At 42.7% G+C, this 143,535-nt stretch overlaps 8 protein-coding genes across 12 annotated transcripts in view; 6 read left to right on the top strand and 2 right to left on the bottom strand.

Moving 5' to 3' along the window:
- Positions 1-14,595, top strand: part of zbtb4 (zinc finger and BTB domain containing 4) — a 14,935-nt gene extending 340 nt beyond the window's left edge. For both annotated transcript variants that reach the window (XM_083936831.1, XM_083936832.1), the window contains exon 2: positions 5,854-14,595. In XM_083936831.1, coding sequence (XP_083792957.1) covers positions 5,870-11,362 — 5,493 coding nt within the window. In that variant the 5' untranslated portion in view covers positions 5,854-5,869 and the 3' untranslated portion in view covers positions 11,363-14,595. The remainder of the gene's footprint in view (positions 1-5,853) is intronic.
- A 1,379-nt stretch (positions 14,596-15,974) lies between these two features.
- Positions 15,975-21,498, top strand: shbg (sex hormone-binding globulin). The gene is made up of 8 exons (XM_083937496.1): positions 15,975-16,827; positions 17,682-17,779; positions 17,999-18,188; positions 18,858-19,016; positions 19,858-20,014; positions 20,175-20,311; positions 20,538-20,742; positions 21,030-21,498. The coding sequence occupies exons 1-8, from the start codon at positions 16,726-16,728 to the stop codon at positions 21,161-21,163; spliced, it is 1,182 nt and encodes a 393-aa protein (XP_083793622.1). The 5' UTR covers positions 15,975-16,725; the 3' UTR covers positions 21,164-21,498.
- A 1,177-nt stretch (positions 21,499-22,675) lies between these two features.
- neurl4 (neuralized E3 ubiquitin protein ligase 4) lies at positions 22,676-42,710 on the top strand (the record flags this gene model as incomplete). 3 transcript variants are annotated; one of them, XM_083937157.1, is made up of 29 exons in its annotated part: positions 22,676-22,879; positions 28,264-28,783; positions 28,877-28,942; positions 29,028-29,488; positions 30,241-30,352; positions 30,446-30,534; positions 30,625-30,697; positions 31,919-32,192; positions 32,508-32,689; positions 32,800-32,885; positions 33,019-33,181; positions 33,298-33,508; positions 33,741-33,817; positions 33,992-34,070; positions 34,359-34,528; positions 34,614-34,742; positions 35,077-35,222; positions 35,350-35,568; positions 36,259-36,357; positions 36,477-36,629; positions 36,722-36,889; positions 36,976-37,134; positions 37,450-37,629; positions 38,350-38,443; positions 38,531-38,638; positions 38,729-38,873; positions 39,004-39,116; positions 40,210-40,369; positions 40,472-42,710. In XM_083937157.1, 29 exons carry the CDS (start codon positions 22,715-22,717, stop codon positions 40,674-40,676), a joined length of 4,806 nt encoding a protein of 1,601 aa, XP_083793283.1. In that variant the 3' UTR covers positions 40,677-42,710. The 3 variants fall into 3 exon arrangements, with proteins under 3 accessions (XP_083793283.1, XP_083793284.1, XP_083793282.1); XM_083937158.1 differs by having other exon boundaries at positions 22,715-22,879; positions 33,965-34,070; XM_083937156.1 differs by having other exon boundaries at positions 22,715-22,879; positions 28,264-28,942.
- Positions 42,711-45,369: 2,659 nt separating this feature from the next.
- On the bottom strand, positions 45,370-60,689 carry hdlbpb (high density lipoprotein binding protein b). The gene is made up of 27 exons (XM_083937105.1): positions 60,613-60,689; positions 59,550-59,651; positions 59,209-59,360; positions 58,799-59,014; positions 57,701-57,907; positions 57,357-57,572; positions 55,376-55,582; positions 55,170-55,277; positions 54,565-54,669; positions 53,781-53,859; positions 52,873-53,012; positions 52,675-52,779; positions 52,469-52,582; positions 52,294-52,380; positions 52,079-52,210; positions 51,154-51,372; positions 50,830-51,051; positions 50,254-50,472; positions 49,831-49,972; positions 49,409-49,536; positions 48,658-48,762; positions 48,378-48,512; positions 47,432-47,575; positions 47,136-47,315; positions 46,939-47,055; positions 46,673-46,834; positions 45,370-46,491 (listed from the first exon to the last, which is right to left on the bottom strand). The coding sequence occupies exons 2-27, from the start codon at positions 59,623-59,625 to the stop codon at positions 46,399-46,401; spliced, it is 3,810 nt and encodes a 1,269-aa protein (XP_083793231.1). The 5' UTR covers positions 59,626-59,651; positions 60,613-60,689; the 3' UTR covers positions 45,370-46,398.
- Positions 60,690-68,216: 7,527 nt separating this feature from the next.
- arhgef15b (Rho guanine nucleotide exchange factor 15b) lies at positions 68,217-85,030 on the top strand. Its single transcript, XM_083937011.1, has 16 exons — positions 68,217-68,497; positions 73,774-74,298; positions 75,970-76,965; positions 77,065-77,119; positions 77,604-77,671; positions 77,782-78,068; positions 78,471-78,631; positions 78,834-78,986; positions 79,195-79,324; positions 80,485-80,559; positions 81,845-81,937; positions 82,048-82,202; positions 83,074-83,241; positions 83,343-83,428; positions 83,519-83,623; positions 84,065-85,030. Exons 2-16 carry the CDS (start codon positions 73,878-73,880, stop codon positions 84,232-84,234), a joined length of 3,123 nt encoding a protein of 1,040 aa, XP_083793137.1. The 5' UTR covers positions 68,217-68,497; positions 73,774-73,877; the 3' UTR covers positions 84,235-85,030.
- A 33,156-nt stretch (positions 85,031-118,186) lies between these two features.
- Positions 118,187-118,616, top strand: sst5 (somatostatin 5; the record flags this gene model as incomplete). The annotated part of the gene is made up of 2 exons (XM_083936817.1): positions 118,187-118,306; positions 118,425-118,616. 2 exons carry the CDS (start codon positions 118,187-118,189, stop codon positions 118,614-118,616), a joined length of 312 nt encoding a protein of 103 aa, XP_083792943.1.
- Positions 118,617-119,586: 970 nt separating this feature from the next.
- trip6 (thyroid hormone receptor interactor 6) lies at positions 119,587-128,147 on the bottom strand. 2 transcript variants are annotated; one of them, XM_083937516.1, is made up of 11 exons: positions 128,083-128,147; positions 127,586-127,620; positions 124,752-124,965; positions 124,508-124,611; positions 124,263-124,376; positions 123,588-124,178; positions 123,191-123,287; positions 122,927-123,096; positions 122,602-122,780; positions 122,366-122,486; positions 119,587-121,447 (listed from the first exon to the last, which is right to left on the bottom strand). In XM_083937516.1, exons 3-11 carry the CDS (start codon positions 124,954-124,956, stop codon positions 121,316-121,318), a joined length of 1,713 nt encoding a protein of 570 aa, XP_083793642.1. In that variant the 5' UTR covers positions 124,957-124,965; positions 127,586-127,620; positions 128,083-128,147; the 3' UTR covers positions 119,587-121,315. The 2 variants fall into 2 exon arrangements, with proteins under 2 accessions (XP_083793642.1, XP_083793641.1); XM_083937515.1 differs by having other exon boundaries at positions 127,575-127,620; positions 128,083-128,140.
- Positions 128,148-133,230: 5,083 nt separating this feature from the next.
- Positions 133,231-138,382, top strand: bcl6b (BCL6B transcription repressor). Its single transcript, XM_083937521.1, has 12 exons — positions 133,231-133,352; positions 133,636-133,713; positions 133,803-134,029; positions 134,377-134,625; positions 134,757-134,891; positions 135,377-135,572; positions 135,699-135,913; positions 136,016-136,122; positions 136,211-136,345; positions 136,424-136,554; positions 137,251-137,388; positions 137,507-138,382. The coding sequence occupies exons 3-12, from the start codon at positions 133,818-133,820 to the stop codon at positions 137,645-137,647; spliced, it is 1,659 nt and encodes a 552-aa protein (XP_083793647.1). The 5' UTR covers positions 133,231-133,352; positions 133,636-133,713; positions 133,803-133,817; the 3' UTR covers positions 137,648-138,382.
- Positions 138,383-143,535: the final 5,153 nt, after the last annotated feature.

Below are 143,535 nucleotides of genomic sequence, written 5' to 3'. Positions count from 1 at the left end.
TTTATGCAGTGTGTGTTTGTGAACGCGTATTTATGTCTGTGTGTGTGTGCGTGCACGCCTGTGCCTGTGCCTGTTCTGTGTCTGTATGCGTGTGTGTGTGTGTGTGTGTGTGTGTGTGTGTGTGTGTGTGTGTCAGTAACAGGCCTAGTCTCCCTCATCCTCCCCTCTGTTGCTGGCGCACCACGCAGTTCTTTTTCAAGAGCGATGACTCGTTTTGTGATTGTGATGAAACTTTTAATTTATCGATGGCTCTTGCGTCTCTGTGATTCACCACAGACGGGGGTGAGGAGGGAGGCAACATCAGAACAGATATGAGCTTTGTTGTGGAGGTTTTAACATGGTGGGCCAATCCTGCTCATCAAGTTAATACCAACATCAGAGGAAGTGTTTTGGTTGGAAAAAAACTTGCACATAGGCGATGGTAAACATCTCTCGTTCCACCGCCTGGTTCTGTCTCTTATTTCGGTCATGGGCCGCCCTGTTTGTCCTCCATTTTACCAGCCTGTTGTTTTGCTGGAGGTTGTGTCTCGTAGAGCAGCAGAGGGCATATAAGTCACCAACCCAGTTGCCGTTGCCCGAAGCCTTACTTTTTTTTTTCTTCCTCCAAAACAACACAGCATCTGCTGCCAACTACTCCACATTCCTGGTTTACACAGATGCCAGGCCAAGCGCCTGTGCTCAATGTATGGAATATATGATCGACACTGACACCGGGGTTAGGAGGTCATAGGTCAGACAATAGGAAGTGTAGTTTCTTGTTGCTTTGTGGTGTCACACAGACGATGTTGTCCTTTTTATTGTGGTCATTTGTGTTCGGGCCACGCATCAGATAAATCACGTTTGCTGTATTTGTCTTTGGGCCTTTTTCTGCCCTGGGCGTAAAAGTGCTAACATGCAGATTGCATAACCGTGTCTGTTGGCGTTGTTTGATTATGCAGTGTTTTTATTTTTTTTATATGCCCCAAGCATAAAGGATGTGGACACATTCAGGAAGCTGGGGCAGCGCTTCATCTTCTCTAGCCTGCCATAGTTAAACTTGCAGTTTATGGTGACTGTTGCAACGTGCCACTCTGGCTCAGCCTCGCTAACACTCTCCTTGGTTGTTTGAGACTGAGAACTCCAAAGGGGCTTTCACACCATCTTCAACAGGGACTGTGCGTGAAATTGAAAATTATTTGGGGGAAATTACCTCAAAAAGGTCACCAGTTTAGTGTTACTGCTCTCCTGGGGTACTTTTTTTTTTTTTTTGGCCTTATTGTTTCCGAGTGCTTCTCGTGATTCTGTTGCAGCGAGAAGAATTATGGGAATTACTTGCTGGGCTGAGAACTAACCGAGCGTGGAGAGTATGGCGTTTTTAGACATGGGCAGGTTCGCTGGTGCGTGGAGCGGCATGCAAAAACACCACCATACGGCAGTTTACACGTGGGTAGGGGGAAGGAGAGGGGGGCACGCGGTCAGTCATGCTGAGGGGGATCTGAAAGACAAGGAAACCATGAAATGTGAACATAGACGAGACGTGTTTGAAGTTACCCCTACCTCCCCCGCTCCCGCCACCACTACCACCTCCGCTCAACCACTCCTCAAACCTTACCAACTTCCCTTCCCCGTTCCTCCTCCCTCCCTCTATCCCATCTGGCTGGCTCCACCACGCTCTCTTGGCCGGGGGGTTGTGGAGAGTTCAGTAGCTGTTCTTGCTAACGATGCCCCCCCCCCCCCCCCCACCCCATCCACCCACCCTCACATACACCCTCCTCTTCACAGACCAACTGCTGCTCCGATAGTTGGGCCCCTCTGGCTGCCCCTCGTTGGGGAGAAAGCCCAACTGACACCTTCCTCTTCCCACATGCTCCTCGCCGCTGGCTCACCGGCTGGAACACCGAGGCCCCCCGCATTCTGCCTCGCAGGCGATCCCCTTAACACACACGCACACACACACACACACACACACACACACACACACACACACACACACACACACACACACACACACACACACACACACACACACACACACACACACACACACACACACACACACACACACACACACACACCATTTCTATCAGTGATAATAACATTGCTTTCTAAGCTAACTGCTTAGATCTGTGAATGTGGTGTCACTGCTGATAAAAAGAAGTATGAAGGAGAACTACGTAAATTCTAGGCCAACTTCCTGGTTCAGCTTTGACTCGCAGTACTTCAGACACCAGTGTGCTATGTCAGGTAACTGTAGCTTTGTGAGCGCACAGGTTTCCTGAGCAGTAAGGGATTATTAGCAACTATTCAGGTGTGCTCACTGTCAGTTTCATCTCCAAATACAGTGATTTACATAATCTATAAACTCATTCACAACCTGTCGTCTGACCCCCACTGTGCCATTGCGTTGTTGTTGTGTTCCCAGCAAGTGAAAACATCTGGGGCTGAAAAAGCCTACACCGTAGGCTTCATTCAGCTCCCCTTTGCTCCATCCACGCTTGACCATTTTTGGATTAGCCGAGAGTCGGCAGCATCAGGCCCTGCCGAGTTGACTAAGGTCGGAGTCGCCCACATCGGGCTTTATTTTGGCTCTTCAGAAACCTACAGGTGATGTCACAGAGACTACGTAATTATTTTATCCAGTCTGTTGTTCATAGTTTGGTAAGTGCGATGGTGGGCAAAAGTATGAAAATAAGTCAATAATAAGCTGTAATCAACCAGAACTGTCCTTTAATGGTGAGAGTTCGATGAAAGCAGAGATGACTTGTTTTAGTTGTACTCTGTTACAGCTACAAATGTTAGCTGTTTACATTCCTATTGAAATGTCAAAGCAAATTAAGTGTTAAAACCGTATTAAAATATAACTTGCCGTGATCAGACTTTTAATCCTCAATTAAAAGTATTGGACCAAATAGCTTAAAACCGTTTATTTTGAAGCCAAATTTTCAGGTTTTAGTTTGAACTGAGTTAATATTAAAATACTACATTTTTGAAGAATTTCCTTTTTAAGATGGAAGATGGCAAATAACAACAAACAAAAACAAGCATGGTAATTAAATCCTAACAGTTATTGGTCTGTCAGGACAAGTACCAGTGTCAGTGTGGAATAAACAGATTGCTCAACGGCCTTGAGCTGACGAACCAGCCAAACTCCTCTGCAGACCTGCCTTATGTTATGCAAGGCCACTTCAGCATGATGACAATCCTGCTGCTAACTGACTGTTTAAACTCTGCAGGTTATTAACTAATGGTTTCCAAGGTCATCAAGGTCATCCATGTCAGATGCTAATGGCCAAATGCCAAAATCAAATAGTAAAACTTATGCTGTTTTGAATTGGTCCTAAAATTCAAACAGCACCATAATGTCCCCAAGTAGATTGTTTTTTAAGAGTTAAACTGCGCCGAGAGAGGTAGACCAATCTGCAAGATGTGCCTTTTCTAATGATTACAATTAAAAGAACAAAAAGCCAATAGTGTTTACTTCACATTTGTCATTTGACATGGAATACGGTTACCGGTTATCAGCGCGTGGCTAAAATGTTTCCCCCTGCTTATCAGTGGAGACTCTGACGCTATAAGAAAAGCCAGTGTTAGGTGTCATGTGATTTAGTATGTTTAAGTGAGCCTAATAAGTCATTTGCCCTGCACCAGCTGAGAACCCGGTGAAGCTATGCGGTTTTGTAGCGCCACAAGGGTAAATACATGAACACTTCATAGGCTGACCAACATGTTTGTTTGTGCAGAACATCCTGTTGCAGAGAGGTGTGGGAACAGGGTTGCTGTTTATTTTGATTTCGCTTTAGGGTCCTTGCCACATTCATGGTCACAGTTTTTGTTTGCGTGCTTGTTTGTGAGTTGTGCGTATCCCTTCATCTGTTTTTCTTCCTATCCTATATGTGTGTTCCTGTGCAGTGCATCTCTGTGCGTATGAGTAGACGTGTTACATTTAAAGCGCGTTAAAAGCTGCTTGTCACAGTCAGATGGCGTGTCGTGCAGGCTCTGCTTGTGCAGCGGCTGTGTGCGTCACAGGGAGATAAAAGGGAGAAAAAAAGCGAGGGGGCGTCATACGCATTTTCCTGTCCCCGGTGCAAGCATCAGATGAGATGGTGAAATTTTTAGCCTTAGAGCAGACTCTCAGTGTGTCCGCCCACTTGTAGCAGACTGACGCTTGCCATAAGGGATTTCCTGCACAACATCTATCGCTCAGCAAATGTGAGTGACAATGAAGGCCTGTTTCAATACAGAGCAACAAAATATGGCAAGCCCGGTGAGACGGGGCTGTGCATCCTTGATTTTCAGACATGAGCTGGTGTTGTTGTCCCCCGGGCATGTTCCACTGCTTCCACGTCATTAAAAGACTCCTGTTTTTCCTTTTCTTGACTATACTTCATTCCACCTGCACCCTCGGTCTCGGTGCCATGTTACACTCAGATTCACCTTTTTGATTTTGAATGTCATTTACAAGTCGGTCTGCGTTGAATTACTTTGTTTCCGCCTGCCTGTCTTGTCCATGGGCTTGTGTGAGTGCTGTGTACACATGCATGTTTGTTTGTGAGTGCATGTGCATGGTTGTATGTTTGTCTATGTGCTGGTTTTTTTTTTACGTGTCTGTGTGTGTGTGAGAGTGTTTGCCTGGGCTCCTGTCTGTCTGACAGTGCAGTGTGTCTGACTGTTCCTGTTTCAACCCCCCCACCCCACCCCTCCCTCCTCTTCCCCTCTGCCTCTCTGGCTCTTGCTCTCTCACTAACCCTCAGTCTCTTTCTCTCTCTCGCTCTCTCCCTTTTTCTATCACCCTTTCACTCTCCCTCATCCTCACCCTCTCTCTCTCTCTCTCTCTCTCTCTCTCTCTCTCTCTCCCTCCTCTTCCCTCTGCAATAACAGTGCTGACCTAGTTTCTGCCTGTTCAGGGCTGCCTGTGGAATTTTACAGCGGCCTGCCTTCCTGGCTGCTTTGCTGCTTGAAAACGCAGGCAGAAAAGCATGACTGAGGATTTTTTCTTCTCGTTGCAACATTATGGCCCTATACTGTCACCCCACCCCCCACCCCCCAACCTGAAGACCAAACTAAATGGACTCATCTTAAATAAGTAATAACAGCAAATTGCCTATCACTCGAGAATCTGAGCTATCTTATGTGCGGAGGATTTGTAGCGGGACTGCATCCGCCGCTGTAGCGGCCCGAATTAGAATGGAAATGAGAATAGCCTGTCGCTCATCTTCTTCTATGGCTTAGATGAGATTGTACCGGATGCAGAGGGTGGAAAAACACCCCTTTCTCTGTGCACATGCATGCAATCTCCCTCCCTTCTCCTCTTCCCCTCTTTCCTTCACAAATAAATGGTGAGAGTCATGCCCGGCAAACATTAGCCACTGCCAGGAATGGCTAACAAGGCTCTTGCTCAAATAGCAAGAGAGCGGGACTATTTTTATGTGCTTTCGGGCCATGGATCTAAGTCAACACTTTATTCTGAGGGAATCTTGATTAAAACTGAACGCCTTCCAATTAGGCAAAGGGAATGTTTTGTCACAGCCGAGAGAGATGGATCTCTGGAATGCCTTTCTGAAGGCTTTGGTTGTGGCACGCTGAAATCTAAACCAGCACCGCCGCAGATTCATTCCTTCCCCCTAACCCTCTCCCTCCTTTCTCCCTCCTTTCACTCACCATTCCTGGCTGAGTTGTCGGAGTTCAGCATTGCTGGGGCATTTAGTTTTCTTTTCCGTTTTTCAAAAGTGCTCCATTAACGTCATGACTGCTACTGCAAAAGCTTTGAATGTAATGTTTATTCTTTTGCTTCATGTGGATGTAAATGTAGGTGTTGTACATTTTTTTCCAAGTATGTTTTTAATGCTAATACGTATTTTCTGATTTATCTTTCAGATTTCGGGGGCTGGTCATGGTGTCCGGTGAGAAGGTGTGGGACCCCCTCCACGCGGGCCTTATTCAGTCACGTCTGAGTGAACAACACCTGGCTGCCGGGCTAACTCCCCTCTGCAACATCACACACAGCGCAACTAAGGACGCCACCTGCCACCAGAGTCGGCGGTTGTCACCTTTGTCTTCCCCGCCACTGTCATTAGTGGCCGTAGACATCCTTCGCCCAGTTCGGTGCTCCTCACCGTTACACCCACCTGTCAGTTTCTGCGGCTTAAGCGAGCTCGAAGGGCTACACAAGCCAGTCCACTGTCTTGGAGTGGCCTCTCAGCCTGAAGAGGAGGAGGAGGAGGAGGAAGGGGAAGCTGAGCATTTGGAGATGAAGGCTAAAAGGCATGGAGGCCGGGGAGAGGCCATGATGGAGGACAGGCTGGAGGACATGACTGATGGACCTAAAAATGCCAAAATCACCCTAAGCTTCCCGCTCAGTGCCGCCCCCCTCCCAGCCTCCCTGACATCTCCGAACCACTGTCGTAGCACCTCCTCGTCCTCCCCTTCCCCTCACCGACGGTGGCCATCCTCCAAGAACTCAGACGAGGGGTCACTGTGGAAACTGGATGCTACCATGGACGTAAAGCACAGGCCTTTTAAGCCCCCGAGGCACGACAGCTCTCCGTCCTCTTCACCTTCCTCCTCCTCATCTCCCATGACTGTTCATGCACTTAGTAGGAAGGATATCAAATCCCCGCCTCCTCTGAAGTGCTCCAAACTCAATCCAGAGACTCAGTTTCACAGGTCACCCCCGAGATCCTCCAGCGGGTCCTCGGGTGGCTGTTACGGCGGCGATGGATGGGAGGAGAGGCACAGGGTGGCCAACGGCACAGTCTCACCCTCTCAAACCGCCCAGATCCTCTTCAGTTTGGGAACGTCAGCTTATCAGAGAGGCGGGGATGCAGAGAGGAGAGAGAAAATAACAGGAAGACCAGCTGGGAAAGTGGGAAGCCCACACGGACCAAGTCTTCACCCACCCACCCTCCACCTCCCTCCCCCCTTACCGCCACCTCCTCCTCCCCCATCCGAGGGTCTAACCGCACCCCCTCACTCATCCTCCTATTCCCCCACCGACAGCCTGAAGCCCGAGCTGATCTGTGGGGTGTGTCATCGGCTTTTCAGCTCGGCCTCCTCCCTGACAGTCCACATGCGGCTGCATCGTGGCAGCCGCGCCCTCAGTTGCCGCTACTGTGGCAAAGTCTTCATCCACAGCAAGAGACTGCAATCCCACGAGGCCTCCTGCAGTTTGCCAGGCCTGCCCTCCAACAGCCTGGGCCCCCCCTCTCTCACTGTGCAGCCAAAGGAGGAGCCACTGGAGGAGGGTGAGGTGAGAGTGGAGGGGGGGGTGATCGTGGGACAATCAGATATGAGTAAGGCACGGCCGGGGAAGAAAGCGCGGAGCCTCCTGGCACGTATCCAAGCTGATGATGCAGCAGCCGCAGAGCTACTAGCGGGTGATGAGCACCATTTTGTGAAGGTGGTAGACGGCAATGTCATTTACTTCTGCTCCGTGTGTGAACGCTCCTACATGACGCTATCCAGCCTGAAGCGTCACTCTAACGTACACTCGTGGCGCCGCAAATACCCGTGCCATTTCTGTGACAAGGTCTTTGCCCTGGCCGAGTACCGCACAAAGCACGAGGTGTGGCACACAGGAGAGCGGCGCTACCAGTGCATCTTCTGCTGGGATGCCTTCGCCACCTACTACAATCTTAAAACACACCAGAAGACCATCCATGGGATTAATCCCAGCCTAATCTCCAGTGAAAAGACAGCAAACGGGGGTTATAAGCAGAAAGCGAACGCCCTCAAGCTCTACCGCCTTCTCCCCATGCGCTCTCAGAAGAGACCCTACAAGACTTACAGTGACAGTTTGCATAATGGCCTGGTCCTGCCACCAGCTGAAACACCTTCCCTCTCCCTGCCCGGCCTGGGCTGTACTCTGGACCCTGATGAACTACAGAGCCTCATCAGCGCAGCCCACCCTCAGAGTGTAAAGCCTGACCCAGATGACTTCCCTGATGGCTTCCCTGTTTCTGAACACAGCGACCTCTCCACACTGACACCCCTCCCCCAAACAGACATGTCCCAAGTTAGAAAACAAGAGAGTGAGGTCCAAGACGTAGAGCAGGGGAGAGGCAGTGGCAGCTTCAAAATGTCTAGTAGCAGCAAAACCAAAACTCCCAAGACTGGTAGAGGCACAGAAACAAGTATGCCTTCCGTGATAACATACGGCCATACAAAACCATCCGTCATAGTTCATGGGACAGCAGTGTCATCCTCCGTCATCGTGCATAGTAACCAGGTCACCTCTGGAAGTGAAAAAAGCCCAATGAGCAGCCCGTCCCCTGAAAACAGTCAGACTTCACACAAGGGCAGTCCTAGGCCGATTAAAAAGCAAAGGGATAGCGCAGAGAGCCACAGAAAGAGGTCAAGAGACAGTTCAGACGCCACAGAGGAGGGCTCGAGAAGAAGACACGACGCAGAGACAGGCAGATTATTTCACAAATCACGCAAATCCCACAGCAAGAGCGACATCTCGAAGCAGCTGTCAGCATGTGTAGGATCACAGGTCAAAGAGGCGGGGCCACTGTGCCAGATTACTGTACGTATCGGCGAGGAAGCCATAGTGAAGCGCAGCATTTCCGAGACAGACCTTAGGAGAGACAAGAGCCTTTCCCCTCCTAAAACCAAACGGAGTGAAACGTCTTCTGTAAGGGAAGCCAAGGAAACACGGCCGTCACACTCCCACCACCATCACAATAAACACCGCCTCCATCGCAGAGTCAGCCTGAAGGAAGAGGGCGATAAGCAAGGAGACTGTGAGGAGGAGGTCAGTAAAAAAAGCTCCAAATCCCCCGAAGAAGTGAGAGAGTACTACTTCCGTCGGGAGGTGCGTGACCAGGAGAGTGACAATGACACAGAGGATAATTTATGGCGGCCTTATTACTCCTACAAGCCTAAGAGAAAGGCCCAAGCACATCTACAGAGGGTCAAGAGCTGGCAGAGGAAACTCAAGTTCAAGCGCTCCATCCGGTTGAAGAGGAGGACAGAGAGGCTCAAAAACCATGTGAATAAAGAAACGGAGAAATCACAAGATGAGGAAGAGGACGAAAAGATAGAGGAGGCTGAAAAACTGTCAAAAGCTAACAGAGACAAGGGAGAGAGGAAAAAGACAGATAATCTCTCTGCCCCTTTAAAGGAGAAAAACAAAGACGCAGAAGAACAAGTTGAGGAGGCCCGTCATGAGGTCTCCACTCCTCTGCACTCTCCAAAGCCTCCTCTGTCTACCTCAGGGGCTCATACTGGAATAAAGAGGCGGCCCTGGACTAACGGGAACGCAGCCGAGTGCGGTACGTGCGGCCGCTGGTTCTCAAGCCCCAGGAAGAGAGACAAACACGAGCTGAGCCATCTGCTGGAGTTTGTATGCCTCTTCTGTCGAGCCACTTTCCCCTCAAGGGATAAGTTGGAAGACCACCAGAGAGCCCAGCATCCCAGGCCCACTGAGGCTCCCTACGTACCTCAAAAAGAGGCACTCGACGATCAAGATGATGGGGTCGGGGTTAAAGCTGTGCCAGAGATTGCAAAATACGACGAAGAAAAAGGGGGGCTAGTAGGCTCGGTAGGGAGTAATTCTAGTCCAAGTCGCCTAAGCAGGAGAGCATTATCACGACACACCTGTCCACAGTGTCATAAGGTGTGCAAGACATCTTCAGCACTAACTCGCCATATCCGACGCCATGAGTTAAGCAGTTCCCCAGAGAGAGAGAGGGAAGATAAAGAGTCAGAGCCAAAAACAACAGAGACGGTTGTCAACGCCGTTAGCAGAGACCCAGAGACCGAAAAAGACCAGGCCCCCAGTGCGCTCTCTGTTTCAGTTATCAGCTATTCAACACCAGACCCGCCCAGCAGTGGCGAGTGTTTGGCATCACAGCAGCATGACGACCATCTCAGTGAACTGACGAATCAACATCAGACGCCAGAGTCCAGAGACAGACGTGAATTAACAGAGCTTACACATCCCGCTCTAGAGAGAGAGCCCAGTCTACCAGTTTCAGACCCTCCATTAGAAAGCCCTGTTAACCTTACACCCTCTAAATTCACGCCCGCCACACCCTCCACTCTCCAGAGTGTGCTGGTCATGAACGGACCTGAATGTCTGGACTATCGCACCCCAAGCAAAAAGCACCTCGACATTCAGATCCACAGAATACCCAGCCCCGCGCACATCCTGGCATCCGCCAACACCTCTCCAAATGTGCCCATGACGTCACAGACCAGAATAACCACTGCTGCTCCTCCTGTTTCCATGACAACAGCTCTCAGCTCTGAGGGGGGATTCATGAAACGGGATGGGGTCATTATGGACAGAGAGAGGCAGGGTGGGAGTGGCATATTTCATGTACACGTAGGTTATGAGGAACCGTCTCGGGTCCAAGATCTCAGAGTTCAGTCCCTGTCCAGGAGTCCCTCTCCCGATGAAGCACAAGACCTGACCATGTCCTCAATTCTAGCTAGGGAGAGGGAGATAGAGAGGCAAAGAGTGACAGAGAGAGAGCTGGAGAGACAGAGAGAAAGGGAGCGGGACCAAGAAATGGTGAAAGAGAGAGAAAAAGAGATAGAGAGGGCCCATCACATAAGTAGAGTTGCACAAGCCCCACTGGACCAGATTTCTCTGTTGGTCCCTAAAGAGGAGCCCTTGAGCCCTGTGCAGTCTCCCCAGCATATCCCCACTCAAACCACTATGAATGGATCCTCCTCACACAGGCACACTCCTAAGTCCCCCTGCCGGTCCCCCTCTACTATTGGCCTCCTAGCTCCAGCCAACCGCCAGGTTCGCTCCAGTTCACAAGGACTTGACAGGCTTACACTGCCCTCTGGAGCAGCTGGTGCTTGTGACCGCCCTTCCGCCCACGCTCTGCTTCTCCCCCGAGCACCCCAACCACCTGAGCCGGAGCCCCACCACGATGCTGTTTCTTCCAGAGATTCCCAGCATGGGAGCCTCACTCCAGTGGGCTACCATGCCCAGAATTATCCCCTACCCCTTGTTGTGCCAGACTGCTATGGCTCTGGTAAGAAGCAGGAGGAAAACCTGGTCATGTCCTCCTATCCTGCTGGAGCTCTTCCCTTTGGCCCACTGGGCAAAATCATGGTCCCTAATGGCGGGGACCTGGCTAAGCTGCCATTTTATCCGGACCCTTACCAGCTGCTCTATGGGCCCCAGCTGCTGGCCTACCCCTATAACCTGGCAGCTCTTCCTGTGGCTCTGAATATGATGGGCCCTGGGGGGGACAAGGTGGAGCCGCTGCCTTTCCTCCCTGCCATCTTCAACTACGCAGCCACTGCTGGGCCCTACATGGGCGCAGCCCCTCATTCACTTGTGGCAAATCCCAGCCTCTACAGCAGCGGCGGCGGCGGCAGCAGCAGCAAGAAGCAACGAGACAGCAGCAGCGGCAAACCGTAGGACACAGAAGCACTATAAGGAATATATTTCAACGGGGACGGCCTGACCTGTTTATGATGGGAGCGGGAGGGGTGCATGCTCACTGGGTCACTGAGTACACTTGCACAGTACCCCTGCCTCTCTTTTATTCAGTAGAGATCAGAGCTAGGCATTAAATCGGGAGGAGGCTGAAGAGAGGAGAAGGAGCAAAGAAACGGGGAGAGGGGCCGATATTATAGTGACGTATCATTCCTCCCCTCTCTCTGCTCCTGCTCACCGTTTCTCCGCGTCTCTCCTGTCTTGCTGTAGTGTGTCGTAGTTCTAGAGCTTGATTAATCTTCTTCTCTGACTCATTATATTATCTATAAGAATAAGAACTGCTAACAGGGTGTGTGTCGTGCGAAAAATTAGTTCAGTCCGCTTCCCTTTATAGTCACCGCATAACAAGGATAAACGCTCTTCAGGGAAAGCTTGTACGGGCGAAGGAGAAGGGAGACAGAACAGTCCCTACTGTTGAAGGCGGAGCATTAAGCAACCTCGAATCTTGTGTATGAGCGAATGAGATCACAGGTGTATCTGATGTTTTGAATAGTACATGAAAGTTATATACGAGCATGTACGTGCACATGTATGTAGGGGTTTGTGCATGCAGAGGTGGGCTGAGGTATCACTGCGTACGTGTGAAAGTGTGTGTGTTTGCGAGTGTATGTGCGTGAATGGCTAGATCATTCTGTGTGAGACTCGCACAGCATCCTCACTCTAGTTGGAATAGCTGCTGTGGGTGAATATGTAGAAGTGCATTTAGGAGTGATTCCCTTATATCCAAATCATTAAGTCAATGCTACGGCTGGATACAAGTCTATGACAATGACAGATCATCTGAGCTTCTAATGTCTCAACTGACCCGGCGACTTTGTGGCCAGATGGCACTGTAGGCTCAGAATAGCATTCACCATAGTTTATACCTTATGTGCACAAAATAGAGAAGTAGTGGTCACTTAAAGGGGACACTTGTAGCTGCTTTGGATATGTAGCTGGCCACTGGGTAAGAATTAAAGGCTGGTAGAGCATTGCACTTCCGTTTTTCATCTCATTTCCTTCCCAAAAAAAACAACAAAAAAAAAGGAAAAGAATAAAAACCAGTCAGCCTTCATCTTGTGTAGCTTTTTCCTCTTTGATTGGAAGAGGGAAAGGCTCCATTTCCTAAGTCAGGAAGAAGAAAGTGACAGCAAGGAAGGAAGGAAGGAAAAAGAAAAATGGATTCAGGTTATTGAGTTATTTCGGGATTTGGAAAAGAAATACACGGGCACAAAACTGTTGGACTGTGAGTCAGAAGGCCCCACAGAAATGACTTTTGGGGACAAAAAAAAAACAAGCAAACGTCCTGCTCCCCGATCGAGGGGGGTGTTGGAAATAGACTTACCTATTTCCCCTCCTGCCCTGTGTCATTTACTAAGAGGTAGGAAAAAGGCTGAGCTTAGCAGCCAAAGTGGTGGCCGAAACTCCCCAGGTGCCCTCCTTGGGGGCCTTTTTGTTACGTGTAATGTTATCTCTATATGTTTGTTCTGTTAAACTATGTTGTTGTTTATGTTGTTTAGCCCTCTTATCAGATGGAAATGGCTTCAGTGAAAAGGGGGAGTAAACTTCAAAATATGAATGTAAATTTAGTCATGAGGTTAATGAAGTACAGCTGCATTAATGGTAGAGTTGGTTTCAGTTCCTTTTTTTGTTTCCGTTTTGACACAAATAACCTGTTAAAGAACCGTATAACGTCTGGTATGCATATATACAGTAGTCCTAGGAACATGTCAGTAAACTTGGGTTCTGTATCCACAAAGCATGAGCAACACTTGCTTCCTAACCGTTTATATCCTCAGCAAATCTGGCATCGTGCGCACAGCTTTTGTTTCCATTTCCTTTGATATTTTCTGGCCTTTTTTCTGGTCTTTCATCTCTCTTAATATTTTGTTTTCATTATTATTGATTACAGGGAGCAGTTTGTGGCGATTCCACAAAACTTAGCTGCCAAATTTACGTCTCACAGTCACTGTTTAGGATCTGTTCCCTCTGCCCTCAAGCATTCACTCGCACACTGCACCTCCTCTGAATGAAGGATATTTCAGTGTGTGTGCGCGTGTGTGATGGCACCTTTTTGGTTCAGGCAGGAGTGTTAAAACACATCGTGACCAAGTGCAGGGGCGCACAAGCATCCCCTTGGGTGTGGTTACAAGCCTTTTGCGTGCGGGTGTACGTGTTTTGTGTACGAGAGTGAGTGACTGCGCGAATATGAATATGAAAAACCAAAATAAAAACGCCTGAGCAGCAAACCCCTTGGCAGTATACGGGCCGCCTGTTGTTCTCTTCTTCTTTTTTGTTCTTTGACACTTTTCTGTGGGTTAGTTTCAGTGTAAAAAAGCCTTGCTGTCTCCAATACACTATCTTAAGCCATTCCTTTAGATGGACATGTTTGTGTTTTTTGGACCATTTCTTATGCCATAGTTTGCCATCATGGTTATCATACAGACCAAAAGCATGCAAATCGACGTATTGTAGTGACTGGACTGGAATCTGGTGGTAATATACAACTATTTACTGTATGTTTTAGTTTAAATGAATGTGCCTCTGCTTTGATATTTAAATAATTCTCTATAGTAAGAAGTGGATCTGCCAGATTTCAACTGTTAAGGTGCCTTGTTATGGCATAAGAAATTGAAATAGCAAATGGAGGTTTTCTTGAGAAGCGACGGTATGATTTGGAGATAGACTTCATGGCTTTGTTTGCTATGAAGCTGTTCATAGACGTAGGGGTGCGGCTAAACTGTTTTTGGTATCGTGTACATGTCTAGGGTAATACTGTGCCATATAGAGCCCACGAAAATATGTTAATGTTATTTTTAAAAGATGTTTTAATGTTGCCTGATGACTTTGTCTTTAGATTTGATACAAAGGCTTGTAGCCACAGCTCTCCCAAAGTCTGTAGTCTCCGTTTTTCCGACATTCTTCCTGTTCTCTCTCTCTCTCTCTCTCTCTCTCTCTCTCTCGCTCTCTTCCCCTTGTTTCTGTCTCCCTTTCTTTCTCTTTGCTGCAATCAAACAAAATAAAGTATTAACCTGATGACCCAATGAAATCAACTCTAGTCTGGACTCATGTTTTTGTCTTTTTTTAAAAACCTTGTCTCTATTAATCTTTACAAGTTGATTCTTAATATGAACCATGTGCTCAATGTTGGCGGATGCCTGTTTTCACATTGTTTGATCCTCCCTGTGTATTCTCCAGTGAAATGTACAAATGTAAATTTGTGACAGCAGAAAAAAAAAAACGGGTCATCCTTTGCACTTATTTTAAGCACACGGTTCATCCGTTGATACTTTGCCACTGTGCATTTGGCGTTAATTTAATGTTTTCTGTTTCCAGTCCTGTATCTTTGGAAAGTCATTCCCAGATGTTTTTCTTTTAACCCCAGCGCACATTTACATTTATTCATATATTTTTTTAAATATCGACATATAACACACTATGTCCTGATGGTTTGTTGCTGGCATTTAAACCTGAGGCTGATTACAGCTTCAGCCAGGGACCTGATCGTTGAACGAGCACTTTCCCACCAGTGACACTGGTTTGAACAGAAACAGTCGACTTTGAGACTCACTCATCTTTGCCCTCTCAAAATATAATATCAGAGATGAATTTAAAACTAAATATGAGTGAAATAGTTTCTGAAATTGAATACATTTATCAAAAGAAGTGGGGAAAAATTGCATTCATGGCCTCGGGGATGGTTGGGATTTAAAGGTAAAGTGCTCTCTTGTCAATAATAAACTCATTTTTTTAGCACAGCAAAGCATTTGTTTACCTCTGGCTTTTTTACATTTTGACCTGTCATTGCAGGAAAAGCACATGTTGTTCACTCATAACATTAAAGGCCCTTTTCCCACTGGACAAAAAAAAAAATCAACTAACATCTTTTGTCTTTTGTGGGAAAGGTTCCAATCAGCATTCATTCCCAGGACAAATGATTTTGGAGTAATCAAAAAAAGTAAAAAAATAAAATAAAAAGTATTCATCGGCTTGAGCATGACTCCCAGGTGGAAGTAGTCATTTTCGCCCCCTTTTTCTGGTGTGACGCTATGCTCCCTCAGTAACATCTGCTACTTTTTTTGTCATCTAAGCCACAAACTCTGTCTGTCTCCGCCCAAACAGCGCTGCAGGACATCGATCCAAATTAGTCAGCACCCAAAGAGAGACTGAAGAAGATCTAAAAGGCAAAGTAACCACAGGAACATTCTCACTAGCCTCCATGCTGCTTTCTGCTGATTACTAACCCCGCATACTCGCCTGCTGGTAATGAGAAAGGAGTCTTTTGCCTATTTTAAGCAGCTCTTCCCATGTTTAAAGAACCTGCATAAACCTGACACGCTAATTTTAGTAGGAAAGAAAGGGTATTTCAATGCCTCTGTTCTATTCAAACACATCAGAGAGCTATGATAACGGAGCAGCATGCACAATAGTAGGGCACTAAAACTTACCCAGCTAAATGGAATGCAGCCATCGTTAATGTTATTGCTTGCACCTGTGCTTCTCCTACTGAGACTTCAAGATGCACAATGACGTGTCAAGACCCTTGAGTGCACACATGAGATTATGTTCTTGTGTGATTTGACATTTCAGATTAACTTTAAACAGCTGATAAAACAGATTGTTTACCCATTGTTTCTCTCTCTCTTTCTCTGCGTGTGTGTGTGTGTGTGTTTTCACTGTTACCAGTATTTCAGTTATCACAGCCTTCCTGGAAGGGGACTGTATCACAGGAATCAAGCCAGCAGAAGTGAGAGAGAGAGAGAGAAAAAAAAGAGGTTTGGGACTTGGAGCACAGATCCTCTCTCATCTCTCTCCTCTCCACGCTGCAACACGCAGTGAGTCATAAGTCAGCCGTGGTGAATCAAGGTTCCTGTGTAATGAGTAAACACATCAGTTGTCTGGTAAAGGTCACTCACCCGGCCAGCAGTGTCCACTCTCTATGAATCATCACAAAGGCAGGAGATTTACAGACTGAGGGAAGTTCACACTTTTTCTTATATTCTAACAGTTTGTGACACTTTTCTGCCTTTAACTCTACACTTTTCCTTTTTCGCTATCCTCTCTTTACCTGCTGCCCGCTCTGTGCCCCTTTGGTCCACTTAAAGACTCACTACTGGGGATCGATGGCATTGTTTACCCTCTGGACCCCTGGACAGTGTGCGAGTGCACACACACCCACTTTCACATACTGTTGAAGAGTCTCTGCTCCTCGTCCTGCCACTGACACCGCTACCTTGAAGTCAGCAGACCACCCAAGGGCTAAGGAGACTGCACTGGGAGGCCTGGGTGGGTGAATGCACTGAAGGATGGCCGTGTTTTGGAAAGCGATGGCAGGTGGACTGCTGCTCATTTTGAGCCTCACTTTTCTGGTGTGGGGTGTTGAGGGGCAGGGGAACGGACGGGATAAGGTATGTTCACATGTAAAACCATTATTATAAAGCACTGGTATGTGTGTTTGATGTGTTCAAATACTAGTCTAAAGAGCATGTGTACCTATTGGCCTTTTTGAAAAATGAAAGGAACCCATTTGAAAAGAGCGGCAATCCTCATTTAAATGTGGTGTATAAATGATCTATGTGCATTTTGTACTGTGCTTTAAATTTCTAAGCATTAATGGTTCCTGTGATATGTTAATTTGTTCATTTGTACTTACTGTAAAAGTCACACAGTCCAGAAACAGTTGGAAATATCTGTCCAGGACCCCTCAGGCAATTAAAATATATATTTATTGTAATGTTTTTACCTTTTTTTAAAAAAATTATAATTTTTTTCTGGGTTTTTGAAATATTGAGGATAATGTGCATTATAAAAGCGTGATTTGAACCATTAAAAAAACAAATGTATGGAGTCATACTGTATGCAGTTCAGATGTCAGTTGAAGAGGGGTATCCCGGCATGCCCTAATCATAATTTATTTAGACTTAGGACTTTGGGACTTAGGTTTGTGGGTGGACAAGTCAGTGACATAGCGACAACACCATCAGCTGTTATCACCCCATTAAGTGTCATGATAGCTTTTATATTGTCACTGACTTGACATTGATGTGGCATTACCACTTGCAGTTCCCTTATTTAAAGATAATTAAGTTTTAAAGTTTGATTAAAAACTCAATCAACATTACTTTAATATGGTTTTAATCACTAACCTAACAAGATGTGTGACATCAAACTACATAGGGAGGGTTTAATGAATGTAAGCTGTGTCAGTAAAAAAGAGCAGAAGTAATGATTTCATGTTAAATGAGTACCTTATGTCTTCCAGAAAGAAGTATCAGGCGGGGCTACCCTCTACCTCGGCCAGGACAGAGACATCTGGAGGCCACTGATCCACACGAAAATAAAACTCAGTGAGATTAGAAGGTAGTTACGTCAGCAGGGGCAAACCACCGCAACGTGAAGGCTGCACGTCTACTCACTGAACATCTGTAGTCAAGGAGACAAAAATGTCAATGTTGAGATTCAAAGAGCAGCCCTAGAAAAATGAATCAAATGTGCAGAATCATCTGCTTTATCTTCTGTGGACCAGCATTTCCATGATGTCAATAGTGTTTTCTTTTCTGTCCAAATCTGTTTCTGCAGTATCAAGTCATCCTTTCAGTTACGGACATTTGACCCGGAAGGTGCCATTTTCTACGGTGACACCAAAGACGGGGACGACTGGTTTGTTTTGTCCCTGAAAGACGGCATCCCCCTGATGCAGATCAGCAGAGAAGACACCCTCATCAGCGTGGCCGGTGGCCCCAAAGTCAATGACGGACAGTGGCACACAGTGAGTTTCCAGTGTGGTTTGATTTTTTTTTTATTTATGGGATTAAGCGACAGTGTGAAGGAATAACAGTTATCAGAAACAAGTTATTTTGCTCTGGAAGCAAGTGAAATTTTCCTATCTTTTTTTATTATAAAGCAGGTTGAGGTGTTTTTATAAATACCTTTAAAGTATCAAAACGCTCAATCTACAGAGAAATGCACACAGTCTGTATTCAGAAACTGTGCCTTTAAACGAGCCGTCAGGGCTTCTGTACAGTTGTGATGTCACAACTATATTATATAAAGGTAGAAAGTGCTGCTACAGTCATTCCCCCTCTGCAATGACAGTGCAGGGAGCGCAGATGTGGAAGACCCATAAACGCTGACCAATCAGAGCAGACTGGGCTTTTTCAGGAGGGGGTCTTAAAGAGACAGGAGCTAAAACGGAGCGTTTCAGACAGAGGGTAAATACAGGTGTATTCAGACAGACAGAATAAGAAAAATAATGTGTTTTTGAACATTAAAGCATCTAAACATGTTCTAGTAGTAAATACAAGTATGAACATGAAAATGAACATAATATGGGACCTTTAAAATAGAATAATACAGTATACTGTAAATTTACTGTATAGTTTGTTGCAAAGCAGTAACTTTAAGTCTGAATTCTTCTTGTGCTCCTGGTGTCACCAAGCTGGAGGTGAGCAACCAAGATAATTTTGTGATTCTGGAGGTGGACGGCTCCAGTAAGCTGGTGGTGGGCATGCAGTCCAGACAGAAGAATCTCCTCTCCGGAGATCTCCGACTGGCCGTTGGCGGGATCCTGATCAACAAGGAAAAGATGATTATTCAGGTACAGTAGAAGTGCAAAGTGGAAACTTTACAATTATATTTTTCATACATCATTTTGTTATTATTTGGTCCACTTTTCATCAACCTGCTTCACCTCCAGTAGGCAACATACTTCTGCTCCATAAGACAATTTACTACATTTCGCTTTCGACTTTCAACAACAACCACAAACATGAACTTGTCATGACGTTTTCTCAAGTAGCAAACAAGAAGTCTTACAGGCACGCTGGATAAAATCATAACTGAGGTTGCATATCAACAGATCCATTGCCACGACAACGGAGCAAACTCTGAAAACCGTGTGATTCAATTTAAAGCTCTGTAAAAAAGGTAGTTAGTGGACCTTGAGTTGGGATTAATTCTCATCAGACACAGCACATGCCTGGTGTTTAAAAGTATTCTGGTTACTCTTCTGTGGCTGCTTTGCATTCTGGTGTATTGAGGCTTTTATCAGCCTCTCTACCTCTTTTGTTTTGGCTATCTCTGTTCATAAATCCAGCACAAAATTATGAGTCTAAAAATAAGCATTCAACACCAGAAAAAAACACTTTTCTCTTGGTATTGTTCACTGTATTGTAGCTGCAACATGATTTAGTGTGAATGAAACAGACCTACTACCATAAAATGGGCTATAAATCCCAGTTTGTTTAGTTCTTAACCAGTGCATATTGTTTTGTTGAAGCACCCTGTAACAGGATTCTGACTATGTGCCCTGAAAAATCACCATAAATAATCAAGAATGCTAAACATTTCTGGCCCAATCACATGTTCCCGCTCTTTTGCTCACTGTTTGTCCTGCAGTTTCATTCTACTAAAATGCACTGCTGCGTTCTTTGCTGTAGTTTCAGCCGCAGATGGACGGCTGTGTGCGGGAAGGCAGCTGGCTAAACCTCAGCGTCCCCTGGGAGGCGGACGTGGAGGAGCTGTCGCCCTGCTATCAAAACGTCCAACCTGGCAGCTACTTCCCTGGCACTGGATTGGCCGTTTTCAACACCTCAGGTGGAAACGCTGTGCCTGATTTATACAAGATATGCTAAGTGCTAACACGCTTTCCAGCTGGCCTGGATAATGCATTCTTGCATGACGTGGCATCTTGGGTAGCAATATACTTTTATTTATTATCTGCTGCATTCAGATTCTATTCATTTTGTGTTTGCAGTTTTCCCCATTGAGGCAGATCATGGGCTCAAGACTGAACTGTGGGGAGATTTCAGTAAGATGGATGGGACCATTTTGAGCATCAAGGCTCCTGGACAAGAGCTGATGTTCGCTTTAGTGGCCAATAATAACACAAAGGTATGTCCATAAATCAGACCTGACTTTGCTCTCTGTTTAAGACTGCATAAGACACTGTAAAGGGTGGCTTACATGAACATTTGCGTCATGTAATCCCCATCACACACACACACACACACACACACACACACACACTCACACAAATGCAGACACAGATTGCAAACCACTATGAATTCATCCACAGTTATGTTAAGTTATGTCTTCCGTCTCTACCTTGAATTTGCAGGAGGTCAAACTGACTTTCGGCGAAGAAACAATCAGTATGAAAGACACTTTGAAGAGACTGGCGATAACTTTTCAGACAGATTTACTGCAAGTGCTTCAAGATGAAGATGAATCAAAGACTTCTACATTACTTACCAGACCAGTGAGCCACCCTGGTTATTTGACCACATGGAGAGAGGGTCGTTTCGCCGTTGGAGGTCTCCTAGGTGAGATTTAACAGCGATTACGTGCAGCGTGTACAGTGAGCTACAGTCTTTCTTCACATTTATGATCCTGGATTAATGTTCAGAAAGAGGAATTTGATTTGCGGACAGGGTTTATAGAGAAAAAGCACACAATAAAAGACATTAATGACAAAATAAATGAGATTGAAGGCACAAGAAAACAACCAGTTACAATAAAAATATATATATCCATAAAGATAAATGATTGGTAATGCCAGACAAAGAGCGCGGTCTGACAAGGTGACTTGTGTTTTCTCCTTCTTTTTCAGGTGAGGTTGAGGATGATGTTGGCTCCCAGTTCTTGACAGGCTGTCTGGAAAAGATCCAGGTCCAAGGGAGGGATTTGGACCTGGATTTAGCTGTCAAACACATGTCAATCTCCTCTCACAGCTGCCCTGCATAGACCATGCACGTATGGACTATGTGGACCTTGATGCGTTTGTAAAGTGAAAATGTGTCTACTAATAGTTATTCTTGTAATCAAATGTGAAATTTGTACCAATTAACCTCTAAAATGTACAGCATTTACAATAAGAATATGTAAACAACATTATTTAATTCAATAGGTCCAAATATTCCTCCCATTAGCCCCATTTTAACAGAATATTCTGAATAATCTGAGAAATGAGAGTGGCTTTATGACCTTGGTTTATTTCTAAATAAAATATGACTCTCTTTAATATGTCTTTCTATAAATTTCAATTTTATTGTTGCACTTAAGGCAAAATAAAGGCTGAGAGGGCTTTTGGGAGATTTTAACACTGTGATAAAACACTAATGTTTAATGGATATACTGAGAGACAGAGATTTAAGACATGGTTTTTGCTCCCTCTAGTGGATTATTAGAGATAATGTGAGTCACACCATCCCCTCTGTGTATGACGTCAACCAAACAAAACAACACGAGTCACGTATTTTAAATCATGATTATCATCCAAGAAAAAATGGTTTTAAGCAATAAGCATAAATGTCACACTGCCAAAGTCTGAGGTTCTTTTTCCTGTTCATTAAGTAAAGCTCATCTCGTCATCATCCGCTTATCCGGGGTCGGGTAAAAAAAAAAATATATATATATATATAATTTTTATATGTTTAAATGTTTACCTCTTTAGCTAAAATTCAAGGAACGTCAAAGGCATTATTATTATTAATAGTAGTAGTATTATTTCTGCTATAATATATAATGTAACGCCATTCATGTTAAACAAAATGTACAAATACATTTAAAAAAAATTCTTCTTTATAAAATCAATCAAATCAATTGTATTTGTCTTCAACAGACATCCCATTCAAAAGCAAAGAAGCCTGATTGAAGTCAGATATGGGCGTAAAATAATAAAATACGGATGCTTCAATTTCTGTAGGGCTTGTATCTTGAATATTGAAGTTGAATTTAGTGAATTTTATACAAAACAATCTCCTGACTCATGAACAAGTGTGGTGCGTAAAATTGATGTTATATTGAGCATGCACCCATTTTACTGTATGTATTACAGAATTTTTGAGTTATTTTATTTTTTTCAACAATTCAGTACAGTACAACTTATCGTAGGGATAGGAATTTGCATTTCTCAAAAACATTACAAACATATTCAAAACCGTAAGGCTCTATTGAGAATAAGGTACATACATAAATTAATACAAATTAAATAAAGCACACAGTACCTATACATAATAAATAAACAATATTTAAGGCTTTTTTTTACAAGGGCAAAAACAGTTTAATTAGGTAGCTCCGTTTAAAAATGTTAGATTTTTTTGTGCTAATAAATAAATCGTGGGATGATTTCAGAATTGTATTTTTGTGGATGAAAAATCTGAGCAAACATCAAATTACACTAGAAACGACTGTAACCGAGATGGGTGCGGTGCAGTCCAGTCTGCCGGCTGCTGCCGTAACGTCAGCCCACTGTCGCAAACCCCGACTGTCGTAAACACTGGCCGCCCACTGAAGATGGCGGCGGAGCTGCATCCGCGGAGCGGAAAGCTGATCGGCCTGTCCAACTCCAACCGAACCGCCCGGCGCAACCAGCCGGTCCAGGAGTTCAACCACGGCCTGGTGCTCAGTAAGGAGCCGCTGAAGGACCGGGATGTCTTCACCGTCCGTATTGACAAGAAGGTAAACAACAACAACGGGCCCGCCGCTGCTGCTTCTCCACAGCGGGGGATGAGAGCAGCGGGACGGGCCGGGGGTCTGCCTGTGTCCGCAGTGAGGGGCTTCTCCTGCCCGGGGCGGGTTCACGCTGTCTGACAGCCACCACGGTGGTCGCCGTTGCTCCGGGGCCGCATTAACACACACCGTGAGAGGTTTATCGGGGGTGGACCTTACAAACACATTCTGGCGTGAGGATTTGGTGAACGGATCACCTGCTTGTGTTGCCTTGGTACCGACAGTTAGCTGCTAATGAGCCGCTAGCACGGAGCTCAGGCTAGCCGTCGGGGCTCTGACGTTTGTTGACAAGGTTGTTGTTATTTATTGGACTACAGGAGCTCAGCTAAGCTTGTTTACGCGGCTGTGTTCAGTGTAGCTGTGAAGGAGTCGGTGACAGTCGTCGGCGCCTGTCCGCCCCTCTGCCCGGTGTGTCCCGGTGCTTAAAACCACTGCAGTGCTCGCACCGGGCTGAGCTGTGTGAGGACCTAAATAGGCTCAAATGCGTTAGTTAGTTACTGCTGTGTGTTTCCCAGTGTCCTAAAGAATATTCAGAGTGCACACACATCCTGATCCAAACATGTTCAGACATTACTGACCAAGCACCCTGCTGGTGTAATGCATGAGGAGTTTGACCACTGAAAGGTATTACTCATTAACCACTGGTCTGATATCTGGGAACACACTCCTTCTCTCACAATGCAGGGAGATTTGCTTTCTTTTTTCATTTGTCACTGTAGTTTGTTAGAATTTCAAAAGGTTTAGTACAAAAGAAACATCACTGAAGTATGGGAACAAGTGTAGTTTTTACTCTACGGCATTTAATAACACTAATAATAAGAATAAACTTTATTTATAGAGCACCTTTCATACAAAACAAATGCAGTTGAACTAGTTTTAAATTAAAAGTATAAAAATGAGACCATGAAGTAGAGTGCTTATAGCATTTAAAAGTAAAATAATAAATAAAAACGCAGGATAAACAATTCAATAGTTAAAAAATGAAGGAATTGAAGATGATGAGCAAACCAACAGAAAAAGCAGACAATTATTGAGCAAATCATACACTTCTACCACATGCTTTCTGTCTCCATTGTCCTTCAATACAGTGAAAATACTGATCACATTTTTGTCGGCTACGGGTCAAATCTTACCAAGATAACAATATCGTGCTGCCCTTTAATGTCTCTTACAGTTACAGTAAATGTCTGTTCGGTATAAAAGTGTTTATGTTAATTGTGAGGTGATGAAAGAACCGATTCAATTCTTCCATATGTGCTTCCTCCATTTCCTTGACTTTGTAGCTCCTTCATATCATTTAAACATAGGTTTCAATCTATCTATGCTCCCATGACTCAGGCCTCCAGTCTCCATATCATATCAATGCTTGTGCACACAGCGTTTACGTTTGTTATCAGAGTAGGAGAGCTTGTCTGTTGTAATGGCTTCTGCCTCTGCAGTCTGCAACCTTACGGGGTTTGTCAACAACATGGCAGCTCTGGAGCTTGTGCCAATGCCAACTGGGCCACACCGCACACATAAACACACGCCCTCTCAATGACAGTGCGCGCGGCCAAGACACATAGTTAGGTTGTTTGGAAAAATCTACCATGAGGACACAAAGTTAAACATGGGTTTTAACAGCACCTAACTGTATGTGAACGATTTCCTTTATGGCGCTCTCAGCCTGATGAGGGCTCCCGTGCTCTGACATGACATGCATTGTCTGTCTGAAGATCAATACTTTTCCATCACAGAGCACCCAGACAGGCATGACTGTCCATCCTGTCTCTGCTTAGCTACTGTGGATGTGTACGGGACTAACAGTTTACCCAGGGGAGGACGCCTTCAGTGGTTTAGGGTTTGTATTTAAAGCTGTGGTCTACAAAGATGCCTATACTGTAGCTCGTATCAGCACGTGATGAGTCACAGTTAGAGCTGAAACGATTAACTGATAATCGATTTGTTGATCAACAGAAAAGTAACCGGCAACTACTTTAATGGTAGATTAATAGTTTTAAGTGATTTTTCTGACATTCCCCAGTTCCAGCCTATAAATTGTGATAGTTGTGACTTATAGCAAACTCAATGTGTTTTTTATTTTTGATAGTGATGCATTGATCCAGTTTTTTTCCGATCCAATCCGATACCGATACCTGGGCTGATCGTATCGGCCGATATCAATCCGATCCTACTGTTGAGTGAATGAAGCGCATACCTTGCCGTGTGAGTGGAGGCTTCAGGCTTGATATAAACATTTAGCCTTGTTAAAAAAGGTAACAAATGAACACAGATATAACTGTACTTAATACTATTTATAAATAAATAACAAAGTGTACATTAGCAGGAAAAATAAATATATAACACTTCCATGTAAAGTGCACTGCAAACAGATGTTTTAAAATTTAATATAAAACTATAACCAGTGTTGCAAACGTAGATTTGATCGCTCTGACTGTATTGCTGTGTTTGATATTAATAAAAAAGAAATGACTGGATCAGAATGCCCGATCGGCCTCATTCATCCGATATCTGGATCGGTGCATCTCTATTTTTTGACAGGTGTTCGAGATCCACTTGAAAATTCACTGTTGACCGATATAGTGTAGGTTTGAGCTAGGACATAAAGAGACCCTTTTTTATAAGGATTGTGCACCAATATGACTGCAAAGGTACTCAGAAATCTGCTTTTTAATAACAAATACCTTTATTAAAGAATATTTAACATTATTATACATTTATACATATAATGTATTACATTGTCAACCAAGTCTGGGAACAGACACTAAGAAAATAAAGAATAAATAAAATAAATAGCTAAATAAATCAGTACTGTATGTTCAGTATCAATTGCTGACCATTCAAATAAAACATGAATAACAAAATAAATCGCTATATTACACCACTCCAAGTGTTGTATTGTAAAAAGGTTGATGTATCGCAGCATATGTAAAAAACATAAAGGCAGTTATAGCTAGATACCGATATGTCCACGAAAGGCTGATAAATCGTTCAGGCTCTAATTTTATTGTCCAAACTATGAATCAATTAATTTGGAGGGGGGGGGAAAGGCAGATTGATAGATAATGAAAATAATTGTTTGCCGTTTGTTAAGTTTTCAATATCAGTCCTGATTCTGTTATGTTACTGACACTGTAACATACTGTGTGTGTGTGTGTGTGTGTGTGTGTGTGTGTGTGTGTGTGTGTGTGTGTGTGTGTGTGTGTGTGTGTGTGTGTGTGTGTGTGTGTGTGTGTGTGTGTGTGTGTGTGTGTGTGTGTGTGTGTGTGTGTGTGTGTGTGTGTGTGTGTGTGTGTGTGTGTGTGTGTGTGTGTGTGTGTGTGTGTGTGTGTGTGTGTGTGTGTGTGTGTGTGTCTCTCTCTCTCTCTCTCTCTCAGGCTTTTGATGTAATTAATTTTTCATTCTTTTCAAAAAGCTGTCTGGTGGTCATTCTCAGCATGTAGTTATTGCTCTTTTTAACACAGAGAGAGAGAGAGAGAGAGAGAGATAGAGAGACTGAGAGGGAGAGAGAGACTGAGCGGTGGACACCCACAGGCTGCAGTTACATAAGTGAATGAGCAAGGGAAGGAGATGTCTGTCTCCTCCACACAGCGATCAGGTCAGACTGAGTTACTACTAAATCTGTTAACCCAGATACCCGGGCTTTCGTAGCACACTGCCTTACATAGCACCTGCCACAGAGCTGAGGAGGACACCATGGGAGCACACGAGGGAGACGAGGCGACCAGGACAATACTTTTCTTTTCTTTTTTAAAAACGACATTTTTCTTTGAGGGAAATCCTGTTTTTTCCACGGCTGCAGAAATATAAAAACACCCCAGGAGCTGGTAAGGCTTCAATGTTATACTCAAGGTCACTTCATCCTGGTGGATTTGTGCCAGCTTCAAACGATGTTCTGTGAAAGTACCAGGAAAAAGAGATCGGCTGAGGATTTATCTTTTTAAGTTTTCCGAATACTTCTGACTTCATTCTCTTGGCTTGAGGAACACACTGCATGGCTTCTTGGTTGGATGTCGTTCTGCGGAGAGGTAGTGGTGGTGGTGGTGGTGGGGGGCAGCAGGTGGAGTGCAGCGAGGCGAGCCAGGAGATCACTCCTCAGCGGGATGACGTGGGTTCGTGCCCCCCTGTGTCGGCGAGCATCTGCACCAAGCCGCACTAACTCTGCTCTGTCAGCTGACACTGCGTTCTCTGTAGGATCAGCATGAAAAATGGAATTCACCCCCGGAAATCAATAAAGTATCACATTAATGTGAGCGGAGGAAGAAATAGATATCTCGGGCTGTGTTGTCATGGGATATGATGCCAATGTCATTGAAAGACGAAAGGAGTTTTGCGGTTCTCGTGTTTTCATGTCTTGAGTCCTCTGTGGAAGTCGTGATCACGGAGGTGAAGCTCTTCAATATTGTATGCTTTGTTTGCAAGCACAGGTTTAATCACCACAGCTGGACCACATGAGAGCGCTGGTAGTTAAACCTTTTGTCATTGTTTCAGTCACTATAGTATAGAAAACATGATAAAGGAGATAGGTTAGTTACAGAAGGATCTCTTTCAATAAAAAAAGGTGGAAAGGAGAAATTGAGAGTATCCACACACCAGGTGAAAGCTGCCAAAACTTATTTGCACCAAAAAAAGGATATGTTTGTAATTTGGGGGTCTTTGTCAGGCACATGTGACAAAGGGTAAAGTGTTAATGTTGAAGTGTTGCAAACTCTGTATTTTGTTCTTGAATCTGGTCCCCTGCACCTGGTCTAAATATAGTCCAGCATGTGCACTCAAGTGGCCTTTCTGCATCAATATGTATTGAACATCTAATTTTGGACGTCGGGTGGTGACGTACTGAGAGATGAAAGTGAATAAGTTTGACCCCTGGGTGGATTATTTTTATCACACAGTATTGCAAGTTAATAAATGGTGATTCTCGCATTGACGCGTTATCATTTCAACTGCGTTTGTTTCTTTGGTGTCACTGTTTGTTCACTCCGTCCTGCTTTATTTTCAAAGGAGCCAGCGCTCCCTGAGCTGCGTTCTTCACTGACAGAACGACTAAAAATAACAAGATAGATCATACAACAAGGCACACTTTGTTTTCCATAGATATCTACCTGCAGTTTTTAGCACAGTGCTTCACTCTTTTAACATCACAGAGTCTATTTGTGGTCAGAGAAACAGCTGCTGACAGCTGTTTCGTGACAACTTATTGTTGTCGGCGCTGTCTCTAAATTCATATCTTTAAAACATTCAATACAGACTTAACATCAGGTTTTTGTAACTTGTGGAGGCCATGATGTGTCATTATTTGTGATAATCATTAAATCTCTCCCGTTTCCCCTCAGGTGAACTCGTGGAGCGGTTCCATTGAGATCGGTGTGACGGCACTGGACCCTGCAGCGCTGGACTTCCCCAGCAGCGCCACAGGCCTCAAGGGCGGCTCCTGGATCGTGTCGGGCTGCTCGGTGTTACGCGACGGCCGCTCCGTCCTGGAGGAATACGGCCGCGACCTCGATCAGCTAGCCGAGGGCGACCGAGTCGGCATTCAACGCAGCTCCCATGGGGATCTCCACCTCTGGGTAAACGGGCAGGACTGCGGTTCAGCCGCGAGCGGCCTGCCGCCCAAACTCTGGGCGGTGGTGGACCTGTACGGCAAGTGCACTCAAGTGACGGTGGTGAGCTGTGAGCCGCCGCCGCCGTCCACGGAGAAAGAGACAATAGAGCGGGACGAGGAGGTGGATGAGGAAGAGGAGGAGGAAGAGGAGGAGGAGGAAGAGGTGGTGGTGCGTGGGGGTCGGGAGGACGCGGGGATCACAGCACTGATGAATGTGGCAGCAATGAATGGAATGATGAATGGAGATGAAGGTAGGATGCCTTTTTTTATCAGTCTGGTTGTTTTTTTTCACTTATATTCTGGGGTTTGTTGTTTTCAGCCGTTGTATTCCTGTCTCTCGTCAGTGCCTGAGCTTAGCTGCAGTCACAGCAGACCAGACAAGTTCCCCAACAACCTGGAGCCTGACACGGGTAAGAAAGTCCTCCTCCAGATCAGCTGATGGAGATTGTGCAACGTGACGAGTACTGACAACCCCATCTTCCTCTCTCCCTACAGTTCTAACGGAGCACCAGCTCTTTGACGTGTTCAACAACGCAATAGTATCCTTTTACCGCTCCGAGGATGAGGGCGGCGGGGAAGACGGTGGAGGCGGAGGAGGAGCAGGAGACGGTGGCGGAGGAGGAAATTCAGGAACTGACTCCTCTTCCAGAAACGACAGGGGGGGGAGCAGCAGCGGAGGAGGCGCTGTCAACAGTGACAGCGGATCAGGGACAACAGGTGGAGGAGGAGATGGTGGAAATACTAACAACGGCCCCGCTGGTAACGGAGGGGTCGGGCTGGCAACCGTGACGGGTGCAATGACCACCAACGACGCACTGCTGTTCCACGAGAAATGCGGCACACTGATCAAACTGAGCAACAACAACAAGACGGCGGAGCGGAGGAGACCGCTGGACGAGTTCAATAACGGCGTGGTGATGACCAACCGGCCGCTCCGACACAACGAGATGTTTGAGGTGTTTACAATCACACGACTCAGTGCTGTTTGTTCATACATGAATACTGTAGAGAGAGAGAGGGATCATATTGACTCCGTGTCACTGTAGACGGGACTTCAGGATGGTTGTGATGTCACAACTATATTATATAAAGGTAGAAAGTGCAGCTGCAGTGCCGTTACAGTCATTCCTCAGCTGAAGTGACCGTGCAGAGATGCAGAGAGTACAGATGCATAAGACCCAGAAATGTCGACCAATCAGAGCAGACTGGTCTTTTTCAGGAGGGGGTCTTAAAGAGACAGGCGCTAAAACAGAGCGTTTCAGACTGAGGGTGAATACAGGAATATTCAGACAGACAGGATGAGAAAAATAATTAGTTTTTTGAACATTAAAGCATGTAAACATGTTCTAGTAGAAACCCAAAATACAAGAATAAACCTGAAACCTTTCATGTGACTATAATAAATGACCTGAAAAGGACAATATTTCACATATTTCACCTTTAAGTAAGCCAGGCACGTCAGGATATTATTTTATCGTTTAAGGTGTTTTTAATGTGAGCTGAAAAATAAAGACTCAAATACAGTGAACAGCGCATTTTCCCATTTGAGTCACATAAACTCCGTATGTTCACTTCACGGCCGGAAGCCCTCACCCCTCACTCTGGGCTTGAGGCAGAACAGAGAAGATCTCTTCTTTCTAGCTGATGAATAATGAAAAAAAAACATGTCAGTACAAGAAATGTTAAAGAGATTTGTTCTAATTTTTAGATCCGCATTGATAAGCTGGTGGACAAGTGGTCAGGCTCGATAGAGATCGGTGTGACCACACACAATCCCAACAACCTGGACTATCCTGCAACTATGACCAATCTGCGCTCAGGTAACACACGCACACACACATATACAAAGAAACTGTATTAAACAGAAGTGTTTGTTCAGTGTGAGATGACATATTGCCGGCTGCTTATATCAGGTACAATCATGATGAGTGGCTGTGGGATACTGACCAACGGGAAAGGAACCCGCAGGGAATACTGTGAATTCAGCCTCGATGAACTTCAGGTTTGTGTCGATGCGCACACACATTTTGTTCTGCCTCTTACTGTGCGAGTGTCTCTGTTTCTACAATCAACTGCTGTCATCCATGTTTAGGAGGGAGATCACATAGGGTTGATGCGCAAAGCCAGTGGCGCGCTCCATTTCTACATCAACGGCATCGACCAAGGTGAGGCCCGCAGAGGCAAATAGTTCCTTCAACCAGATTTAAATCACTCTGATTAGAGATTCCAGCTAAAGTGATTCAATAAGATTTAATCAGAATATAACCTGTTTGACTTGTGCGCAATGGTGTGGCATCAAAACGTCTTTTTTAACCACTAATACTGCTCAAAATAACGCCAAACCTCTGCAGAAGCATGAGAAGAGTCCTTACACAGAAAACGAAGCACCAACAACGTAGTTAGTGAACCCAGAGTTTATTAAAAGAGTGTTTTAAAGACTTAACTACTGGTCCTGGTACCAGCTCCTCGGCATGGAAACGAGGCCAAGCGTCTTAACTATGCACGAAAACATAGGAACTGGGGTACAGAAAAATTGACAGCAGGACCTATGAGTCAAAATTTGAAATATTTGGCTATAGCAGAAGGCAGTTTTTGCCGAAGGGCTGGAGAGCGGTATAATAATGATAGTCTGCAGGCAACAGTGATGTGAAGTCATGGATGACATGGTGGAGGTTCGTTGCGAGTTTGTGGCTGAATTTCTGCAAGTGGATTTGGAGATTTGGTCAGGGTTAAGGGTGTCCTTAATGGTGTCCTTAATGCTGAGAAATACAGGCAGATACGTATCCATCGTGCAATAGATGCAATAGATTTCTCCTCTGTTCAGTCACTGCATTTTGTCAATTGATGAAACTTAACTATTAACCCTTCCATTTTTGAAAGCATTCTTACTTTACGGCATTTTTTCAAGCTTGCGTAAAACGTTTTCACAGTACTGTACATTCAGGTAGTGTAAAAAGTCCACGGGACGCTTTTACGCCATAATACACTTTAAGCGTTTACATGCTTATTAGGTGTACACAACCCCTCTCCACCTGATTAAAAAGGTCCGTCAGATGGAGCCAGTCTTTTCCGATTGAGTTGGTTACATGAGGCATTTTTATTCTGATGGGATCAAATAAAACATGGAAATATATCATTTGTTTTTTAGATTTTAGTTGTGATGCTATGATGCTTTACATAATCAGTTATCTGTTATTGATTTATTGCTAGACATTATTGACTGAATAGCCACAAATCTAGACTGTTGTACGACCTTTGTCCTTCTAATCACTACATACAAACACAAGTTGGATTTAAGACGTACTCTAACGGAGTGTTGGCTGTGGAGGAGAGTGTGATTAAAGGACCTCAGTTTCAACTACTGACCACTCTTGTGTCTTTCCCAGGTGTCGCGGCAGCCCAGACCCCCGGCGTGGTCTACGGAGTGGTTGACCTTTACGGCATGGCCGTCAAAGTCACCATAGTCCACAACCACAACCACAGTGACCGCCTAAGACGCAACAACGCCATCATGAGGGCTTTATCGCCGGATGTCGGCCGGCCCAGGCCAGCTCTTTCCCTCACTCCAGACCCAGAGGGGCCCGACCGACTGCTCTTCCACCATAACTGTGGCCAGAAGGCCGCCATCATCAGTGACGGCAGGACCGCGCTGCGGCCACAGTGAGTCCACCTCCCACATCTCACCCCCCTGAATTACTTAAAGGATTTCTTATTCTTTACAAGCTTGATTTTGACTTGTTTGAGTTTGCTTTATAACTGCGGCCTTCTTGCTGTAAGATTTTATTGGATTTATGGCATCTTCTGTCACCAAATAAATAAGTTAAATAAGTTAAATTGGATGGCGGTCTAATTCCGCTGTTAGTATTTCTCATGGGTTAAATATAAGTGTGAAAAATACCAACGTTTGCCACAGAGGATGTATAAAAATCCTACTTACACATAAACAGCGGCTCTTTAACAACACTGCTTTCACAGTGCGACTGACGACTTCAACCACGGCGTGGTCCTGAGCAGCCGGCCGCTGCGCTCCAACGAGGTGTTCCAGGTTCGCATCGATAAGATGGTGGACAAGTGGGCGGGCTCCATCGAGATCGGTGTCACAACGCACAACCCTGCATACCTGCAGCTGCCCTCCACCATGACCAACCTGCGCTCAGGTAAAAATACTATCTGGGTATTCTTTTCTGACATGCCTCATGAAAGTCAGTGATAAAAAGAGGAGGATTTTATGAGATACCTTTTCCAAGAGTGTGTTATTGTTTTGTAGGGACGTGGATGATGACGGGGAATGGCGTAATGCACAACGGAACAACAATACTGGATGAGTACGGGCACAACCTGGACCGGCTCAAGGTAATTGACATTTGTTTTGTTTTTTTAACTTGGCTGACTCCCTGCGTTCATACCCATCACCCTCTTTCCTCCTCTCACAACACTTCTGACCTTCTCCTTCGCGGTGTTATTAACCCTTTTCCCCGTCCTGAAGGCTGGTGACACAGTAGGTGTCGTGCGGAAAGAGGACGGAAGCCTCCACTTCTTTGTAAACGGTGTGGCTCAGGGCCCTGCAGCCTGGAACATCCCCCCCAGCGTCTACGCCGTGGTCGACCTCTACGGCCAGGCTGCTCAGGCCACCATCATGGACGACATGGGTGAGAGAGGGAAGAAGTACAAATGGGGCTCCATTTTAACCGTTTTAACAGTTAAGATGCTAAAATCGTTCTGCTTTTAGACGATGTTAACTTCTGTCTGTTTCCCCTTTTGTTAGTGGACCTCCTGCCTCTCCCGGAGGACAGCTCAGAGGGCCCTACAGCCATGTCCCCCGGGAGCCCCTGCTCAATAGGAGGTGCCACCACAACCAACGACCTGCGTTTCCACCACCTACACGGCACTAACGCGGTCATCACCAACGGGGGGCGCACCGCCCTGCGGCAGAACTGCCGCAGCGAGTTCAACGACGCTATTGTCATTTCCAACAGGTGATGAAACGCATGACAAATAACTTTTTAGCGAGTTATATCCTTCTTGTTGGCTGGCACACCTGACCTGGGTGGCGTTGCTCATAAAGTCTGGAGCCAGATACAAGAAGAAATGAAATTCCTAATAATTCTGAAACATCTCTCGGTTCCTTTCCCTCTGAGCTAACAGCATAGATTAAGAATGTGTTGTGACGTAGCTGCCTCAGGATTTTAACGTGTTCCTTCCTTGCAGGTGCCTTCGAGACGGAGAGCTGTTTGAAATCATTATTCAGAAGATGGTGGACCGCTGGTCGGGTTCAATAGAAGCAGGTGAGGTGTTGATCCTTTATGTCTCTTTTTTTTTTTACATTCGTGAATAATAGCAAAAATGACAATAAAAGCTCCTGTATGTTGCCTAACATGTATCTCTACACTGCATTCTAGACATCACATGTGTTTCATGTGTACTCACCACAGATTTTCTCCTCCCCCCTCTGTGTCCAGGAGTGACAGCCATCAGGCCAGACGAGCTTGAGTTTCCCAACACTATGACTGATATCGATTACGACACTTGGATGCTCAGGTAAGACGCTATATATTTTTATATTTTGTTATGTTATTACTTTAAAACACACCTAGATGTTATTTTTATGTACCATGTCATAGTGTCTGTTTTTATTTTCTTAACTTTTTTCACCTTTAACCCCTAAAATGAAGAAATTCAAGCTCCAAACCGTTGTTACAGATATTTTTATTTGAGGAAGTGTAGCACCACAAGAAAGAGGAATTTATTAACCAAGCTTAAAACATAATTAAATTTGTGGATGTTCAGATTTTCTATTTCAATTTTTGTCTTCCCTCTTTTCCAAAGTGGAACAGCCATCATGCAGGATGGCAACACGATGCGCAACAACTACGGGTGTGACCTGGACTCCCTGACCACGGGCTCACGGATTGGCATGATGCGCTCAGCCACGGGTGACCTCCATTACTACATCAACGGCGTGGATCAAGGTGTCGCATGCACCGGCTTGCCATCAGGTAGTCAGTGGAAGTCAGATATGTTAGGAGCGAATGTTTCAATCAAGAACCCAATACCTCATCCATGTCCCTCTCTCTCTCTCAGAGGTGTATGCTGTGATCGACCTGTATGGCCAGTGTGTTCAGGTGTCCATCACCAGCTCGTCAGGTCCGCTGGACAACAGCCTCTGTACCAGCAACATCACTGAGAAGAGCTTCCCCATCCACTCACCAGGTACACTGCAGGGTCCCTGCTGGGCTCTGCAAAGCCTCGAAAAGCATGAAAAATATCAATCAAAAATCTATTTTATATCCAAAGCTTTTGAATTGTATGAGAAGTCTGTTAAAAAGGCTTAGTAAAATGTTTTTTTATGGGGTTTTGTTTGTTGTTGTTAAATTGTTTAAACAACATAAGATTTAGTTTCATGTTCCATGTAGTTTTGTGAATTTTAAGTAAAAAAAATAAATAAATAGTAGAGAAAGGGAGTAAAGACAAATAGTATCACGGATAAGCTGTCCTCAAAAGCTTCATCTCCCTACTTCTTCTTCCTTTGTGTGTGTGTCTGTAGTAGCAGGCGTTGCCCATCGGCTCCACAGCAAACACGGCAAGAACGTAGTGCTGCTCGGCGATGGCTGCCAGGGCGTCAGAGTTGGAGGTTACGCTCACGGCATTGTGTTCAGCGCAAAGGAACTCAAAGCAGACGAGCTGTTCGAGGTGAACAAGGGCTGGAAATGATCCTCTTAATATTAATTAATTAATTAATTGTTGAATAAAACCTGTTTTTGTTTTCTCCTCCTCACAACATTTTCCCTCTGTGCTGATGAGTCTTATCTGTGTGCAGGTGAGGATTGATGAGGTGGACGAGCAGTGGTGCGGTTCGCTGCATATCGGTCTGACCACGCTGGCACCTCCAGAGCTGCCGTCCTGCCCGCTGTCGGGTCTCTCCCCCTCCCTCCCGCAACTCCGCATCAAGGTCACCTGGCTGCTCTGCGGCTCCGAGGTCCGTCGCAACGGCGTGCTGCAGCGCCAGAACTACGGCTGCTCACTGGACCGGCTGACGGTGAGCTGCAGCAACCTGCACTGCGAGCACAGTTAGATTAGAGGACAGATCAAAGACCTTTAAAACCCTCAAGGATCTCTTCACTGACGGAGCCCCTCTGGCTGCTTCAAAGCCCCGACTAAAGACTTAAGATGTTATCACCGCGGAGAGATTGTCACAGAAAGAGAAGCCATTTACAGAAATCAGTATCCATCTTAAAACCCCACAATGTTTCTTTTTTTTGTTATTCTTTAACCATAAGAAGCATTTCGTCTCTCTTATCCTTCCATCTTTTGATTTTGTCTCTTAAAACTATTGACTAAAACAACCAGATTTCATACAAGTACACTTGAAAATATCTATGCTCTTCCTCAACCACACACACAGCATACTGCTGACTGCAGGGCTAGTGAGGATACGCCCCCTACATGCACTGTGCATTCCTCCATCACATGCACAGATGATTTTTAAAACCCTGGACCACTTCCAAATATTTCCAAAATTCCCCAGCTTAACTTCCCGTAGAATGTTTCTGGAAAGTTGCCCCTTTGCAACCCCAGTCACACAATAACATTAGGATATTCATTTTGTGTGATGTACTTTGGCATCAGTTTGTTAGTGCCATCTTAACACAGGGAAAAGTTCACATTCTTCACAAAAAAGATCCCAAAGTAGTTTTTTAATTCTTCACTGAAAATGATTGTTTCAAAGGTCGGGAACCGTGTGGGTGTGAAAAGGTGCAGTGACGACACCATGCACATCTTTATTGACGGAGAAGACATGGGACCTGCAGCGACTGCAGTAGCCAAGGTACACACACACACACACACACACACACACACACACACACACACACACAAACACACACCAACAGTACACAGCCATTTGGCGCCCAAGCTGCCATTCAGCACCTCTCTCTGTCCTTGCAGAATGTGTACGCCGTTTTGGACCTGTACGGGCGGATAACAGCGGTGTCCATCGTGAGCTCTTCGCTGATGGAGGACATGGAAAGCGTGAAGGCGCCGTCGCTCTCCTCAGACAGCTGCAGCGAAGGAGAGGACGACAGCACCCCCGTGAGAGAGGTAGGAGCTGACCGGACCACTAAGAGTTATTCGCAGAATCATTGCATTGAACTGAGAAACCATTCCTCACGCCTCCTTCTTGTTGCATCCAGGCTGAGACTGAGCCGTGCGCACTGGTGCCCACCGTCATGGCGTTCCTGGAAAACCACGGCAAAAACATCCAGCTGTCCAACCAGAACCTGACGGCAGCCAGAGTCTCCAGCTACAACCAGGGCCTGCTGGTCACCGCCCAGCCGCTCGCTCGCCAGCAGCTGTTCCAGGTAGTGTAACTTTGTGGTTTTGGTGTCTATGTGTGGTCCAAGTGGCTATGTTTCAGATTCATTATACCGCTCTCTTTTATCGTCAGTTTCAAATCGACCGTCTGAACCCGTCGTGGACGTCGTCGCTGTCGTTAGGGGTGATTGGTCACTCTCCAGACCGGCTCAACTTCCCCTCCACAGCGTGTTGTCTGAAACGCTCGGCCTGGCTGCTGCAGAGAGACTCTGTCTTCCACAACTCCCTGAAGGTACACACACACACACACACACACACACACTCTTAAACACACACACACACACACACTCTTAAACACACACACAGACACACAGACACACACACTCTTAAACACACACAAACACTCTTAAACACACACACTCTTAAACACACACAATCTGTCATGTTGTTGCTGTCTATTGATTTGTGTCTTACATGACAAACTGAGTGTGTTCTCACTGACATCAGCCTCATCGACTGTTTGAGTGATCATTTTTCCCTCACTCGCTGACGTCTCTCCTTTCTTCCATTTTTACCACTTTCAACATGAACTCTCTTTCCTCCTCAGATATGTGAGAACTATGGTCCTAATCTGGACACTTGTCCAGAGGGGACGGTGTTGGGTCTGCTGGTGGACGCCAACAGTTGTCTCCACCTCTATGTCAACGGCATGGACCAGGGTGTGGCCGCGCAGGACATACCTTCACCCTGCTACACCTTCATCGACCTATATGGCCAGTGTGAACAGGTCAGCACTGCAGATATATACATTTGGGATAAATTACTTAAAGGGCCATATTGTAAAAAGTGCTTTTTGTATTATAAAGTAGTTTGAGGTGTTACATAAATACTGTGAAAGTATCAAAACACTCAATCCGCAGAGAAATCCACACAGTGTAGAGAAATCCACACTGTGACTTTAAACGAGCCGTCAGGACTTCTGTATCATTGTGATGTCACAACTATATTATTTAAAGGTAGAAAGTGCAGCTACAGTCATTCCCCAGCTGTAATGATGGTGCAGAGACTCGGATGCAGAAGACCCGGAAACGCTGACCAATCAGAGCAGACTGGGCTTTTTGAGGAGGGGGTCTTAAAGAGACAGGCGCTTAATCAGACCAGAGTTTCAGACAGAGGGTGAACACAGGTATATTCAGACAGACAGGATGAGAAAAATAGTCCCAAATTGCATACTTTTTTCAACTTTTAGTTTTTAAAGTATGTACTGTTGCATACTATTGGGACTAGGGAGTCATCGCGTAGTCCTCATTTCAATTTAACTCGATTGGTAAAAGTTGTGTGTGTGAGCGAGCGCGCAGCACTTCTTACTTCCACCCTCTAAACATGTTCAGGTAAAAACCCAAAATACAAGTTTTAATCTAAAAATGAGCTTAATACGGGACCTTTAATAGTTATTTCAGCACTACATCACTAACAACTAAATCCACGTGTCACGTTATAATGGCAGGTTACCATAGTAACGAACAACGTGCCAGCTGTGGGCGGAGACAGTGGTGAGACCCGTTGTCAGGGCGACATGGAGAAGGCGGACATGGTTGACGGTAAGAAGACGTTCATGGTTTTCTGCTCGTTTATCTTTAACTTCAGGTTCTGTTGTGTGTTTTAAGTCTGTTTTCTCCATCATGCAGGAATCAAAGAGAGTGTGTGCTGGACGCCGCCTCCAGAGGTCAACCCCAACAAGACCTGCGAGTACCAGGCACTGTGCTCACGCTTCAAGGACCTGCTCACATTACCAGGTGAGTTTTTACCCCCACGATCTCTGCCTCAAGTCTAAAGTCCTCTTAACAATGGTGATCTTTTTTTCTCCTTCGCCCTGCGCCTGTCAGACGGTTATTTTAACGAAGACGCAAAATGCAACCTTTGCTACTGTGAGTCCTGCCACAAGCTCCGGGGTGACGAGGCTTATTACAAGAGAGGAGAACCGCCCCGGGACTACGCGCTGCCCTTCGGATGGTGCCGCTTCGCCCTCAGGTGGGAGGAAGGAAAAATGACTTATTGTTTGCATATTTACACGCTGTGTATCCATTGATGTGTAATTAACATCTGCACAGCCTTCTCATTCTTGCACATGTTTATTTAAATGCGTATCTTCTTTGTGCAGGATCAAACCCCACTGTGAGGTTTCTAATGCACTGAAGAAGTGGCACATCGCGTACCACGGCACCAGTGTAGGAGCCCTGAGACGCACGCTGGACCACAGCCAGCTGCTGCCTGGTAGGAAAATAACATACAAAGACACAAACTCTTTTTGCTGTAGTATGACTGATTTTCACATTTTTACGTCATATTATACTATGACTTTTCTTAACTCTTTGTGACATACACATAATGACTTTTTCAACATATTCAACATTTTTGACATTTGTTTGTCTGAAAAAAGAGGAGCTATTTTAACAGTGAACACTGAAAGAAATGCTTTTAAAACCAAGATTATCAGCCAAATGTCTGTTGCAGGGGTTCTCACTGGTTTGATGACTGATTAGGGGGGTCAGAATACAGATAGGTGTTCAAAGGTTTTGATGGCAGCCATTGGCCCACGGGCATGGAGGGATTACTGAACAGGCCTACTGGGCCCCAGGGGCCCACAGTCACAAAATGTTGCTGAAAAAACACAAAACACTCACAAATAGATGCAAAATGACCAAGAACACACACAAAACAACAACAAATGACCCAAAATGACTACAGAGATGCAAAAGGATTGACACAAATCGATCAAAAACATACACGTCATGGCTACAAACAACCAGAAGCGCACAAAATGACTAAAAACAGATGCAAATCAACCTCAAAATGACCACAAAGAGGTGCAAAATGACTTAAAGTAGACTTTGAAAAACCTGGGACCCACTGCTGGCTTTTAATCTGCAATAGTGTCACTGTTACTCCTGACGATGCTGAGGACACTTCCTAGTGCTGGGAGGAGAGAGACACCCCCCCCCCCCCCCCCCCCATTTATTAATTTTTTTGTTGTCTTTCTCTTTCTTGAATTACGCAAATTATTTTTGCTATTAGTTTTAGTGTCTTTTTCTTTTCCTTTATTTTATTTTAATTTATTTTTACTTTATCTTACTTTATCTACTTATGTTACATGTTATTTGTTTACTCTTTTTTTTTACTTTACTCACCTTAAAGCAGACGTACTGTACATGTGTTATACCTGTGTCTGTGTTTTTGTCTGCAAAAGTCAATACATTTAAAAAAAAAAAAAAAAAAAAAAGTAAGGTAAAATGGCCCAGCGGCCCATTGTCTCATAATCCGTCCGTGCCCGCGGGGTCTAAACTATAAATGTAATTTGTCGTCGCAGGGACGTCGTCCATCTTCTCAGTGTCCCCGGTGAAGGCGGAGGGGCCTAACGGCTACACTGAGCCAGAGGAGAACAGCGCCCCCGGCAGAGAGGTTCCCAGGGTGCGGCTCTCCCCCACCATGCGCTACTCCGGCATGGAGATCTTTGCCCCCAAAGTGCAGTAAGTCCACCTGGTTCAGGAAATCACTGAAAACGTTTTTTTTTGCTCTTGCCTGTCTGTAGTGGAGAGCACTGACTTCCACTTCTCCTTCTCCTCATGCAGATTTCGGGACCCCCGTTCTCACCGCAGCCACCAGGCTCAGGTGGGATTCCAGGTGTGCGTGCGTCCAGGCTCCTACAAAGTGGGACCGCAGACGCTCGGCCACAGCGAGCCCCTGGACCCTCGCTTCAGCAACTCAGAGATCGAGTGGATAACGAAAGAGCAGGGCGGCACGCTCCTCTACGGACTTCTCATCCGGGTCGAGTGAAGCGGAGCGTCTCGAGGGAGGCATTGGGGTGGAAGTGGGGGGAGGGTACGCGCGGAGCTCCTCGTACTTTTAACAAACTGACTACCAAATCCAACCCCTGCCTTGAGCGAGAGACTCCTCTGGAATCCAGCTGTTCCAACTTTGGATTGTTGACAATTCAGCATTATTGATTTGTTTTGTTGATTTTCTTTCGGTTGTTCGCTCTTGGACTCTTTTAAAGGCCGGGAGCTACGGCGGTTTCAAAGAAGAACAGACACTGCCTGCACTTTATGTTTCGGACACTCGTGGGCGATTTTTAAACTTCTCATCGACATCGACGCGTTTGTTCATTCGCTACAGTCAGGTTTATTTTTGCCACGTTTTGTTTTTTGTTCTCATTCTTCCCACTAAATTTTCTTCCACTCACACAAACAGCTCATTTTTCCTTTCCATTTTGGCACTTATTGTAACACTTATCACCTCTGCTCTGGTCAGTGTTTTTTTTTAATATGGGAGGAGGAGCAGTCCCCTGCCGATCTGCACGACAACTGGACGGTCTCAAAGGACTGAAACGTGGGTCAAAAAACAAAAAGTGACGATGTTTTCACACAAAAAAATATTTAAAAAAAACAGAAAGACACTTGAATTTGAGAATGAACCCAGGTGTGTCTTGTGGTCGTGACTTCGTTTCGGGGGGTAAGATTTTAAAACTGGAGGAAGAAAAAAATGTTTACAATGTACGACTGTATGTTGCTGTTAGTGCGTCTCCACATGAAGCAGTTTGGCTAATTTATCGGCCCTGTTTGCGTTTCTGTTGTGGCCCGGCATCGTCTGACTCTTTTTGGTGTCGAATGGAAAACATTCACAGGTGCAGAAAACTGGAAGCTTTGACAGAAGTAAAAAAAAAAAAAAATGGGAAGCTAAAAGTTGTGTATTGAGAAAATGAACTTGAAAACGATGTTCTTACAGCTTCTGTTACAACTGAGAGCATTCGTCATTATATATAAAAATACACATATATATATTTATGAGAGTTGGTAGATTTTGATACAGGAAGAGGGAAATGTGCTTATTTGCTTGCTTACAGGAGGAGATTTGTGCCACTGCCACGTTTGCATTCGAAACATGAAGCGACAGCTAGCAGCTACAACTTAGCTTAGAAACAGCTAGCAGGCGCAAAGGTAGCAAAGTCCAGCTAATAGCACCTCATTAATATGCTGTATCTAGTTTATTTAATGATACAAAAACTGAACTGTAAAAACATTTTACAATTTTCTAGTGAGCTTTAGTTCACCTTTGGACGGAGCCATGATAGCAGTTTCCGCTGAAGCTAATAGTCTCGTTGCATGCTAACACGAAGCTACAGCCACGAGACTGTTAGCTTTGCGTTAGCGTGCAAATGTGAGTGGCGTCAAATCTTCTCAGCTAGCAAAGTCTTAGCAAGAAAGTTCATATCCCGTAATGTTGTGAACAGCGGAGTGAAGCTAAAGGTTTGAGCGTTTACCTGGCAGGACCTCCAGAGGGCGCCTGAACGCCCCACGACCCACGCTGGTGTTTACATGTGAATGTGATTCATTAGGGCTCAGCAGTTATTTTTTATCTCAACTTACATCATTCATTTACACTTGTCAAATGTTTATACAAGGTTTTTTTAGTCCCGAACATCCACCTAACTGATTGATTGTATGTGAACAGACTTCCAAAGTGTTTTCTTTTTCACCGCTCGTTCTCACGCTCTGTTGCCAATTTGATAAACCTGCTACAGAACATTAAAAACCCCAACTTTCAAAGTCAAAAAAATCATAATTGAAGAAGCTCAAGTCACCTTCTAAGAGCAGCTGTGATCTGCCTGGTGGAGGATCTGTGGGGGTTTTTGCAGAAGGAACAACTTCCAATCAAAAAATGTGAAAAATATTATTATATGGGTTGTTTACGGCCCACTGCTGCTTTGTACAATTTAATTTGTATTATTTTTCTTTATTTGTTTGTTGCGTTGTACAGGCTGTTACATAACAAATCATATCTTCCCGATTTATAAAAAAATAAACTGACTGTATGCACAGAATGATTGTTGCTTTTTTCTTTTTATGACTGTTTTGGGCAAATTATAGTTTGACTACATGTTTACTTTTATCAACACACTATACTATGACTTTGTTTGTGTTTTTCAGCAATCGTATAGTATGTCGAAAAAAGTCAAAATATAGTATGTCCCATAAATGCTTATATCAGTCACAGGATAGCCTGTCTAAAGCAGTCATCGCATCATTTATTGGACAAATTCCGGGACAAAAAATAGAAAAGTTGGTCCAAAAATTAGCCAAAAAAGTCAAAGTATAGTAAGTCGAAAAAACTCCAAATATGACATTTCCCAAAAATGCTTATATCAGTGATAGGATAGCCTTTCTAAAGCAGCCATCGCATCATTTATCGGACAAACTCCGGGACAAAAAATAGAAAAGTTGGTCCAAAAATGAGCCAAAAAAGTCAAAGTATAGTATGTCGAAAAAACTCTAAATATGACATTTCCCCAAAATGCTTATATCAGTGATAGGAGAGCCTGTCTAAAGCAGTCATCGCATCATTTTCTGGAAAAGGTCAGGAAAAGTGGGACCACAAAAATAAGTCAATAATGTCATGGTATAGTATGTCGAAAAAGTAGAAATTAAAAAAGTCAGTCATAGGCATCATTTTTTGGACAAATTCAGGAAAAACCATAGAAAAGTTGGTCCAAAAAGTCAAAGTACAGTATGTCGAAAAAACTCAAAATATAACATTTCCCAAAAAGTGCTTAAATGAGTCATAGGAGAGCCTTTGTTGTGTGTGTGTCCTATGTTCCCTGGGTCTGCGTGCAGACTCCACCTGGAGCTCCACCTCCTCCACTGGTGTTACTCTCACTCAACTCACATCATTCATTTACATTTTCAAATGTTTACACTCAAAAGGGTTTTTTATGTTGAGTCCAAAACCTCCACCTAACTGACTGGGCTCAGCTCTGTTTCCACATTTCTAAGGATTTTTTTTCACTGAAGTGTTTTGAAAGTAGGCCCGATGTTCCCACAGTGTTAGGGGTAGGGGTCTTAGAAAAAATGGGAACATATGGCTGTAGGAATGTAGGAGATTCAATTAGAAAAAATGTGAAAAATATTATTATACTGTTTGTTTTACAGCCCAGTGCTACTTTGAACAATTTCATCTCATCTCATCTTCAACCTCTTATCCGGGGTCGGGTCGGGTGTACAACTTCATTTGTATTATTTTTCTTTCTTTGTTTTCTGTTTGTTGCATTGTACAGGCTTTTACATAACAAATCATACCTTCCTGATTTATAGAAAACAACAGTATGTACAGAATGATTATTGTTGTTTTTTTGTACAGGCTGTAAAAACAAGAAAATGCCACGAAGAAAAGACAACCTGCCGATACTTTTGGTTCCTTTTCTTTATTTAATTTTATTTAGAGTAGGAAAAAAAGTCCGGACACTGACATGTTATTGCAGTGTTGCATACTTACTCAATCACACCTTTTCCAAAATGCTGTAGACTAATTACTCATTAAGGCCAATAGTGGGATTTTCCTAGCTTTTTACAGAAATGGTGGCTGCTTCAGGGGCAGCGCTGTCCTGCCAGTTTACGGACAAACACACACAAAGTCATTTAAAAATGCAGACACTCAGCCAAGAGTTCAACAACTAAAAATAATCAGATGACTAGTTTGCTGTCCCATAAACGTGTAACCATGGTGATGCCAGTAACGTACCACTGACAGACAGATCTGCTGTATGATCCTGTTGGGTTGCATAGTCGGTTTTGGTTATTAATCTGTCGCCAGCTTTAAAGAGTCATTTCTGCACCAGATCTGACTTTTAAATTGGACCCTGAGTTTTCTTTTGTTCCTCTTTTTGTTCTGACTTAGATCTGCCGGTCTCCGGTCCCGAGCTCATCCTGGCCCTTTCATATAGTTCGACATTTTGAGAAATTCACTTTCTTTCTGAGAGGTAGATTATAAGATCCAAACATTTTTTTAAATCACACTCAAACAGAAATGTAATAATCACAATTTGTGTTTTTTTTAGAGGGTGTCAATTCGCTGGAACTACTTCTTGACAAACAACAGTTTATCCATCCGCCCGGCACTTCTGTGCATTCTTCTGTCCTAATATCACAACTTGTCCTTTTTGCATTTGTTTGTGTTTGTATTAAATGAACAAGGTTTAACGTATGACCTATTTTCACCAGTCTTTATGCGAAGCTAATCACCTCCTGGCCCCAGCTCTGTGGTAAAGAAAGCAAGAGCAAGTGCATTTCCAAAACTGTTAAACTATTCCTTTAAGACTTCACGGGACGGGGAAGGTTTGAGTCAACTGACTGAACTCTGGGTCATTTGTAACGTTTATCAACAGGACACATCAACTTTAACTGGAAAAAAAAAAAAGAAATAAGGAGCAACAAAAGTGTTTTTGCTACAAAATATCACTAAAAACATGTGAAGCACTTGTATGAGAGGAAACCAAAGTGCAGCTGTTGATACTGAGTTTGTTTTGTGGGGGGGGTGGATTTTAAGCAGCGTAGTGTGAACGTGTAAAATGACGAGTCGAGAGGGGGAAAAAACCTCTAAATGAGCTCTGAGAAGAGAGACAAAGGGACAAAGACGGTGTAAAAGTTTGGTTCAGCTTCATTCAAATATACATCTTAACTTCCAAGTGCACGCACGCACGCACACACACACACACACACACACACACACACACAGACAGTCTTTCAAATATGCCAGAAACCAACAACAACAAAAAATCCCACAGTTTAAAAAAATAGCGAAAAGTTCTTTGTACACTTACACATAACAACTGTTGACATGTTCCCAAACCCTGACGTACGACATCCACTCCCAAACATAAGGTCGTAAGCATCAAGCTACAGTGAGTGCTTTCATAAAAACGCACAGTAGTTCAAATAAAATGGCTCCTTTTCAAATAAATAAAGTCGTGACAAAAAAATGACCTTCAGTACATTATTAAGATGAACCGACAAGAAACTTCCTTGTAAAAACCACACTTAAAAGATGTCATCATTTACAAACTCTTCTTGTACAGTAAAACAGACTCCCCTCTTCTTCGTTTTTTTTAGCTTATAAATCTAAGGTTTAGCGATCGTTACTTGGACGCACGCCCACCACCTCGCTGAACGCTTCAGGATGGATTTCCCCAGTGCTCTCTGACCCTCACATCTCTGACTCAGCAGTCTCTGAAGAGTTTAATCGTTTCTGATGTTCTGCACTGGTGATAGTGTTTTGATTTTGAGGAGGAGTTAGGCAGTCAGAGGTGGGCAAAAAGGGACGACCGCTTTTTCAAAAAATATTTCAGCAGGACCGGCGGTGGTGGTGCAACTGAGAGGCAGAGCAGGACAGCTAAAAAATTACAAAGAGAGCACTCGATGTTCTTTTTTCTCTCTCGGGGGGGAAAGAGGTGGAGGTGCTAAGAGGAAAGACAGATGAGGGAAAACAAAAAGACAGGACCGTTCTCCCAGAATTCATTGTGGCTGGTTGTGGGAGGACGGTATAAGAAGTTTACAGAGAGAGAGAGAGACAGAGAGACAAAGGGAGGTCACTCAAAAGAAGAAGAAGAGGAAGAGGAGGAGGAGGAGGAGGGAAGGCGAGCAGCAATTTGATTAGAGAGTGGTTTCATCTCCCATCATCTACTTTACAGAAGTTTTTTGTTTCTTTGTTTCCCTCCAGATGAGCCGCTTCAGAACTTCTTGGGACCCCAGGCGGACGTTTGCTTCGGGGCCACACCCGTCCCGAACGTGGGGAAATCCTCCGCGCTGCTCATGTCAGGAGCCTGGAACAAACGGACGCAAAAATGTAAAACACGCTGCGCTAATAACCTGGATGCTCCAATTCATCTGCATCTCCTCTTTTCCGCTGATTCACCACAGAGAGATAAACTAAAGGATCATTTTATTTCCCTAATGCGTCCACATTCATAAATGAGTGTAAGGTTAAAACTCAACATGTTCCACCTTGTTCCCTGCTGCGTTCCAGGGGGCGTCCCGCACCACAAAGCCCTTGGCTGGACCCCCGCTGCCGTCATCGCCTCCTCCTCCTCCTCCCACTCCCCCTCCGTAGCGAGAGGGAGGCTTCATGTAAGCTGCCATGGTCTCCGTCTCTGTCACGCTGAGCATCTGAGAGAGGTGGAGAACGGACAGAGGGAAGAAAATTGCTCTTGCCCTTTTCCTTTTTTAAGCCTCAGTGCCAAAATTTTGTGTGACGGTCTTCATCAACTTACGTATTCCTCCTCGAGGTTGAGCAGGTGGTCGACGGCGTTGTCGACAGTCTCAGGAAGGCCCGTCACCGTCACTTTGTCGGGCTCGTCGGAGCCTGGCTGAGGGAACCGGATGTCCACCTGAACGGGAGGAAACAAGGTTCAAATCGTATTCAAACTCAAACTATGAACCGGTGTGTGTGAAATTCCTAATTCCTAACCTTGAACTCCTCCATCAGCTTGCGGATGGCTTTGCCTCGGGCTCCTATGATGCGGGCGTGGGTCCTCGGGTCCAGGTGGACATCTTGGCTCACCATCTCCTGCAACTCGGCCACCAGCTGCTGGATGGCTTGACGCGCCTCCTCCACGTTACGCTCGTACCCCGAGATCACGATCAGATCCTGGGAGGGGGAAAAAAAAACAGGAACGGGGAAAAATGCGTGAGTTGTTTGAGATCAAGTTACAGTTTATGTGAACAGGCGGTAAACTATTTTTTATGGACATAACGCAAACACACCTGCTGCTCGTCTCCTTTGTCGGGGAACTGGATGCTGACGTCGTGGTCTTTCCTGATCTGAGAGATGACCGCTCCTTTGCGGCCGATGATCTTGGGATGAAACTTTGGATCTACGGACATGGTTACCTTGAAACTGCGCAGAGCCTGAGAAGGAAAGAAAGGGCAGCAGAGACGTTTAGAGACTGAAATATCTTTATGACACGATGATAACTATGTTCAGGGTTCCTACACATTTCCTACTTCAAAATACCAGACTTTTCCAGACTCTAATTTCAAGACTTCTCAGAGGATTTTTCACTCAGCATTAAACATCTGAATACCAATTGTTAGACGCTTATTATGTAAATAAATGGTTTCAAGATTAAACTTTTAACACGTATGTTAAATTCTCATTATGTTGGCAAGTAATTACAAGACACTTTTACCTACGTATTGTTGTTCATATAAGTGAATGAACTCCAAACCGAGAAATGTTCAACGCACAGCATTTTATTCACGCTAAATGCTAAAAGAGTGAAATGAATAACTGTGAACCTGTAACTCTACAGACAGGAACAGTAGAGACGAACAATTCACCAGGAACTACAGAAAACACGAGTCTGTGCTTCATTGGCTTTAGATGGAGTAAACATACTGTAAATCAATAAAATGATAAATAAAAAATAAAATGTATGAAAAAAATTCAATAAATGGTACCATGGTGGCCCGACACCATTCTACAGCTGGCTTGATTAGTTTCATATCATCGACAGGTCGGCTGTGTTGCGTTACTAAACTTGTTTTGATTTGTATTTATTTATATATTTTATTTTAGAAAGTGAGATAATAGTCTGGAAACAACACAAACTCTTTTCCAAACTCATCCAGACCTGGAAATGACTCAAATTAAATTCCATACTTTTCTATAGTGCGTAGGAACCCTGTATGCTGTCTGAGTGTCTTGTACCCTGTCCTCCTGCTCGGCCTGCAGTTCTTTGACCCTCTCGAGCAGACCCTGTTTGGCTCGCTCCACGTTGGCCACCAGTCCCGTCACCTTGATCACATCCAGCTGCTTCTCCGGCTGCGGCACCCAGATGTTCACCTGCAAAACCACACAGCCAACAATCAGTTTGAGGTTACTTAGGTTTCACTTGCACTCCACTCCTTTCTCAACCAATTAAATGTCCTTTTGACCTGCAGTTAGGTCTGACGGCCAGAAGATGGCGCCAGAGAGAGTATCATCTCACCTCGTATTCCTCCATCATCTTCCTGATCCCACTGCCCTTCTGACCAATGATGTAGCGATGCAGCTCATAAGACACTTCCACGTCCTCCGTTATGGGCACCAGCGCCTGAAAAAGGAGGAAGATTTATTATTGAGGAAACGGACAAAACAACAGGCATCACTTCTAGAACTGGAAGTTAAAGTGTAATTCCGGCGCATAATCCTCCCATTGTCTTTTTCAGCACTTACACACCTCAAATAAGCCATCGAGACAGTTTTTTCGTGTATGAACTATTAACGGAGAAATCCAGGAGAGTCTCTAACAGCCGGACGTGGCTAACACTGATTAGCTCGGGGCAGCACGGTGAAGGCATTAAAAAATCTTTATTAACCACTAATACTGCTCAAAATAATACCAAACCTCTGCAGTAGCATGGTAAGAGTCCCTACACATAAAACAAAGCACCAACAACGTAGTTAATGAACCCGGAGTTTATTAAGTGTGTTTTAAAGACTTACCTACTGGCCCAGGTACCAGCTCCTCTCATAGTAAAGTCCATTCAAGTCGATTACCAAAGTAAATCCAAAAGAAAGGAGCCCATTGATGCTTCGTTTCATGTGTAAGGACTCTTATCATGCTACTGCAGTTTTGCGGTTTGGTGTTATTTCGAGCATTAGTGGTTAAAAAAGACGTTTTAATGCCTTCACCGTACTGCCCTGAGCTGTTCTCGATGGCTTATTTGATGTGTGTAAGTACTTTAAATGGCGCCTACCAGCAGGGCAGCTTTAGCCAGTTCACACTTCTCTGCACGCCCGGCGATGGTGATGATGTCACACTTGCGGGCGACAAACTCCACCTCTGGACTGACGTCACCGTTTTCCTGTGGTGGAGCCTCCTGTCCTGTAATTTTACCACAGATAATGGATTAAAAGACAGGTTTTGCCTGTTTCCTGTGTAATCATATAACTTCAGATGTAATTTCCATCAGAGAAGCACATTATTGTTCCCACATTACAGATTCAAATATCACATAAGAGCCTGCTGAACTGGCTGCTGGGACAGATAAACCTCAGCAGCATTTAACTGGTGACTTTCTTATCTGCTCTGCTCTCTTTGAGGTGGCAACACATTAACAACAGCATTGGTGTCACAGCTGCAGGTATATAACGTCTCTTGCGTGTTGTTTTTTTTTACCTGCGGCGTTGTCTTCTCTCTCGGGGAACTTGATTTGGACCTCGTGCTCCCTGGTGATGTGCTGGATGCGGCAACCTTTGGGCCCCATGATGGCTCGGTGGTAGCGCTGAGGGATGGCCACCTCCACGCTCACCTGGGACTCCTGCTCGAGACAGGAGAGGAGACAGCTGGGTAACAACGGCACCGACAGAAAACATGGACACGTCACGTGTTCAGGAGGGTTACTTTTGTCCCTTCTGGATGTAAAATCACTGTCAGTTGGTTTCCATGACAGCTTAACTGAAAACTAAACGCCTATTTCTGCCTCCTGATCCTGATTTTGGCAGAGATTTTTTCTTTTTATGACCAAAAAATATTTGTGGGCAAAATGAAAACATACAGTGTTGTAATGAATTGTTTCTCAGTTCCTCAAATGTCTATTACCAGGTCCTCGATGATCTCCTGGATGCGTTTCTTGGCAGCCTCCACGCAGTCCTTGGCGCCCTTCAGAGTGACCCGCTGACTGTTGGCTCCCGTTCGAGGGAAGCTCACGGCCACTCCGCCGTACTCCTCCGCCAGCTCCCTCAGCACCTGCCCTCTCCGACACACAAAGTGGCGGTGGTGGCGAACGTCCACTACCATGCTGTCCTCCACCACGTCGTCCTGGAGATGGAGACGGCAGGAGCGTGGTGTGTGGTGAAAGATCATGACACCAGATTTAGAGAGGCTCTTTACATATGACGGCTAAATGTTTTTATAAATACAAAAATATATTGTTGCAATTTGTTTTCCTTCCGTCTGTTTTTGGTGGATAAATTATAAATGTATCCAAATCCTAAATGAATCAATTGCAAATAAAAAAACTCAATAAAGAAAACCTGACACACCAAAAAGACCACATTTACAGTATAGGCAGGCGTACTTTTATGTAATACAGAAAGTTGAGAAACCAATAAATAAAGCATAATTAAAAAGGAAAATTTAAAAATGAATTTAAGACAAATGCAGTGCAGCAGTTACCAGGTTTTTGACCAGACTTTCCAGCTCCTTCTGGGCCTGACGAACAGCTTCCTCCTTCCCTACGATGGTGATCAGCTCCTGCTCGGTGTCATCCGGTGACGGGAAGATGATGCGGGCGCCCGTCTTGTCCCGCACGCGGCGAATGTTGGCCCCTCCACGGCCAATCAGGAACTTATGGTACTCTGGTTTGGCCTGAAGCTCAGCTGTGAAGTTGTTGACTTGCTGAAGAGGCAGGAAAGAAGGAAAAAAGGGCAAACACTTACACTATACTTTGACTGATCCTCAGTCTGTAACCATTCTTCAGACTTTTCTGTCTCCGCCCACCTTCTCTTCAGCCAGTTGCAGCAGCTGTTTCTTGGCCTTCTCCACCTCGCCGGCGGGCCCTCTGATGGTCACCTTGTCTGAGCCGGAGCCCTCGGAAGGGAAATGTATGTGGACGCCGCCGCAGTCCTCCATGATGGAGCGCACGAGGCAGCCCTTTGAGCCGATCAGAGAGTTGTGGAGCTTGGCGGGGATGGCGACCTCCGTCTCCTTAATGTTCGCCTGAAGGGATGAAGAGAGAGAGAAGGAGATACTGAGGTACAGCTACATTTGCAGCATTATGTCTTCTCACCTAATCCTTCTCCTGATATACATATTTATATGGAAAAAGAAATATTACAACAAATATTGACACCGTAATCTGTAATTCTTCTTAATTCAATTTTAGATTTTGGTCCAAAAATCGCAATCTGAGTTGTAATTTAAATTCCTTCTTCACCTTTGGAACGGTATTTCAACCAAAAAAATTTATCTCAACTCAATGTCCACTGACTCGCTTTTCCCAGGTTTTATCTGGGGTATTTTCCGCCTTTACTACGTAGCAAGAGTGGAAAGATTGCAGGAAATGAGGGAGACAGAGATGCAACAAATATGAACCGTCGATGTTGCAGCTTACGGTTTGCCCCGCTCTCCAGAGCTTTAAACCACATCTCATGGCCATCGTCTGATGAGAAAGATGGGAGGATACAGCTGAAAGCTCAGCTTGTTAAACCTTATTCTGATCATACATCCATCTCATGTTAACTGGATAAGATCACCTCGTAATGAAGTGTGAAAAATATGTGTCAATACTGTCGATCACACACACACTTTTTTAATTAGTAGTTAATAAGTAGTTATAAATAATAAAAGTAATTTTTTAGGGGAGCATGAATGAAAGAACCCTGGAAGCTGCAACCCATGACAAAACCAGTGTGCCGTCTCTCACCAGTTCTCTCTGGATAGCGAGGATTCGCTCTCTGGCGGCCTCACAGTTGATCTTCTTGCCCGTGATGACGATCATCTCGGAGTTACTGTTCTCTGTCGGCAGGTCGATCTTAGTGTTGGTCTCTTCACGGATCTGGTGGCATAAACAACATCAGTTATTCTGTGCCTTTAACATAATGTAACATTAGTTCTGGCGATTTTTAAAGTGAGTCTCACCTTTTTGATGTTGGCGCCGCCCTTACCGATGATGTTTTTGTGAAACTGCTTGAAGATGGGAACGGAGAGCGAGAAGCTGTTCTCGATCTGGAAAAAGAAACAAAAGTTGCTGTGAAGTGCAGAGAGAGAGACGGAGATGGATGAAGAGACGAAGACAGAACGTGGAGGGTCGTACCAGGTCGGCGATGATTTTCTGGAGGAACTTTGCGCATTTCTCCACCTCGTTCTTCGGCCCTCTCAGCTGGACAATGTCGCTCTTCTGCGCCGGGTCGGGGAAATTGATAATGACCTAGAAGCAGATGAGATAAAGACTTGTTGTGTATTGTTCACGGTGATGAACGGGTGAGATAAAGTGCAGTGAGGGTGAGAGGAAACATTCACCTCGGGGAACTTGTCTCGAACTTCTTTGATCTTTTCTCCCTTCTGGCCGATGATTGTCCGATGGAACTTCTGCTCCACGATGAGGTCTTTGGTGCGCTCGTTTTCCTGGAAATTGGGGGAAAAAAGCTTCAGCCGACCACTGTGGCAACGAGCAGAATGAATGAATGAGCCAACCTAAACTCTGACCCCCATTCTCACCATTCTCTGGACCATCTCGATGAGCTCTCTGCGTGCCAGCTGGACTCCTTTGGGGTCTCCCTCGATCCGGACCAGCCCACTTCGTTCAGAGTCCTGGGGGATTCGCACCGACACTTTGTACTGCTCCTTGATCCGATTGACTGAGGGGTTGCATTTTTTCAAATTTGTGTCAGAAATTTTTCGTCCAAATCTTTTTTCCAACACTCACAACCACCTGCAGGCTTGACAGGTGGCTGAAACTGAAAGGTGGCGGTGATCCGCTTGAGTTTTTATGTTGGAAAAAAGTTTCAAACTGATCACAACTTTCACAACTTTTCCAGATCCCTCTCCACTTCTCTGCTTCACACTCTGAAAACTCTTCTACAGTCCGTTGTAAATAGTTAGTTAGTTAGTTAATTCTTTATTGTCCACGGTGTGGAGATACATGACATGAAATGAGGCCGACCATAATTACTGTGATGCAGCTGACAGTATAAACGTTTTACAGATACTTTTCAAGCCTTTAAAGTGTAATTCCATCATAAAATCCTCCCATGTCATGTCTTTTTCAGCACTTACATACATGAAAGCCATCGAGACAGTTTCTTTTTGTATATAAACTATTAACGGAGAAATCCGGGAGAGTCGCTAACAGCCGGACGTGGCTAACACTGATTAGCTCGGGGCAGTACGTTGAAGGCATTTCAGTGCATGTCAGATTGCATGTCAAGACCGACAACAAGTCATTTGCACAAGATGTGACATTGCTGACTAAAAAAAATATAAAGTGGCTACGTTTACTGAGTCAGTCGCTTAAAAAAACAGAAACTAAAATGTCTGATCCCACTGGCATTTGAACTCTAAACCCCCAGAAGTGTCAATGTCACAGTTTTTTTCTGTTGAGATCAGCAGAACAGAAGCGTACTCACTGTTGGCTCCGTTCTTTCCGATGAGGTGTCTGTGGAAACGCTGATCTATGATGACTTCAGTGTAGTCCATCCTCACCAGCTGGACGCAGAGGGGCAAACGGAGATTTGTCACTGAACTTTGTTCCCAGAGCTGCCGAACACCCTCGAATCTCTATCTATTTTTTCTCTTTCTCTGCATCCTGAGCGTTTGACTGTTATGAGATTATTTTCATTATCGATTCATCTGCTAATTACTTTCTTTGATTCATGGTTCAGATTTTAAAATGCCGAAAAATGTTTTACTCGTTACAATTCCCTGAAGCCCAGGATGTCGGCTTCAAAATGCTTATTTTGTCTGATAACAGTTCAAAGCAGGAAACTCTTTGAACAGCTGGAGCCGTCTGGTGTTTCTTCTGAAAAATGGACTGTAAACAATTAACTGATTGTGGATTAGTCGATCCACAGAAACATTTCAGCTAGCGTTGATAATCGTTAAAAGTACATTTTCCCTCTGCAGTTGCCTATCTGAACTCCTTTTTTGGTCCAAGTGAACTATGTCAAAAACATTATGTATAAAACATTAAAATATTTCATGGACATAATATAGCAGCCTTTTGTATTTATTTTTTCTTATCTTAACTTATCAGGGTAATTATTTTGTCCTTTGAAAATGTTTAATTAAAAATATTGTGTTATGTTATGGTAAAAAAAGATTTAATTCAAACATTTGTGTGTGTGTGTGTGTGTGTGTGTGTGTGTGTGTGTGTGTGTGTGTGTGTGCGCGCGTGCATGTGTGTGTACTCACCAGGTCCTTGATGATCTCTTGGATCTGAGCCTGAGCCTGTTCCACCTCCTCTGTTGGCCCCTCCAGACTGATGCGCTCCTCGCCGTCCGTAAACTCTATGTGAACCTACACACACAAACACACACACACACACACACACACACACACACACACACACACACACACACACACACACACACACACAAACACACACAAACACACACACACACACACACACACAAACACACACACGTATACACATACACATACACACACACACACACACGTACACACACACATGAATAAAGGCGAAACAGCATGTGTTGCCCCCACACGGTGTCACAGTAAATAAAACTCATCTCAGTATCCTCTGCTTCTCTATTTTCCCTCCTTCTTCATCTCCTACATCACATACACACAAGCCTGTGAATGTTCTCATTTGTCTGATGAAGCCTCTTGGATGAGAGGTGAAACGTCTTCCTAGACAAATAACCAAGTCCAGTTGCTTTTTGACTGAAATTGCTTTGGGGATACACACAAGTCCTCCTCCGTACTGCAGGAGGAGACTGTGTGTTTCAACCTCAGATCTCCCCACCCCTTTCCTGTCTCTCCCTCTCTCCTCTTACCCGTGGTAGCTGCTGTGTGATCCGCCCGATGTTCTGTCCTTTCTTGCCGATGATGAAGCGGTGCAGCCAGGCCGGAGCAGTCACCTCCACCACCATCACGCTCTTTGCCTGCACAGGGACAGAAGTCAAAAATCAAATTTTACATTCACAACCTCATCGCTCGAATGACTGCGTGTCAGATAGTCATCATGGCGCTCTCTCCTCACCTTTGCGTACACCTGTGTGAGCGCCGGTCCCAGCTTGTCGGGCTCCCCCCTGAGGATGATGGTCTCTGAGCCGGAGTCCAGAGGAGGCATCTCCACAGAAACCCCAGTGGTCTCGAGGATCTCCTGCAGGGTGTTGCCCTTCGGACCGATGATGTACTTATGCTGAGACTTCTTCACCTCCACGGAGATGGTGGTGGTCTTCCTCTTCTGCAGAGCGCGGGTGGATGAGGAGAAGATTAGAAAGTGATGAGTGAGCGTTGTTCGAAAAGGAAAAGCGGCAGTGAGAGGAAGGGCAGCGGGGAGGAAGCGAGGTGAATTGAGGAGCAGAGTGAGGGATGGGAAGGAACACGACAGGAGACAGAAAGAGTGATGACAGACAGGAAGCAGGACGGACAGATGAAAGTTGGCGTGAGTAGGCAGAAAGGGAGTGAGAGACGAGGCGAGCAGAGAAGAGAGGAAGCGAGAGGGCAACAGAGAAAACAGATTTGTTTTTGCCTCTCATGCATATGCACTAAATGACATTAGCATTCTCATCCTGTTGTTCGCTGACGAAATCCAATTTTCTCTCCACATTATCTCCGGCCTGCCTATCACCAGCACTCATCAGGCACCACACAAACACACACTTCCTCTCCACGTTTCATCCATCTTTTGTTGTTTCTTGTGTGCGTGCGGTGGTAAATAAAACAACGCCACTGTTGAAATCAATGATACTGAAAGAATGAACTGCCCCAAAGATGAGGTTTTAAGATCCAGGCGGCCGAGGGAACAAGTGGAGAAAACGCAGAGCCACGGAGTTAATAACCTGCAGTCACGTTGTGCGTCTGCGAACCCGCTCATGCACAGCTCAGGTTGTTCAAGCACAGATTAAAACGTTTGCATAAATTACTCAACAATCCGCAAAATGTCTAAATGATGTCGGTAGGAATGCATACAAACAAGTGAGACTAGTCTCTCTTTCGCTGATTGTCCGAGAGCCGTTTGTCATATTTTGCTTTACTTTTGTGTGTCTTGCGGTTCTTACAATGATACGTAGCACACACGTGCACAGGTAATATTGTAAACATAGTTTTTCCCTTCTTCATTCTAAAAAAACCCAAACCATCCTGTTGACACAAGGACTTATATCGTTAATCTCCGTCCAAATGAAAATGCGAAAAAACCCTGAAACGCTGTCAAGAACATACCAAACCTCCTGATATTGAATTTGGGGGAGATCGACCTACCCTGAATTCACTAGTAGGAGGTTCCCCTTTGACAGGCACTTTACTTATTTGGAGGTCTGAAGCTTCCGACTTCCCATGGCACTTGAACGCAGCATGAGCAGCGCAAGTGAAACGGAGCGATGAATGACAGCCAGAAATTTCAGTAAATCATTTTATTCGATCTGAATAAAATGATTTACTGAGCTTCCTGGCTGTCATCCATTGGTCAGATTCTTTTAGAAATATATGAGAACGGAATATTTTTGAGTTTCAACACCGGCTGGTTTTCTTTTACATTTTAGTGTGACATACGCTTATCAGGAGCATTTTAAAATTAAAGAAGAAAAGTGTAGAAAGGACAGAAAGGTAAAAACTGCTTTAAAGGTCATTAAGTAAGTTGTCACAAAGTTTACTGTACCTGACTGCAACTAACTTTATTTTCCATTTAGGTGGCACAAAATAAATTGTATTCAAGACTTTCTTTCAGCAGTTGGTAGTAGAGATAGAGACAGCAAACACAGGGGGACAGAGATGAATGCCATGAAACAAAAGTGAACGCCGCGGTTGTATGGTGTGTTTCTTTCTCTCAGTCCACCAGGAGGACAATCAAATAGATTGCAGTTAGATTAAAGACTGCTTTGTACATAAAACTCTTCTTATTTAAGCTGCTGCTAAGCCACTAATGGCTTTAAAAGAGAACCAATTAAACATTGCAAATCAATTCTAAAGCCAATCAGGAGTGTGGTTATATAAGCTCCTTATATGAACGGACGCACCTTGTCGTCGTAGATGGCTCGGATGCGGCTGAGCGCCAGGGCGACGGCTTCCTTCTCTCCGGTGATGACGATCTCGTCCTTGGGCAGGCTAGGTGGGGGGATGCTGATGCGGGCGCCCGTCTCCTGGCTCAGCTCCTGCACCAGCCGGTTGTGGGCGCCGGCGATGAAGGGGTGAAAGGCCTTCTCCAGGGACAGACGCTCCACTGCACGCTTGTCCTGGTGAGCAGGTGAAGGGAGTCGGAAAACGTTTACCCCTTCGTCCATTTCGAGGCCATTTAACCGTCAACTACTTCTGGTTTGAGGCCGCCATCTTTAAAGATAACAGATTGAACCCAGCAGCTCACCTGTTCAGCAGAGATCAGAAGTATTTCATGACGCGCCTTCTCGATGCCCTCCTTGGTGCCGGTGATGCGGATGTTGGCGCTGGAGTCGTCGGGACGTGGAATAGCGATCTTGGTGGCGGTTTTCAGCTCCAGCTCCTGCAGCTTCTCGCCATTCTTACCGATGACAAAACGATGGTGCTCCTTGGGGATTGCGACCGTAGCTGAGGCCTGTGGGGGGAGCGAGGAACGTTTAGGGAGAAAATGCTAGATTTGCATTGTCAAACAACAGAAGTTAATCACTGGATCAGGGCTGAACTGATTTCCTTAGCAATAAATAGATCTCTCCATAGAAATATTAGTTTTCTAGTTTCTCACATTTCTAGTTTACATTCCAGTAACGGTGGAATATGTGGGTTTTCAGTCTGTAAACAAGAACAAAAGCATTCGACCCTGCAAAGAGGACAGTGTTTTTCTGCACTGGTGTATCAGTAACTGCAGCAGCTCTGCAGGTAGACCTCAGTGCACCACTTGAAGTTGAAATCAGCATGTTTAGTGCTGAAGCCCAGAAAGGCCAACCCTCGGGAGCTGATGGTTATTTTTCAGCTCAACTTCTTGTCCTGAACCAGCCTGCCGACACACTCAGATAGGATTCTTCAAGCTGCAGCTAGAACTACCTTTGCTAAATAATTTGTCACATTAAAAGCTCTCCTGATCCTTTTCATCTGTCTAAGTGATGCGAGGCGTCGTTCTTCCTCAAAGAAACATCTGTTACCCGCTGGTATGTTTCCAACGGTTTTCACTGTAAAGACAAAAACCCTCTTTTTTTTAACCCTCTGTCACTTTAAGATAGATTTGATGAGTTTTCGAAATACAGGAACGTGTAATCCCTTAAAAAAACACCAGCTTACAATGTGTTTGCATTTGTTTGTTGATTGTCTACAACTGTGTCCTGACAAGCTTACAAATGAAACCACAACGCTGTGCAAACACAACAAAGTAAATCCGTCATATTCAATAGATCTAGTCAAGAAAACACCCCTTCCATGCACCCAGTATCTCACAGCCCAACGGCTTAAACATGAAACAAACTACAGGCACAAACACTTGCGGTGAATCTACCTGCGTCTGCAGGCGAGCTACGATTTCCTTGCGAGCCTTCATGACAGAGTCCAGTTTGCCGGTGACCATGATGGACAGGCCCTGGTCTTTAGCCAGGGACAGCTCGATGTGGGCTCCCGTCCGCTGCATTATGTCCAAGCACACTTTAGCCTCCTCGCCTTCCCCGAACTGGCTGTTGTCCTTGTAACGACGCTCCTCCAGGGGCACGTGGAACACCTAGAGCGGGTTCAACGGGAGGTTCAAGTTTCAGGCGACTTGTCTCATTCGCTTATTTGCCATTAAATGGTGCATCTTATCCACCGCTAATGTGGCAAAAATTAAGCTAAAGAGCAACAGACATCAACATATGGTATTGATGCTTTTAATTATTTAGTTAGTTTGTTACTGTATGCAGTCAGTGGCTGCCTGACCTGGGTGATGACTGACGCTTTAATGGGCCTGATCCTGCTCCCCCACGCTGAAGCCGGCTCCCCGGCCTTTTCCCCCGGTGCCCCCTTCTCCGGCAGCGGAGGGAAGGCCTCCAGGTAGGTGGGGATGTAGGCCTCATCCTCCGGGACGCAGCCTGTTCCCAGAGAGACAAAAGATAAATAAAGCGATGATGAAGGCAAGTATGGAGGAAGAAAACAGTAAGCACATATGGACGGATAGAGGAGCATTTAAGGAGAAAGTTAAAGAGAGATCAACGAGGGGGTAGTACCTGAGAGGAGAAATACTGTAACTCAAAATCAAAAGTAAAAGCAGGTAAGGTCACCTGTGATCTCGTGGTCCTTGAGGCCACTGCGATGCTCTGCAAAGCTCTCCGGGGTCAACACTGCCACTGAGCTCATGGTTCAAGACTTATTCCGCTATTCCACTAAAAGAGAGAGAGAGCAAAACAATAATAAAGCTGAGGAGGAAATATATTAATGTATTATTATTGTATTTGTATTAACTGGACGATCCAAAGTCCGTCAGAAACACAGAAGTCAGTTTAAAACTTCACATCGTTCTCCCCCCCCCCCTTGATGTATTCTCTGGGATTGCTTTCCACAAGCCCCAGAAGATTGCGGCTGCCTCTGCCTCTGCGGCCTCTGTGCCACTGCACCTGACACTGCGCGTTACACCTGAGATGCTCCAATTAACACTTTACAAACCTCAGACAAACACACGAAGCCTCAGGACAGCGTCAGATACTGAGAGCCGTCTTAAGTCTAACAACAACTGCTGCTGCAGACATTTCTTGTGATTCAGAATCCTTTTTCCCTGAGCATTTTAAAATCCAAAGACAAATCCTTCAACTGTTTCTCAGACTGTGCACGTCAGACCATCTGTGTACACAGAGACAGACTTGTGATTTAGGGAGGATATTGCATTTTTATGGCGACTAACTTCTGGTGCCGCGATAAAATGAAAATCATTAAAATGCTAAAAAAAAACATTATTGATTGTTCTCTAATTAACAGTTGATGGAAGAAATCAGGATCTGTCTGATATCTGAAATTATTGGAATGACTCATTTTTATTTTATTGTTTTTCTTTAATATCTTTGAAAACCACCATTTTTTTTCTCACTCATCAAAAAACAAGCATGCTAAATCCATCCCCTCGCTGGGTTACTATGTGCTCCCAGTGTGAATTCAGATCATAACTGCAGGGAAAGACGCAGCTAAAGCCGAGAAAATCTAACTACACTTTAAAAGAAAGTCCAAGATGTATCTGAAGGAGTAAGAAGCAGGTGTTGTTGGAAATATAGAAGGATGTAGTGACACTTAGTTAAAGCTGTGGAAGAACGGATGGAACAGAAAAAGGCTTAACAAAAGTGCGCCCGGGCTTACCTGCAAAAGGTCAATTGCCAGAGAGTCCGTCCAGTTAGCAGCTACCGTAGGCGCTTCAGTGTGAGTGTGTGTTTCAGCTCCTGGTGCACACAGTTTGGGAACAAAAAAAATAAAAACAACAAAGATTGAAAGTGAACACTATAAATCAAAAAGCTATACAGTATGGAGGCTGGGTTAATACTGTGAACACCCACACTGCACTGCACCTTACACCGTCTGGATCTGATTCACTCTCCTCCTTTCTCTAACCCCTCCCCTCTACGCACCAGCATCGCTCTGCTCATCTTCCCTCCTTTAGAGTTTTACCAGTTCAACGCTTCAGGATATTTGAGAGTGTAAAACCACAAAATGTGAGTTTGGTAAATAAAGGTTCAGCTCCTGATGTCTCTTAGTAATAAGTTAACCCACAGCAGCCGGTTTGAAAGACAGTTGCAAACTCACGCTGTGCAGCAAACGACTCTTTAAACTTTTTAATTCTAGCGTAGAGACGTAAAGTTTCCAAAGATACCGAATAGGCCTATAGCGCCGATGCCTTAGCTGTGTGTTAAGGTTTGTTTGTTTGTTTATTTGGATCCCCTTTAGCTGCGGTAGCTAGAAGCTATTCTTCCAAGGGTCCTGCAGTTTTATGTTGTGACAATACAAATTACATAATCACATAAAACACAATACTCAAACATTAAACATCACATTAGACAAAATACAACTCAAATATTGACAGAATTAGCTGACGCCCTTAAACAAAATGTCAAAAAACAGACATTACACAAGAACTAGCATTAGATACTGAAGTTTTGTTAAAGGTTATATACTTTAAGTGACTTTTTAAACCTATATTGAGTGTTTTGTTGTTTAATATTATTCACATTCACACATTGCTCTGTATGTGACTGAATGTTGAACTGATTTGGTTTTAATAAGAAAACAACCTCCAACTGCATGACTTGTTAGATAATGATGTGTATCTGTACTAAAAGATAGTTTTTTTATACACAGTAACAGGTGTCTTAGTTGTTTTGACATTCTGTGAGAAAAGCATTAGTGAATACACAAATCTATTTTTAACTTTTAACCAGGAGAGGAGACATTTGACCTTAACCCACATGAGAGAGCTACACATGCAGCTTTATTGTATCAGTTGTAGTTTAGGTAGGTAAGGGGTGCAATGCAACTAAATACGGTACCGTGCAAATCTTTGACTCCATCTACAGTTATTTGACACCAAACGTTTCTTTAAAGAAATAAGATGCATACAAAAACTACAATGAGATTATAAAACATGATGCATCTTTACATCTTTCTTTAACTACTCAAATAGAGCATAACTACAGTAGAAGGGTAGTTACATATGAATGCAGAAATTTTAATTAAAACTCATTTATAACTTTAAGTTAATGTAACTGACTGAGATCATACTTTAACTTCTGAAACTTAATGTAGGTTCTATTTTTCTATGAGCGTTTAGGTACATTTACGATGAGTACACACACAGTGTACAAATAACATGTTACTCTGCGGCTTTTAGTTGTATTATTTTTTTACATGGGGATATTACTGAAGTAATTTGTCACAATACTTTTACGCCTTACTCCCCCATTTCATTATCGTCAACTTCTGTGATATGTGCCAAACATACAGCGTAATCGAAAATACCTTTCTCTGACCCACGAAAGATGAGAAATATATCCGATAAATACACTCTAAATTCAGCAAAGACGTATGTGCAATATACAGGAAACTAAACAAACAGAAAATGTACAATATGAAAGGACAAAGTGCAGAATATTATTATAAATGTAAGATAAGATAAAACTTTATTAATCCTGATGGAAATTCTTGTTCCAGGCTGTTCCAAAATTGCAGTAACAATTAAAAAAACAATAACAAAATAAGCTAAAAATAACAATATAAGATCAAGAGCATCAAAAAGGTGAAATATAAAAATAAAGTGTCTGAGGGGTAAAGTGCAAATAAGATAACATGATGTAATAGAGATATATTACACATGATGATGGACAAAATGCAGCCAATGGGATTGAAAATGAAACATATTGCACATGATGATGAATGTGTTATTGATATTCCTATTCTCAGTCCGATCATGTGTGAGCTAAATGTAAAAGGCACCGATGAAAGTGATTATTATTGAAGTTATTGCTGTTATCACTGTGCCCCATTGTGGCTGTGCACCTGCTAACACTTCTGTACACACACACCAACATGTTGAAACGCAAGAAAGAGAGAAAACTAGACAGACACGAAGGAAACAAAGAGCACACTGTGACTCTGGGTACAACTGTAATAAATGATGTGCAGATAAATAAGAAATATAGACGGTCACATTAATCCACCCGCACTAGCTAACGGCTCCGCGGGGCGCATCTCTCCCTCTCTCTGCAGCCGAATAACGGTATTATCGCACTACACGGCTGGTCCCGTTAGCTCCAAGGCTACGTTAACCTCCAAACGTACTGCTACGGGTTTTTAAACAACAGTCAGACGAGTTCGCTTAAGCCAACACACATCGCTTTGCTGCGACCTCAGCCGGTGGATGATTAAGGCGCAAGGACTTTCTGATAATCGGCTAAAAAACAAGCCAGGCGGACTGATAACCAGCGGCTCCGGGGGCGCTAACCTCGCTAACCCCGGCCGCTTCTCCTTACGGTCGAACCGGCTTTTTCCGTTACCGTCTCTATAGCCTCTAGCTCCGTCCACGGTGTTCACATTTATGTTAAAAAGCGAATTAAATACATTATTCCTACCTTTCAGAGAGAAAATATAGCAGAGGGTGTGTGTTTGACAGGTGATGGTGTAAACACAGATGTGATTGGTCTACGAGCATTTCCTCTGCCGGGCGGAGCGATACACCAGCATGCACTGCGACCCAACGAGTATAAAGGAAAATGCCGCAGTATCTTTGCGCAACAGGAGCATCCACGTTAAATAGATCCGCGTGGTTTTAGTCTCATTGTCAAACTCATTGTTGTGTTGAGGAGTAAACATGACTTAGATCTCAATAAATACATATTTTAATTAATAAATAAATTAAGGAATAAGTAAATAAATGAATGCATAAAAAATAAATACAGAAATAAATTAATAAAATAATAAATAAATTGAAACAAATAACAAAAATTAATGAATACATAAATTATTAAAATAATAAATTCTAAACAATGCATAAATAAATAACTACATAAATAATACAGGAATAATTATGTAAATAAATGCAGAAATACAGAAGTACAGCAATAAATTAATACAATAATAAATAAATGCTAAACAATGCATACATAAATAACTACACGAATAATAAAAGAATAATTATGTGAATAAATGCATTTATAAAATAATAAATACATTCTTTACTATGCAGAAGTAAATAATACAGGAATAATTAAGTAAATAAATGCATGAATAAATACAGAAATACATTAATGAAATGCAGAAATGAATAACTACATAAATAATACAGGAATAATTAAGTAAATAATGCAGAAATACAGCAATACATTAATGAAAGAATAAATAAATGCTTTACAATTCCGAAATAAATAATTACATAAATAATTCAAGAATAATTAAGCAAATAAATGCATGAATAAATACATTTAAAAAGTTAATAATTACATGCTTAACAATGCAGAAATAAATAACTACATAAATAATACAGCAATAATTAAGTAAATAAATGCATGAATAAATAAAAGACATAATTAAATTAATAAAATAATAAATAAATGCTTTACAATGCAGAAATAAATAACTACATAAATAAATGTATAAAAGATTAAATAAATACACAAATAATTAGATCAGTATATAAATGAATACATGAATAATAACATACTTTTTTTTTATTCTGTATTTCCGTCTCCATATGTTAATGAGGGAAGGGGTCCCATTTATTCATGCTATATTTATTTATTTCTGTATTTATTTATGGTTTTATTTATTAATATATTTGTTTATGCATGCTTTCATTTATTTATTAATACATTTATACATTTATGTGTGCATTTATTTATTCATGTTTTTATTTGTTCATGTATATATTTATTTATTTCTGTCTTTATTTATTTATTTATTTTTGGTCATGTATTTATTTGTTAATGCCTTTATTTCTGTATTCATTTATTTATTTCTGTATTTATTTATTCATGCATTTATTCTGTATTCATTAATTTATTTCTATATTTATTTATTCATGCATATATTTATTTATTTATGGCTATATTTCTGTATTCACTTGTTTATTCCTGTATTTATTTGTTCATGTACCTGTGTATATTTATTCATTTCTGTATTTATTTATGAATGCCTTTATATCTGCATTCACTTAATTATATCTGTATTTATTTATTCATGCCTTCTTTTCTGTATTCACTTAGTTATTTCTGTATTTATTTATTTATTCATGCATTTATTCTGTATTCATTTATTTATTTCTGTATTTATTTGTTCATGTATATATTTATTTATTTATGTATTTATTTATTCATGCATGTATTTCTGTATTCACTTATTTATTCCTGTATTTATTTGTTCATGTACCTGTGTTAATTATTCCTTCCTGTATTTATTTATTTATTGATGCCTGTATTCCTGTATTTATTTATGTATTGATGCCTGTATTCCTGTATTTATTTATGTATAGATGCCTGTATTCCTGTATTTATTTATGTATTGATGCCTGTATTCCTGTATTTATTTATGTATAGATGCCTGTATTCCTGTATTTATTTATGTATTGATGCCTGTATTCCTGTATTTATTTATGTATAGATGCCTGTATTCCTGTATTGATTTATTTATTGATGCCTCTATACCCTTGTTGATGTGAAACAGTCAGATGTGGTGTACGGAGTGATACTGACCGGCTCTACTTACCATTCATAATGTCTCCACAGGAGTCACAGCGTCAAACCTGTGATCAAGTCAAACGCGCTCTAAATATATTACTGAAGCCCGATTTCACCAGTAAAGACACAAAGATTTATTTTATTAATTATAGAAATAAAAATACTCGTGCCAAGTAAACAATTATGACATAATACGTCAAAATAATCAGTTTCTAAATCAGAATTATGAAATAGTAAATAAAAAATGATGAGATAGAAAGTCCAATTGTGGATTTCTACATTCAATTATTAGTGATGTAGATGGTGTGTGAAAAGAGACCACTGAGAATGAGAAAATCAGTTCAGTAAAGTAGTACAATTATTATAATACATAATAATATTGATAAAGCTCCTTTTACAGACATAGTCACATATTGATGCACATGAGAACATTCACAGGCTTATTGATGCACATGATAAAATTGTTAAAATAAAACGTAAAATGAGCAAGAAAATAATAGATACAACTGGAAATAAAATTTAAAAAAGGTTACAAACATTAGATAAAAAGCATTTAAAACAAGTTAGGTAGTAAATCATAAATTTGATGGGAGGTCAAAAAGTTTGAGATAGTAAGTTGAATTTTTATTACTAAAAAAGGTTTTTGAAAAAGTAAATCTAAATTCTAAGATGCTACATTTTAAGTAGTAAGTCCTTTTCCCTGCAGACATGTGCTGCCACAAGATACCTATTTGCATAATTAATAAAAAACAACATTTCACTACATTTTATTTTGGATTTACATCCAAAGCATCAACAATAATCCAGTATTTCCAATTGAATGGACGCTTCATCTTGTCTGTTCCAACCTCAGGCGCCAGGTGGAGGTGGGATCCAGGCGTAAACACAGCGCTGATGAGCGGAGGGACTTCATCCATTTACAGCTCATCGTTATATTGTTATGATGAAACAGCAACTTGTTACTGTCACAGGTTCATAAAACACAATATATTACGTTTAAAATACCAACCAATAAGTCAAGAAATATGTAGAGATGCTTTAGCCTAAAGATCCATGAAGTCTGCAGTAAACACACAGGAAGTGCCAGAAGTGTTGCCTTCAAAATAAGATGACTAAAATAAAAATACTGAATGCTTCATCGTCAAAAAAAGAGTTCAGGCTGAGAATGTAGGATACAAATACATTATTATATAAGAGCAAAACAGTAAATCATCAATAAATCAAGAATAAAACATAAAGAGAAATGTATTTATAGCTTTGTTTTTCCATGTACTGTTTGCTGCACAACTTTATAGTTTCATGTTTCCAATTCTGAATTATAGGACATTTAATTATGAATCTCATGAGAAAATATGGGGATGCACATGTGTGTGAATACATGTGTAACACTGCAATATAGTCCTTGTTATTTTAATTTATTTACATTGGTTTAAATGTGTTTTTGCTTATTGTTATCAAAGCAATTGAAGGCTATTATATTATATATCATTAATATATGTGAACTATAGTCATGCTAACATTTTGTAGTTACAATCATCACTACTTTAACTTTATTGTCCTTGAGAGGGATGATTTGTCCTGCAGCACAGAACACACAGAGACTTGAACATCTTATAAAATATGCAAAACAAAGACTAAAAACCATCACACAGGCTTCCATTAAATAATCCATTTGCATCAGGTGATAATATATAATTAGTTCTGTATTTATTTCTGTTTTTTAAAGTGTTCTTGTATTTATTTATTTATACATTTATTTATTTATGTATGTAGTTATTTATTTCTACATTGTTTAGCATTTATTTCTTCTTTTATGAATTTATTCCTGTATTTATTTATACATTTATTTATTTATGTATGTAGTTATTTATTTCTACATTGTTTAGCATTTATTTCTTCTTCTATGAATTTATTCCTGTATTTATTAATTTATACATTTATTTATGCATTTATTTATTTATTTATGTAGTTATTCATTTCTACATTGTTTAGCATTTATTTCTTCTTCTATGAATTTATTCCTGTATTTATTAATTTATACATTTATTTATGCATTTATTTATTTATTTATGTAGTTAATTATTTCTACATTGTTTAGCATTTATTTATTATTTTATGAATTTGTTCCTGTATTTATTTATTTTTACATTTATTTATTTATTTATTTATTTATTTATTTATTTATTTATTTATTTATTTATTTATTTATTTATTTATTTATGTAGTTATTTATTCCTACATTGTTTAGCATTTATTTATTTATTCTTTTATTAATTTATTATTTTATGAATTTATTCCTGTATTTATTTATTTATACATTTATTCATTTATTTATTTATGTAGTTATTCATTTCTACATTGTTTAGCATTTATTTCTTCTTCTATGAATTTATTCCTGTATTTATTAATTTATACATTTATTTATGCATTTATTTATTTATTTATGTAGTTAATTATTTCTACATTGTTTAGCATTTATTTATTTATTCTTTTATGAATTTATTTCTGTATTTATTGATGTTTTTTTATTATTATTATTATTCCTGTGTGTAAGCATAAAGTAATTTACCTATAAATCACAGTTTGGATTGCTGTTTTATTTTGAAATTCCCTCCCGGAGCCTGCCGGTTGAGAGCCCGGGGAGGGTGGGGGGGCGCTCGGTGGCTCGGCGGCTCGGTCGCTTCCCCGCTTCCCCGCTGCCTCCTCCCGTCCTCTCCTCTCACTCAGGCTGCTGGTAACAAAGGAGACAACAACAGGGAGGATGACGGCTGTTCGGACAACAAGCCCGTCCGAAGAGAAACAATAAGAAACGGAACCGGTTCGCTTTTACGCTGCGGATCATTTTTCTCTTACTGTTTATTTCACGACAGTTGATTTTTCCTCTCGGGGACGAGTTACGGTTAAAGTAACGTTACACTCCCCGGACCGGATTTAACGTTTCTCCTGCCTAAACTAACCATGTTGGACTGCCAACGCTAGAGCCGAATGACTGCAGAGAACCGGGCCGACATGTCTGAATCAAACCGGTGAGTTTCTTTAATGTAAAGTGTGTTTTTAACTGAGATTAGTTTAATATTTGTCATTTAGCGGGTGAGGTTTGGTTGGCGTTGACTGTTAAGTGTAGATGCACCTGTTCCCATATGGAAAACCGCTGTAATACTTACTCAAGGTAAGGTTAATAATATTAAATTAGCGTTGTCATGCTGAAGGGTAATTATTTTAACTCTTTTGTCATTACTGTAGAATGTCTTTTATTTAAATATGTTGACATTTTCGCATTTTTGTGAATGTCGGTAGGTAACAGTACGGGACTACGGCCACAGATTGGGCGATTTAGGGATATAAATAACACAGCTGTGGGCAAACATTGACTTTTAACATTTTATTCATAACCCGCCATTTACACTTAATTCGTCTTCACCAATTTGTATGTTGGGAAAAGCGTTTTGTTTATAATTGTCACATAAAACCAGTATTGGCAGCTCCAGATGTGACATCAGCACCTAAACATATCCTTTTCTACCACTCATGTCACCAAACTACCTCCATATGCGTGTTCCTCTTTCCTGCATCCCCACCCCGTCTGTGTGTGTGTGGGTGTGTGTGTGTGTGTGTGTGTGTGTGTGTGTGTGTGTGTGTGTGTGTGTGTGTGTGTGTGTGTGTGTGTGTGTGTGTGTGTGTGTGGGTGTGTGTGTGTGTGTGTGTGTGTGTGTGTGTGTGGGTGTGTTTTCTATCTCGACACACCTTTTCCGTCCCCTCTTCCTGTCCAACGTGGAGCTTACATACACATCACATGTATTGTAATGGTAGCTCTCTTAAAGCCCCCTACCCATTTTGTATACACACTGACCCATTAGTCCAGAGCAGATGGCACACTGCGCGCGCGCGCACACACACACACACACACACAGACACACACACACACAGACACACACAGACACACACACACACACACACACACAAGAGACACACACACACACACACACACACACACACACACACACAGCACTGTGTTAATGGATGCCCTCTTTAAGCACTTAAGGATTGTTCTGAAGCTGCTCTGAATTAAGGGATCACACCATTTCTGATAATAATTGGATTTACCAGGACAAATAAACTCACTGGAATGAATGACTGGCCCACTGACCCAGCTTGAGTGTGTGTGTGTGAGTGTGTGTGTGTGTGTAGAGGTCTAGACTGGACGGTGTATTGAAGTAACCAGGTCAATAGAGCAAAGGGAGACAAAAGAGAAGTGAAGTCTGATGGGGTGCTGATTGAAGGAAAGTCTCTCTTTTGGTCTATAAGTGCATTAACACACAACCAGAATGTGTTACTGTTTGTAAGAGTGCTTTGTGAGTGTACACACCCTCTTATTTGAGCTTTATGTCTCCCTGTGGACAATGAAAATAACCCGAGGGCCAACACTGAAACCTGGAGAGACGTGCGTTACACACCCACACACAAACATGGCTGCTCCTGACGTCTGAGATGAGACTAATTATGAGAAAAGGAGCGTTTGAAAATGAACCAGGGTTGAAGGTGCACGATTTTAAAAGGTTTAATCAACTTCCTGAAGTATCCATGACAAACGTTCCTGCCCTGTCATTTTGTAGTTATCTAACGCATGGGTGTTCAGTGTCAGCACAGAAACATTTTTCTCGTCAGACTGAAACATGAAACCTTGTCTGTCTCTTTTTTTATTAAACGCTCACTGACTGTTCAGCGCGCACATCCCGTCCAAACTGGTCTGACCAGCCGGTACGCTTTCTAAATAACAAACAGCTACAAGTTGTGTGACTTTAATGAGCCGTGTGCGAAAGACCCCAAAAAAACTATATAGCTGCCTGTGATGGTTTTGTTAAGCTGCTGGTATTACGCACTATACTCTTGATTTAATTCTTTGATTTGATTTTGATTTTTCTCAAACACTCAACGTACTGTGACAGAAAAAAAACAGATAAAAACACAAAGCTAAAACACATTAATTACAGGATTTAATATGAATATATACTGTATGTATTTATACTGCATAAGATAATGCAGGCTTACAACAATATACAAGCAAAAAAATTGCAACATCATTCTGTACTTTGCTTTAAAATGTTGTTTGGGGGCGGGCCGGTGGTACAGCGGTTGGAGCAGTCGCCCCATGTAAAGAGGCTGAAGGTCCTCGAGGCAGCGGCCACAGGTTCGACTCCCGCCTGGGGCTCTTTCCTGTATGTCTCCCCCTATCTCTCTCACTCCATTTCCTGTCTGTCCTATCTAATAATAAAGGTTTGAAAAAACTGCCAAAAAATAATCTTTAAAAAAATGTTGTTAACTTTGAAAGAAATTGCTGGCACTTTACGGTAATGAACAGCCTCTAATCTTTCAAAAAGAAACTTAACGCTTTCCACGTTTAAGGGGCACTCCGCTGATCTGGTATTGTTCTTTACATAAGAGTTACATTGCTATTACATAAAGTTAGGTGACAGATTTAAAAAAATGAAGGTTTAAATTGATGCTGCAGAGGTACACACACTTTATGATAATTCCCCACGATGCACCTCGATAATAAGAACATGCGTCGATTATAGACTCCAGTTTCATATTTATATTCTGTATCAATAGTGATGAATAGGACGGAAACTACCAATTATCTTCCTTATCAATCGATCCGTCGGTTAAAAAAGAACAAAGATGATGCGTTCAAATGTCCAAAAGCTGCAAACAGTGAGTGTCAGTCATCAAATCATCTCGGCAGGGTTCGCACGGGTGCTTGAAATACTTGAAATTGCTTGGATTTTAATGTTGTGTTTTCAAGGTTTGAAAAGTGCTTGAATTTTGGATAAAGTGCTTGAAAATAATTGACATTGTAGCTGCATTTCTTTCACAACAAATAGCTATAGAATAGAAATATAATTTAATTTCTTATCCTTGGGGGTATTAGGGGACACAGTTTTAGTTGATTATAACGTAATAGCGTCTCTTTTAACGTGATAAAAAAAGTGAAATAATCATTTTTTAAATATCTATGTATTCATAGAGATATGTAATTTACCACAGCTGTAAGGTGTAAAATGGACCTTTAAGTGCTTGTAAAAGTGCTTGAACTTGACCCTGGAAAACGTGTACGAACCCTGTCTCTGGTTTAATTTCTGTCATCATCTCTGGGATTATTCATGTGATTGTTTGAGCATTTGTTCTGAAACAGGCAAAAAGTTGTGGAGATATTTCAGTCTGGATCAGAGCGACATTAACATCCGAAGATAAATGCTGCAGGCGTGGCTAAAATCTAAACACCCGGGGTTCATAGGACTGCCTTAGTGGTCTCTGTTACAGCCGTCTGTCATATAGACTTATAGATAAATGATTAATCAATGAACCCAAACCATATTCACTACATCAACTACAGTCAGAATTATTGTTTGTTGCAGTTTTTGACCTGTGTGTAATCCTAAATTAACGCAGCCACACGCAAAATGTATGTATATATAATTAAAAGTGACACAAAGCAGTGCAGGAACGTCTTCCCCTGGGTTTCTGCGTGACTCAGAGGATGACTAATACTCGTTTGGTTTGGTATTGCATCAGCTGTTGCTCACACGTTTAAAAAAAACACTGAGAAGAATCTGCAGCATGGCCATTTGGTCGCCCAGAATCGTCATCACGTTTCTTCTTATAGACATTAAAAGACCTGCAAGAAGTTTCTGTTTGACTGCTCATTTGAATAAGGAGAGTGCTTTGAATAAGGAAATTTGTGTGTTTGAATTTTTAAAGGACCGACTCAGTGAGGATTTTACGTGTGTGTGTGTCTGTGTGTCTGTGTGTGTGTGCATACATCAGATTTGTTGTACTTTCATTGAATTCCTAATTAAGAGATACTCTGGGTGTCATATTTAGAACGTGCACATCTCATCTCATCTCATCTTTAGCGTCTTATCTGGGGTCGGGTGGCGGGGGCAGCAGCTCTAACAGGGGACCCCAAACTTCCCTTTCCCGGGCCACATTAACCAGCTCTAACTGGGGGATCCCGAGGCGTTCCCGGGCCAGTGTGGAGATATAATCTCTCCACCTAGTCCTGGGTCTATGTAAAGACCATGTCGTACAGAATATTCAAGTGTTGTACAGACTTTCAGAGTGCTTGGAGACTAACTAAAAGAAAAAGGAGGTTATTCAACCTGTCAGGGCAACAGGGTGGAGTAATTATGTACATTTGTATTGGATCAGTGGTTAACTATTAATTGAATGACAACAGTGTGCGATTATGACTCATATAATGCTGTAATTACACATGAATTGAAAGCAAAACAAAAGAATTATCGTGTGTGTTTGCTACTTCTCTGTGTCCTTTCACACACAAGTTCAGCTGTAATATATCATTTAAGACATACAGCTATCTTCCATCCAGAGATCTTTCAGCCATTAAAGCAGTAAATGAATAAACAATCATGTTTTCCAGCTGTGACTCATTACAAATCAAAAGATTTACAGACATGTGAGGCAACTTTACAATGGAAATGATGTGCAGTCGCAGCAGGATTTCCCTCCAGCGCGTCACTTTGTAGCGCAGTAAACACACCTGTCAGCTACATTATCTTGTTTTCTTTGTGTGTTCTTGCCAGACATGAATGAGCTCCTTTACAGTGCAAAGTTCATTTTACTCTGAGGCCTTACAGTGGGGAATTTGTAGCACACAGTTCAAAGTCTGATTTCAGGATTATACTGTAATGGAAATACTGAAATATGTGTTTACTGCATTGTAAGGGGTTGTTTTTTTTTTTCAGCTACAGAAAATGACTATAATTATAGTGAGTCGTGCCCCAAAAGATTGAAAACCACAAAGACTGAGGTTTAAGGCGTTTACTGTTTAATCGCTACATCACCAGTTCGAGTCTGACCAGGGATATTTCACTCTTTTTCATCCCCCATGCACTACCATTTTAAAGGTCCCGTGTCATGCTAATTTTCAGGTTTGTTCTTGTATTTTGGCTTTCTACTAGAACATGTGTTCATGCTTTAATGCTCAAAAAACACATTATTTTTCTCATCCCGTCTGTCTGAATATACCTGTATTCACCCTCTGTGTGAAACGCTCCATTTTAGCGCCTGTCTCTTTAAGACCCCTCCTAAAAAAGCCCAGTCTGCTCTGATTGGTCAGAGTTTTCGGGTCTTCTGCATCTGTGTCTCTGCACCATCATTGCAGCCGGGGGATGACTGTAACTGCACTGTTGCAGCTTTTTCTACCTATATATAGTAATTTAAACCTAGCATTTTATATAATATCAAAAGTTTTAAACCTCTCTTTCTCTCTACTCACCAGATGATGATGATGATGACATGCTCACATTGACCTTTGCCCTCAAAGCCTGACCTCTGATTGGTCAGGGCTGGTAATACACACCATAAGAGGACACTCCAGTTACCATGTCTGTCCAGAAACCATCCCAACGACCCGCGTCGCCCCTCAAACCTGAGGCCAAACCGAGACCGGAGATCCCTCCAAAACCGTCATCACAAGCCTGCTCCCCTCCTCTGGGAGACAGAGGCAGCACTGCAAGTCTTTCTGGAGGGAAGGTCAAGAGGATTGTGAACAAGTTTAGCAAAAAGGAATTGAATGAACCGGGGGGACAACCCACCAATGGTACAGCAGATCTAACGTCAATTAAACGGTTCAAGAGGCCGCCCACGGTAAAGCCCAAACCGGGGCGCGCCAGTCTGCAGCTTCAGCTTGGGGGAGAGAAGGCGCCTCCGCTGCCTGAGAAGAGGAGCCGAACCCTACAGAGGCAGAGAGAGAGTGAGGGAGGAGAGGAGGGGGACAGCGTCAGTGTGGAAGGAGGACGATCAGGTACAGTGGTGTTTTTTTATTTATTATTTCAATTAAGTTTTTGACTAAAGATTGACACTTTCCTGTTTGCCTGACGAAGCTGTGTCACATGATTTCTTGAAAGTGAAATTAAAATGTGTTCGACTTTCACCTTTGGCTGTCATCATAGCTGACTATCTTTAATGCGACTTATTGCAGCTTTTAGTCTGCAGGATAAAGATCAGAAGACGCTATAATAAGGGGCATTTTACCCACAACCTGCAGTGTAGCTCAAGTTAGGGCCTGGTTCACAGGCGCTGGACAGTGTAGTTCTAGATCAAAGGTCGATCTCATTGATAAAAGCGAAAGACAAACAACATTTTACATAAATGGTGTGGACTGAATTCTCATACTGACAGGTGTGGTGCTGCTCACCTGCACCAACAGCCACAAACAGGTTCTGTCAGTCAGCTGATTACGTTGCTGCGTGTGTGTGTAAAGAAGAGTATGTGTGTGCGCGTGAGTGAACTGAGTAATATGAAAGCGGGAAGTGACGCTCACTGTGATTCCTTACAGCAAGAACAGATAATGAAATCAATAATATAAAGATAAGATAATACGTAGCTCATTGATAGACACAGTTTGCTGTGTCACGATGTCCAGTGTGGTTAAAGTGAGATCTGTCCGTTCCCTCCCCAGTTACACACACTGTGATTTCACTTCCTTGTTTTGGTTCCCTGGGAGTAACAAGAAACCATTACACATGATGTCAGATTCTGTATCCACATATCATCAGTACTGATCAATGTCAGCTTCAAAAGCTTCCAACTATAATTGCCAGTATTGATTCGCCTGTCAGTCATTTTCCGATCAATCGCTTTAGACAATAAGATAGTTTCCAAGAGCCCAAAGTAACATCTTCCTACTGCATTTTTTTTTTTTTTTTGTCTTACCAAAAGTCAACAACCCAAAAGTTGTAAATATATACAGAGAAAAGCCTCAAGTTTAAGAAGCTGTATCCAGAGAATATCATGTTTAATCCAATATCTAAGCAGATTGATTTATCGGTCAATTGGTCATTACTGGTGATATCTGAGCAGTTATGGAGAAGAAGTTGTGCTTAATAAGTTTATATATATATGTCATATAAAGTGTTATATTAGCGACAAACTAAAGTATAATGGCCTTTTATTCAAACAATGCAATTACCTTTAAAATATATCTTTATGGAACTATATTTTTCAAAAGACAGTCGTATTGGCTGATATTGGACTACTTTTTTCTTTTCCTCATATTGTTACTCACTGACCCCTTTAACCTTCATCCTCTCTCTCCTCTGTCTTTCCATTTCCTTTTGTCAATATTGGATTTTTTTTCTTTCCCCGCGCAGCGCTCCAAACTTCCCATGAATATTTGAAGACACCGCTCGCAAACGTGCTGTATTTGCATAGTGAAGAACTGCTGACTCTGCAGTCCGGCGTGTGCCATATGGGGGGTGGGGGGATGGGGGCTTAATGAAAGTGAACCCTATCTGGGGATATACATGAAGGAAAGAAGTGGACAGGAAACGGCTCGTTCTCACCCATTAGTTTAGTGTTAGCCCGGGGGTGTGGAGGAAAAGAAGAACTTAGACATGTTAGATACCTTTATGGTGATTTATTTTCTTCCCTGTTCATAAACAATAATCTGTGCTGCTTCTTTTTTTTGATGAAGCGCCTGATGGAAAAGAAGTGGAGATTCAGCTGATTGGTGGAGGTGATGCGGAGGCGGAGCACAGTCCTCACACGCCTCTCAGTCCGTCCTGCGACCCGGGCTGCAGCTGTGTGTGCCACCTCCAGTGGCCTGGCATGAAACTGATATGGGTGCCCATGGACGATTGTGGGGAGGAGGAGGAGGAGGGTGGAGACGAGGACGGGACTGACGTGGAAGAGCAGAGGGGGGAAGATGAGGAGGATTGGGAGGGAGATGAAGAGGTAGAGAGGGGAGGGGAAGGGGAGAGCGAGGCGGGGGATGAGGTGGACAGGACGTCTATGGTTGATGACGGTGAAGTGTTGAAACAAGAAAAGGCAAAGTTCCACCAGTGTTTGGATGTTTTAATGGCTGATGGTCACAGGAGACGTTCGGACCCGGGCCCTCACTCTGTTTTCACCTCTCTCGCTGTCACCCGCTCTCAGTCTCCCCCCGTTCCTCCCAAACGGTCTCAATCACCACAAATCCACAACTTATCCACCCAAAACGAAGAAGAAAATATTTACGAGGCCACTCTTCCGATGGTCGACCCCACTCCTAAAAAGACCACCGTGTGTAAGGAACTGGATATTCCACTAATCAAAGTTCGCAAACCAGCCCGCCGGTCCAAACTGTCCTACAGCACCTCAGACCCGACATCTGAGTTTCAGACGGACACACAACCCGTCTCCAGCCCAGTCGACGTGCCGCCCGCCATCCCGCCGAGGATGCCTGTTATTCATGACAGCCGCAGCCTCACGCCGGTGCACCGGGGCAGCATTCCTCTCCCCCAGCCTACACCCGAGGAGTGGCGCAACTTGCGACCCTCATCCCCCGGCAGCTCCTCTGCCAGGGGGCTGAGCCCCCAGAGGACCATCACTCCACCCCCACCCAGCCCTCACAGACCCCCGCCTCCACCACCAAAGACGGATCCCAGGAGGCTCAGCAGCGCCTCACTGCAATCACTCACACAAAGAAGAGGTTTGTACTGAACACACATTATTATGTCGGACTGAGATGAGCAATGACTGATCCACAAAGTCTGTGTAAACAAAAGCCATGATTTTCTTGTCTCTTCAGAAGGAGAGGAGAATGGAGGGAATGAAGGAGAGAAAGAAGACACAGTTGAAGAACCGTAAGTTATCACCCTCACTCTACCTCCAACTTCCATTTTCAAAGGATAAAGCTGAGGATATTTTGTATTTTATTGAAAAAGATATCGTCCATCGTGTGTATCCAAAGCCTGATGTGGCCTTTTTTTTCAGTGACATAGAAATCCATCGATGTCCAAAAACTACTAAAAACACACCAATGAGCCACACTGTTGCACTGGATAACATGTTTCTCTATCACCATTCACATGGGCACTGTAGTTTACCTTCAGTCAATCCAACATACACCGTCTTGCTGCAGTAAAAACTGATGAGCACACCAAATCTGTCTTCATCCCCATTAGAGAAAAATCCCCAACACCAGCCTCATGATCCTCCAAGTCAACAGTGGTGCTCTTGTGTGTATATATGGAGTAATAATTGTTTAATTCACTCTTTTGTCGGACAGTTTGGTTTCATATCACCCTTGTTGATCTGTTTCTCCTCTTTCTACACTTCCTGTGTCAGGCGTCCAGTCAGGAGCGACTCCCTCAGGCGTGAATCTTCCTTCAGCTGGGAGTCTCGGCTGCAGGATGGTAAGACCTGTAACAAAACATAAAACAGTAATGCCCCGAACAGTTTGGCCATCATTACATGTTACTTTTATACTTCTTCGAACCTTTGTGACTTTTGTTGTTTCTTTCAGAGCCTCTCTACCAGACGTACCGTGCCACTGTCATCACCAAGGAGATCCGACGCCAGACAGTTTGTCGCAACATCAGTAAAACTAGCGTAGACTACGCCATGGACTGGACAGCCCGTCGCTCTGGGACTGGGACTGGGACTGGGACTGGGACTGGGACTGGAAATGGAGCAACCAGGGGCAGCTCTGTGCCCACACCGGCCCAGAGCACCCTGTGGCAGGACCTCCCAGCTGTTCGGGAGGGAGGGGTGCTCGAGCAGCTCACTCCTGAGCAGTGCAAGTACCAGGAGGTGAGGAGGGGGAGGGAGGACAGACGAGAGATCAATGATATGAGGAGAAGAGAGATGGAAGATGCAGTATCAAGTTTTAAATCACTTCTTAAAGTAATAATGTGAGGGTTTTATATAAATTACCGTCCACTCACTGCTGTAATATAATATTGATTCACTCTATCCCCTGTTCATGAAAGCCTTTCTACTCTCTCTTCTTTCCAACATCAAGCAGGATGAAGGAAAAAAAACCTTTTAAGTACAGGAAGTGTTTAAATGATGATGGTGTATTTTTTTTTTTTGATAAACCAACATTTTCATCCTTTTTTGCTGATCTTAATTCTTTGCTCATTTCTGTACAAAATGGGACACCACACAGGACCATATAAAGGCCTGAAGTATTCATGTCTTTGTCCCTGGCAGAGTATGTTTGAGGTTTTGACATCTGAGGCCTCTTACCTTCGATCCCTGCGAGTCCTGACCGAACACTTCCTGGACAGCCGGGAGCTGGAAGAGACGATGATCATCAGAGACAAAAAAACCCTCTTCTCCAACATCCTGAGGGTCCGAGAGGTCAGCGAGAGGTGAGGAAATGGCAAAAAGGAAGGATGAAGGGAGACAAATGGAAATAGGAAGGTGATTTATGACTTGAACTATGACAAGGTCACTTGGGACAAAGGTACCAAGAGATAGGAAGGAAAAAAAGATGTAACAAGTCAATTCCTGAGTCAATTAAAGAGTTGTGTTTATGCAGTTTAGCATTACCTTTGCTGTCTGACTCCACAGGTTCTTGAAGGACCTGGAGGACCGCATATTCAAGGAGCTGGTCTTCCCTGACATCTGTGACATTATCCACTACCACGCACAGCACAACTTCCCTGCCTACATAGACTACGTTCGCAACCAGATCTACCAGGACAAGACTTACACGATGCTCTTGTAAGGATTTCTATAAAACTGTCATTCTTCCACTTATTTCAGATTTTAGGGAATTTGTGAGATTCTGAGGCGTTCGTTGTCAGTCTTTGTTCAATGAAACCTTTTCCTCTGAACTTTCTTTTCTCCCTCATTTTCTCTATTTCAAGCACATGAACATTACAGCAGTGTTCCATACCATTTATGTACACGTATATGTGTGTGTTTACAGGAAGAACAACGTGCAGTTTGCGACAGTCATCACTCGTCTCCAAGAGTCGCCTCAGTGCCAGCGGCTGCCCTTCATGTCCTTCTTGCTGCTCCCCTTCCAGCGAATAACGCGCATCAAAATGCTCATTGAGGTGAGCAACATCACGGGAACACTAGTTAAATCTCACTATAGAAATGCTGCCTTTTTAACAGTCATGAAGTTTAGTTAATGCACAACATGTTAATTAGTGATTTTTAGAGGCGTTTAAAGTTGTATTTTTTAACTTTGGAGAGAGCCCTGCTAACTTTTGTCCCCTGCTTCCAGTCATTATGCTAAGTTAATTGCCTACTGGCTCAAGTTTAAAGGGATAGTTCTTTTTTTTAATTATTATTCTAAGTGTAGTTATATGAAGTACTTATCCATAGTCAGTGTATTAACTATAGTAGATGGTGGGTGACATGCTCCCAGTTTGGAGAAACTAACCTAAAAGGGCCGCCCCGTTCAAATTTACACAGGGGGAAATAAAGCTGAAATAAAGCTGCTATATTCTCATCAAAGCCACCAAACTCCATTGACCACAATAACAATTTTACTACGCAGAACACAGGAGTTGCTGGTCTACAGCTGCCTTGATTGGTTAGTTAGTTTGTTTGTTCCTAATCCTTAACACAAACAAACAAATTGTCATTCTGTTTTTGTCAGTGGAGTCTGGTGGCTTTGAACAGTTCTCTTGTGTAAACTTCTCAAAACTGTGCGTGTGCTGACTGCCATCTACTTTAGATAATACACTGACTATGGATATTTACTTCATACAACCCTACTTCAAAAAATCAGAACTACTCCTTTAAATCTGAGCCAGGAGGCAATGAATGTAGGAACAAAGAAAATGCTTCGATTTAAAGTCCATGTGCAGGTGTTTGTTCTTCCTGTGTGGAAAAAGCTCAGGAGGTCAGAGTCCTAGTTATGTCTCTGGTATGTCACTACAATGCTGTTAGCCTTTACGACCTTTACATTTTTTCCTCAAGTGTCTAAACAGAATGCCACAGTACATTCTGCATAACTGACCCTTTTCTTTTTTCTGCTACAAGCCACTGAAAGGCAGAGTTCGTCACGGTGTGTTGTTTTGTGGAGTGGCCTCATTCCAGCGTAATCTTCCCCGCTCAAGCTCGTCAACGCCTCTTGACCGATGAGCAAACACACGAGCAATCCTCGACTCCACCTTACGACCTTGTTTGCATTTCGATGGAAAAAATGCATCCTATTGCCGTTTGTCCGTTGCAGAAATAGAAAGTTGTTGTTTGTTGTTTTCAGAACATCCTGAAGAGAACAAAGGAGAGGACGAAAGAGGAGCAGACGGCCTCCAAGGCTTTGGCATCGGTGTCAAAGGTAAACGTCCCTCACTCTTCGCCCTCTTGTCTGTCTACAAATCTATTTAATTTGACTCCAGACTGCTTCGCATGCCTCTGGATATTTGACGTCAGCCATTGTCTGAGTGAAGGATTTCCTACCGAATGAGCTCTGCAGTGACAGTGAGTCATTCTGTGACTAAGGACTGAGGCAATGAACCTGATACTCCCAATGAGATGCTGACAGTTTTGTAGAACAGCATCTAAAGGGAATTTAAAGGTTAAAAGTGTGGAAAAGATCTATGTATTAAAGGTCCCGTAGAGAGATTTTAATGTTTTCTTCATTATAAAGTAGTTTGAGTTCCTACATAAATACTGTGAATCTATCGAAGCACTCAATCCACAGAGAAAAACACGGCTGTATTCAGAAACTGTCTTTCAACGAGTCGTCAGGACTTCTGTACGTTTTATGTCACAACTTAACTAAATATAGGTAGAAAGTGCAACTACTGTCATTACCCTAAAAACACTGACCAATCAGGGCAGACGCCCTTTTGTACCAAATAAGGTTGTTGGAAGTAGAAGGTTGCGAACACATGGGTGGATTTTCTCTACAGGTTGTAACATCAGTGATTATTTAAATGTCAACAAGTCAGTCGGTTTGTTTGTCAGTTTTTATACGAAAACGGTCGTGATTGAAACTTAAAGGGGCACTTTTTCCACATCAAGTTCAGTTTACTGGTGACAGAGAAGATTCTTTAGTCTGAATGTCCTTACACCAGGCAGGGAGGGTCTGACAAAAAAATGCAATGCAGACTAAAAGTCAAGATATCTCAGACCTTCTGCTTTAATTGTGACGATTCTTGCTTAAATGTGTCTCTTTTACGTCTCCAAACTTTACGGAAGTGCAATACAAAATCACTGGAATACCCCTTTAAAAGGCCCCATGTTGTAAAAAGTGAGATCTCTGTGTTGTAAAGAAGCCCTACGGTTGTGATGTCACAAATATACTATATATAGGTAGAAAGTGCCGTTACCATCATTCTCCGACTGCAATGACGGTGCAGAGAGCCACATGCTGAAGACCCTCACTGACCAATCACAGCAGACTGGGCTTTTTCAGGAGGGAGTCTTAAAGAAGCTAAAACAGAGCGTTTCAGACAGAGGGAGGTATATTCAGACAGTTTTTGAGCATTAAAGCATGTAAACATGTTCTAGGAGAAACCCAAAAGACAAGTATGAACCTGAAATTGAGCATGATATGGGACCTTTAAGTGTGTATTTTATAATCTTGTCTGTTTTTCCACTCTCATAATCACACACAGATCATTGACGAGTGCAACACACAGGTGGGAAAGATGAGACAGATGGAGGAGTTGATCCATGTCTCTCAAAAATTGGAGTTTGACAAGCTCAAGGTAAACTCAAAACACACACTCAGTATTTTAGTTGTACTTGAGCTACTTGGACATTTATTTTGAAAACTAATGGTCCGTAATGTTCCTACTTTTGCTTGTGTCTTCTCCAGGCCATCCCGATCATCTCCCAGACCCGATACTTGGAGAAGAAGGGAGAGCTGCAGGAAATGTCCAAAGGAGGAACTCTCTTCAACATGAGGGCAAAGTTCAGCCCCGTCTACCTCTTCCTCTTTAATGATCTGCTCATCATCGCTGCCAAGAAAGGGTGAGGCAGCACTGAACCTAACATAAACATTACACCTTTTAAACATCAGCATATGTTAGCATTCAACTCAGACTGAGATCAGCCTCTCAGTCACACTAGCATGGCTGTAAACTGTTAACATTTTAATCACATCCCTTTTAAATCCATGCAGAAACTCAGCTTTATCAAATCACAATGACCTACAAATGAAAATGTGTGTCAACCATCAGCCCTAAAACATACTGCCAAGCAGAATTAGGCATCTTTGCTTATAATTTATGAGGCAGAGCTGAATCAGCAGTGCACCCAACAGTCAACAACTAAACAACTGCTAGCAAACCTTGTTCAAACGGCTTCTGGAAAATAAAAGATATAACTGCGGTTGTGCATTTGCTGCAGGTGAGGTTTACAGTTAAGATCATACATTATAGTTTATCATAAAAATTGTTGACAATCAGTGTATTTGTACGGATGCTTCATATTTAGGCTGTACAGGTGAGTGCAGCCAGTCATCTGTGGAAGCTGTGCAGAGAAAATCTTTTTACAAGCGGTCAGAATGCCCCTGAAATCGAAAGGGAATGTGACCACTGACCGCAAAAGCAATTGTGAGTCTTTAATAGTGTGTCATCACTCGTGAAATAACTCCAAACTTCCTCAAATATGACGGGAAGTAGTGTTGGAAGGGAACTGAGAGGAAGAGAAGAGTAGATTCCAAGTAGTTGTTGCCACACAGCCAGCAGAACAGAAATACAAAATAATGGCACACAGCTCAAAACATAATACTGTACATGCTTTAGTATTTACCGCTGGACATGATTATGTCCTAATATTATTTTTCCACTCCGTCCCTAATAGTCACAAAAATAACCCACCTTTCTTTTATCTTGAACAGCGCCGAGCGTTTTGTTGTACTCGACCACGCCCATCGCTCTCTGGTGCAGGTGCAGACAATAGACGAAGGCGGGGGCAGCGGCGGTCCCTACGAGCACTGCTTCAACCTCACGCTGCTGGAAAACCACCAGGGACGCATGATGGAGAGGCTGTGCAAAGCTCCCACGCAGTGAGTAGCTCTGTGCAACCGAACGCCACAAACTGACCCAGTTTTGTCTTTTTTCTCCGAGGGGCATTCTTATCTTTACCATTTCCTGTTTCCGTCAACAGGTCAGACATGCACAGGTGGATGGCGGCGTTCCCCAACCCCACCAACCCAGACAGAGATGAAGATGAAGTGATTTATGAGGACTGGGGTGAGGACACACACACACACGATGCACACAGTCAAACTACAGTAGTGTGTCTCATGCCTGTAGTTTTTTACGTGTGCGTACGTTTGTCAGATTGCCCTCAGGTGCAGTGCGTAGAGCAGTACATCGCCCAGCAGGCGGACGAGCTCACCCTGGAGCCCACTGAGATCATCAACGTCATCCGCAAAACCAACGAGGGTAAGAACGCGGAGGGAAACCCGAAAGAACAAAGAGTTCACTTCTTTTTGTCAGAGACGAGCTGGACGTTAAATGTAAAAAGATGATCACAGACATGATTGGAAACTCTTCCTCTTTCACAGAACTCTCAGAAGTGATATGACTCTGTTCTTGCGCAAAATTAATTTTTCCCTTCGTCTATATTTAGCATGTGCAGTGTCTGTGGATCTAAAGTTCTGGATGTGGTTACAGACTGACTTTGTATCATTAACGTGCCCCTTCCTTTGACTCTGCTCGCTCAAACACCCTGATCCTCATAATTACCTCATTCCTCAACCCTCTCACCACCGTAGCAGTTTATTGATTTGTTAAGACTTTCTTGCATGAAACGATACAGAAACCTCCAATCTTCCTTTCGTTTGCTCCCCTTCCTCCCTCCCTTACCCTCCTTCTTTCTCCCAGGCTGTTACGAAGGCATCCGCCTGTCCGACGGTCAGAAGGGCTGGTTCCCCGTAGGAAACGTCATAGAGATCACCAACGAGCATGTGAGGCGGCGGAACCTCCGAGAGCGCTACAGAGTCATGCAGGCTGCGAGCATGGTCTCCAACACCAAGGCCAACACCGTTCATTAGGATTAATGGATCAAGGATGTGGACTGGAGTACGTTAAAGACAATTCAGGGACTTTATTAGTTGAAGTGTCAGTTTCTGACAACCAGGAAATGAAAGACAAAAGGAGAAGGGCGACCAGCACGAGACATAACAGACCTGCAATCATTACGTTATTTATACTAATGTATGTGTGTGAGCTCGAGGTAGATCATTTACTTCAGCGACTGACGATATCTGAATGTGCATGCATGCGTTCAATAACACACCTTACAGCATTACAGCTGTAGAGTTTTACCTTCTCTTGTGAGCATGTAGCCCTGCATCGACGTCTCCTCTGCACAAACTAAAACTGCACATTTTGAAATGCCGATCATTCTAGACACCGCTCGACCACATTGTACAAATATCAGACCTGCTGCAGAGAAAGGAGCTGGGTGTTCCTGTTAACGCCTCTTGTGTCAAGTTAAAATCCTCTCATTCCTGCCACGCACATGAACCTGTAGTGTCACAAAGTTTTTATGCTACAAGAATCTTGTAAAAAAAAAAAGAAAACACACACATCCTTACTGAAATTCAACAGTGTTAACATTTAAAAAGGCGACTGCAAGACAAACCTTCTAATCAGGAAGTGCCTTTGAATAAACTCAACACACAGAACCACACACCACAGCTTCTGTCAGGTTCATATCAAGCACAAGAGCTGTGAAAAGGCGTGAAATGTGTTCTGCCTTTATGGGGATGTTTGGGTGTTTGTGCTGTCCACTAGCTCGTTAGCTTGTGTCATTAACATTGTGGAGTAGTCCTGTAGCGCCCCCTGAAGCCTATTGTCAGTAAAGACATGATATTATTTGTGAATATTGCAAATGTACAATATGTTGTAAATAATGACTTGGGAGGTTCTCTCCTACAGAAACAGTAGTAGTGCTTTTAATAAAAAAAAAAGCTGTTTTTAGCTACATACTCCACTGTTGGTCATTTTTTTGAATACTGATACAGTAGCAAGAAAAGTACAGGGCAAACAGTAAAAAGAAGTAGAAAAAAAATGGGGGTTTTGGGGGTATATTTGGGTCAAAGTCATTAAAGTTAAAACTTTAAGCGCAACCAGTGCGAAGAACCCTCAGCTCGTTTCCATGATGAGAAAGGAGGTTTTAAAAGTCCCTTTGAAAACTCACCAAGAGGTCAATCACTGCACGGTATCCAACGCTCGCGTGTCTCCGAGGCTCAGGAGTGCGAGCACAGCATCTACCTCAGATTCTGACAGCTCCTTCGACTCTGAAAAGTCTCCGGAGACACTCGATCTGCTATTTGAGTCTGAGGACAGTGAAGACCCACAAACATCGTCGGCGTTCCTTCCCTCAACAAAACCAAAAGCCCCCCAGCCTGGTTCTCCATGTACCTTGACACAATTACTATGGGCACAGTTGGCAGTTACTAACGCAGGAAAAGTCGAAAGTGCAGAAAACATGCTTGTTGACGGATCCTCGTGACGCTGGTTTAGCAGAGGATCAAGAAGTGTTTCTGCTGATTCGTTGTGGTTTTGGACCCAGATTTTGTCCTCTTCCATCCGACTGAAGAGACTCAAGAGAGTGTTAGCTGCCTCAAGCTCCATATCCGACCAAAACCTTCCCTCCGTCAGATACCGCACGTCGCTACCGAGGGGCTCCTTCACTTCCTCAGCTGAAACAGAGTCTGTGAGTTCAAGCTGAAAGAACGGGACGGGGTTCAAGTCTACGCCGGAGCTGGGAAGGGTCTCATCGCTTCGTCTTTGTGTGGGCTCTTGGTGGTGCAGTTTCAGGAGGTTAGTGACGGCCTGGTCCTCCTCCGGGGTGAGCTGGAGGATGACCCTGCTCGGCTGCACCGGAGGATGGAGAGAATTTATTGTTGAGGTGAGGCGGCCAAGATCCCTGGTCGGGTGTGGACCAGATCTGAATGGGTCTGGACGGGCTGGTGGAGCCAAGCAGGCGGACATGACCGGTGGTGGAGTGTTGAGCTGGAGGCAATTGAAAATCTGAAATAGTTTTTAATGAAAACGTAAAAGAATAGATAAGAATTTAGTGGAACATAAGCATAAACGTTGGTGTTTTAGGTGTCCATATTAACAACATGACAAGATCAAATATAACTTCTACAGGAATACGTTTCTCACTATACATATACTTCTATACAGCCATTTTTGTGTTTTCTTCATCCACATTGTCTGATTTGTGCTTCTTTCTGCGGTGCTCATTCTTTTCATTTGTGGATTTCTGGTGCTTTTACGAAACAAAATCATAACAGGACTTTTGATAGTTCTCCCTAAAGTCAAATCAAGTGATATAATATGGTCGATTATATTCTTCACTGTCAAAACAAACTGCCTCCTCGTCTCAATTTCCTCGAAGCCCCCTTGACACGGGTCTTAGCTCTGTCTGACAGGACTGAGTGCATCTCATTAAATGTCCTTGTCCGTCTGAGCCCCTACATAAGCTCTACCCTCTCCAACAGCACAGAGGACGGCACGAGGACCCCCCTCATCACCATCAACCTGTGCTCAATACATTCTCACAATCTTTGGTGATAATGATAAAAATGTTTGAGTTAAGTAATGAAATTGGCACACGCCTGTTGAATTCACTCTCGCCGCAGAGAGACACGCGACTGTATTTTATTTAACTGTGTGTTACAGTGGAGTCCACATACATGACATCCATTCAGCTGTCGCATTTATCCAAAAGTGACTTACGACAAGTGCATTCAAGCGTGAAGATACGACCAAGTAAATGCAAGAATCACGTAAGTGCATTAAAAAAACGATCAAGTCATTTCAATCTTAATCTTTCCAACACTTCTAACATCTTGTGCCTGTTCAACACACATGCGCCAGTGTTCCTAATTTTTGCAATAATTCACTCTTTCATCCGGTCTTGATGCAACTTTGAATCAAATTCAACTGGATACGGTCTTGACTTTTTATAAACAGAGACACATCCCTGCGTTTGTGCCCTTTGTTTTCACCCAAACCGAGAATTCACCTCTGAAAAAGATTCTTTCTAAAAAAAAAAACTCTGGCTGCACGTTTGCATGTAAACAGAGAAAAATAGAGTTTGCGGCAGCAGACGTCACAGTATGCTCCAGAACTTGCACCTACGTCACAGGTGTCACCTATGTTTCCATTTCCCTTTAGCTTTTTTTAAAATAATACACGTTCAGTGTTTTGAGGGGTACAGAATGAAAAGTATTGCTTTTCCATAAAAAATATATTTAGTCTGAAATAACTTTTTTTTACAGGTTTGACAAAGACTTTCTGTCACGTTCTGTTTACATTGTACCAGACAATAGCCGCCTGCATTGCAGGTGACCACGGTTGTCTGTTGTTGGGTGCAGCTACTGTAGGCTGGCACTGGGTGAAATAGAGTTTGCCAATCCTGCAGCTGCTTGTTTGTCTCAGCAGCTGAGTGACCAGAGACGGGCAAAAACCAGAGTCAGTATAGGCCGAGCATTCCCTCCATGGACTGAGATAAAGGAGTTCAACAGCATTAAAACCCACGCCCAAATGGATACATTTCTGCTTGATCGGTAAGGTAACTTTCATGTTTACTTAGCTGTAACGGCTAACACTAACTGTCAGCCAAAATCCCCTGCAATACTTGCTTTTATGGTGCGATTTGGCGGAGGGGACGGGTTCAAACAGGTTCAAACAGACTCCACAGGCTGATCACTTGACTCACTCGGCAACGAACCCGACTTCTGGAATTATTTTTTGTTGTTGTGACTACGATCTTGAGACACCAGATGGCAGTGTTCTGCTCATTCTACCTTTGAACATTGCTTTCCTAACATTGTACAACAAAATGTAACAAACAAAAAAAATTAAACATTTACTGAACTGTTAAAATACAGGTTTGAATTGAATAGATCGGTCCCATTATCACAGATACTGGATGTATCTATAAGAGTCAGTATCGGCCTGATATCTGATATTAAAAAGGACTTGGCTTCGTCTTAATGTGGTCTTGACAAAGGGCTCAGATTTAATTGATGCATTTCCAAAACTTAATTAGGCCTTAATCTTTGTGTGGGAAGAAAAAATTATCACATAAACAATGCTTTATCTCCAAGACATTCAAGTTTATGAGTGTTTATGTTGTCTTGCAAGGACTAAATCCCATTATTATTGTTTATGTCAATGATCCCACGGTTATTGGGGTAAATCTGAGTTTCTCTTTATGCTTTATGAGTCCACTCACCCTTTGCTCGCTCACTGTGTTGGGGATCCTCCTCCCACAGCTCATGGTGGGGTCAGAGTAGAAAAACTCCTCAGGGATGATGGGAGGAACTGGAGAAAAGACAAGCCGTCAGCTGTGAGTCTGATGAAGAAGCACCTGTGGGTGAGAGTGACCCACCTGTGCGGTTGTTGCAGCCGGTGTGAAGGTGTGCAGAGGCTGCAGCCGCGCACAGAGGCAGGAGGGAGGGGTGGTGCAGGGTCCTGTTGGACAGAGGAGGCAGGGTGGGCTGCACGGACCTCTGCAGGACACACATGGGGACACGTTTACTACTTTTGACGTCCAAGTTGAGCCGGAGAGAAGGATGTGAAAGAACTCACCACACAGTGTCCTTCAGTAGAGCTCATGGTTGATTTTTGTTCAGTTCGTAGAGTCAGTGGCTTTAGCTCGTCAGCTTGCGCACATGTTGGTGTGAGAAAGTCAAAAATAAACATTCGCCGTCAGGTCTACCTGTGGCAGCTAGCGCCCCCTGCTGGTTCACTTGGGAAACCCCGTTCATGTCACTGACTTTAATTCAGGAAACTAAGTTGTGTTTATGTCACCAATTACTAGATATGAAAGCCCATTAGTCATTGTCCAAGTCAAAACACCATGGCCAGAAATTTGACTTTCTAAAGAAAAAAAAAAAAATTCCCCCAATTAATATTCATTCAGCAACCGCTTGTCCCTGTCGGGGTCGCTGGAGTCGATCCCAGCTGACATCGGACGTGAGAAGGGGTACACCCTGGACAAGACGCTGGTCCATCACAGGGCACAGAGACAAACAATTCATACCTACGGGCAATTTTAGAGACCATTAACCTAACACGTGCATGTTTTTGGATGGTGGGAGGAAACATGCAAACTCTATACAGAAAGGTCCAGGCCGGGATGCGAACCTGAAACCTCGAGTCGACAGTGCTAACTACTACACCACCGTATTATCGAATGTTTAAAAAAAAAAAAAAAAAAAAAAAGTCAGTAACTTTTGACAGAGCATTTCCCACAATACCACAGTAGTTGCGATTATAGCTAATTTGATGTAGTATTAAGTCAATATTTAGTAAAATTGGTTACAGGTCATTTCCACTTGCTTTAGTAAGAATGTTTAGTTTGCCATTGATTTTTTTAAGTCCTTTTAATTTAAAAAAAAAAAAAGTTTGGGCTTTAAGATTATGCAAGTTTAAAAAATTAAATCTACTGTAAGTATTTCATTAAAAACCTTTAACTTCCTGTTCACATTTCATTTGACAAGTTTAATTAAACACAATACTGCAATTAAGAAAAACAGCTTTATTAAATTCCAGATATTTTAAAAAGACACTTCCTTCAAATTAGAGCAGGATCCACTTTGGTTTGGTAGGATTGTCGTGCGCCTGTGGAGAGATTTAAAACACATTTAACAAAATGAGAATCTTCAGAATACAGGTTTTAAATGGTCAAGCTCTCACCTTTTCTCAGGGCACTGACAAGACTATGAAACCTGGAAACTCTGATGTAGCGAGCGGTAGGGTGGACGGCAGGCAGGAAGGTGTCAGGCTGTCTAGCTGGTGTTTTGATGGCAGGTTTTGTAGGTGCTGGAGCGGCAGTGAACTTGAGGGGTGGACTCTGCAGACCTTCAGTGAGAGGAAGGAGAAATGCTCAATATGCCAAGTCAAAACTGCTCATCGTGTCAATCAGGTGAGGAAACTACTGCACCTCCTGTGGGTTGTGTAGTGTGGACGATGCTTCCGAAACCAGCAGTGTCAGACTCAAACTTGTGCACCGAGAAGAGGCGATGGAGCCCACCCAGAGGATACGTACACTGTATTGTCACCCTGTAAGACAAGACTACCTCAGCTACCATTCTGCTAGAGCGATACAACTTTGAACACACTACAACATGATACGTACCTGTCAGTAGCCACGTCGTCGAAAAATACCTTTTTTGCGCTAAAGGACGTCTTGCTGTAGAAGATCTCATTTCGATAAGTCACGTTTCCATTGCTGAGCTGAAGACAAGACACAAATGAAACATCATCTTGATTGTTGAGGTGAATTCTTATGGTGCCAGTGTTTAGGATAGTGGAGCATTACCCTGACTGTGGATCCACAGCTGTTGAGGGGGAAAGAGAACAGAGCCCTGGTGGCGTCTGCCTCTTTGGGGCCACAGTATTTGTCGACCAGGTTGGTTGTAGCAGGAACTCCTCCTCCACTTGGGATGGCCAAAGACAAGTCAGCCACCACAGTCATCCTCCCATCAGCTGAACACACTGCAGAGAAAGCATTTTAAAGTCATGTCATCTGTGTGTAAAGTTCCTGAAATCAACCACAGCAGACAAAACAAGTAGTCTTACTAATGAGTTCAGCGGTAGAGAACGGACAAGTCTTGCTAGTGGAACTCTGGACTTCTGATGTTTCATGATCTCGCATGAGGAGCTCAAAAGTGCCAAAGAAGCCCTTCAAAGTGACGTCCTGTAAAAAAAAATGCAGCTCAATCACTAAGCCCGTGTTCAGAAGAACAAGAGTTGATGCTTCGGTTAGTCTCGTCTCACCTTGTACTCGTAGCCGTGAGAGAAGAGCGGCACCTCCAGCAGCAGACTCTGGCTATCGTTGCTCATGATGTAGCCGTGCTCAGCTGCCAGCTCTGATGTCAGCAGGTCGGCGCCGATACTGATCTCCCACAGGTAGTCAAAAGGCCGGTGGTCCAGTTTGAAGCTGATGCCAGACTCGGAACAGACTGCATCAAAGGCTGGAGGAGCTGGCAAACACCACAACAGGTTACTCTTCTCATGAAGACAGGAAACAGTAATAAGTTGTCTAACATAACGGACTTACAGACATCTGTGAACGCCGCCACAACAGACGCCTGGTGGTAATAAGGCTCGTTTTCAGGCAGAACTGTCAGTGTGTAGTTGATGTCCAGCTTGTAATGAAAAACTGCATCTGCTTTAGAGAACTAAGAGACAAAATACAATCATGACTGAGCTCAGTTAGACTCAGTCAGACTGCAAAAAACAAAAACAAAAAACAAAAACCTTTACCTGCTGCATCACCACAGGGTCGTCAAAAAGCACCTTCAGAGTGTAGCCATGAGTGCCGTTGGGATCAACCACTCTTGTGACAGTGTGGCTGCTTGTGTTTGTAAGAGGAAGTGTAAAATATTGTCCGTTCAAATGAAAGGAGGCCAACTCGACGTCTTTAGGGACGTCTCCGAGGTAGACCGTGAACATGTGTTCATCAAGAAGTGTTTGGTTTTCAGTGAAAACAGGGTGTGGCAGCAGTGGCGTGGCCAGAGTCCTGTGAGAGCGGAGCCTGGTTTCCACAGAATACTCATCCACCAGGATTTGCTCTGAGCAGAGATGGAAGATATAAAACTCATGGAGGTCGCCAGACACAAGGCTCTGAAAGACACAAAACGGGCCCAATTCAGATGCTGCTTGTTAGTTTTCCATTGCAATTTCTTACATTTTACAGTCAAGATAATCTGGGAATATTTCTAGAACTAGGAGCTTTATTTGTGGACCATGACTGTCAACTCTTAAAGTGTAATTCCGGCACGAAATCACCACACAGCTTAATGAAAGTGCCTAAAGAGACCATCGAGGCAATTTGTTTTCATGCAACAGCTATTAAAACAGAGAAAGCCGGTAGTTGCTAACAAGAAAAAAAAACTACTTTCTCCATGGCTTGACGCATTTAAGTGCTGAAAGAGACCATGGGATACATAACGCTGGAATTACTCAAGTTTGCATCAGACCTTCCTGTATGCTCCTTCAGCGTGAAAGGGGATGCTGATCTCGACTGTGGCGTGCTGCTTCTCCACAATAAACCCTTGTTCCTCTGCAACAGGCTGCTCCACAAGTTCACAGTCGAGACCAATGTTGAGTCGTGTTGCGTCAAGGTTTGGATACAACGCATCCGTCGTCTTCCACATCATGTAGCTGCCGTCATCATACGAGCCTCCATCTGTGGATATTACGCCACCATTATAGCTTTACGTTTGGTCCATCAAGAGGGAAAGTAAGCATAAAATACTGCAATACTGACGCATGGAGCAAGCAGCCACCAGGTCGACCATGAGGAAAATCCAGCTTGGTCTGGAGAACAGAGTTGCATGGACCACCTCTACTGGAACACCATTCACCTGGAGAAAGACTCAAAATCAAAGCCTGCTTTGGACTCAGCTTCACAAAAACAGGTCTTATGCATCAGCAGCTTACCTCAGTGCTGAATGAGTCAGGTTGTCCATACGGAGTACGAAACACCAGCCGGCCATCTGTCAAATCAAATGCATAACCCTGCCTACGAGCTTCAGAGAGGTTCATGGGCGGCAACTGCTCCTCGTCTCTCTGAAACATCACCTGCCATTTTGACGTGGTGGAGTCATGTGCCTGGAAAGAGATTTAAAGTCCATTTAAAAAAACCAAAAAAATAACTACACAGAATAATAAACTCATTAAACATTTGAAACACACGGCTTTGAGAGCGTTCCAGTCATCTTTCTTCGTCCCAGATGGACACGAGACCTCACTCGTCACAGACACCTGGGAAGAAATCATATTTAGTTGAACATATGACAATTCTCCATAAGTAAAACCAACCATCTAAAGGTTGTAAACAAGCTTACTTCCATGTAGTTGTCCTCACAGGTGACCTCTCTGGAAGACCAGGGCAGGGATGGAGAACAGGTCTTGTTCAAAGCGTAGCTGACCTCCGCTCCTTCATGTGTCACAATCAGGTTGAAGTTGAACATGAAGATTTCATCATCCTGAAATATATATCCAGTAGAATGAAGAGTTTGTATGGATAAACAACCAAAAACAGCTTTATATACACAGTATTGAACGCACCTTGTTGTCAGTGTGACAGCTGAAGTAAGAGGCTCGGAGCTCCACATGGCCCGGCAGAGGGAGGACACTGACACTGTAGCCACACTGAGCTGCATACTGCTTAGTGATGGCGTACACACCTGTCTCATCTGGAAGAGAAAGGACATGCAGCTCAATATTTACACCAAATCTGTTCTTAGAAAGTACAGGTAGAGCCTTAACAGCTCACCAGTTACTAATGATGCAAGAGTATTTCACCAGAGACCACAGGTGATAGATTAAACATTTGAAGTGCACTCATGTGAAAGAAAGTTAAAAAAAACACTTGAGCAGCACTGACCGACAGCCTCAAAGCGAGGTTCCTCCCCAGTGAAGTTCACGGCTATCATGAAGTAACGGTCATGACACTCCATATGAGGAACTCCTGTGTGCACAGACAAGTTTGGGTCAGACTACAGACGTCGCACTGACCTAGAACACTAAATATGATAATATTGTAATTACCACCAGGTGTGTCAGCACATTCTGCAGCTGACCAGACAGACAGGACTAAGGCAACACTGCAAGACAAAAAGCATTAAATATCAGCACTAACAAAACATCACAGCTTGTAAATTATCATGAAGGCACCTTACCTTAGACAAAATTCAAGAGCCATAGCCACTGATGTGTTGGCAGTGTCTAAAGCTAGCCTAGCTACTAGCAAACTACACCTGCTAACCAACACAAGCTAAAGCAGACTTCCTTGGTGTACAAACTGACCAAACTGGCATATGTTCTGCTGTCTGCTACACCAGCCTTTTATATGTCAGTCTATTCACCCAATAAGTTGAAAGGCAACTCTAACCACATTAGCTGCAGCTGACTGAGAGACAGCTTGATTGTTCGCTAATGAGCTTCACCTGTGGCTGCAACACCTGAGGGCCTCTGATTGGCTGGTGACTAAAGGGACTTATAAAAGGCTGGTGTAGCAGACAGCACAACATATGCCAGTTTGGTCAGTTTGTACACCAAGGAAGTCTGCTTTAGCTTGTGTTGGTTAGCAGGTGTAGTTTGCTAGCAGCTAGGCTAGCTTTAGACACTGCCAACACATCAGTGGCTATGGCTCTTGAATTTTGTCTTAGGTAAGGTGCTTTCATGCTAATTTACAAGCTGTTAGTTGACATTAGTGTACCTGTTTGTTTCTAATTTTTGTCCTTGTCTGACAGTGTGACCCTGCTCCTGTCTGTGTGGTCGACTGCCAGAAGTGATCATATTCCCGATGGTAAGAATTAAAAAATTTGTTTGAACACATGCCTGGAGTCATTAACGCGTGTGTTAATGCGTGTAAACTTGTTTGTTCTGCAGGAGTTCTTCATACGGAGTGTCGTGATCGTTTCTTGATGATAGCTGTTGATCTCTCGTTCACTGGGAATGAACCTCACTTTCAGGCTGTTGGTGAGTCCTGCCCAGCTTCAAATCAAGCATCTAATCCGAGTCACTCAGTGTGATGGGTCTAATAACTACTGGGATTGTCTTCCAGATGAGACAGGTGTGTACGCCATCACTAAGCAGTATGCAGCTCAGTGTGGCTACAGTGTCAGTGTCCTCCCTCTGCCGGGCCATGTGGAGCTCCGAGCCTCTTACTTCAGCTGTCACACTGACAACAAGGTGCGTTCAAAACTGTGTGGAAAAACAACCAAAAACAGCTTCATATACATACAAACTCTTCATTCTACTTTTTTCAGGATGATGAAATCTTCATGTTCAACTTCAACCTGATTGTGACACATGAAGGAGCGGAGGTCAGCTACGCTTTGAACAAGACCTGTTCTCCCTCTCTGCCCTGGTCTCCCAGAGAGGTCACCTGTGAGGACAACTACATGGAAGTAAGCTTGGTAATGTCTTGTAGTTGTAGTATTCTGGGAACTATTTCAAGTTTTACTAACCCTGGTTTCTTTGTAGGTGTCTGTGAGGAGTGATGTGGCCTGTCCAACTGGGACAAAGAAAGATGACTGGGATGCTGTTGTCCAAACAGTATGTTTGACATTGCCTTCTGGGAAATGTAGAGGCTTATGTGATTGTTATCCAGCCACAGGTGACAAATTCTATACAACACAATAGCTGTTTTAAATGTGGATGTGATTTCAATTTTTTTTCCAGACCTATGGCTCAGCCACTTCAGACTGGCAGGTGTTGTTTCAGACAGTTGACAAGGAGCTGACACCCATTTGCCTCAATGAAGCTCATAAGCGTGGATATGCGTTTGACTTGACAGATGGCCGGCTGGTGTTTCGTACTCCGTATGGACAGCCTGACTCATTCAGCACTGAGGTAAACTGCTGATGCATAAGACCTGTTTTTGTGAAGCTGAGTCCAAAGCGGGTTCTGATTTTGAGTCTTTCTCCAGGTGAATGGTGTTCCAGTAGAGGTGGTCCATGCAACTCTGTTCTCCAGACAAAGCTGGGTTGTCCTCATGGTTGACCTGGTGGCTGCTTGCTCCATGCGTCAGTATTCCAGTATTTTGCTGCAGTTCCCCCTTTTACAGGCGATAGTTAAAGCTATAAAACTGGTGTAATGTCCACAGATGAAGGGTCATATGATGACAGGGGCTACATGATGTGGAAGACTCCTGAGGTGCTGCACCCACTGGTGTCCGGTCTACACGAGACTCGGGTTAACATCGGAGTCAATGGTGAACTTGTGGAGCAGCCGGTTGCAGAGGAGCGGGGCTACAATGTGGAGAAGCACAACGCCACAGTCGAGATCAGCATCCCCTATAATGCTGAAGGCGGATACAGGAAGGTCAGGAGGCACTGATGTTACAATCTAAAGCGTTCAGGCTCCTGGATGAAAATCACAGAATTTTCCATGAAGCATCTTAAAATGTGGATGGACTTCTGATCTAGATAAATTATTCTTTTACAGAGCCTTGTGTCTGGCGACCTCTACGAGTTCTACATCTTTAATCTCTACTTGGAGCAAATCTCAGTGGAAGAGGCTCATGTCGACACCAGGCTTCGCTTTCACAGGACTCTGGCTACTCCCCTGCTGCCATGCCCCGTTTTCACTGAGAACAGTAAGACTAACGACGAGATGTTTGTCAAGTTGATGCAACCATAATCTGAACGGCTTTTCCTTTCAGGAACGGTTCCTGAGGAGCGCACGTTCACGGTCTACCTCGGAGATGTCCCTGAAGACGTCGAGTTGGCCTCTGTTGATTTGAACGGACAAGGTTTTACACTTCCTCTTACAAACACAAGCAGCCACACCGTCACAAGAGTGGTTCATCCCAACGGCACTCACGGCTACACTCTGAAGGTGCTTTTTGACGACCCTGTGGTCGTGCAGCAGGTAAATGATCCTGAGTTATTTGTCCAGTTGTGTCTTCAGATGTTGTGCTTGTTTGTGGAAACTTCTTCCTGCTTGGCTCAGCCAGAACTTGTATTTGTTTTAGTTCTCTAAAGCAGATGCAGCCATGCAACACAGGCTGGACATCAACTACACACTGACAGTTGTGCCTGAAAAGGAGCCATTTTACCACCAGGCATCAGTCATGGCGTTAACTGACGCCTGTAAGTTTCCAACCTCATTTTTAGACTTTGTCAATCCTCCTTGTGCATGAAGCAGAGTAACCTGTTGTGGTGTTTGCCAGCTCCTCCAGCCTTTGATGCAGTCTGTTCCGAGTCTGGCATCAGCTTCAAACTGGACCACCGGCCTTTTGACTACCTGTGGGAGATCAGTATCGGCTCCGACCTGCTGACATCAGAGCTGGCAGCTGAGCACGGCTACATCATCAGCAATGATAGCCAGAGTCTGCTGCTGGAGGTGCCGCTCTTCTCTCACGGCTACGAGTACAAGGTGAGACGAGACTAACCGAAGCATCAACTCTATGTTCTGAACACAGGCTCAGTGACTGAGCTTCATGTTTTTTACAGGACGTCACTTTGAAGGGCTTCTTTGGCACTTTTGAGATCCTCATGCGAGATCATGAAACCTCAGAAGTCCAGAGCTCAACTAGCAAGACTTGCCCGTTCTCTACTGCTGAACTCATTTGTAAGAGCATCCCCTTCTTTACTGTAAGAGCAGGTGGGGTGTCCATATACTTGCGTAAACCCATTTCTCTGCAGTGTGTTCGACTGATGGGAGGATGACTGTGGTGGCTGACTTGTCTTTGGCCATCTCAAGTGGAGGAGTTCCTGCTAGAACCAACCTGGTCGACAAATACTGCGGACCCAAAGAGGCAGACGCCACCAGGGCTCTGTTCTCTTTCCCCCTCAACAGCTGTGGATCCACAGTCAAGGTAATGCTGCTTACTAACATAACCGTTAATACAGTTTACTCGTTCCACAAAATGACACTTGAATCTGGCATCCTATGCATCTTCACTCAACATTATGCTTTGTTTTTGCAGCTCGGCAAGGAGTTTGTGACTTATGAAAATGAGATTTTCTTCAGCAAGAAGTTGCGTTCTCTAAAAAATTCATTTGACTCCCGCGGTGATATTGAAAGGTATATTAAACCCCAGCTATATTGACTATTTACCATTTTTCCAGCTACTTATGAACTCTTGTCTTGCAGGGTGACTATGCAGTGTACATATCCTTTGTCTGGGCTGTTCCGCCTCTTCTCAGTGTACAGGTTTGAGTCTGACACAGCTGGTGTTGGCCGTATCGTGCATTCTGCTCACGCCACTGAAGGTAGGTGGTTCACCTGTTCATAGAACCACATCCTCACATCACATGCTGACAGTCTGTTTGCTCTGTCTCTTATAGCATTACTGAGTCCCACTATCAAGCCCACCACAGTGCTTCAGACACAGAGGCCCACAAGAAGACGCACCCCAAGACCTGTTTCAATACGACCTGCTTACCACCCTCCAGCTCAGTACATCCAAGTACCCAGCTTTTTTTTAAACAATTTCTCAAAGAAAGGTAAGTTTGCACATTTGAAATTTGGTTAAATAGGAGGCTGTTTTTATTCTTATAAAAAAGAAATTGTTGTCTTCTCTTCAGGAACTAAAGGAGGATCCTCACCAGAGTCTCTGTATTATGGCCGGTGATTACATGAAATGTATAAAACTCAATAAATCTGTATATTTAAATTCTCTTGCCTTGTCATTGAGACTTGAACATGTGAGGACAAACTCATGAAGTAGGTTTTAGTCATCCAATGGTGCAGGTCCATGATCACTACTACAAGGTTGTAGCACTACTAGGTTACAGCATACATATATAACATCTCATGATCTTAGACCAGCTCATAAGATGGCAAGGCTCTAATACAGAAATGTCTTCAACTTTGGCATCAATTATTACTGCAGTATGGAGGCGATCGACACTCAGGTTGCCTTGATAGCTGCCTTCAGCTTGTCTGTATTGTCTAATCTTCCGCTTGACTAACGGATACTGAGGTTCAGATCTGTTGACTTGCCAGTAAAGCATAACACTGTCAACCAACCAGTTACTAGTTTTGGCACTGCTGGCAGGAGCCAAGGCGTGTTTGGAAAAGGAAATCCGCATCTCCGTAAAGCCAGTCACAAGAAGTGCTTTTATAGCTCCTGGTGGATGGCTGCATTGACTTTGGACTTGCTAAAACAGTGGACCAACACCAGCAGACGTGGCACCCCAAAACATCACTCTAAACTTAAATGCAAAATTTGCTTTTATCTGAAAAGAGGACTTTGGGCAACGGCACGGTTCCTTTTCTCTGTAGCCCAGGTAAGATGCTTATGTTGTCTGTGGTTCAGGAGTTGCTCAACAGTAGGGCCCTGTTTACACATGCAGTTATTTTTTTTAAAAGGGAGACGTTTCCCGGTTTGTGTCCCTTTTTGCATTTACATGCAAACGTAGAATTTGTCTGAAATGATTCTTAAAACTCCAGCCAAAGTGGAGATTTTGAAAAACTGTTTGCAAGTAGCAGAGAAAAACCATAGACTACAAAAATGGACGTAGCCTTTCCGTCAAGGTCCGTTCTCTCAACTTGATCAAATCGTACTCTCCTAGGGGAGTCGGCATCTTGTCAGGCTTTGACTCCGCCTCATTTCCTCTTACCAAAAAAGGGCATGTATGTGACATTGGGAAGGGGAGGGAGATACGTCCATCTGGCTGACGTATACCTCTGAGAAGTGAGGGCCAGCGGCTAGCTGTCACTCAAGAGGCCACGCCCTTAATTATTCATAAACTTTAACCTCCAATAAAATAAAAACTAGCCTGGTACAAAAAAATCACTGCCCTCAGTGTTGTCATGGAGATATGACCTAAACAGACCTGAATGTTTTTTTTTTTTTTTGTACCAGGTTTAAATGTTTAATTAGGCTGTGAAAACAGGCTGTTTAACATGGGGGTCAATGAGAAATTGCTCTATTATGAAACCTGCCCCTAATGGACACTTGAGGAACTGAAGTTTTTTGGCACTTTGGTATTTGATAAACAAGGAAATCACTGTGGTGCGTGCTTGAGAAAGACAGTTTGTGGCAGCCGACGTCACAGTACACGCCAGAACTTGCACCTGCATCACGGGTGCGACCGATCGTTGACTAACGTGGGCTTGAGCTTCTCTATAAACTTACAACTACAAGTTTAGCATACTTTTGACAGCATATACACACAAGTTAGTGTAAATGAAAAATTGTTATTTTTGAAAACTGAGACAGCGAAAATGTCCGTTGTAAACATAGCCAAGCAATCACCTGTGGCCCATTCCCTGGACACGTCTGTGCTGATGGCTCTTGATGCACTGACTCCAGCCTAAGTCCACTGATGTGAAGCTCGCCCACATTCTTGAATTGTCTTTGCTTGACAATCTCCTCAAGGCTGCTGTCATCCCTGTTGTGCAGTTTTTCCTGTCAACTTACCATTAAAATGCTTTGATACAGCACTCTGCAACAAGCCCGCCCTTTAAGCATCGTCTGTGGCTTACTCTGTCAAGTCAGAAGAAATGTTCCCCATGATTGTGATTGTGTATACTCAAACTGAAATATTCTAATTTGAGATGTTTTTTTTCTCCATTTTGAGCTGTAGTCCGTAATTATGGATATAAAAAAAAAAAGCTTGAGGGTTTGAGAGTGAAATGTAAATTATAAAAAAAAAAGTTAAACTATAATAGTTCAGGACTACAATGATACTTAATCCAAACAATAGATCAAAGTCTCCCTCCACTCAAAAATGTGTTTTTCTTCTGTTTCCTAAAATGCCTGACACTGACTTGACTATAGATCCTTGTTAAACTATTAATCATATTTTAGTTGAGTGTAATTCCAGCACAAAATCATCGCATGGTCTTTTTCTGCACTTATATACATCAAATAAGCCATCGAGACAGTTTGTGTATAAACTAACAGAGAAATCCGACTCCTGGATTTCTCTGTTAATGTTATGACAAAAAAAAAGAAAGAAACTGACTTGATGGCTTATTTGATGCAAGTGCCGAAAGACAATGGGATTTTACACTGGAATTACAGTAATACTTTAACGTTTCTAGAGTGGGACTTCAAAATTTAAATAGATTGCCTCAAAGTAATTAAATGCAATACATGGAGATGTGCCAGCAGAAATGTCTTCTACAAGCCCCAGAGCTGAAGGTCCCTGCAAAAGTCTGTTGACCTCTGGTTTTGAGCTGGGAAATGAGCAGAGCAATGTCTAATGAACAGAACCATGAGTAGCAAAATCTTCTAAAACTTACTGGTAACCAGTAGAGGTAAAGGACTTGAGCTGTAATAGCTGAAGTTGAGATGCTTTTGACTTACCCCAGAGTGCAGATAATATTATCTAAATCTTTGCCATTGTTTTTAAATTTAGCTGGAGAATGTTTAACATCCAGCATCTTATTTATGGAAGGATGGCTGTGGGTCACCAGTGATCTGGTTTAATTCAAATAAACTTGACAACTCAAAATCAGAGGCAATTTTTCCTGAACTTTAATTGGGAGGACTTTGCTTCTTTTACCGTTTGGACATTTGATCTTTCAGAGATGCGATACCACTAGACTGTCTTTTTCCATTCTACATTAAGATGCAACTCAATTTTGTCGGACAGCTACAATGCTCCCATCCCCTCAAGTCATTTCAGCTAACCACCCAGAATGAGTTCGACCTTTTCAGGACAGTGTTGGTTCAAGTTTCCAATGACAAGTCTGCATTGTTAAAGAAATCAATTTATTGAGTTAAAATACATTGGCCCTTCAAAATAAAGTAGCATATACTTTGGATTGTGAAGATCCTCTGGCTCCTGTGAAAAGAATTAAAAGTTTAGGAAAATACTTTACTTTGAAATCTGACAAGGTTAAGAAGTTACACTGACCTTTCTTGGGGATATTCTTCAGAAAGCTAGATACTTTGATGTACTGAACAGGAGGGTGGTAAGCAGGTCGTATGGAAACAGGTCTTGGGGTGCGTCTTCTTGTGGGCCTCTGTGTCTGAAGCACTGTGGTGGGCTTGATTGTTGGACTCATTAGCGCTATAAGAGACAGACCAAACAGACTGTCAGCATGTGATGTGAGGATGTGGTTCGTTGAACAGGTGAACCACCTACCTTCAGTGGCGTGAGCAGAATGCATGATACGGCCAACACCAGCTGTGTCAGACTCAAACCTGTACACTGAGAAGAGGCGGAACAGCCCGGACAGAGGATATGTACACTGCATCGTCACCCTGCAAGACAAGAGTTCATAAGTAGCTGGAAAAGTGGTAAATAGTCAATATAGCTGGGGTTTAATATACCTGTCAATATCACCGCGGGAGTCAAATGAATTTTTTAGAGCACGCAACTTCTTGCTGAAGAAAATCTCGTTTTCATAAGTCACAAACTCCTTGCCGAGCTGAAAAAAAGCATAACATTGAGTGAAGATGCATAGGATGCCGGAGTCAAGTGTCATTTTGTGGAACGAGTAAACTGTACAAACGGTTATGTTAGTAAGCAGCATTACCTTGACTGTGGATCCACAGCTGTTGAGGGGGAAAGAGAACAGAGCCCTGGTGGCGTCGGCCTCTTTGGGTCCGCAGTATTTGTCGACCAGGTTGGTTCTAGCAGGAACTCCTCCACTTGAGATGGCCAAAGACAAGTCAGCCACCACAGTCATCCTCCCATCAGTCGAACACACTGCAGAGAAGTGAGTTTACGCAAGTATATGGAGACCCCACCTGCTCTTACAGTAAAGAAAGGGATGTTCTTACAAATGAGTTCAGCAGTAGAGAACGGACAAGTCTTGCTAGTTGAGCTCTGGACCTCTGAGGTTTCATGATCCCGCATGAGGATCTCAAAAGTGCCAAAGAAGCCCTTCAAAGTGACGTCCTGTAAAAAGAAAAAAACAAAAAAAAAAACACATGCAGCTCAGTCACTGAGCCTGTGTTCAGAACAAGAACAAGAGTTGATGCTTCGGTTAGTCTCCTCTCACCTTGTACTCGTAGCCGTGAGAGAAGAGCGGCACCTCCAGCAGCAGACTCTGGCTATCGTTGCTCATGATGTAGCCGTGCTCAGCTGCCAGCTCTGACGTCAGCAGGTCGGAGCCGATACTGATCTCCCACAGGTAGTCAAAAGGCCGGTGGTCCAGTTTGAAGCTGATGCCAGACTCGGAACAGACTGCATCAAAGGCTGGAGGAGCTGGCAAACACCACAACAGGTTACTCTGCTTCATGCACAAGTAGGATTGACAAAGTCTAAAAATGAGGTTGGAAACTTACAGGCGTCAGTTAACGCCATGACTGATGCCTGGTGGTAAAAAGGCTCCTTTTCAGGCACAACTGTCAGTGTGTAGTTGATGTCCAGCCTGTGTTGCATCGCTGCATCTGCTTTAGAGAACTAAAGCCAAATACAAGTTCTGGCTGAGCCAAGCAGGAAGACGTTTCCACAAACAAGCATAACATCTGAAGACACAACTGGACAAATAACTCAGGATCATTTACCTGCTGCACGACCACAGGGTCGTCAAAAAGCACCTTCAGAGTGTAGCCGTGAGTGCCGTTGGGATGAACCACTCTTGTGACGGTGCGGCTGCTTGTGTTTGTAAGAGGAAGTGTAAAACCTTGTCCGTTCAAATCAACAGAGGCCAACTCGACGTCTTCAGGGACATCTCCGAGGTAGACCGTGAATGTGCGCTCCTCAGGAACCGTTCCTGAAAGGAAAAGCCGTTCAGATTACGGTTGCATCAACTTGACAAACATCTCGTCGTTAGTCTTACTGTTCTCAGTGAAAACGGGGCATGGCAGCAGGGGAGTAGCCAGAGTCCTGTGAAAGCGAAGCCTGGTGTCGACATGAGCCTCTTCCACTGAGATTTGCTCCAAGTAGAGATCAAAGATGTAGAACTCGTAGAGGTCGCCAGACACAAGGCTCTGTAAAAGACAATTTAGCTAGATCAGAAGTCCATCCACATTTTAAGATGCTTCATGGAAAATTCTGTGATTTTCATCCAGAGGAGCCTAAACCCTTTCAGATTTTAACTTGTAACATCAGTGCCTCCTGACCTTCCTGTATCCGCCTTCAGCATTATAGGGGATGCTGATCTCAACTGTGGCGTTGTGCTTCTCCACATTGTAGCCTCGCTCCTCTGCAACCGGCTGCTCCACAAGTTCACCGTTGACTCCGATGTTAACCTGAGTCTCGTGTAGACCGGACACCAGTGGGTGCAGCACCTCAGGAGTCTTCCACATCATGTAGCCCCTGTCATCATATGACCCTTCATCTGTGGACATTACACTAGTTTTATAGCTTTAACCATCGCCTGTAAAAGGGGGAACAACCATAAAATACTGGAATACTGACGCATGGAGCAAGCAGCCACCAGGTCGACCATGAGGAAAACCCAGCTTTGTCTGGAGAACAGAGTTGCATGGACCACCTCTACTGGAACACCATTCACCTGGAGAAAGACTCAAAATCAAAGCCTGCTTTGGACTCAGCTTCACAAAAACAAGTCTTATGCATCAGCAGTTTACCTCAGTGCTGAATGAGTCAGGTTGTCCATACGGAGTACGAAACACCAGCCGGCTATCTGTCAAGTCAAACACATAACCCTGCCTACGAGCTTCAGAGAGGTTCATGGGCGGCAACTGCTCCTCATCTCTCTGAAACATCACCTGCCAGTCTGAAGCAGCTGAGGGATTGGCCTAGGAGGGAAATGCATTTGCTACTTATTCCAGCTACACATACAGATGACAAAAATAAACTTCAACATACAGGTTTTGGAGCAGCATTCCAGTCATCATGCTTCTTCTCAGAGGGACAAGTGAATTCACTCCTCACAGACACCTACAGAGAAACCAGGGTTAGTAAAACTTGAAATAGTTCCCAGAATACTACAACTACAAGACATAACCAAGCTTACTTCCATGTAGTTGTCCTCACAGGTGACCTCTCTGGGAGACCAGGGCAGAGAGGGAGAACAGGTCTTGTTCAAAGCGTAGCTGACCTCCGCTCCTTCATGTGTCACAATCAGGTTGAAGTTGAACATGAAGATTTCATCATCCTGAATCAAGGAGAAAAAAAAAGTAGAATGAAGAGTTTGTATGTATATGAAGCTGTTTTTGGTTGTTTTTCCACACAGTTTTGAACGCACCTTGTTGTCAGTGTGACAGCTGAAGTAAGAGGCTCGGAGCTCCACATGGCCCGGCAGAGGGAGGACACTGACACTGTAGCCACACTGAGCTGCATACTGCTTAGTGATGGCGTACGCACCAGTCTCATCTGGAAGACAATCACAGTAGTTAGACCCATCACACTGAGTGACTCGGATTAGATGCTTGATTTGAAGCTGCGCAGGACTCACCAACAGCCTGAAAGTGAGGTTCATTCCCAGTGAACGAGAGATCAACAGCTATCATCAAGAAACGATCACGACACTCCGTATGAAGAACTCCTGCAGAACAAACAAGTTTAGATCTGAACGCACGCGTTAATGACTCCAGGCATGTGTTCAAACAAACGTTTTAATTCTTACCATCGGGAATATGATCACTTTTGGCAGTCGACCACACAGACAGGAGCAGGGTCACACTGTCAGACGAAAAAAGAAATTAGAAACAAACAGGTGCCCTAATGTCAACTAACAGCTTGTAAATTAGCATGAAAGCACCTTACCTAAGACAAAATTCAAGAGCCATAGCCACTGATGTGTTGGCAGTGTCTAAAGCTAGCCTACAAAACCACACCTGCTAGCAAACTACACCTGCTAACCAACACAAGCTAAAGCAAACTTCCTTGGTGTACAAACTGACCAAACTGGCATATGTTGTGCTGTCTGCTACACCAGCCTTTTATAAGTCCCTTTAGTCACCGGCCAATCAGAGGCCCTCAGGTGTTGCAGCCACAGGTGAAGCTCATTAGCAATCAAGCTGTCTCTCAGTCAGTTAACAGAGGGAAAGCACAGGTGTAACAAATGACATTAACAATGGCTCATTTCCACGTTAAGTGTCTCAGTCTGTGAGGCAGCATGTTTCATATCAGGGCCCTTGAACATTAATTGCAGTCAAAATAGACTGCAGTCATTAATGTTTATAATTCAGCACCATCATCTCATGCCATTAAAAATGTCTATCACAGCTTATCAGGTTAAATGTTTGTGTTTCTCTCTGGTTCACATGCTTTATTTCAGCAGAAGATGCTTGACGTAGACAACGCCGGTGTTTATAATGATGACTTAACAAAATCACAGAATCCAAGATAGGTTCACAAAAAGAAACAGTAACTTATTGTTTAATTTCTCACACCTTGTAAGCAATGCATGAAAGAAAGAGAATAACTTACAACAAAGACTTAATAACAAAAAAATATTTATAGTAGTTAAAAAAATAAAATAGTAGTTAATCCATCAAATTTCCAGGTCTTGTATGCAGAAACCCATGCGTACGCATCATTTGCAGCAGAATGGAGACAAGCGTCCATGTGATCCACACTGAGGACACAAGAGGTTAAACATTGTGTTATTTACACCAATTCAAAGGACAGTAAATAATATAAGTCCATTTATGAATCTCGGCATTTCAGTTTCAACACAGAGTAGATTATGGTTTTTGTGTAGAACATTAAACACAGTGTTAACCATGATTTAAATACAGTTTGAAAAACTTTCACTACCTAGACGAAGGTTTTGCCATCCCTCCAAATTCCATTTTCTTTGACCTTATTGGAAATAAATCACACATTTACACAAATAATATCAAATATGAGTTGCTGATCGACTGGTTAATGTTTGAAATACTTCCACACACACACCTGTGCTTTTCTTTCCATGCCTTTTACTGGCATGCGTGAAAGTTGCAGAGGGTTCAAAGGGTGTTGGACAGCGAGAGTGCCATTATAGTTTGCTGGGTAGCGACACTGAATTGTCAGCCTAAAACAGACGAGACTCATATCAACAACAATACCATGTTGTTTTAAAGACAGATATGTAACAGTGTGTACGTATATCACCTGTAAGGAGAATCTCTGTGTATGAGAGGATCATCCAAAGGTAGGAAATCTTGAGGGTAACTGATCTGGTTTTCATAAACAAGGAAATTTCCTTCAGTCTGAGGAAATAAGAAGGGATGAGAAAAGAGGTGAGAAAAGCATATTTTTCAGTGTTAATTTCAGTTATTTAAAAGATCTCACGGTAACAGTCGTCCCACAGGAGTCCAAGCTGAAGCTGAACAGAGCTCTGGCACTGTCTGTCGCCATGGGAACACAGCTGGGGTCCAGTAAAGTGGTCCGGTTGGGCTGAGTGGGCGGGATGGTGTGGGTGGTGTCGACCACTGCCATCATCCTCCCCTCTGGCAAACACACTGTCAGGGAAACACTGCAAGATTATTAAAACTGAAAAAAACACTTTAATACCTCAGTCTGAGCTTGTGGTGTGTACCTAGTAGTTCTCCAACAGGAAAGGTGCATTCATGGACAAGACTGTCCTCCACTTTCAGAGACTCTGAGTCCACAACGGACACGTTCACTCCAGAGACAAGACCTCGCAATGTCAGCTCCTGCATGCAAAAATTATTTTATCAAGTATCCATGAGTATAAATTCTTTCTTTGCATTTAAAAGGTTTTAACAAATAAAGCCCTGTGCATAATCATCCTATGATCTTTTTCGCACTTACCTAAATCAAATTAGCCATTGAGACAGGTTTTTTTTCGTGTAAAAACTATTCACAGAGAAATCCGTGAGAGTCGCTAACAGCCGGACGTGGCTAACACTGATTAGCTCGGGGCAATACGGTGAAAGCATTAAAAACGTCTTTTTTAACCACTAATACTGCTCAAAATAACACCAAACCTCTGCAGCAGCATGAGAAGAGTCCTTACACAGAAAACAAAGAACCAATGGGCTCCTTCCTTTTAGATTGACTTTACTTTACTACGAAAGGAGCAGGTACGGGGTCAGTAGGCAAGTCTTTCAAAACACTCTTTACCAACAACTACACCTCCTCCGCTGCTCCTCTATACCAAGGCGTCCCCCAGGGTACTGTGCTTGGTCCTCTCCTGTTCAACCTCTACATGCTCCGTCTTGGTAATAACACACTGTCATGGTTTCAACTTCTGCTTCTACGCCAATGCTGTCCAGCTTTTCATCTTGACTAAATCCCTCACCACTGCAACCCGTTCCCCCTGTCTCACTGAAACTGAATAAAGGATGCAGTGCAACGTCCTCAAACTACACTGTAATAAATTGGATGTGATCATCTGCCCCAAACGGCTCACCGTCCATAACACCACTCTCTCTCCCTCCCCAAACATCTGCAGCCTCTGAGTTATTTTTAACAGCAACCTCTCCTTCGAACAAGTCAGTCTGCCTTTTTTCCACCTAAATAGCTCATCTCCGCCTCAATCTCCCTCCAAGACGGAGCCTTCTCCATTACTCTCTCCCATCAAAACTCACATTTTCAGAACAGCTTTCTAATATCTCATTAATGATGTGTGTTGTATATTTTTTGTGTGTTTTCTATGATCATTTTAACTTATCACTGAGTATCCTGAAAAACGCTCTTTAAATAAAATGTAGTTCATGTTAAAAAGCACATTAGCTGAATGGCACACACAGATTAGGCATTTGTTGAGTAAATGGGAAAGAAAAACAAATTAAATTAAAAAATATTGGAATCTGCTAAGAGCCTTTCTGTGACTACACTACCTGAGCATAATGTAAACTATAAAATCATCCCGAAGGATGATGCTAATGTAACACAACTAGTCCACTGCAGGAAAGTACACATCCGGTAATAGACTGATCACCACGTAGTTCATCCCAGGGCTGTAGAGTGGGATCTCCACAGTCAAGTAGTCCAGCTCCGCCTCCACCACGAACCCACCCATCTCCACCAGGTCCCAATCCAGTTTGTGCACTCCGAGGTAGAGCTCCCACTGCAGCTCGGCCTGGGCCCCGTGGTGCAGCAGCACCAGCAGGCTGTTCTCTGTGCACTTCCCCTCCAGCTTGGGGGAACCTGGAGCTGCACCAGGGTAGACAGGCAATCATCAGTATATTGATTTAAATAAATGGTCTAAATCAATAGTGATGAATCAGTCACTCACCTGCATATTCAACACTCTGCTCTATAGTAGCTTTATGGTAAAACAACTCTCCACTGTGTAAGATGCGAAGAGTAAAGGTGAAAGAGAGGCTGTATGTCTCATAGCCGCCGCCTATATACTGGGATGAGACAGCAGGTTGTTTCAGATTGTTTTTAAACTTCTACACATAATAAAATACGGCTCAGTGTTTGGTTACTCTCACCGCTGGGATTATTTTGGGATGTGACAACGGGAAATGCAGCCCGTAGGAGTGGCTCCCGTTGGAGTGGGAGAGCCTGGACACACTGAGGTCGTCCGTGTCGCTCTGGGCCCAGGTTAAAAGGTCACCGCCACCATCTACTGTCACCTTCTGGAGGGAAACATCAGGTGGGAAGACGCCTAAAGTGACGGAGAACAATCCCTTAGAGGGGGCTGTGTCAGTGGAGAGAGAGAAAAAGAGAGATCAGTGTCTTCAGCACATTAGAAACGTAATGGCTCCAGTTTAACATTTCTTTGTGATAAACGTTAAAAGCACTTTTCTAAACGATGGATAGATCCAAAACAAAATTTACCCTTTATCCCAAACAAGCTCCAATGTTTGTTTTCTATTTTAAAGATTAATCTTTGTTGAGTTGCTGCTAAAGTACAGATAAATAGAAAGTAACATTATACATATATATATATATATATATATATATATATATATATATATATATATATATATATATATATATTAAAAAGAGCATTTGTCTGTCTGCAAAATCACATTTAAAATAATGATATTGATCCAGTGAGAGGTTTTATTTCACCTCACATCGGAACAAACCCTTCAAATGTGTGAAACAAAACCTTCAAGTAGTTTGTTGTGACATTTTGCTTGAAAACGTGAATGTTGTAACATTATACACAATGTGTTCACATTTTGATATGACATGATACAGTTAGTAACAGACTTTGCTTTATTGTCATTCAATAAATACACCCTTCACATATTAGACGAAATTTCGTTAACTTGGCTCAAAGAGAAGTGGACACATAATAATATCTTAAATTTGAATATAAACTACAGAATATAAAAGCTGACATAACTTAAGACAGGTTAAAATATTACGTGCATGAAAAGTACAATGATACAAGCGTAAAGTTACGTAAAACGATAATTCACAATAGGAGGTAGCAGGATGTTGTAACCTAATGAGGATGAGGATCCCGTGCAGGGTGGGGGGGTGTGGGTGTGGGGGTGTGGAGGGACTGATACAGAGTTTATTTATTGTCCCCGAGTGTTCAACAGTCCTATGGCCAGGGGGAAGAAACGGTCTCTGAACCCAGACGTCCCGCTGTAGCTGCTGCAGAACCTCCTGCCAGTGGTTAGCATGAAAACAGTCCGTGGTGAAAAGAAAAAACGTTTCTATATTTTAAAGTCAATATTTAGCCACATTTCCCCTCATTCTGTTAAAGGATACTGAATAATCACCCGGCCCGAATGCACAATCTGTATTTCTTTAACATTATTTTATCAATCAAATACGCATAAAGAAACTAGTTCCTACAGAAAGCCTTACTGTTAGCGAGGACTGGGCTTTGTGTGATGAGCGGAGTCTTGAGGAGCCTGAAGGAGCGATGCTGTGTGAGAGGCCAGCGTTCGTCCTCCCACTGACTCATGAAGAACAGATCCACGGACATGGACTGGCTGTACCGCCCCCTTACAACTCCGCTCTGGAAGAATCACAGCAGACACGCTGAAAGCTGAAACCCACATGAGTCACTGAGAACATGTTGCAGATGTAAAACTGATTTCTATAGTACATCGTGTTTACCTTAATGTGTCCACCACGGGCTCCTAAAGGAATCCTGACCTCCACTCTCCCCTCCTGCAGGCTGATTTTGTATCCCCTCTTTTTACTCTCAGACGCACTCAGATTCTCTCCGTTCACGCCGATCCTCACGCCTGCGTCCCTGAACTGACCGTGGACTAACGCAGACAGAACATAAGGCACAGCCCACAGAAGGTCAGACCCATCGGCTGCAGCCTTGTCTAGGGTGGGAAAAAAGAGGACAGATATTCACTCTGGTATTTATTTAACCGTTGCACAATAATGTAATGCTGAGAAACTATGCTCACTCAGAGCACAGGTTACAGTCGTGTCAACGGCGAGGACGTATCTCTGGAGTCGGTACAGGACTGTCGCTCTGACAATCTCTAAATCCACTCCCTTCTCCTGGGAAAAAAAAACCACCCACACATAGAATCCAGAAAGCACTGATACTAAAGGCAAGGATTTAAAGTTGAATATGCACTAGTGAAGATTATCATCTCTGAGTACCTTGACGAAGTATGAGAGAGGGGAGGAGTAGGGGCAGCGGAGGGTGAGGTGAGAGGCATGCAGTGAGATGTGGTAGCCCAGAGCAGCAGCTTCTCTCAGGGACAACAACACCCTCGATTGCTCTGGAAGGTGGTCGTCTCTGTGGAACACCACAGCCACGTCTGCCTCATCAGATCCCTGCTCAGTGACAAAAAGGCGCCTAATGTACTTATTTGTGAAGCCTCAGAGCAAAATAAATTCTTCATCCTGGTTATGACAATAAAAGCAAAGTTATAAAAACTAATAAATCTCGAGGCATTTGTTTCACACCAACCGTTTTCTCATTTTTGGAGGTTATGGGCAGGACAGGCTGCTGGATGAACAGCTAGAGAGGTAAAGAAAAGACATCAAATACGTTCACAAATGGTTTAAATCTTACCCCAGTACAGTGAAACACAGTAAGCGCCACGTTTTAAAAAGATACATGGAGTCACACTGCATTCTTCTCTGTTAAGAAAACTGTTTTTTTACCCCAGCATGCGTCAGAAAAGGTTAAAGATCCCATATCATTCTTATTTTTTTGGTCATACCTGTATTTTGGGTTTCCACTCAAACATGTTTACATGCTTTAATGTTATGTTTGTTTGTTTTTAATTAAAAGAGAAATCAGAAAATAATGATATTACACAACTTTACATCTTCCTCTATCATACATTTATTTAATTTTGTATTTCTTTATTATTATATATTTAAATATATATATTTTTTTTAAGACTCAACCAATTGTTTTACCGACACTATACAATTTATTTCTCATATATTCATATCAAAAATATATTATAATTTCTTGTATATTTATTTAATTGAATCAAAATGTATAAACTTGTTAATGTATTGAAGTATACAAAATATAAATTCATTATAATAAATAAATAAATAAATAGCAAAACATGAAAAGTAATAAGTAAATAAAATACACATTCTTATGCTCCACTCTGAAGCACAGAAGTTTATGAATACAGGCTGTGTGTATTTCTCTGTGGATTGCGCGCTTTGATACTTATTTATAAAGCACCTCAACCAGCTTTATAATAAAAAAAACATTTGACAGTAAGGGACCTTTAACCTTCAAAATACGACTCTCTCTAAGAATTAAGAACCCCAAGTGTGGATGTGATAACTCCGCAGGTAAGTAATTCACCTCCATGTAGTTTTCCTCACAGACAATCTCTCTGGAGCTCCACCTCCCATGGAGCGGGCAGTGGAGCTGGAAGGGATAGGCTGCCACCTTCCCATCCGCCTGCAGGTTCACAAACCAGAGACGCAGGTGATAGTCTGTGCCTCTCTGCAGGGGAAAGACAGAGGAGCTGTGTTGTTAGTAAAGCAATCCTGTGACATATCAAAGCAACAAAGAAAGGTAGAAAAATGTACCATGCTGTGGACGTGACAGGCAAGGAAGGATGCACGAAACACCAGGTCCCCAACTTCATTCATGAGGACGGTGTAACCGCAGAGCGTGGCCTCCTCCTCAGACAACAGGTGGACTCCATACTGGTCTGGAGGTTTACGGTAAAAAACTCATCAACGCGGACTTCTTGGATACCTAAACCCGAGCATTTCTACGCAGTGAGGATGAAGAAACATACCTTCAAAGTCAAAACGGATCATCAGGCCGAGGAAGCTGGACTGAACTGAGAGCCAGAAGTGACGCTCGAGACATTTGGTCTGAAACGTTCCTGAAAATAATAAGAATGGCATCAACTCACAACTAACCCCAAAACAAACGTATTTAGTAAAGGGTTTATTGAATGTTGGAATTGAATTGACTGTGAAAATTTGAGTGAGATTATGTAGTTCAGATGTTTCCGTGCACCGTGGGCCTTCTTACACTGAAAAACACACGTTCATAGATACATACAGGAGCATCTCCTCTAGCAGGATTTACTTGTCACGGTTTTGCCTGTCGACCTTTGAACTGTGATATATGATTTGTGAATTAGTGTCACCATTGTTGGGTTTTGATTTTTATGTGTATTTGTTGTCATTTTGTTGTTTCGCTCCTTGTTTTTTGTTGTATATTATATTAATAATATTAATATTAATTATGATTGTAATAATTACATTAATAAAAATGAAGATAAAGCCTTTTAGTGGAATTGTATCATGATTAGACCATATAAAAATAACATGCAGATTATAATTTAGAAAAAACTAACAAAATTAATTCCTATTTTTCCTGAATACACCGATTTGGTGCAATGCTGAGACTGTGTTATTTTTCTTTGTTGTTTTTTTCTTTCTTCCTTGAATTATTTTTTTTATTTAATTTACTTTATATATATACACATACATATATATATTTATGGGTGTATGTATGTGTTTGTATATATTATTATATAATTTCTACCATTACTAACTTATTTGTCAATTTTTAATTGATTTATATTTCTCACTGCCTGCCAACTCAGATATGTATTCTTCCTTATGTATCCTATTAGTCTATTTATTTATTTTATTGAGAATTACAACTGTTCTTATTTTTTTTTATCATTAATGTATTCTTTTTTTTCTTCATATTTTTTCTTAACTATACATGTCCATCTGCTGGGGGGTTGGTATCTGTTCTGGGGTATCTTGAACATAAATCTGTAATTAGAACACTATTGTTGTTTCTAATATGTAAAATTAAATAAACAGACTGTTTTTAAAAAATAAAAACAAATGCTCTTACCTGTGGGCACTGGACTGGTGACACAGACAGGTAAAGTGAGCAGCAACACCACACTGACACAAAAACATATAAGAAGTTTTAACATGAGGCTTTTACACTTTAAGTATAAATCTACATGTCACCTTGTTACTCACCCACACAACCTTTGGGTAAATAAGTGCATTTTCTAAGCGCAAATGTAGAAAGAGTTGGTGTAGAGATGCGCTGTCAGTCGTGTTTACCTTCGGAAAGGACGCCATTTTGACTCGCCTCGCTCATTAAGAGAAGCTAATTAGCACACTTCCGTTTTATTTGGACTTCCTTTTAATTAATAAAGCTTTTCATTAAAAGTTAAGTGGTTATTATCATTATTATTATTATTTCATGAGTTCTTTATGTAAAGTGTTGGATTAAAGTGTGGTCTTACAGCAGCACCAAGTGGACGCGTACCGTACACCGCCGTTACCATGGTTACAGTGCTGCAAATTATGCTAATCTTCATATATTAGCCTACAGTAAAGTCTCTTAAAAGTAATTTCCCCCAGATTTTTTTTACTTTTTTTGGTGTAAATTTAAATATTTTTAAATATAGTATATATTGTTCCTGTTATTTTAATATGTTATATTCCCCTGTGTTTATATTGTTCCTATTTTCCTACAATTTATTGTTTCTTATGGATGCTTCTTCTATGTTTGCTATCCACTTTGCTGCTGTAATAAGGACATCTCCCCTTTTGTGGCACTAAAAAAGTATATTTTATCTTAACGTTTATTTAGAAATGATCTTAAATGGTACAGTAGATGTGTCATTGTTGGTTTTTAGCATTTAAAAATACAGGAATACATGTTTTGTTGTTAAAATGTTGCTATATATATATATATATATATATATATATATATATTAGATTATTTTTAATGAACTGTCTTTACATAGAGCAACCGACTGTACTTTTTAACCTGTGATGGAATATAACTAAGTTTGCCTATTCACTCAATAGCCTACAAGTAGCCTTTATACTTACTTACAGTATATTATATTACTCCACTACATTTGTCTGACAGCTTTAGTTAAAGTTACTTTTCAATTCACCATCCTCTTCCTGTCCAGTGAAAACCATGTATCTTCAATTGTGATGATTTCAAACTAAATAAACTGTTAAAAAACCCTTTAAATAGCTGTACATCAATAGGCTACTACAGTAAGGACATAATAATGATCATAAAGAATACAGTATGATGCATTACTGTGGATTAAATTACCCAACAGTAGCCTATATAAAGGGGTTTAAACGAGCATAACCGTATTAACATGTAGGCTACAGCAGTAAAACTAAACCAGAAACATAAAACATTAGTAAAACACGAACAGGGAACGTTATATTGCACAATTAATACTTTTAAAATACCAATTTTTCCAGCATCAGTGGTGATTGTGTCTGATTCTCCACTGATAAATCAACACATTTATCCCTCTCTTTTTATAGAGCAGCTTTCTTCACATACAGATTACACTGATTCAGTTGTTGCTCAATGTATCGGTTATATTAAGCCAAATGGTGTGAATACAATGCATCCATTGTCATTTGATAAGTAAGTGAAAAATCATATGATCATCGCCAAACACAAGACAAGAGTCCCCTTCTAAGACAGAAAACTCTTTGTCCATTTTTCACTCGTATTTAACTGTGAAGAGTATTGCAAAGAGGTTTTATATCATTTCTTATTATTATTTATATCGGTCATTGAAATGTTTGACTCACCAACTTGAAATATAGAATGAAATACTAAAATAATTAGGATCCTTTAGAGTTATGTGCAAATCAGCAGGATGAATCACTGCTTGTTAAGCAGAGGTGAAGATGTTTAATTAACCTTGACACATGGACACTTTTTCTCAGCAGCAGCCGGTGGGGAGGCGGTGGCGTGATTTGTGTGATCGTCACACTATTGGACCCCTTTCTTTTGTCCGGGGCTGCACAGCTGGACGCCCCCCGGTCACGTCATCCTCGCCACGAGGAAAATGTTACTTAAAGTCAAGTTATGTCACGATTACAGGCTGAGTAATCAGACTTACCAGTGAGAGTCCTGTGGTGAAAGAAAGGTCATGGGTATTTAAAGGATGAGATGTGAAAATGATACTTTGTTCATTATTTGGCGTTTCAGCATTTGTTTGTTGTTTTTAGTTTGGTACAATCACTAAGAAAGATCTGCAACGTCTTTATTTCATGCCTAAACTGAGACAGCGTAGAGTGGACAGACACATATATATATATATATATATATATATATATATATAAGAGATATATATATATATACTATATTGGTCCTCGTCTAGCATTTACAACTTTCTGTTTTATTGCCTGGTGTTTTTTATTGTGGGTGAATGATCAAAACAAACTGCATAAAACAGTCAAACAGAAAAATTGCATGTTGATGACCCGTGAGTCCCGAGTGGTGAGGAACGGGCATTTAAGGGGCAATTATTAAATATGTATCATCTCCTCTATTTAGCGTATATGAGCTGTTACCATCAACCGGGCTCGCAGATCATTTGTGCTGCCAAACAAATTGTGAAACAAAATAAGAAGACCTCTGTGTATGTGGATGCTACACCTTGTAGAGCATTTTAAAGATCCCATATTGTAAAAAGTGAGATTTCAGGGTCTTCTTTTATTATAAAGCAGGTCGAAGTGCTATATAATTACTATGAAAGTATCAGTAAATTGTCTGTAAACCAGCCGTCAGGACTTCTGTACGTTGTGATGTCTCAACTATACTACATATAGATAGAAAGCACTGCAACATTGTTGCTACAGTTATTCCCCGGCTGCAATGATGGTGCAGCAGAGACACAGAGAACGCAGACACTGACCAATCAGAGCAGACCAGGCTCTTTCAGGAGGGTCCTGAAGCCCAGTTCAGACCAAAGATTCGCAAAAGAGACGAGTTGAAACTTACAACTGTTTGCAACGTGCAGGTCTGCAACGTTCTGACACCTGCCAATTCACACCAGTAAGATGAGGCGAGACGGTGTATCATCTCCATAGTATCTCTCTCTCCGTACTTTTTTTTTGTAGCTGGATATAATTTGGTCAGAGATATTCAGATCCTCGCTACAGCTGCATGTCCGGTTGTGGTGAAACAGCGAAAATACCGTTTTATTTCCGATTCACTACTTGGTTCTCGATTACGGCGTTCTCACTCATTAAATTGCTCGCTCGACCCTCTCTCTCTCTCTCTCTCTCTCTCTTTCTGTGTCTCACACACGCTCGTTGAGCACCCGTCCATCACATTTCAACCAGATGACAGTTTGTCAGTGACTTGACCAGCAGACTTTGCTCAGACTTAATTGGCTTTTGAAACAGGCGTCCTGAAACCAGCCGCTGGAGATTTGACGAGCTGAATCGCTGGTGACAACATCAGCCGGTTTGAGTCCAGATGACACGGGTCAGTTCACACCGCTGCAACCTGGTCTGAACTGGGCTTTAAAGAGACAGGCGCTAAAATGAAGTGATTTAGACAAAGGCTGAATACAGGAATATTCAGACAGACAGGATGAGAAAAATAGTGTGTTTTTTGAACATTAAAGCATGTAAACATGTTCTAGTAGAAACCCAAAAGACAAGCATGAACCTGAAACTTAGCATGATGTGGGACCTTTAATGTGGTGAATAGGTCAATCCTGTCGAAGAGTCCTGGTACTGTTGATGTTTTTCAAATTTCCGAAAGGACGGATATATATCTGTCATGTTCTACTGACCGTTCCTCAGGAAAAAGAAACACAATATCAATTGTGTGATGTCCTCTTTTGAATGTGTAATATCTCTACCTGTTTAAGACTCTCGACCAAACACTTACATCAAGTGTTTTGTTTGCAGTCTGACATTTAGATGTCTTCTGTGTTATTTTCCACTGCCTCATTAACATTTGAGTCACATTGTGTCATTAACACCGCACAGCATGCCGGCCCTGACGCTGAGTTCAGGACACCCACGAAGCCGGTGTAGCCGATCATTACTGACGGAAGGAAGTAAAGTCATATGTTGCCATTAAGTTGGATGCTTCATATTCCACATGTAAAGTTATTGCATCATGAGTAATCAACCCTAAAAGTCAGCTCTTGGGAGTTATTTTTTGTGAGAAGAGCAGTTTAGTCCACGTCGTCGTGGCTAATGATGACCTTATCCTGTTTGGTGACACTTGTGTTCACAACCTTCACCACACGCCTCCTCATCTCCATTCTTCTCCACCAATCACATCCTTTTGTTGGCTTGAGGATGAGGAGGATTTAAAGATGAAGAGGTCTATTTATCAGCTCAACGCATCAAACAGAGACAACATTCAGCTCTTTCCACCTTCCCGCCTTCTGATTGGTTATATACATTTTGGACTTTTTGCAGCATTGCACATCATCAGTGTTGACAAGAGTTCTTCTGTTTCCTGTTTGAGGTGGAGATGCTTCGCTCTCAGGTGCAGGTGCTTGTGGCTTTGTTTTCCTCCGTGCTGCTGGTGCAGATCAGCGGCGCTCCACGCAGAGACATGCTGACACTCAGAGCAGACCTCGCAAACGACAAGGTGAGTTTACTATGGAAAAGATTTAAATGGCATGGATTTGTGCCAATCAGGAGTTGAGATAAGGTGTTTTATTTTACATTTGAGGTGCTTATTTAGTTATTTCTCTGTCCTCCTTTAGGATCTCGCTCACTTGCTCTTGCTGAAGTTTGTGTCTGAACTGATGGCAGCGAGAGGAGACGAGATGCTCCCCGAGCTGGAGGAGGAGGAGGGGGTCAGGCAGGAGGTGATGCGGCGGCATCTCCCCCTCACCCAAAGAGAGCGCAAGGCAGGCTGCCGCAACTTCTTCTGGAAAACATTCACCTCGTGTTAACAACAAGAGCAGAGTTGTTCCAGCTGGTGTACTTTTGTTTTTAAATGTACTTTTTAAGGGTAAATGTAATCCATGTTTGCTCACTTTTGTTGTAACTGGATCATTTACTGCAACATGGCAAATATACAGGTGTTTTAGCACTGACAATAACAGTAATGAGGTTGTGTGGTTTGAGACTGGCAAGGATGTACAGTGTGTAAAATAAAATTTTCTGATTTAAAAATGTATGTTTGTCAGGCATTGATTTATCTTTTGTCTTGTGTCTTTAAAGGTCACATTTGCTACTGAGGTTCATACCTACACACATACATACCTAGAACATGTTTACATGCTTTAATGTTCAAAAACACATTATTTTACTCATCCTGTCTGTCTGAATATACCTCCCTCTGTCTGAAGCGCTGCGTTTTAGCTTCATTAAGACTCCCTCCTGAAAAAGCCCAGGCTGCTGTGATTGGTCAGTGAGGGTCTTCAGCATGTGGCTCTCTGCACAGCACTTTCTACCTATATATAGTATATTTGTGACATCACAACCGAACGTCTCCTTTACAACACAGAGATCTCACTTCCTACAATATGGGACCTTATAAGGGGTATTCCAGTGATTTTGTATTGTACTTCCGTAAAGTTTGGAGACGTCTTGGAGACACATTTAAGCAAGAATCGTCACAATTAAAGCAGAGGGTCTGAGATATCTTGAATTTTAGTCTAAGAATGGGTCAAGCCTCCCAAAACACTGTATCCTACATTTCCCATAATGCAACTTAATCAAATTTTTTTGTCAGACCCTCCCTGCCTGGTGTAAAGACATTCAGACTAAAGAATATTCTCTGTCACCAGTAAACTGAACTTGATGTTGAAAAAAGTGCCCCTTTAAGTTTCGATCACGATCGTTTTCGTATAAAAACTGACAAACAAACCGACTGACTTGTTGACATTTTAATAATCACTGATGTTACAACCTGTAGAGAAAATCCACCCACAAGCTTCTACTTCCAACAACCTCATTTGGTACAAAATGGCGTCCTCTTCTCCGTGTGAATCCATCAGGTCTGCTGCAGTACCGCGGGCGTTGATCTGAAGGCTCCAATTCACAGCATCTCAAACTGAACACACCGAGGTATGACACAAAAACAAAATGATGGGATTCAACAAGTACGACACAAGAGTTGGCATGGGTGTGGATATTGAAAATGACACTTCTGAGCGTGACTGAAATGAAGCAGATTAACACAGTATACAAACGCATCATGAGATAAATTAACAAGAGCTGATAAACTGAACCGTTTTAGCATAATCAAAGAAAAAAAAGAAGATTTCACAGACAAACCCAGTTTCAAAAAGAAAAAAAAGGATCATTAAGAAACTGAATGACATCCTTGAGATAAGGCTTTCAAACGTCTAGCCCTTTAAGTGACACGAATACAAAATCAGGACGGTTAAACACAATCATAACGAATACTGAACAACTCAGCCCACGAGTGCAGGAGTTGTTTAACAAAATCAATCTCTTTATGATGGGGAAAATACATGACATCATATTCCACTTTTATTTTGTTAAATGTAAAGAATAACCTGCATGTTGCAGTATTTTCAAAGTAAACTAATTTCCCCAATATATTTTTTTAAATTGGGTATAATATAAGTTTGATTCTTCCTCCAAATGACACGCGTACAAACTCTTCACGTAGGATGTTTTCAAGCCACATAAACACCCTGTTCTCCTCGGACAGAACACACATTTGACTTCATTGCACCATTATCTTTAAAGTAACAGTCAAGTATCAACCGACAACAAATGTTAAACAAAACCGCAGCAAGATGTCTCGTAGACATTCAAAAGTGTTATTCTGGATGATAAAAAACAACAAAAAAAAGGCAACAATCCTCTTATGACCTTCGATTTAACAAGTAAACATGGTATTGTAATGCTGGAGTGTTGAGATTAAGGAGAGATTTGTACTAGCATTTAATAAAGGAAAAGAAAAATAACATCTAGGTTGTAAGGTTAACTACACATTCCTTTTGTCTACATTTCTCCTGCTATGGGGCTACGCCTCTGCAAAGATCCACTGCACTAAACGCTACATGATTTCCAAAACAGCTGGAAACAATTGAATTGTCAAACCAGCCCGTTATGTACAGTCACAGTTGAATTATGTGTTTAGTGTTTTACAAATGTACACGTCCCAAGCCTAATTATAAGTTATTTATGCTGCTTCTCTGCAAAAAAAAACCCTCATTTTCAGGTCTAAATCTAAGATATCCTTCCATACTTTCATTGTCTTCGACAGTGATAATATGATGTGCGAGCTAATAGTTGAGCAGTACCGTAAATGGTAAGCGGAGCCCAAGCTGCCTGCAGGTCAGGCCACGGTCACACTGAGCTAAAGGTGAATAACGGGGCAGCTGTGCACCATAAAAACAAAATGTAGGAGGACATTTGAATGAAAGGAAACCTCGTGAGGTGGTTGTTCCATCAGGAAATGTTCCTCTGCAAATGAAATCACAGCTGGACACCACCAGAGGGAACTGTAGCAAAGTTTATGTCATCGTTGGAGCAACCAAGAAAAAAAAAAGAACAAAAAAAAGCACTTCACCAGTCCGAGCAAAGCAGGAGCGTTTCCTGTCTGCGTCATCAATAATGTGTAACGTGTTGACTGTCTTCGCGGGAGTGAGAGGGCCGAAAAAAGGTTCTGTTAGCAGTCAGTGGAGATTTTGGCCGAGAGGTCCTGGATGCGGCAAGCGCTGCAGCTCTTACACAAGATGTGGCCGTCCAGCGGGTAGCAGCCCCGACCCTCCCCTTCAGAGGACAGCAGGAGGCCACATTCCTGATGATAACAGACACTTCGGTCAGTTCAAACAAACACTCTCACGCTGACTCATGGACATCCCATAAATCCAGAACATTCGGGGCAGACCACTACACCACTTTAGTTTTTACTGTAGAGGATATGGTCATTTAATCCTACGTTTTCCTGGAAAGTTTAGGATTTTTGCATACATGTAGCAGAAATCAGAGTCTTATTAACCGTTATTAATACCTAATTAGTAGAAAAAGCCCTTTAGGGAACATCATCCTTTTTACTACGTAACAAGTTTTTCTCATCCTGTCTGTCTGAATAAACCTGTATTCACCCTCTGTGTGAGACGCTCCGTTTTAGCGCCTGTCCCTTTAAAACCCATCCTGAAAAAGCCCAATCTGCTCTGATTGGTCAGCGTTTCTGGGTCTTCTGCATCTGTGTCTCTACACCGTCATTGCAACCGGGGAATGACTGTAGCAGCACTTTCTACCTTTATATAATATAGTTGTGACATCAAAACTGTACAGAAGTCCTGACGCCTCGTTTAAAGACAGTTTCTGAATTCGGGCTGTGTGCATTTCTCTGTAAATTGAGCGTTTTGATACTTTTACAGTATTTGTGCAGCACATCCACCTGCTTAATAACAAAATAAGACTATGAAATCTCACTTTTTACAATATGGGACCTTCAATTCAGTGTATAGTTCAAAGGTCAATGGTTGATTGCAGTAATGAAGGCGTGATTTTACCATTTATGACTAAAATCTGACTTCTATGATCTTCTTAAATAATAATATAATAATAATAATAATTTTTCAGTCTTTCATCTTCAACCGTAACTTATAATTACTGAAATTTTTCAAACCTATCAAATAAGAAGCTTTAAATACACAAACCCTGATGTTTCTGGTATTATGTGCCGCATAATCTTTTCCAGCGGACTCACCTCACAGATGTAACAGTTGACGTGGAAGCTGCGGTCCAGAGCTACGATCCTCACCGTCTCCTCCTGGCCCTGTTCGGGCATGATGGGCTCACCACAAACTGAACAGCGAGGAGCGTACTTCCTGTCAGGGAGAACGGGCGTCAGCATTCACATTTCAGTGGACATGCCTGTCTGTCACTTCCTCTCTATACCCTAGGAATCAGGAATAACGTCATGGCGTTTGAGTGTCTTTATACCTATGAAAGTCATCTATGCAGTGTATCTGAGAGGTTGCATCCACGGTGAAGGGCACCCCGTCCAGGCAGCAGTTACAGACCACACATGTGAAACAGCGAGGATGGTAGGCCTTTCCCATGGCCCGCAGGATGCGGTCCAGGATGGGCTTAGAGCACTTTGAACAGCGCTCTAATGTACTCTGAGGAGAAAAGTAGAAACAGGTGTGTGGCTCAGAGTAGGAATGACAGAGCAGCGCTGCAAGAGAGAGCACAATAAACCAGGACATACTGCACAAATACAAAACAGCCGCAGGAAGCACTACTGTTTGGGTTAAGGATTACTTACAATGTAACAACTCTCGCAGTAACTCTTCTTGTCGAGGGCGTAGAAGGGTTGCCCTCGGAGACGGGCGTGGCAGGTGATGCACGTGAAACACTCCACGTGGAACACCTGCTCCATGGCGATACAGCCGCTGCCGTCGCCGACCACGTTGTCACCGCAGCGGGCACAGCGGCCTGAAAGTCAAAGTGTCATATGTCGGTTTCATTTTGAAGAGTGCAGGTTTTGTTGCGTCAAATAAGTCAATAATGTAATGAGAAGAGACCGTACCAAAATAGTCTTCCACAGGGGGGTGGTTCATATCATACACCAGCTTCTTGGTGAGTCGGTCCAGCTCCTCCTCGGGCCTGGTTGTCGATATTCCTTGCTGGTAGAGAAGAGAGGATACAAACGTATTTTTGATATTAAATGTAGGTTCATCCAATGTTTGGCGAGATTCATAACTCTGTTTAGTTACTCTTATCAAATATCATTTAATTAAAAAATTAGTATAAGTAATATAAGTTTTGTAGAAGAACATGTTTACATTGCTCAAAGTACCTTAAAAAGTATTATTTGGTACAAAACGCAGGTATCGTAGTATCCCTAATATCCAAAAACATCAAATGATACCCAGCACTTGTGATAGTATATGCTTTTGAGATATATATATGCTTTTTTTGCCTACCTTGGTTAACTGATAAGCAGGACTCTGTGCGACCCCCGGCCCTGTTTGATTATTTTCCATCCCTCTCTTGGACATTTGAACCTGGTTAACTCTTCCTCCAGGTCCGGAGGCGCTCCCCTTGTACACCGCCTCAGAGTGCATCTCCTGAGCTTGCGAGCTGGGATGCGGAGGGTACCAGCTCTGCGGATTTGACTGAGTCTGGGGAGGTGGGCGTGCCACGTGCTGGCGAGGAGGGGGCGGCGTGTAGGCCTGTTCAGCCTGCCTCCCCGTCTGAGAGTAGGTGACAGGCTGCGCCGTCTTCACCTGGACGCTGAACCTGGGCCCAGTGGGTGTGGAGGCGGTGGTGTAGGAGGCCGGGACAGGCTGTGGGTAGGGCTTAGGGGTCGAAGAGGAGTAGTAGTCCTGCTTGTGGGAGGTGGCGTACTGAGGGGACTGATGCTCGCTGGGGTAGGGGGGTGCTGGGTGGTATTGGCTCTGGGGGTGAGGGGGGTAACCCATGGATGGCCGACCCTGAGGAGGGGCTGCGCTCTGGTGCACAGGCTTGTAGTGATCCCCTGCGAGGTACTTGTTGTAAGGCACATTGTCGTAAAGCTGTGGGGAGTCGGAAAATGAAATCAATTATTCTGAAAATAAAAAGGCACGTGCTGTTTCTCATATTTCCAGCGTATCTCGTACTTGTGTGCTGGAGTCCTGCGGGTGACTGTCCAGATCAGCGAGCATACTGGTGAGCGAGTCGATATCGGCGTCGATGTTGGAGTGATAGCTCGCTGGCTTCTCAGGGCCGCGGTGCTGTCAACAGAGCAGCAGGAGAAACACGTTAACGCATGCACAAGGACTGGTGTGATCTCTTTTCCTGTGTCCAGAACTCAAATATATATATATATTTTTATTATCAGCAAAGCTACAGAAAGTGCACCCACCATCAGCTCGTAGCTGTCCATGTGAGGGCTCCAGTTGCGGTCTTCTTTAGGACCGTGAGGAGGGGAGTAGTAGAGATCGCTCGACGAATGATGAATGGGCCCACCTTTAGGTTAGAGAACAGATATCGGAACAACTATTTTAAACACTCAATGGACAAAAAAAATGACTAAATACTTTAAAAAAAACCACATAGGGTAGATATTTTCCTAAAAGACCCCAGCATGTGACCCGTTGTCTTCTTACCTGTGGGTCCAGTAGCCATGTATCTGTTGGCCATCCCTCCTCCTCCTCCATTCTGGTCATAGGGGCCATATTTTGGCCGGAAGTCAGACGTCCCCTTCTTGTTGGGGGCTCGGTAGATTGCTGACCCAGCAGAATGAGACATCTGGGGGACGGCTCGCTCGGGGCTATCCAGAGTCCTCGGTGGAAGCCAGGTGGGACCGGACATGGCAGGCTTCTGAGATCAAAAAGAGAAAAGGGAAATGTAATCTTTTATCCATAATTTGCATGAGCACAGCTGTGTATATTTATGTCTCAGGTAACCAATGGAAACTAAGGGATGCTTCAGACTTGGTTTCCTATGGCAACGGGAACACAACGATTGAACAATAGGCTTCTAGTTGAGGCGCAGGAAAGGCTCGGGGATTTCCAGCAGACCCGCACACCGCTCCAAAACGCACATGAGCGAGTGTGTGTTTGTGCACTCTGAGACAAACACTCGTGCAAAAAAACTCTCCAGCACACAAACTCGTGCACAGATACAGAAACAGGTGCAAATTTGTGGTTCCTCCTCTCGCCTGTTGACCCACCACAATGGTTATTGTCTGCGGGTGTTTACACATTGATTTCCAAATGAAGCAGGGACAAAAACAGGGCAGGAAATATTGTGTAACGATATGTGTCTGCATCCACGTGAACACCTGGCTCATAACAATATATTATGTATTCTCTGTGGGATAAATAACAACGCTGCAGGCCGCAGCTGAGCCGACAAAGTGCTGACTCGCAGCTGAGGGCCCTCACCGAGATACTGATAAGAAAATACATTTATTTATGAGACAGACATTTATAGAAAGTGTCACAAGTTACCTAAAAAGGATAATAAGATCCTTAAAGATCATTTTTTATAATCTATAATAGGCTAAGACACCCCTGAGTGATCTGGTAACCTCTGGTGGACATCTGGCATTACATTTACCATTTACAAGTAAAAAGATAGTTCAATCCTCTACACACCCTATTTTTGTACCTGAGTTAATTCTGATCATGGTGCATCACATTTATATTTTGTATTCCATAATTATAACTTGTAAACTCAGATTCATGTATAAATGTATTGTCCTAATTTCTTGTGTAACTTTATATCTAGTTATACTTGCTGTGTATTCTGTGTGTATATTTCTGTATATTGTTCTGCTGTATTAACTGCCATAACTTGTAAATCATATTGACATTGCTTTAGCTATCACTATAGTCATTATATAGTCATCTGCTGTATGCATAGAGTCACTGCAGCAGCATGCTTGAGATTGTTTGTCAGAATATCATGAGTAATATCATGTGTTTTTGACCACATACAGGCGGCAATGTTAATAAGCATTTGTGGGTGCTTGCATCTCTGGAAGTGTGTCTGTCTGTCTTTGTCTCTCTCTGTCCATCTGTGCGTCTTTTCTCTCTTTCCTTTTCTTCCTCCCCAACCGGTGCAGACAGATGGCCGTCCTCCACAGAGCTGGGTCTGTCTGACGTTCCTGTCTGTTATAGGGAAGGTTTTCATTGCCACCGTACTCTACGGGTGAATTGTTGGGTCTATGTAAATCATAAATAAGTCATAGAGTGTGGTCTTTACCTACTCTGTAAAGTGTCCTGAGATAACTTTTGTTATGATTTGGCACTAGAAATAAAATTGAATTATATCTTTCTGTGTTTTTCTATGCACAAAATCCCTAAATCAGCCTAACCCTAGTACTTTATCTGAATAAATACATACTTTATCTGAATACATACTTGGCAATAAAGTTGATTCTGATCCTGATCAATACTCCACGCACAAGAGAAGCCAGTTTTAGCGCATAATGTATATTTATATTTATATCTTTTTTAGAAAGGAAAGCCACTCTGTGTGACTGACACATGGTCTAAATGGACTGAAGCCACAACAAATCCATATTGTCAGCGTGGATAAATTAACATCCCACTCAGACTGATTGTGTCCTGGTCTGCTGCCGTCATAAATCCTTGTTGGTAAGAGGATTATAATGATGGATGAGAAGATGATTCAGACATACAGGCAATATAATGCTTAAAAAATAGATTTCAAGCCTTTTGGTTTGTTTTTAACTTTTATTATTCCTATTCATTGTGTGGTCATAGTAACCATTACAGGCTGTAGTGTCACCATGGACATTACACAGTGACCACCACCTCCCAAAACCGACCTGATTTAAGCCTCTGAATCCGGATGAGCACACCACTCAAATCCGAGGATGGCTCGGCCCAGGAAATTTAATCTGAATGGTTTTTATTATCACGATGGAGGTTTTAAAGCCAACTGAGAGGTATTTTATCAAACACACACACACACACACACACACATTCTGTCTGCTGGATGCAAAGGAGGCGCAGCTCAGGAAGTGTCAAAGTTGATGACAGTCAGTCACAAGAGTCAAGCACCAGGGAATAAACCAAGACGGTGTTTTTAAAATTTCAAAATAAAACGTCCCACCTTTAACGTTTCAGCAACAGGGAAAAGTAAAGACAGTGGAGCTGAACTGACTGGTAGCAGATGTATTTAAAGTTGACCCCATGTACTCGTATCTGTTGTACACGCCGTTCTTGTCATTCTCTAACAACTTTGGGTATTTTTACGCCTTTATTTTGAAACACACTGCTCCGCTTAGCTTAGCTCATTTGACACAGTGTAGCTTAATGTAGCGATACGTGCTAGTTAAATGTACCAAAATAACAGGAGACAACATGACTTATATGGGTAAGGAAGTATGTTTTAGAAACCATATCCTTAAACAGTATTTCTAATGAGCATGTAAGCGACATGTAAGCATTTCCTACCTTTACAATACCTTCACAGTGACTCTCCTCTTCCCTTCAGTCTCATCTACAAAACAAGCACAATGTAACGAATCAGACACGTCGCATTAAAGACACATTAGCGACATTTTCTTGTGTTTTAGCTGCAACATAACGTGTCGTGCGAATGAATAGAAAGACTAAACTGCTCAGTTTGTCGTCCAAAAGAGTCCTTTGTGCGTCACCGTGTCTAAAATGTCCCACTTGAGTAATATCCTAACCCGTAATGAAGGGTAATTAGCGATAATTCACTTTAATAACAGGCTTGTTTACTTGTTTGCTCCCCTGTTTTGAACTCGAGCAAAAGAAGCTCGTGCCTTGCCTCCGGGCTCACTTCAGCACAGCCCGACAGAGGAAACAATGGAGTAAACGGACACCTACCGCCCGGGAAGAGCCGCACACACTCAGGGTACGAGTCTTTGTAGACGCGCAAGAGGTCCGTGAAAGTTACCGGGATCACTTTCGGTGCGATTTAGCGTCGTTAACCTACTTTGTGACGGATCCTGAGGCCTTCAGCAGCGGCGGCAGCTCCTCACTGCATTCCCCATGCGTGACGTAACTGACTGACTGACTGACTGTGTGTGTGTGTGTGTGTGTGTGTGTGTGTGTGTGTGTGTGTGTGTGTGTGTGTGTGTGTGTGTGTGTGTGTGTGTGTGTGTGTGTGTGTGTGTGAGAGAGAGAGGGGGGCTATGTGTACAATAAAAATGTGCAAAAATACTATTAGTTTGTTGCAAAATGCCATGACCATTAATTGAATGCAAATTTCTAAATAAGCGGAATTTTATTTTGAAGAACTTCTGATTTTAAAGTCAACTAAAAGACATTTTCCAATATTGAAATTAGACTAAATACATCTAAATATTATTTCAATCTACATATATTTATTTTTGAATTTGAATTTCCCATGACCATAGCTGAAAGTAAAAAAAAAGCATTTGCCAAATATTGAGATAAGACTAAATAAATTTAAATTACAGCTGAAATAAAATCTATTTATCTATTCTGCAAATCTATTCTATTTCTGCAAGACCTTAAAAATTGAAAGTATGACCATAGCTGAAATGCAAATTTCCGATTTGACTGAATGTTTTTTATGGAGAAATTTTAACTTCTGACTTTAAAAATTTTAAAAAGCATTTTCCAAATATTGAAATAAGATTAAATAAATCCAAATACAGCTGAAATAAAATCTATTCCCTGCAAGACCTTAAAAATTGAAAGAAGTTTATTGTAAAATAACCATAAACCAAAAATTAAATACAAATTTACAGTTTGATTGAATTCTATTTGATAGAAATCTTAACTTCTGACTTTACAAATTTAAAAAAGCATTTGCCAAATATTGAAATAAGATTAAATAAATCTAAATACAGCTGTAATAGAATAACATTTCTTCAAGACCAGAAAAGAAAAGAAACTCAGACAAAACAAAACAAAAAAGCATTAAAACATGAAGTTTGTAAGTGTATTGGACACAAAGTGTAATAAAATGCAGATTATGTTAAAATAAGTGCATAGAAGCAGTGTAGATACTGTACTAAGTTAAAATACAATGAAAACAATAATGATTAAAGGCCAACAATGAATATGCCATAACTTTGAATAAAGTTTTTCTTTTATTTATTTAAATATTATTTTTCTCTTACAAACATACTAAAAATACTTAAGACTGCCATAGTGTTATTGAAAGATTAATTTAAAATAAGGTTAAATTAAACTGTAATCATCCCAGAGGAAATGTGTGTGCCTCAAATTTACAGTTAAATAAATACATATTATACATACAGATATTCTATATATGTACAGGTGTACAGTAAAGCTGCACTCAAATAGAATAAAATAAAAGTAAAATGAGAGGGGGAAAATAGATAAAGATGAATAGGAGGAGTGTTCGGCATTAAAACAGGTGCAGAAAAGCTCATTAGTGTTATTTTGCACATAAATCCAAAGGTGCTCTCTATGAACATTGGCGACCGAGTGAATCTATAACCTTGAAGCAGTTTGTTTTCTACTGCGATCATTTTATAAAGAATAACAAAACAAACCCATGACGTGCTTTATCATTGTTTTTATTTTGCAATAGCTTTCTGTTGTCACAGTCTGACACATGGTTTATTATTTTAATATTTAAGGTGATTATTTGGACTTTCACACAGATGCATCTTTGCTCTACGCCCAGTTGTTTACCACCCTGCACGCAGCAGTGAGAATGGAGGTCAAAGGAGCTTATTTTATCATTTTTCGGTTCATAAGATTTGGGTCAACTGTCCGTCTCCTGTTACTCCACCCCCCACCCCTCTTTTTCTTCTTCTTCTTCTTCTTCTTCTTCTTCTTCTTCTTCTTCTTCTTCTTCCTCCTGATGCTCTCCCTAAGGCGCTTCTTCAAAGGAAGGGTTTCATAACTTCATTATTTATCTTTCATATCCCTCTCCGCCCCTCCCAATAAGTGGACAAACAACCGAGGCTGCTCCCTGGGATATCCCCGCGTCCTCCTCCTGCTCCTCCTTTCCAGTGGCTCTGCTTGTTTGCCCTTATATGTCCACAGCGCTCTGCAATCACAGGAAGAGGCAGTTTAAGCAGATCCGTTATTGTTGTGGGAGCCGTCGACACGTTTGGCACCGACTGGGGGATTTGAAGTCAAAGCATGTCTTCAGCCCCATACATTATCAGATAAACAATATGGTTCTGTCCAGGCAACCAGGAAACCACAAAAGAAGGGGAATCCCCGCCTTTGTTCTGTTTGACGAGGAGTGACAACAGTGAAATAGATGTTGAAATATTTGATTTGCTCTTTAACAAAAAGTCCTAAAAGTGTGTTTGTTCTTCATTCCAGACTTGCAGCAAGTTCTTCCGTTTGTCGGTGAACGGTACCAGCGATGCATTTGATCAGAGGTTCAGAGGGTTGCTGATTGGCACTGACAGACGGGGTATAACATGCAGGAAGCAACTACGAGTGTTGCCAACGGGATGGACTCAATGGCTTCCGCCTATTGGTGAACCTGTTTAGTAATGTTCTCACTTTTCCTCAACCGCCCCCCTCATCCGTTCTTCTCACAATGCCTGGAAGTAGCCGAGACCTACATCTCCCTCTCTGTTTTCTTAATCGTTGTTTTCCTTTATGGTTTTTTCCTTTTTTCTTCTTTTACAAAGCACACAATTGATCCAACATCCATCCAAACAAATAAAAGCACAAGGACACGCGCACAAGCTGTACACCCCCCCGCAAACACTTTACTTCCGACTCCGTGTTTTTCAAAGGATATATATACCCAAACATGGTCATTTATCATATCTATTAAACGATATTTTGTTGCTGAGTTGCAGCTCAAAATAAACGGGATGGTTACATTTTTTTTTTCACGTGTGGTTGTATGAGCAACATATCCATGGTCAGTTTAATACCTACAGTAGATGGCGGTCGACGCGTCCCAAGTTTGGAGAAATAGACCATAGTAGAATAACATTTTTTGTCAATGAAGTCTGGTGGCTTTGACGAGAACGCAGAAAAGCTTCAGTTCCCTCCGTGTAAACTGTCCGGTAAAAATATTGTAATTACAGTATAAACATAAGCTGATATTGATTTTTACTACTGTTTACTGTAGGTAATAATCTGACTATGAATAAGTACCTCATACAACCCACTTAAAGAAAAATCCCGGGGTCCAGACACAACATGCCAAAACCATTAAAGTGTAATTTGAGCGCAAAACCATCCCATGCACTTACATGCATCAAATAAGCCATCGAGACTGTTTTTTTTCATGTAACAACTGTTAATGGAGAAATCCTAACACTTATTAGCTCGGGGCAGTACGGTGAAGGCATTAAAACGTATTTTTTAACCACTAATACTGCTCAAAATAACACCAAACCTCTGCAGCAGCATGAGAAGAGTCCTTACACAGAAAAAATGAAGCACCAACAACGTAGTTGGTGAACCCAGAGTTTATTAAAAGAGTGTTTTAAAGACTTACCTACTGGCCCAGGTACCAGCTCCTCTCATAGTAAAGTCCATTCAAGTCGATTACCAAAGTCAATCCTAAAGGAAGGAGCCTATTGGTGCTTTGTTTTATGTGTAAGGATTCTTTACATGCTACTGCAGAGGTTTGGTGTTATTTTGAGCAGTATTAGTGGTTAAAAAAGACGTTTTAATGCCATCACCATACTGCCCAGAGCTAATCCGCGTTAGCCACTTCAGACTGTTAGCAACTCTACCGGATGTCTCCGTTAATAGTTCATGCCAGAATTACAAAAGTGTCTTATACTGTCCCCTACAATGCCGTACACTCCTTTTTCTCATTATACACTTCTTACACACTGTAGAATGAAACATTGCAGGTTGCAGCTCAAAATGAAATGTTTTCTGAATTGCGTTCAGTTCTCTTTTTTCATCAAAGGTCAACTCGCTTCATCCTGCAACATTCACTTGTTGTGCGGGCAGCAGCACCTATCTGCATCTCCCCTCCTTTCTTCAGTGTCTCCTTTCTTTAAAATACTTCGACGTGAAGGAAATACAGTTCATAGTTCACTTTTTGCGGCGCCTCAATTAACTCTCCTACTGCTGCTTCTCTGTGAAGGCTGCACTGAGGATGAGGTGACTTTCCGCTTGTTTTTTAGTTATTTGTGACCTCTGAGCCCTTGTCCCCTTGCTGCATTACCCCTCCTCCGTCTCTATTCCTCCTCCCTTGTCTCCTGCTCGTTTTTATTATTGGCGGATGTCCTGCGCGGGCTTTTTTTCATCCATGTTTCTGAGCAGCTTTTACAGGATGCATTCAGAAGTGTACGTGTGTGTGTGTGTGTGTGTGTGTGTGTGTGTGTGTGTGCGGGTGTGTGCAGGGCAGTTCCTGCACATCTGTCGGCTGCATTTCTCTCAGTCGGGGCGTGGTTAAAAGTTGTTTTTCACCACCAGGAGAAGGTGTCTCCCCATCTAGAACGATCGATTTGGTCTGACTTCCTTCCCCTTGGTCCTCATAACACGACGCCTCTGCTCTCAGGCAGCAAGCCAGGAGCTTCCGGACACTTTTGTGGAGAGCACTTACTAATGCCCATTTACACGAACCGGTCAACTCAAGCAGTGACACAGTTTCTCTTTGCTTCTTGTATTTCAATATCCAGAGAAACTAATAAGCTTAAGAACTCATGTACCAGAATATGAGTGAAACTTGTGTGCATAATAAAAAAAACTAAACTCCCTTGATAAGATATAATCTCAATGAGGAGGGCACCGCTTGTTTATCCAGCTTCCAGCTTCCTCTCACAGCTTCCTCTGTCCTGGAGAGGGGTGAAGGGTAGGAAAGCGTTGGTGGGGGAAGACTGGTGGCTTACCCCTGGATAGCCAGGCACGTACCGCCTCTCCCCCAGGGGTCCTCATATATATTTTTTCAACGTAGCACAAAAAACACACTATGCTTTCCTGCCATTACTCTGCTCAGAGCTATGGGGGTTTAGAAAAACTAATAGGCCACTAAAAATACTTGGAGCCCGGGGCCTGGGTTAGGGCTTTTTCCTGCGTTGCTTCCAGTGTACGCGTGGGCCACTGAGGAAAGAGGAAACGAGCAGCCCTGGTGGTACGGGGGCTTCCTGCACGACATTATAAAGAGTTCCCTCCCTTCAGCCTCCCTCTTTACAGTGCTGTTCAGAGCCAGTGGAGACTGTGGGTGAGCCCCTGCTCCACGCTCTTTGATTGTAGACTGAACACTGAGCCGGAGGGGGGGTTTGACGTCGGCTCGGTGCACGTTTGTTCTCGTCCCTGCTGGTCGGGGTGAGTTGGAAAATGATTTTTATTTTGTTAATGAGCTGCCTCCTTGGATTGATTGTTTATGTTAAGATGTTAAGGATTTTGTCTGTAATCTTTAAGGATTAATCCTCAAGAGTTTGTCAGATGAGGATGATTTATTTTCAGTCATCACATCATTTAATGTATTTAGGAGTTCTCAGTTAACTACTTTGTTGCATTTCACCTTGATATCTGCCATAATGTGCATATTAAAGCTCTTGTATTTATATGAAAGAGCAGATTATTATATTACTTCTTCCTCATGCAGGTACGAGTAGGGAGCTGGTCTCACCTAACAGATGTGTCTGGGACACGCCAGTCTATTTATTCCACCAATTACGCATAGGTAGGTCATTGAACAATCTAAAACTCTATTCATGCACACATTCAAAATTTTGTGCATCGGTTGCTTCATATATAAAGCCTTCTCTACAGATACAGAGGAGCACGATGGAAGTATCAGATGGATACAGGGTCAACAGAAGGCTGGAGATGAGGGCTGCAGCCCCGGCTGAGGGATACGTGAAGGAGTTCACACGCCACTCCAACGACGTGCTGCTGAACCTGAATGAACTCCGGCACCGCAACATCCTGACGGACGCCACCCTGGTCGTCGGCAACGTCCACCTAAGGGCGCACTGTGCTGTGCTTGTGGCCTGCAGGTTGGTGCAAAGGGCCAAATGCATCCTCACAAAATTGTGTCTCTCTGGGAGTCTGCATGTTTTCTCCGATTGGTGCCGTTTCCAAAGGAGTATTCATTTCCTTTTGTGGCACGATCCTCTGTATGTTCTTTCCTCTCTTTGTCTGGTTGACTCACAGCTGTTTTTTGTCTTTCTTCTCTTCAGTTTTTCCTGCTTTCCTCTTGGGACATCCATTGTCTTCTTCGCTCATCCCTTCTCCACCATTTCTGCCTTACCCCCCTGATGTAAAACACCAATCTCGATCCAAATGAAACCTCAGTTTGTTAGTTGCATGCCTTACTTATCGTACTTTCCCTCTCTCTTCTCAGTGGGTTCTTCTACTCGCTGTACTCCCGCCGCGTGTTGCTTCAGGGGCACGGCGGCAGCGGGGAGCTGCTCATGACCGTGTCGCTCCCCAACACCTTGGACCCCTCCAGCATCTCCCTGCTGCTCGACTTCATGTACACCTCCCGCCTCCCCCTGACGCCGAGCACCGTCACCGGGGTGCTCACCGTCGCGACCTACCTGCAGATGGACCACGTGGCCGATACCTGCCGGGATTTCATGCAGCTGCACTGGTGAGGGACCGGGAAGAACATCTGCTGTCAGTCCAGGGCAGATTATATCATGAATTCAAAATACTTGGAGTTATTAAAAACAAAAAAAATCCAAATATTGGTTCTAATGTGCAACCTTGCATGTTTTTCAGCCGGGAGAATATGAGTGCAAGACACCCTCAAATGGAGCTGGACTCGAGGGTGTCTGTAGCCTCCGTCGCACCAATAGGAGGGGATCTGCCCAATCCAGGACCCCAGAGATTACTCCCAACAGCAGTGTCAACGAGGTAGGAGAATTATGTGTATAACTGAAAACATTTAAATGATCTTAATATATATATATATATATATATACAGTATATATATATATATATATATATATATATATATATATATAAATTGTCATTTATATAAAATATAACAATGACAATATAACAATAAATATATTAAAAATATATAAATAAATGCATACAGCACAAATAAACAAAGACGTGAAAATAATAATAATAAAAATGCTTATAAATATTATTTTATATTTTGTTATTTGTCCCAATTATTTATGCTTTTTATTCATTCTTCGTTACTGATTTATTCTTTTTTTTATGGCACGCCTATGACTCCATAGAGGGTGCAGAAAGTGCTCTGTGGGTGTGACTTTTTGGGGTTTTATTGGGATTTTGTATACAAATTGTGCTGCTGCTGCTGTGTTTTATTTGTCTTTGTCTGTTGACAGGTTTAGCTCATTACAGCACTTCCTTTGTTTCTCCTGCAGGGTCCCTGCGGAGGTTGTTGGGGGCTCTCTCAAACCAGGGGCTTTCCCGACCTGCCAGCCCGGGTCAAAGGATCTGAAAGGAGAGCCTGAGTCGCCCCTCATGGGCAGCCCGACTCCATCTCCAGACAGCCCCGCCCGCTCCAGCTGCCAACCAAACTCTCCAGCAGAATCCAACACCTGCAACAAAAACCTTGTGGTGAGTTTTAACATTTCATTTTTCATACAAACACAAGGTGCCTCAGGAGAGTCTATGATACCGCTGGGAAGTTTTTGTTTTACATTTAAATTAAATCAATCGAGTGGGTTTTGTTTATTTCTCCAGAGTGATATCAAAACCACGCCGGACCCAAAGGCATGCAATTGGAAAAAATACAAGTACATCGTCCTCAACCCTCTCTGTGCAGCCACAGCCACCGCCGTGAAGGAGGAGGCGATGGAGGAACCGCAAAGTAACACATCACCCGTCGCCGACAGGACGGGCTCGACACCCAAAGCAACAGAGGCGTGGTCTGGAGAAGTGCCTGGTCAGATTGATAGGTATGAATTCATTTAATACGATTTATGAGATTTAAAGAGGAAGAAAAGAACATTTTTTGGAGTTTATTTGCAAATATGAAATCATAAACCTTTCTTCATCAGACAGGGGCAGGCCTCCTGCTACGAGGGTTCTGGCCGAGCCCCTCCCCTCGGGCCACCCCCCTCTGTGGATCACCCAACAGTGCCTCCCACTCACAAAGAGGAAACAGGTAGACACTAAACCTCTTTTGTACTGTAGACATTTAGTGTTAAATATTTCCTCTATTAAACGTGTTCCTATTATGTCAACTTCCTCAGTCTCACCCTGCACCAGTTTCCCAAACCTGCCCCCCACTGATCCAGAAACTGCCCGACATGCGATCAAGCGTGAGAACTACTATGTGCCCTACTGTTATTCAGGCAGCCTTCAAGGAACCAAGACCGTCTGCTCAGGTGAGGCTGAAAAAAATCAATTTCTCATTCTATCTTCATTTAAAAACCAATCCCTGACAATGACCTTTACCCTGACAGGTGACAAGCCGTACCGCTGTAATGTGTGCGGCGCCCAGTTCAACCGACCCGCCAACCTGAAGACTCACTCTCGCATCCACTCAGGAGAGAAGCCTTACCGCTGTGACACCTGCGGAGCACGGTTTGTTCAGGTGAGGTTAACTCTGTGTGTGTGCATGACCGTTTGAGGGGAGAGGAAGTAGTAAAACATTTCCTCTTTGTCCTCATAAAAAGTCCTGTAGGTGCCAGTCCAGAAAGATATAGATAGATAGATAAATAGATAGATAGATAGATAGATAGATAGATACACAGATAGATAGATAGATAGATAGATAGATAGATAGATAGATAGATAGATAAATAGATAGATACACAGATAGATAGATAGATAGATAGATAGATAGGTAGATAAATAGATATATAAATAGATAGATGGATAGATAGATAGATAGATAGAAAGATAGAAAGATAGACAGATAGATAGATATATAGATAAATAGATAGATGGATAGATAGATAGATAGATAGATAGAAAGATAGACAGACAGATAGATATATAGATAAATAGATAGATGGATAGATAGATAGATAGATAGATAGATAGATAGATAGATAGATAGATAGATAGATAGATAGATAGATAGATAGATAAATAGATAGATAAATAGATATATAGATAAATAGATAGAAAGATGAGTAGATAGAAAGATAAGTAGATAGAAAGATAAGTAGATAGAAAGATAAATAGATAGTACAAAGATAAATATATCATACATCACCACATATCATGACATGTTGTCAGACTTCTCAACCTGTTTGTTTGTTTGTTTGTTTTTTCCTGGTGTTAGGTTGCCCATCTGAGGGCCCACGTTCTGATCCATACGGGGGAGAAACCTTACCCCTGCCACACCTGTGGCACCCGCTTCCGCCACCTGCAGACCCTGAAGAGCCATCTGCGCATTCACACCGGAGAGAAACCGTACACCGTGAGTGCGAAACACACACACACACAAACACCGTCTGTTTCGATTAATAGCAAAAAAAGACACATGATGTCACCGTCATGCCGCTGCTGTTAAATCTGCTGACCTATTGTTTTTTCAGTGTGAGAAGTGCGACCTACACTTCCGCCACAAGAGTCAGCTGCGTCTTCACCTGCGCCAGAAACACGGGGCCATCACCAACACCAAGATCCGCTACAAGGTCCTGACTGAGCCCTACCAGCCCATCCTGCAGGCCTGCTGAAGACGCGTGACTCCTTCAGAATAATATCTGACTCACATCTGTCAGAAATGGGACATTTAGTGGATGAATTGACTCGAGGAATGTTAAATTATTAGCATCTGTTGATTGAATTTGAGATGGTAATTTATAACTTTTATCAGACTGGTTAGACGACCAACTTGGACATGACGTAAGAAGTTAGAATTGTAGAAAGAGACGTTTGGCATCGACATGTTGTTGGATGAGGTTTGGAGCCTGGAGCTCTGGGTTCTTTAGAAATCCTGGGTGGATGTTTGGAGATGGAGATGGTGCTCAGAAAAAGTGTTTTTGTGGGTTTGTGAAGGGACGGAAAGAAGGGAACGAGAAATGGAAAGAATGCTGCGGGATGTGTGTGTGCACTGAATCTTGAAGAAGTACGAGAATGTGAACAGTTTGAACGAAGGATAAAGCAAGTTTTTATAGAGATGTGTTGAGTTTTTGCAGTCATTTTTTTTGAAGCCTGGAAATTTTCTTCTTAAATGTGTATTTATCTCAACCTTGAGGCCTGGGGCCTGTGTGGTCTTTAAAATAAAATAAAGTATGCAGTGGTATCTGCTTTTATAGTCCGAGCAGGCAAAGGACTTAGTCATTGTACTGAGTGTAAAGAAATGAAATGATATATTGTTTTCTGCCATGAACGATATCAATAAGATGACTGTAAGCAATTGGATAAGTAATAATAATGTTACAGTTGTACATGTGTGTGAGTTTATTTGCTGGACAAAGATGGTTTTGTACAATCTAAATTAAATCATTTTTTATAAGAATTGGAGCTCAGGTGTTCAGTGTCTCATTTAATATCATATATGAAACATAATATTAAAAAACTGCTTATTTAAAACATGTGAAAATGCTCACAAAGTGCTGACCAGCCCTGCTCTCTCTCTGCCACACTCCCCTCCTTCAGCCTTTCTCCTCCATGAACTTCCTTCCTCTCATTAACACGCATGATTCACGTCTTCTGTTAAGTCCAATCCTTCCCCGCCGTTTTCCATGTTTTGTTTTGTGTTTTTTTTTCTTGGTTGCTTTTGTGGAAACAATGAAGCCGATGGCACCTGTTTCCGCCTCCTGGTTTCTTAATGCTGGGCACTCACACTATACCAGCTGAAAACACGTGTGTGAGCTCACTGCTGCTTCCTGAAGGTGAAGGTGGGTGGCTGTGGAGGAGGAGGAGGCCGCAGACTCCCGCTGAACTCTCCCACCCTCTGTCATCCCGGCTTCCTGCCCCATGATGAGTTGTGGCTAGCTGGGGCTCATTGTCCCTGCTCGGCAGACAAACGTTGGAAGTCTGACGGGACTTTCCAACCTTCACCCCTCCACCTTCACAAAAAAATCAACCTAGGACATGTAGTTTTTCCCCCCCCTCACCGATTTGTGGCCAATGACACCCAGGCATGGGGGTGTCCCAAACCGGTCAGGTCACTAAAGTCACAAAGAGTTTGTCAGAAAAGAGGATTTCTGTGGAATATAATTCAGAAAGCTAATATGACGAGTTTGTGGAATTTAGTTCACAAATTACTGCTAATCTTGTGATTTCACTGAAACTGCAAAGAAAAAAGGTAAAGTGTCAAAATCATCCTATGGCCTTTTCCGGCATTTACAAACATCAAATAAGCCATCGAGACAGTTTTTTCATGTATAAACTATTGATGGAGAAATTTGGTGGCTAACACTGATTAGCTCGGGGCAGTACGGTGAAGGCATTAAAACGTCTTTTTTAACCACTAATACTGATCAAAATAACACCAAACCTCTGCAGTAGCATGAGTCTCTACACATAAAACAAAGCACCAACAGTGTAGTTAGTGAACCCAGAGTTTATTAACAGAGTGTTTTAAAGACTTACCAACTGGCCCCTGTACCAGCTCCTCTCATAGTTAAGTCCATTCAAGTTGATTACCAAAGTCAATCCTAAAGGAAGGAGCCCATTGGTGCTTTGTTTTATGTGTAGGGACTCTTCTCATGCTACTGCAGAGGTTTGGTGTTATTTTGAGCAGTATTAGTGGTTAAAAAAGACGTTTGAATGCCTTTACTGTACTGACCGGAGCTAATCAGTGTTAGCCACGTCTGGCTGTTAGCGACTCCCCCAGATTTCATCGTTAATAGTTTATACATGAAAAAAAACTGTCTTGATGGCTTATTTTATGAGTGTAAGAGCCGAAAAAGACCGAAGGAGGATTTTGTGCCGGAATTACACTTTAAGCCCCCATTAGTTGTAGTGTACAAAGCAGATTACAGCAGCTACATTATACAGTATTTTGCACAAGGACTCATAAACCAACCAGTGCTATTATTGCAGAATAATATTCTGCCACAGGTTTGTCGCACTTTGATTAAATTCACTGAGGAAAGCACCATCTAAGCTTAACCACTGCAATAATCAAGGATTTATAACAAAGTAAACAAAAGACCGGCCATATGTTCCGCCTACATGATGGTAATAAAGTTCTGTTATGTAAAATCAGTTATACAGTATGTTTATTATTGTGGTTAAAGGTGGTGGACTGCATTATATTGAGAGGCATTTCTAATTATTGTTTCCTAAGCATTTATGTGCATGAAGAGGGGTAATACATAATGCGGTTTAGTACATTAGACTGTATCTAATAAAGTGGCGACTGCATGTAACGTACATAACAATTAAATATACACAATTTACCATTACACTTTTACACAGATTTATCAATATATCGCACAAAAAATCAATATACCTAGCAAAAAATAAACATAATGACCCTCTATCTCAGCAAAGAGCAGTTAGATTAAAGGTCCCATATTGTTAAAGGTGAGATTTTTGTCTGATTATAAAGCAGGTTGAGGTGTTATATAAATACTGTTATATGTAAATACTCAGAAACTGTGTCTTTAAACAAGCCGTCAGGACTTCTGGACTGTTGTGATGTCACAACTCTACTATATCTAACTTTAAAGCAACGATGGTGGCGTTATAACAATAAACTTTAAACGTTTTGCCTGTTACATTTAAACCTCAAGTCTCAGAAACAAACTTTTTCCTGATTTCTGTGCGCCCAGGTGAATCTATTCATACAAGCTGCACCCATTTGTGATTTTTGAATTTTGAATTGTTTCCAAATCTGTTTGTTTTTCGTTACTTCTCCCACAATTTTTGTGCAATCACCACCGGATGTGGCACAGAACATTTCTCTTTTTGGTATATCTGGTTGTAATAACGATTCATTTATACAGATGGGTGGTTTCAATAATTCTTTGGAAAATACCTTTCTCTATAATTCATTCTTTATTACTTGTCTCCCAAGCAATTGTCTTCAAAAGGTTGCAGATTCTCTGGTTTCTAACCAGCCGTTACATCTTCCAATGGCCTCTGGGATTCTTGTTTCACTCTAAAATTACAAATAACCGGCCTGTACTTTAGGTTTTCAAACAACAGATACTTTTCCAATTTAAGCTCTTGTTTAAATTCCACATAAATATCACATGACGTCGTACTTCTGAGCTCACTGCCACTTTTGCATGAACGGATCTTTCAGCCAATTTGTTCAACATGTTGGTTTCAAGCAGCTGCTGTTGTTGCACTTCAGTGGGAGCCCGAGGAGACACGAACCACAGTCATTGTGGTTGCCTCCCTCTAGTGTCACACATGTGGAAACGCACAAGGACGCTAACTATGTGTTGAATCTATTTCACCTCGCTCTCTCTGCCTCTTTAATCGCTGCACTGTAAAACATTACAGCCTCATATGGTCCACTTACCTATCCTCTTTACCTCAAAGAGCTGTGAGTTAAAGAGTTCTCAAAACTCAAAAGTTTTTTAAAAGTTAAAGCTTACGGTGATTCACACATAAAACAAAGCACCAATGGGCTCCTTCCTTTTGGATTGACTTTGGTAATCAACTTGAATGGACTTTACTATGAGAGGAGCTGGTACAGGGGCCGGACGGTAAGTCTTTAAAACACTCTTTTAATAAACTCTGGATTCACTAACTACGTTGTTGGTGCTTTGTTTTTATGTGTAGGGACTCTTCTCATGCAGCTGCAGAGGTTTGCTGTTATTTTGAGCAGAATTAGTGGTTAAAAAAGACGTTTGAATGCCTTCACCGTGCTGCCCAGAGCTAATCAGTGTTTTAGACACATGCGGCTGAGTTAGTTTCTCAAAATAATGATTAATATCTCAAAATAATGATTAATATCTCAAAATAATGATTAATATCTCAAAGTAATGAGATAGTATCTCAAAATAATGAGTTAGTCATTATTTTGAGGTACTATCTCATTACTTTTCATATGACCTTTTTCATCACATTGATGTTCTTCCATAATTATCCAGACTTCAAAATATGAACATTATGCGCGCGCCCCAGTGAAGACTGCGCACGCGCACCATTAACTCCTTATAGTGTGACCGTTGAAGTTTGCCGCCGCTGCCCGGTGTTCTCCGGTTGTTCTCGGGTTGTTCTCCGGTTGTTCCCCTGGCTGTTCTCCGGTTGTTCCGTGTTCACCGGGGTGGACTGTGGACCATGTGCCGCTCCGGAGACGCGGACAGCCCGAGGGTGAGTGAACCGGAGCTCGGTTGAACTTCTCTGAACAGAAACCAAACAAACAGACGGTAACGTCTTCGCTCAGACGGTGAGTCACGGTGATGAAACGGTTAATGTCTCTCAGTCATAACTACAGCAAAGACATTTTTAATAACACATTAAAACTACAGTGAAATACACGAGTGTTAACAATATTATATCATGACAAATATGAACAGGAGGTGTTTTTGTGTTACAGCTGTGCGACAGACACTGCGCATGCGCCGTGTGGTACTACCTGCTGTGTAATTAAGCAGGAGTTCATTTATTTTGTATTTGCACACTGTCACCTGTTTTTGGAGGGACATGGGAAACTTTGTCTGCAACGAAACTAAACAATTTATAACAATTAGACCCAAAGATATTATTTCAAAATTTAAACATGATGACAAATGAGTTTGCTTAATAACAAACCTTATTATTCTAACAGAAAATTACACATCCACAAGAAGACATAGTCCAAGTCCCTTCCTAACTTTAATGTCTTCACAGAAGACTTTAATGTTTATATAAAATAAAAACCTTAAGAAAAGTGAACGCACACGATTATACTTGAACTCATTTCACCAGAATAAGAGGTGCCTTATCTATATATTTATTTTGATATACTTTTTTACTTTATACATATTTTAATATATTTCATTCCTTAATGCCGTCCCTTTATCTGTCGGTGTCTGTTTCTATGAATATTCAGATTTTTGAACACTCTGATACTCTGTACTTTTGTGAAAGAATTAAGCATGAATTGTGTGTGTGTGTGTGTGTGTGTGTGTGTGTGTGTGTGTGTGTTGTGTGTGTGTGTGTGTGTGTGTGTGTGTGTGTGTGTGTGTGTGTGTGTGTGTGTGTGTGTGTGTGTGTGTGTGTGTGTGTGTGTGTGTGTGTGTGTGTGTGTGTGTGTGTGTGTGTGTGTGTGTGTGTGTGTGTCGGGTGCAAATTCCTGCAGCACTGCAGTGAGCAGCATTAGCTTAAAAAGGATCACAACAGCGTGCTGCTGTGCTGCGTGTTGCATTGCCGTCTTTTCAGCTCACTAAAAAAACTCACCAAATTGAGCAACAGAGTGTAAAACGTAATGTGAATTAAGTAGTATAAGTGTAGTTTAACATACTGTATTTGTAACTAGACGTGCAGAAATACAAAGTGATCTGTTATCGTGTATTCACACCTGCACAGAATAGTATATTTTTCTTATTTTCTTCCAAGCAGGAACAGAAAATAGGACATATAAAAAAAAGTATGTGCATTTTGAGAAAACAGGTAGTGAAACAAGCCAGTTAAGCAAGTAAAAACAAGTGTACGTCGATTAAGGGACTTTCAC

The sequence above is a fragment of the Echiichthys vipera genome, assembly GCF_963691815.1.
Source record: "Echiichthys vipera genome assembly, chromosome: 22".
NCBI lineage: Eukaryota > Metazoa > Chordata > Actinopteri > Perciformes > Trachinidae > Echiichthys > Echiichthys vipera.
Note: the sequence above shows the minus strand (reverse complement) of the source record. Positions and strands in the feature narration are given on the sequence as shown.

Bases quoted from the DNA above. Each gene is read 5' to 3' on its own strand.
- shbg (XM_083937496.1), top strand. From the start codon at position 16,726: ATGGCCGTGTTTTGGAAAGCGATGGCAGGTGGACTGCTGCTCATTTTG. The intron at 20,015-20,174 runs GTGGAAACGCTG...TTGTGTTTGCAG, and splicing joins GGCCGTTTTCAACACCTCAG to TTTTCCCCATTGAGGCAGAT. The intron at 20,312-20,537 runs GTATGTCCATAA...TTGAATTTGCAG, and splicing joins TGGCCAATAATAACACAAAG to GAGGTCAAACTGACTTTCGG.
- hdlbpb (XM_083937105.1), bottom strand. From the start codon at position 59,625: ATGAGCTCAGTGGCAGTGTTGACCCCGGAGAGCTTTGCAGAGCATCGC. The intron at 59,361-59,549 runs GTGACCTTACCT...CTCTGGGAACAG, and splicing joins CAAGGACCACGAGATCACAG to GCTGCGTCCCGGAGGATGAG. The intron at 53,013-53,780 runs GTGAGTACGCTT...GCAACCCCTCAG, and splicing joins CGGAAAGAACGGAGCCAACA to TCAATCGGATCAAGGAGCAG.
- arhgef15b (XM_083937011.1), top strand. From the start codon at position 73,878: ATGTCTGTCCAGAAACCATCCCAACGACCCGCGTCGCCCCTCAAACCT. The intron at 78,632-78,833 runs GTGAGGAAATGG...CTGACTCCACAG, and splicing joins GTCCGAGAGGTCAGCGAGAG to GTTCTTGAAGGACCTGGAGG. The intron at 83,624-84,064 runs GTAAGAACGCGG...TCTTTCTCCCAG, and splicing joins CATCCGCAAAACCAACGAGG to GCTGTTACGAAGGCATCCGC.
- trip6 (XM_083937516.1), bottom strand. From the start codon at position 124,956: ATGTCCGGTCCCACCTGGCTTCCACCGAGGACTCTGGATAGCCCCGAG. The intron at 124,612-124,751 runs GTAAGAAGACAA...TCTAACCTAAAG, and splicing joins CATGGCTACTGGACCCACAG to GTGGGCCCATTCATCATTCG. The intron at 124,377-124,507 runs GTGGGTGCACTT...CTCTGTTGACAG, and splicing joins TGGACAGCTACGAGCTGATG to CACCGCGGCCCTGAGAAGCC.
- bcl6b (XM_083937521.1), top strand. From the start codon at position 133,818: ATGGAAGTATCAGATGGATACAGGGTCAACAGAAGGCTGGAGATGAGG. The intron at 135,914-136,015 runs GTATGAATTCAT...TTTCTTCATCAG, and splicing joins GTGCCTGGTCAGATTGATAG to ACAGGGGCAGGCCTCCTGCT. The intron at 136,123-136,210 runs GTAGACACTAAA...CAACTTCCTCAG, and splicing joins CACTCACAAAGAGGAAACAG to TCTCACCCTGCACCAGTTTC.